This window comes from Pseudonaja textilis, chromosome 4, assembly GCF_049901715.1.
Source record: "Pseudonaja textilis isolate UNSWEBS1 chromosome 4, rPseTex1.2, whole genome shotgun sequence".
Lineage (NCBI taxonomy): Eukaryota > Metazoa > Chordata > Lepidosauria > Squamata > Elapidae > Pseudonaja > Pseudonaja textilis.
The window spans coordinates 87,691,421-87,834,529 of NC_141993.1; the positions used below are offsets into that span (position 1 = coordinate 87,691,421).

The following is a 143,109-nucleotide window of genomic DNA, read 5'->3' on the forward strand; positions in this document are numbered from 1 at the left end:
GAACTGAAGAAGCTCATAGGATGAGAAGCAAAATGTCTTTTCAAGGAAAACCAAAGAAAGCCCAGCTGCCTTTTGAAAAAGCACTTTGGGGCCCGCCATGACATGGATGATTGAGAATCTCTATAGATAACCAAATTTTATGGACTATTAACCATCTATTTCTGTATCTGTCCACGGCCTATCTTCATTTTCTTTGACTGAACCAACTGCCAGAACCAGAGGGGAGGGATCATTTGGGAGGGGAAGAGTGCTGGAGGTGTGAAAGAAAGTTGTGGGAAATTGAGGAGTATGGACACTAACAGGAACCAGAGATGCCAAACCGAGCCATCTTCCGGTCTTCAAGGACTCTGGCTCTGGGAAAGGAATTTACAGTGAGGGTACCGAGTTCCCAAAAGATCAAAACAGAACCTGATTGGACTACTCTTACGGGGTGGTGGTGGAGGGTTTTGGACATTGGGGATTGCTTTCAATATATGATTTTTCGTGCGTTTTTTTCTTCAGAGCTTGCCTTGTTTACGCTGCACTCAGCACCCCTAGTAAAAGTACCTTTTCTCTAACACCTGTGGAGTCAAGAGTCATTCCTTCCTAGGGAGCAGGCTGTGGCCAGTCTGACAGTCTCCAGATATAAATTCAGACATGATGGGTTGGAATGAGTGAGGGACGAACTGTTAAATGGGAGAAAGGGTTTTTAGAAAATGTAACTCAATTTGGAGAAATAAGGACACTTAAAATAATCCCACTTGATTCCGTTTGGTACAAGATCTAGTGGAGAGGATCTCTGAGAAGATTTCAAAATTCAGTTCTTATACCCAACCACAGTACAGAGCATTCCTGAATGATCTTGTTTCCTTATCTCGCCTACAAATTGAAGCGCTGACATACATCACAGCTTCTCCTGATTCAAATGTTATGGAAGGAAAGCCTCTGAGGATTGCTCCTCCCATGGTTTCATACAGATCTTCCAAAAATACAGCCAATCGTTCAGTAACGATGGATGAACTAGACCCACATATCTAATGTTCCCTACTTTAACCATGGAGATCTTGCAGGGGTGGGCTTCAAACATTTTAGCAAAGGGTTCTCTGCCCTGTTGCTGGGTGGGCGTGGCCATGGTGGGCATGGCCTAGTTGGCCTCCTGCACCATGGGGGGGGGGCTTTTTTTGCCCTCCCTGGGCTCCAGAGGCTTTCCTTGAGACTCCGGGAGGTGAAAATGGCCTCCCCAGGCTCCGGAGGCTGTCTGGAAGCTGGAAACAGTCCCATTTCCAGCCTACCCAAACATCTGGGAGGCCCATTTTATGCCCTTCCTGAGTCTCCGTGTGTGCCCTGCACTTACCTGCATCCAAAATGGGTTGTGTGGGGACTCTTGGAAGGGGAGGGAAAGGGTGAGTGGGGCCAGCCATGAGTAGGATGTGGGGGTTCTCTGAACTGCACAGAATGCTAGCTGGGGGATCTCTGGAACTCCTGCAAACCCCTAGCAGCCCACCCCTGGAAACACTGATAGGATCCGAGTTGTTTACAATTAAGCAGAAGGCCTTGGGTTATCAGCTCGGTGGAGAGGTTGAGTCATGGCACACTTGTTCTTCAGGTCCATGCTAAGGATTTTTTTAAAAGAAGAGAATGAAACATGCCAGCACTTGAACGTCCTTTGCCAATCTATGGGGCATCCCTCTTGGAATATAGCTGAAAGAGCCATCACATTTGTAAAAGCATATCAGAGCTGGAAAAAGATACAAAAGAGGGCTTGAGATCAGGGGCTTGAGCACCTGTCTCACAAGACGAGAAGAGAATAGCTGCAAAGCAGGACAAGGTAGGAAAACAACTTTATCAACAGCGGCCATACGAAGTGCCTGCATTTTCTTTGGAGCAAAGAAGTGAATTTTTTTTTTTTCCTCTTTCTGGCCTTGTGTGCACTTTCTCCCTGGTAACTAATCTGAATATGGGAATACGTACAGCTAGTCCTCGACTTGCAACAGTTGAGGGACCGTTCAAAGTTACAACATCACTGAAAAAAAAAAGGTGACTTAGGACCATTTTTCACACTTACAACCAGGGGTGCGATTCAATGGGTATAACGGGTTTGTTGAGCATGTGCTTTGTGTGCGAGCAGCATTTCAAAGACTTATCTGCTGCTACAGTCCCAGTGAGTAAATCAGCTGAGGCTTGCCAAACAGCTGAGCTGAAAACCCCGGAAATAAAGGACAGAATAGGACAGAGGTGGGTGAGTGGGGCCAAATCCTCACCGTAATTACCGGTTCGCTCAAACCAGGCTGAACCGGTAGAATCCCATCCCTGGTTACCACCATTGTAGCATCCCCATGGACAGGTTGATTTACATTCGGATGCTTAACAACCGACTCACATTTATGACAGTTGCAGTGTCACCCAGGAGTCATGTGATCTCCTTTTGTGACCATCTGACAAGCCAAGTCAACGGGGAAACCGGATTCACTTAACAACTCATTTAACGACTGCGGGGATTCACTGAACAAATGTGGCCAGATAAGTCGTAAAAGGGGACAAAACCCACTTGACAAATTTCTCACTTGACGACACACATTTCAGGCTCAATTGTGATTGTATTACCTATGTACATGGGTGGAAAATAGGATTCTGTGTGGGTGGGTGTTTCTGATCTCCTGGAATAGTGCTTAGATGCCATTTGGATGCATGCTTGCATCGAGAAATATTGGCTGGCTACATAGCCAGTTTGGTCTAGTGAGTTAAGGCCAGTGGTGGGATTCAAATTATTTTACTACCGGTTCTGTGGGCATGGCTTGGTGGACGTGACTTGGCTTGGTGGGTGTGGCAGGTGAAGGATACTTCAAAATCCCCATTCCCTCCCCACCCCACTAACCTTCTTTCCAGCTCTGTTCTCCTGTGCAGGGCAACAAAAGAAGGCCCAGCCAATCAGCTGGGACTCAATGGGAGGCAGAGAATAGATGGGGCCCTGGCCAGTCAAAGATGGCATTTGCTGGTTCTCCAATAGTGTAAATTTTGAGTAGTTCAGAGAACCGGCAAACACCACCTCTGACTGGCCCCGCCCCCATCTATTCTCTGCCTCCCATTGAGTCCCAGCTCATTGGCTGGTTCTTCTTTTGTTGCCCTGCACAGGAAAATGGAGCTGGAAAGCAGGTTAGTGGGGTGGGGAAGGAATGGGGATTTTGCAGTATCCTTCCCCTGCTACGTCCACCAAGTCACACCACACCATGCCCACCAAGCCACACCCACAGAACCAGTAGTAACGAATTTTGAATCCCACCACTGTTCAAATGGCAGATTTGCTATCGCAACTATTTTCACTTCTCAGCTTGCCAACAAACCATGGGTGGATGGAGGGAAGAGGTAGATAGAGCGAAGCTCCAGATATCAAGATGCCAGCCATGGGCACCAAGGATGTTTTGGCAGCTGTTTACCAGAGTCCAAAAAAAAAGGCTTTCTCACAAAAATACCAGATGTCTCCATTGGACAAAATGACCTGGCCTAATAGGGTTGGGAGTGGAGGAATGAAAACTTGAACTTTAGCCATGTCGGATTGCGCAGGAAATAGTTAAATCTGGCTTTGCTCTCAACTTTGGGGATATGATGTACTCGTTAAAGTTTTGCATTAAGAGATGTGATCATCTCGGCCGTACTTGTTTTTGGTTGGGTTCGCCAATCAGAACCTTGGCATTAGGAGTAAAAGGAAACCAGGCCACCAAAGAACACGATGGCTGGACACCATCAAAGATGACATGAGCCAGAGCAGAGAACAACCCAAAGAAGAAGTGAGGGGTCCTGGGTGCCCTCTGAGCTTATTTCTTTCTTCGCAGGCATTTCATGACCCAACTAGGTTCATCAGTGCAAGTAAGAAGTGCTGCTTTCTGTCAGTTTATGTTCTGGTGTCTTGCCTGTCTTTTGGGTGTGGGGTGGTTTTAAGGGATTAGATTAGATTAGATTAACAGAGTTGGAAGGGACCTTGTAGGTCATCTAGTCCACCACCCCCCACCCACGCAGGAGACCCTACACCATTTCTGACAGATGGAAGTTCAATCTCTTCTTGAAAGTCTCAAGCGATGACGGTCCCACAACTTCTGAGGGCAAAAGCTGTTCCATTGGTTGATTGTTCTCCCTGTCAGAAAATTCCTCCTTATTTCCAGGTTAAATCTCTCCTTATTCAGTTTCCATCCATTATTCCTTGTCTGGCCTTCGGGTGCTTTAGAAAATAGCTTGACCCCTTCCACTCTGTGGCAGCCCCTCAAATATTGGAACATTGCTGTCATGTCTTCCCTGGTCCTTCTCTTCACTAGATTAGCCAGGCCCAGTTCCTGCAACCGTTCTTCATATGCCTTAGTCTCCAGTCCCTTAACCAACCTGGTCGCTCTTCTTTGCACTTTTTCAAGAGCCTCAACGTCTTTTTTATAGTGTGGTGACCAAAACTGGGTGCAGTACTCTAGGTGTGGTCTTACTAAGGCTTTATAGAGTGGTATTAGTACCTCACTTCATCTTGATTGTATCCCTCTGTTAATGCAACCTAGGATTGCATTAGCTTTTTTGGCTCATATTTAGCTGGTTGTCCACTAAGACTCCAAGATCCCTCTCACAGTTACTGATATTGAGCCTGGTTTCACCCAGTCTATATGTGTAGTTTGGATTTTTCTTGCCTAAGTAGGAGGACTTTACTTTTCTCTACATGGAATTTCATTTTGTTAGATACAGCCCAGTGTTCATTCTTTGGTTGTGGATCCTTTGGTTGGGCTGATGGCTCTTTGGCGGTTTCTTGATTAGGGCATTGTTTACTTGATTATTGGTCTAAAGTTGTCCTTGGAATAATTACTATGCTGATCTGAGTGCTGATGGTGGAGAGGTGCTGGAGTCTTTTTTCTCTTTTGGGCTGATTGATTGTCTCCTTTAGATAGTCTATAGATGCTGTTAATGTCTATGTGTCTATTGATGGCTGATTTGTCAGAGTGCCAAGCTTCTGGAAATTCCCTGACATTTTTTGACTTGGCCTGGTCTAGGAGAAGAAGTGGTGCTGGAGAAAACTGCAAGTCCCTTGGACTGCAAGGCCATCCAACTGGTCAGTCCTAGAGGAGATCCACCCTGACCGCTCTTTAGAAGGCCGGATCCTGAAGATGAAACTCAAAGACTTTGGCCACCTAATGAGAAGGAAGGACTCCCAAGAGAAGAGCTTAATACTGGGAACGATTGAGGGCAAAAGAAGAAGCGGATGACAGAGAAGGAGGGGGCTAGATGGAGTCACTGAAGCAGTCAGTGTGAGCTTAAATAGACTCCAGAAGATGGTAGAGGACAGGAAGGCGTGGAGGAACGTTGTCCATGGGGTTGCGATGAGTCAGACATGACTTCGCAACTAACAACAACAAGGAGAAGTGCAAGATTGGAAGATGTGGAGAAACCTGGCTCACAGAATCGTCAATACTACTGAATAGATAACATCATCATATCTTCATCAATAAGCCTTCCCTAGGTTAGGGTTCCACAGTCTCACTGTTGCTATGAACAGATCACTTCCTTATTAAAGATGTCTTACACCGATGACCAAGCCTTCCTTCCTTCCTGCCTTTTTAAAGGATGACTAGCCTGCTGGATTGGGCAGGATTTCAAAAAGCTTTGCAAAGTTTTACACTTAGTTCTGCTACAGATATTCGTTCCATTCCCTGTTGAACTCTCCAGTGTAGTAAATAGAATCCTTTCTTAGTATCTTCTCTAGCCAACATTAGCTCCATGAAATATAGGACAAGAGGAGCTTAAATGACAAGGGAGGCAATTAGAAGGCAAATAGAGGAGAATCATTGTGAAATGGAAGACTTGCCCCAAGCTATTTTAAGGCCTGGGTTGTGGCAAAACATGTGGCCTCTTGATGTCCTTGGTGATCTCTGAGTTTGGCTGTTTTTTTTTGCAGATGTTTCATTACCCAACTAGGCAACATCAACAGTGGCATGCACCCTGTTTATATAAGTAGGCTTGCCCTTCTAGTTTGGTAGTTCTTTGATTAGGAAATTGTTTTCTGTATGATGGTTTGTCTGGTAGTAATACCTGCTTATCTGGGTATTGGTTGCTGTCTTTTTGTTTCGTTATTAGCTTTTTAATTGTCTCTTTTGAATAGTGTATAAATGTAATTTATATGTATGTGCCTGTTGATGGCTGATTTGTCTGAGTGCCAAGTGTTCAGGAATTCCCTAGCATTTTGTTTTTTGTTTTATTTAGAAAAACCTTTATTAAACATTTTAAAAACATTGAATGCAAAATACAATACAACTCATTAAAATGAAAACACTATAAATGTTACAAACCATTTTGATGGTGCTTGCATACCAATTATTGTTCCCATGCATAATTCATATTACTGGTTGTTCTTATATATTATCCTTCTAAACTATTCATTCCTTATTTATTTAATCATTTATTTCTGTTATTTATTCATTTGTACCAGTTTTCCCACACTGTATAACAATTTGAGTCTTCCTTCTCTTGTAATTTTAGAGTAAGTTTATCCATTTCAATGCAATCATAGATTTTTTGGATTATTAAGCCCTCTGTCAACATGACGTCTCCTTTCCAACATTGTGCGAGTGCTAATCTCGCTGCAGTGACTATGTGCAGGATTAGATATTTAATCTCTTTTGTGTAGTTTCCTTTTATAATCCCCAGTAGGAAAATTTCTAGTTTGAATTCTATTTGGACAGTCGTGATTTCTTTTAACCATGTTCGTATTTTTATCCAATATTTCTTAATTTTCAGGCAAAGCCACCAGACATGAAAAAGGTGCCCTGTGATTGCTTACATTTCCAGAAGATTGGGCTTAGGTTGGGATACATTTTGGCCAATCTCAAAGGGGGCTAGATACCACTGATAACAGCATTTTTGGTTTTATCTTGGTCCATGATGCTTATAGTTTCCCAGTTGAAAGTGTGGTTGAGTCTGTCCATTTGTTGTGAGATTAAGGATTTTTCAACATGTCTTCTGTCTGCTAATTGGTGTTCATAGATGCACTCTGCCAGTCTTCTGCCTGCTGCCCCACATAGTAATTGTTACAATACTTACACTTTATGTTGAAGATGAGTCCTGTTTTTCCTCCCCTTGAGCTATTGGGAGTTTTAGTTGATTCCCTGTATCTATATTGCCCTGGCAAGTTAACACCTGTAAGATATTTCCCAAATTAATTAATTTGAATTCCATGTCAAGTAGGTACTGGAAGTTATGTCTGACAATAACAGTTCTAATTACTAATTCTGCAAATTCAGATAAAGGCATATCCAGCTTTGTTGTAATATTACTTTCTCATTTGTGATGCCTAAAAGAATGTCTTTTTCTGCATGATCCAATCACTTATTAAGACGATCAGGTCCATCTCTGGAGTCCCTTATTTGATTAGGTGATACAAGTAGTTCTTGACTTACAACCATTCATTTAATGACCATTCAAAGTTACAACGACATTGTAAAAAATGACCAATGACCATTGTTCACACAACCGTTGCAGTGCCCCTTTGGTCACACGATCAAAATTTGGATGCTCGGCATGTATTTATGATGGTTGCAGTGTCCTGGGGTCATGTGATCACCTTTTGTGATCTCCCGACAAGCAACATCAATAGGAATTGAGAGAGTTCACACAATCAAGAGAGTCCAGAGATATTTCACAAGAAGAGTCCTCCACTCCTCCACTCCTCTACTTATAACAGAATACCATATGCCTCCAGACTTGAAATGTTAGGCTTAGACAACTTACAACTATGCCACCTTCAGTCTGACCTAAGTGTAGTACATAAAATTATCCATTGCAATGTCCTACCTGTCAATGACCACTTCAGCTTTAACCACAACAATACACGAGCACACAATAGATACAAACTTAAGATAAACTTCACCAAACCTGATTGCAAGAAATATGACTTCAGCAACAGAGTAGTCAATGCCTGAAATCAGGGGTTGGATGCTACCGGTTCTGCCCAGCTCCATAGAACCTGTAGCTCTGAAGAGCAGCAGACACTGAACCAGTTCTGTGTGTGCTGCTGTTTGGCCCACCTGGCCGCCTGGGCTGTTACCTGTCCTTTATTTCCTGCTTTTTCAACCTCACCTGCTTTGCACGGCACAGCTGAGGTTGAAAAAGCAGGAAAAAAAGAGGCTTTTCAAACACTGCATACCCGCGCACAGCTCTTTTCAGCTGTGTGGGCAGCACAGCTAAAGGTTTTTTACACACGCATGCAGTGCAAAAAGTGATGTAGTCACCCAACCGGTAGTAACACTGGTTGACTCCCACCCCCACTGGGAATATTCTACCTGACTCTGTGGTTTCTTCCCCAAACCCCAAAAACTTTAACCTTAGACTGTCTACTGTTGACCTCACCCCTTTCCTAAGAGGTCTGTAGGGAGCGTGCATAAGCGCACCAAGGTGCCTACTGTCCCTGTCCTAATGTTCCCTTTTTATTCTTATCCATTTCATGTATTAATAATCATGTTTATACCTATATCTGTTGTCTAATACATCCTCGACAAATAAAAAATTATAGGTGTTCCATACCAAGCAGGCTTGTAGACCTGCATTCCTATTGGTCCGGATGAATCGGGCTGTGATTGGACGTTGTATAACACTCGTGATTGGTTCATATGGGGCTTGCCACGATTGGGTAAAACCAAGTGTGGCAAACTCAAAAGTCTGTCATTGGCTGCCTAGCCGCGGCCAGCTCTATAAAAAGAGCTGCCGCGACTGGGGTTTTTGTCTCAGAATTCTTCCTGTTAAATAAAGAGCTGTTTGTTCACTACTCAAGCCTCGTTCTTATGGAACCCACCGACCATACTTAACAATATACATAAATAAATAAATAAGCCAGATTCACTGTGTTACTAACAACTGTGGTGATTCACTTAACAACTCTGGCAAGCAAGGTTGTAAGATGGGACAAAACTCACTGAACAAGTGTCTTGCTTAAGAATACAAATGTTGGGCTCAATTGTGATCATAAGTCGAGGACTCCCTGTAATTTGGGGACCAAGCTTCTTAGGCATTGCTTCAGAATTGCCTACTGAAGTTGAAGGACTCTCAAATGCATAACGCTGTTGCGGCCCGTTGGTTGCCAGCAAAGCTAGCAGCAGAGTCTGACGAGGAGGAGGGTTGAGGGAGGGCCTGGGCTGGCTTTGGAGCCTTTGGAAGGCTCTAATAAGGAAACAGCGTCAGAGACAGAGGCAGGGCAGGGGCCTTCCGTCTTCCCCTAAGTGGAGAGGCAGCTGTCTTCGGCACCTGAGCTGAGTCAGAGGGAGGAACAGATGGGGCCCACCACAGGATGTGTAGAGAAGAGAGGAGAGCAAAGGAAAGCAATAAGCTGGCTCTGAGGGAGAGGCAGGCGCAGACAATAGCCAGCCCCTCCCAGGTTGGGAAATAAATAGGAGGGGTTTAGGAGCAGCTGGTTGTCACAGACAAGTGGTCATTTCTAGTATACAGCAAGCAATTCAGATTTCTTGGATGAACCCAAGTTTGTTGGGACCAGTTATGTTTGATTTTTTGTTTGTTTATCCATGTGAATAAAAGACTGCTACTGCCCTGTTATAAAAAGGGGGGTTGTTTTACTCATGTGTAAACATCTTATTAGAGATATTATTAAGAGCCACAGTGATGCAGTGGTTAGAATGCAGTACTGCAAGCTACTTCTGCTGCAGCCAGCTGCCTGCAATTCGGCTGATTGAATCTGAGAGATTGAATCTGAGTCGATCTCAGATTGACTCAGCCTTCCATCCTTCCAAGGTGGGTAAAATAAGGACCCCAGATTGTTGGCGGGGGGGGGGGGGAATAGGCTGACTCTGTAAACTGCTTAGAGAGGGCTGTAAAGCACTATGAAGAGGTATAAAAGTGCTATTGCTATTATTATTATTTGTGATTTGTCGGAACAAAAATGGTACTTTACACGTTCTGTAAGAGAACCCTTCAGAACGTGGAGGTGCAGATGATTTGGCATAGTTTTGTGCTTTGAGAGACCAGTGACTTGCCCTTCCTGATGTGAAATGGGATGCAGAGCATGCTAGAACTTCAGATGAATACTCACACCTTTTGAGGGAGGAGTTCCAAAGTTGCGCTTGGGACTTGATTTAGACCTACAGGTAGTCCTTGACTTATGACTACAATTGAGCCCCAAATTTCCGTTTTTAAGTGAGACATGTTTTCAGTGAGTTTTGCCCCATTTTACGACCTTTCTTAGTGCAGTTGTTAAGTGAATAACTGCAGTGGATATGTTAGTAACTCAGTTGTTCATGAATCTGGCTTCCCAGTTAACTTTGCTTGTGAGAAGGTTGCGAAAGTCAACAATGGTCATAAATATGAACCAGTTGCCAAGCATAGGAATTCTGATCATGTGACCATTGTGGGGGTGCTGCAAAGTTTGTTAAGTGTGAAAAATGGTCATAAGTCACATTTTTCAGTGCCGTTGTAACTTTGAACGAACACTAAATGAACTGTTGTAAGTCGAGGGCTATCTGTATGGAGCCTATAGTATATACCTCCTCAATATGGAGCTTATCTATGACCTCCAAAAAGGAGAATTTAAGATTATCCAAAGGTATAATTATCTTTACAGGAAATGAGATGTGGATTATGCTGCCCGGGTTTAACTGCTGTATAAATAAAAAATGTCCTAGCTATCAAGCCTAATTTAGGTGTTCAGGTGATCATCACTACACACAAGATAATACTTTGAGGAGTCAACAGGGCAATTACCAACCACATTTTTGCAATGCATAATCAAGAAGATCTTATTGGCGATCCATAGGAATGATCGCTAAGGCCCAAATGACCTTCTCTGCTCTTGAGTCACAATGGCCTAGTTAAGATATTGTCCAGCAAAATACTTCCGGTCACATTAGACCTCAAAATAAGATCAAAGGGTGGCATGGAGAGCAATGGTGGGATTCAATATTTTTTACTACCAATTCTGTGGGCGTGGCTTGATGGGCGTGGCAGGGGAAAGACACTGTAAAATCTCCAATCAGAGGTTCTCCTAACTACTCAAAATTTCTGCTACCGGTTCTCCAGAACTGATCAGAACCTGCTGAATACCCACCTCTGATGGAGAAGTGAAAAATAACATTGAACAAGTGCCAGTGGGGTGGGGAAGGAATTTCCTTTGGCAATCTGACTGGCATTTGCCCACAGCACTTCATCCAGAGAGGGTGGGAAGAGGCGAAAGCAATGACCTGGAATTTTTGTGTCTTCTACTTCCCCCGTCCTCCATTTTGTGGGAGGGACTATATATTCCAAGTTGCTTATCTTGGTACATCAGGGTTATATTGTCCAAGATTGCTCCTCCATTCCCAAATAGAATGGAAATAGAAAACATCTACCTGCTCCTCTCATTATTAGATCTTCTTCTAAGGCTCCCAACCTTTTTGGGCATCAGGGACCGGTTCCATGGAGAGAGTTTTTGCCATGGACCGAAGAGAGCATGGTGGTTTTGCATGCTGCCTCCATCCCGCAGATGGGACTTCACTTGTTTGCATGGCCCAGTTCGTGGTCCAGTTTGGAGCCGGTTCATGGACCGGACGTTGGGGACCCCTGTTCCAAGGGGGTCTCAAAATTGTGCAAGCACCATTTTTTGAATGCTGGCTGACTGGTTGGCTGGCTGGTTGGCTGGCTAGTTGGCTTATCTCCCCCTCCTTTCTATTGAATTATTGTCCTTAAATATTTCCCAAAGCTCTTGGTGTCATTCCCCAAATCTTCTAATTACACACATACATACAAAAAACCCTACAAACCCAGAAAATGGTCTTGATCAGTAATCTTGTTAAATGCGTTCGGTGAATGCAACCCATGAGTAGATATTTTAGATCACATATACCAGGGGTATCAAAATCGATTTCATTGAGGGCCGCATCGAGGGGGAGGGGTGGGTTTGGCCAGGGTGGGTGTGGCCAGCTCAATGTCACTCATGTTGGGGGCACCTGTGTTGGCCCAAGTGTTCTGCCAGTGAAAACGTGCTCCCAAGCTCCATTTCCAGCTGTGACAGCCTCCTGCCAGCAAAAATGGAGCTTAGAAGAACTGCACATGGCCCTCTCAAGCTCTGTTTTTCCTGTTTCCAGGGTGGGATCCGGCCTGCGGGCCTTGACACCCCCGACATGTACCAAATTGGACCTGCGGATTTTACTTGCCCTCCATATATTAGACCTACTTCCAGTTTCCTCAATTATCTGAGCTATGCATGCTTGGATTAACCATATCTCACTAAGTGCACGTGGGTGGTGTGGCAAAGTGTTTGAACCTTAATGGTTTTAATACCTAGCAGCTGACCTTGCAGGCTTGCTTATTAATCTAACAACGTGAGTGATTTTGGACTTTTATTTAAAAGGAATTGAGGGCTGACTGAAAGAACTGGAAAAGTTTGTGAGGCCTGAGAGAGAAGGTTCGGCATATCTACATGTAACGTTTGACAAGTCCTGACAAAGAAAAAAGAGGAAAAAGGAGAATGTTTATAACAGAGCTCTTGTTGGTTGCTATTCTCCTGAGCCTTTTGATGCTCTACCTTCTAAGACAATTCTGGTTTCGCAGTCATTATCCTTCGGGATGGCTTCCATTGCCTGCCACCGGAAGCTTATGGAAAGCTGGCATCAGGCTTTATCAAGAGACTCTGTCTAAGGTAACCCTTCTGAATTAATTGCTAAATTAAATCTGTTGCCTTCGGTGAGTTAAGGGATTTGGGGAGAGAACCATGAATCATTTTCCATCGAAAGGTAATGTTGGTTAAAATGATGTGGGCCATCCTTGGTCCATCCTTGGTCCATCCTTGGTCCATCCTTGGTCCATCCTTGGACCATCCTTGGGCCATCCTTGGGCCATCCTTGGGCCATCCTTGGGCATATTGATGTGAACTCTAGGAAGGAATTCCATAAAGACTTCTTGGAGCTCAATCTTCAAGAAGAAAGAGAGATGGACAGAGACGCCATCAGACTTGATTTCAGAATGGTTCTTTCAGTTGTACTGGCAAAGCCAGGTGTAGGCATAGGCTAAACAAGCTACATTTAGAACAGGAGTGTCAAACTCACGGCGTCAGAGCGGTGTCACGTGATGTATTGGGACCTTCACTAAAACTGGGCGTGGGTGTAGGCGGCGCATGACGCATCTCGCCCATAGGCTGGGAATTTGACACCCCTGGTTTAGAGCATCTTAGAAGAGTCTCAGGATTTAGATCTCCCTATTTGTTACAGATTTCTTCTAATTTCACACATGGAAGACTTCAGAAATGAAGGCCTCCGGTATCACTCATTCACCCTTCCTTAATTACAATACCCATTTACACCTTCTGTTTAAGAAGGGTTTTTCCTTCCACTCAGTGGTGGGATTCAAATATTTTTACCACCGGTTCAGTGGGCGTGGCTTGCTGGGCGTGCTTTGTGCGCGTGCACACACTTTGCGTGTGCGTGTGTGTGCCAAATGCTCACTTTGCACAGGTGCAGAGGCGTTCTAACTCCCCTCCTGCAAGCCTGCACGATCCCGGTCGCTTCAGCAGCTGCCGCATGGCGCTCTTCTGTGCCGTACAAAGCAGCTGCGCTTCAAATGCAGAAGCTAAACTTGAGTACAGGAGCCCAGGTGGGCAGGTGGGCCCAACAACAGAGCGGAGGTCTTACTGCTTCACCCAGGAGGTTTCCCTGACACCCAGGAGGCAAAAAGGGGTGTGGGAGAAGGAGCAGGTGGGGGGGCTCTGCCCCCCCCCCATACTCCATTTTTTGCCTTCCTGGGCCCCAGGGAAGCTTTCTGGGAGCAAAAATGACCTCCCCTGGAAGCTTCCCTGAGGACCAGGAGGCAAAAAAAAAATGGGGAAGGGGGTGCTGCAAAAAAAGCCATGCCCACCCAGTCACAAGGCTATGCACACCTAGCCATGCCCACAGGACCATAATACAACAGCCAGCCCAGATTTGTATCTTTTTGTGTGTTTGCAACATCTCATTTTGTAATATGCCCTAGAATAATGATGCATCATAATATGAAATCTACCCATGTCTTCCCAAAGGTGCTTTTTCAAGAGGCAACTTGACTTTTTGTTATTTATTTATTTATTTATTTATTTATTTATTTATTTATTTATTTATTTATTTTATCAGTTGCTTACAAGATAATAGGTATAAGTAAAAACAGTTATGAATACATGGATACACATAAGAAAAATAAAAAAATATATATAAAAGAAACAATAGGACAGGGACGGTAGGCATGTTGGTGCGCTTATGCATGCCCCCTACAGACCTCTTTGGAAAGGGGTGAGGTCAACAGTAGACAGTCTAAGGTTAAAGTTTTGGAGGTTTGGGGAAAAAAAAACCACAGAGTCAGGTAGAGCAGGGGTCCCCAACCACCGGTCCCCGGACTGGTACTGGTCCATGGATCATTTTTTACCAGGCCGCAAAGCTTGGGCGCCACAAGGGGGAGAGAGGGAGAAAAGAGCGCTACGGTATGCCCCAGCACTAGTCTCCCTTTTCCTCTCCTTCTCCTTCTCCCCTGTCAACCACGCACATGCACGCGCGCAGATAAAGCTGTTGCTGTTAGTGTTGCTGCTGCACCATGACCCAGAGGAACAGATTGAGCACAGGCGCTGAAGGAGCACCACGGCATCCATCGCCAGAGCACAAAGAAGCAGCAGCAGCTGCGGCGGCGGTGGCTGCGCCTCCAACTTTCATGGGGAAGGTCATTCCCTGACCAGTCCCGCTTCCCGGCCCATGCTTGCACCCCTCACCCCCCGCTGCCCACTTCCTCACAGGCAGAGGTGGGAATCTGCAAGGAATTTGGGCATGCTTTCTAGCTGGCTGTGCCAAGTCTTTTTTTTTTTGCCTGAGGCTGGAAAGAAGAAGGGCGACAGGTCACTGAGGAAGATGAGAGAGACTGAGAAGGGAGAGAGAAGCCCAGCTAAAGCAGCTCCGTGCTGCTTTAGGGACTAGTAGTAGAAGGTACCGGTCTGTGGAAGAATAAATAATCGTAAAACCGGTCCCTGGTTCAAAAAAGGTTGGGGGCCACTGAGGTAGAGTATTCCAGACATTGACCACTCTGTTGCTGAAGTCGTGTTTCCTGCAATCAAGTTTGGTGCGGTTAACCTTGAGTTTGCTCTTGTTTGTTATGGTTGAAGCTGAAGTATTCATTGACTGGTAGGACATTGCACTGTATGATTTTATATACTATACTTAGATCGGAATGAAGGCGGCGTAGTTGTAGGTTTTCTAGGTCTAGAATTTCAAGTCTGGTGGCATAAGGTATTCTGCAACGAGTAGAGGAGTGGAGAACTCTTCTTGTGAAATATTTCTGGACTTTCTCAACTGTGTTAATATCAGATATGTAATGTGGGTTCCAGACTGATGAGCTGCATTTGAGTATTGGTCTATCAAATGTTTTGTATGCTCTAGTTATTAGTGTAATATTACCAGAGAAAAAGCTACGTAAGATTAGGTTAACAACTCTTAACGCCTTTTTGGCTATGTAGTTACAGTGGGCTCTAGCACTTAGTCATTTCAGATGAGTATTCCAAAATTTTTGACAGAGTTTGGATCATCGACAAGGTCTTGACTATTCAGCCTGTATTTTACTTTCTGCTTTTTTTTGCCAATATGTAGGACAGAGCATTTATTTGCTGAGATTTGAAGTTGCCATTTGTTTGACCATTCTGATACATAGTCAAAGTCTTTTGGAAGGGTAGCAGTATTGTCTGTGGTGTTGAATAGCTTTACATCATCAGCAAAGAGAATGCAGTTGCTCTTAATATGATCACCGAGGTCACTTATGTAGAGTATGAAAAGAGTTGGTCCTAGAACACTGCCTTGGGGGACACCACTGTTGACAGGTACAGAATTTGATATTTTGATAGTGAAACGTCTGCAAAAAAATAACCAAGCTCAACTTCAACCCTGAGCTACAAATATTCTCCTTTATTGGTATTGGGAACATTTTAATTTGGTTCTTTCCAAAATCAGGGGATGCTAAATCTTATGGTTGGCTAAAATGTTGTGCTGCTGTGAATAGGAACTCGGTCTTGAGTTGTTCCAAGAACTGAGCTTGTCAAGTTGTGGAAGTATATTTAAGAATAAAACTTTCTTTTTATCTTGATCCAAACAGCAGATGAAAGAACAAAGCGACACTTCTAAGACCTCTGTGACTCCCTACAGTAGCATATTCAACGATGATGGTAAGTGTTTATAAAATATAGAAGTATTTGTGCTGGACTTCTCTTTGGAAACATTAGATCAGTGTTTCTCAGTCTTCAGCATCTGGATAATGTGTGGACTTCAACTCCCAGAGTTCCACAGCCAACATGATGCTGCCCGAGAAATTCTGGGAGTTGAAATCCACCCATCTCACAGTGGCCAAGGCTGAGAAATGCTGCTGGTTGGGGAATTAATAGATAACAGATAATCAGAGTTGGAAGGGAACTTGTAGGTCATCTAGTCCAACCCCTGCCCAAGCAGGAGACCTTACACCATTTCTGACAAATGGCAGTCCAATCTCTTCTTGAAAGTCTCAAGTGATGATGCTTGACTTCTGTTCCATTGGTTGATTGTACTCACTGTCAGAAAGTTTCTCCTTATTTCCAGGTTAAGTCTCCCCTTGTTCAGTTTCCACCCATTGTTCCTTGTCTGGCCTTCAGAGACCTTGGAAAATAGCTTGATGTCAGCTTTGAAATTCATCTGCCACATTTTTTTTTGAGAGAGAGTTAGAGGAGTTGAAAAGTTCAAGGTTATTCTGTGTGTCATATTAAGAATTTGCAGTTGCAGTTAATTGGTTCTCGTGGTTTATAGAAGTATAGAAATGGGAGGAGAGATGGTGGATTCTGTGTAACGCACAAAAAACTTGGGAAATTGCTTTTGAATGTGCCAGATATGTTCCTAATAAATCAATTGGAGTGATAACGTCTCGGAGCGATTGATATCATGGATACTGTCTGGATGCTTGACATTTATTTCCCAAGTCTAACTTTTTTTTTTTTTGAATGGGCTTGGCTGATGCCCTGGAGTTCTTTTCCCAGAAATGGACAAAGAGCAGCAATCAGCCAAAGTGCACAGGGGAGCGTGTGGGGCCCTCCCTCCAGAGCATTAATTGAACCGGCTTGTTTGGAGGAGATGGTGCGTGCTTTCAGGATGGCAGTAGGAGAAAGAGATTTGGGAGCTATACCGAAGCATTTCAACTCAAGAAGTTGTTATAACCCAGAGGTAACCCAGCTGTCTGAAGAGAAATCTTTCTCTAGCTCCAGGCATATGGCTATTCTGTCAGATTGGAGGGAAGAGAGACAATTGGGCTTGGATTTCTCTCAAGAAGCCAACCCCCAGATTATTCCTGGCAGTCCATCAAGGGCAGATTTACATCAACAGTTCCAGAATTTAAAGATGACAGATTTGGTCTCACAGTCTGTTTGGACGGGTGGAAGCTTGAGACCGCCCATATTCACTTACCCGAATATTGTGAGGAATGAGGAGACTATACAGATGCCAGCTGGAGGAAGCCAGAAAGAAGCATCAACTAACAGAGGTATGTTGCAGCCTTAGAGGCAATCCCCTCATTTCCCAGAAGGAATTTTGCCCCCTGCAGAGAGTATTCCTCCAGGGTGGGGATTTTATCCAGGCCAGGGATGGATTCAATGCCAATGGCAGCCAGCACCAACACAGTGCTGGTCTGAAGGGGGGTTGCCCAGACAGCAGCCACACCCCTTCCACTCGACTAGGGAACCAGGCCACACCCACCTTCCTCCTGGCAACCACAAATGCAGCAAGGCCACAGGGACCCCTATTCCAGAGAGGCACCACCCAGCCAGGATTCAGGGGGCCTACTCAGCCTACATATGCCACCTGGCCTGCTCCTTCCATTCCAGTACAACCTGCAGGAGCCTGGCCTGTGCCACCTCTGCAACCACGACTCAGGCCGGACCGAATGCCCTTTGAGGCCGTGTTAGATGGCCGCCACAAACATTTCAACTACTTCCTCACTCGGATCCGATCCCATATAGAACAATTTGGAGATCAATATGCCACAGAACGTGGTTTGGTTATGGCCATAACAAATGGGATGAATGAAGGGGATGCTTCAGACTGGGTGCCCCAACTACACAACGAACAAGCCCCCGAATTACATGATGTAAATGGATTTATTCAATTATTAAGACTCAGATTTGAAAATTCAGAATGAAGAGAAGTTAATGGAAATGAGGCAAGACAAGCGACCATTGTCAGAATTCATCTGGGACTTTAGAAGGGTCGCAAGCCACCTCATGGATTGGCCTGAAAGAATGACTTTATGCTATTTTAAAAAAGCCATTGATCCAGAAGTAAAGAAGCCCTGTAAAATTAGGGAAATCCCAGAGACCTTACAGTCGTGGTATGCCACCTCCCTCAGCTTAGAGTGCAGCATCAACCCACACAGGAAACCCCTTCCAGCAGCCCTGACTAAGAGAATTGTGGCTAGGAGACCTCCGACTGGACCAGCTGAATCTGCTCATACCCGACCCACCAGGGTGTTGAAATGTTACCAATGTAGCCAAGCCAGTCATAGGGCAGCAGACTGTCTAGCCCCTGCTCCTGTGCCAAAATCTCTGCAGTTGAAGCCTAATACAGCTGTTAGAGGTTGGAAGAATCAAGAAAGACCTCTGGGCAGGGACAGGTTCTCCAAACACAGCTGGGAAAGCCCCCTCTGTGCATATGGGAGCAACAGTCCACCAGACCGACACAACGTCCGTGAAAATCCGACCTGCAAAGACAACCCAATGGTGAGTGATCCCATCATACCTTTTGCAGTCAAGGTCAAGTTAGTGGTACCAAACACAGGGGAGGCCAGGGAGTTAGAAGCTGTCATTGATACTGGGTGTTCCAGATGTCTTATTGTTGAACAATTGGGCATAAAGACTAATTCGCTAAAATGCCCAATCAGATTTAAGAAAGTGGATGGAACCTTAATTGGGGGGCCCCAGCCACTCAATTGACAGAATTAATCAAGATGGAATTAGGGTCCCATCGCAAGCTCATACGCTTCATAGTGGCCCCCAAGATGTCAGAATCAATAATACTGGGACTTGCTTGGTTAGAAAAATGGGCCCCAATGATCAAATGGGAGGATGGATTCAGAAAAATCCTTATTGGACCGGGCCCATTGCCCCCTCTTCCAGCTTGAACCCAGAGCCTGAGCCAGCATCCAGGGCATCCCACCTTCTCCCAGATAACCACCAGGTACCTGACCAATACAAAGATTTGGCTATTCAGTGAAGAAGAGTGTAATGTTTTACCGCCCCATTGAGCCACTGATTGGACCATAGAATTAGAGCCTGGGGCAAAATTACCAAAACCAAAGATGTATTCCATGACGCCTTCTGAAATGGCTGAATTAAGGAAATACATCGCAAGTAATTTGGAACGAGGTTTTATTGAGCTTGCCAAATCAAGATTAGCTGCCCCCGTGTTGTTCAAGGAGAAGAAAGATGGCAGGCTGAGATTGTGTGTTGACTTTAGAGGCATGAACGCAGTATGCGTCAAAAACGTGTATCATCTCCCTCTTATGAAGGACCTTATTGAACCACCTGTCGAAGGGCAGAGTATTCACCAAGCTAGATCTCAGGGAAGCTTGCTACTGGGTCCGCATCAAAGAGGGAGATGAGTGGAAAACTGCTTTTAACTGCCCTCTGGGTAGCTTCCAATTCAAAGTCATGCCTTTCGGACTTCAAGGGGCTCCTGCAGTGTTTATGCATCTCATCAATGAGGTACTACACCTGCACCTTTACCGGGGGGTCCTCGTGTACCTGGTGACATCCTTATCTTCAATGAAACCATGGAAGAACACATTCAATTGGTCTGACAGGTTCTAGAAAAACTTCTAGCTGCCAAATTTTATGTGAAACTCTCAAAATGAGAATTCCACAAAGAGTTGTTAGATTACTTAGGCTACCGAATATCCAACCTGGGGATTGAAATGGACCCCGGAAAGGTGAAACAGTGCTGGATTGGCAACCCCCCAGAACCCGAAACAACTTCAAAGTTTCTTGGGGTTTGCCAACTTCTTTGGACAATTCATTCCATCCTTTGCTGAAGTTTCCCTCCCATTGACAGAGCTATTAAAAACGGGCCCATCACCCACCAAACCAAAACCGAGTCAACCCCTGGCTTGGACTATGGACTGTCAGAAAGCTTTCGAGTCATTAAAACGCCTCTTTGCAACAGAGCTCATCCTCAAGTACCCAGATGTGACCAAGCCTTTTATTGTCCAAACAGATGCAAGTGATGTAGCGGTGGCAGCCATTTTGCTGCAAAATGACTCTCAAGGCTGACTGATGCCTTGTGCTTATGTGTCCAAAAAGCTGACAGATGCAGAGCGAAGGTGGGCAGTCTGGGAGAAAGAAGCATTTGCCATACAATGGGCTTTATTGACATGGAGGCATTTTCTAGAAGGGGCGCCAGAGGCCTTTGAGGTTTGGACTGATCATAAGAACCTCGAGGCTCCAAAGACCCCTAGGAGATTATCGCCCAAACAAGTCCGCTGGGCCGAATATTTCAAGCAATTCAGTTTCAACATTAAATATATCCCCAGAGGGAAAAACATACTGGCGGATGCTCTGTACAGAAAACCTCAGTTTGACAGCCACAGAGAGGAAATAGTACAAGCCTTAATTTCAGATGCTCAATTGGCTGGCCAAGTAACCACTAGAACCCAAGCTAACAGCAACGCCAAATGCCTGGAAGATAAGCTGACTGCGTAATTGAAAACGGCCCTATTGACCAATCCTTGGTTCCTGGAGCATCAAACCAAGTTGACAATGAATGATGGACTAGCTTGGAAAGGGACTAAGCTTTATGTACCTACAACCCTAGACTACTGGTACAAAAGCGTAGCCACGACTCTTGGCTGGGAGACCACTTCGGATTCCTAAAAACCCTACATTTACTAAGAAGACAGTTCTGGTGGTCAAAAATGAAACCTGATGTCGAGGACTATGTAAAAAGTTGTTCAATTTGTGCCACAATGAAACACAGAACTGGAAAGCCCCCTGGCCTCCTGCAACAAGTTGCTGAACCAACCCAATCTTGGGAAGAAATCGCAATGGACTTTATTGTTGAATTACCTAAGAGTGAAGAGAATACGGTCATTTGGACTATAATTGACTTATTCTCTAAACAGGCCCATTTTATAGCCTGCAAAGGGCTTCCATCTGTGAAAAACTTGCAAAGCTGTTCATGAAACATATTTATAGACTACATGATGTACCTTGCAGAGTAATATAAGACAGAGGGGTACAATTTACCGCAAAATTTTGGAGGGAATTTCTGAAATCTATTGGTTCCTCTCAAGGGTTATCTTCAGCTTTCCATTCTGCTTGTAATGGAGCAGCAGAGGGGGCTAACGCCATGATTGAACAATACATTAGATGCTATGTAAATTATCAACAAGAAAATGGGGCTGAGTTATTACCTTTTGCAGAGGTTGCTTACAATAATGCAGTACATAGCAGCACAGGATTGACTCCATTCCAAATCAACACTGGACAACCTCCAGTGGACAACCTCCCTCATCCATGTCCCTGACAGAATGGATGAACTCATTAAAGAAAGGGTAGGAAGATACAAAAAAGCTTTGAACGAAGCTGCAAAAATTTTATAAAAAACAGGCAGATAAATATAGATCCCTTCAACCGCCTTTTAAAGTAGGGGACAAAGTATAAAGTAGGGGACAAGTATATTGTCGACCAAGTATCTTAGGTTGAAACTGCCCAGTAAGAAGCTGGCTCCAAAATTCTTGGGTCCATTCCCAATTTCAAAGATAATCAATCTGGTCACTGTCCAATCCTCGACTATTGGGGAAAATTCATCCAGTGTTCCATTGTAGTTTACTAAAACCAGCTACTACATCGATGATAAGACCACTACCACTCACTCCCCCTAAACTGTTAACAGTACAGGGGGAAACACATTATGAGATTCAAAAAATTCTCGATTCTCGATTACACCATGGCCGATTGCAATATTTGGTCTTATGGAAAGGATACCCCCTCTCAGATGCTAGTTGGGTAAAGAGTTGGGATGTTCATGCTGATCAACTGGTTAACCAATTCCATGAGGATTTGGCCCACAAACCGAAGGATCCTTGTTGGGGGGGAGAGGGGGGTTAAGGATAATGTATTAACCCCTATATGTGTGTTTTTTTCTTTTTTTTTAGGAGGAGTTGTTTTCAAGGGGGGACACCTGTCAGCTTTGAAATTCAGCTGCCACATATATTCAGCTGCCCTGCCTCTCTGTGGCAGCCCCTCAAGTATTGGAAGTCTGCCATCATGTCTCCCCTGGTCCTTCTCTTTGCTGGACTAGCCATGCCTAGTTCCTGTAACCGTTCTTCATATGCCTTAGTCTCTAGTCTCCTAAATAATCCTGGTTGCTCTTCTCTGTACTTTTTCTCGAGTCTCAACATCTTTTTTATAATGTGGTGAACAAAACTGGATGCAGTACTCTAGGTGTGGTCTTACTAAAGCTTTATACAGTGGTATTAGTACCTCACTTGATCTCGATTGTATCCCTCTGTTAATGCAACTTAGGATCGCATTAGCTTTTTTGGCGGTGGCTGCACACTGCTGGCTCATATTTAGCTGGTTGTCCACTAAGATTCCACAATCCCTCTCACAGTTACTGCTATTGAGCCTGGTTTCACCCAGTCTATGTGTGTACTTTTGGTTTTTCTTTCCTAAGTGTAGGACTTTACTTTTCTCTGTATTGAATTTCATTTTATTAGATATGGCCGTGTTCTAGTCTGTCAAGATCCATCTGGATCTTGAGCCTATCTTCTTGGGTGTTACCTATTCCTGCCACTTTAGTATCATCTGCAAATTTGGTAAGTTCCCCTTCTATTCCCTCATCTAAGTCATTAATGTAGATATTGAAGAGCACTGGAAGATGGAACCTTGTGGCACCTCACTGCTTACTTCCCTCCATGTAGACTTAGACCCATTTAGGACTACTTGTTGAGTATGGTTTGTCAGCCAGTTGCGAGTCCATCTAGTGGTGGTGCTATCTATTCTACTTTTTTCTAGCTTACTAAGAAGTAGGTTGTGGTCTACTTTGTCGAATGCCTTGTCGAATTCTGGGAGTTGAAATCCACCCAACTTGCAATGGCTGGGGCTGAGAAACACTGCTGGTTGGGGAATTCTGGGAGTTGAAATCTACCCATCTTCAAGTTGCTAAGCTAAGAAACACTGAACTAGAGTCAACAGGAATACAAATAAACCTATGAATTAGACCTTCAATTCTTTTTGTAACTTTCAGGTGCTTCAAATTAATAAGGCAAAGAAAGGCATATTGAACATGGTTTGTGTGTTGTCAGCTTCCAACTCTCTCTGTTACAGTAAAATAAGGCATTAACATCAAATTACAGTTTTTTGCTTTTTCATAATAATATGAACAGGCCATTTTCTATAAAGATCTATCAGTCTAATCCGTAAAACCCAAAGTCGGAGTTTCATTCTTCTCCACATCAAGCACAAAGTCAATGCTTCTTTTTCCTTTTCTTTCTTATCTTTCCTCGCTTCTCTTTCCCCTCCCTCTTTGCCACTTTTCTATTTACTTTGTATTTTGTATTTTATCATACTTTATAACTCAATAAAAACGTTAACGGAAAGTTTGTGCGTTGACAGCCAGTCTGTACTAGGGACTCTACCACTGAGTTCTATCATGAAGAACCTTATTTTTTTCAGACACTCTATATTTCCATCTCTTTTCCTTGGAGTACTGACTGGGCTGAACAGCTCCACTGCATACTGGAGATGGGTCTCACATGGCTTATTTCTTTTGCTAATGCAAAACACAAAGAAAAAAAATGAATTTAAGATGGAACATTTGTGAGAAAATTAAACTGACAGACTCTTTTGTCCTGGATATGAACTACTTTTTTGGGGGGCTGACTAACTATATTGCATTATTTTATCGCTTGATTTATTTTTGCTTTTATGTCTTTTACTTCTTTTAATGTTTTTAGGTGGAGAACTATTGAAGCAGCAAAAAGAAATTGGGCAGCTTGTTTTGTTAAAGCACGAGAAAGAAAAGAAAGGAAAAGAAAAGAAAGGAGTGGAGAGCCTGGTGGAAGAGGAGGCCCCTCGGCTGGTTGAGACTTTCACACGTGTAAATGGTAGGTAGCACTTTTGTTGTTGGTAGTTGCAAAGTTGTGTCCGACCCATCGCGACTCCATGGACAATATTCCTCCAGGTCTTCCTGTCCTCTAGGAGATTACATTGGCTCTTATTTTGCTCTACTTAAGTGTCTATGGAGTCTCTGCATGCTTTGAAATACAATTTGGCACCTTTCAGTAACATTCTAATATATATATTTATCTCTATCTCTGTGCTCTATCTGTCTCTCAGTCTCCCTCTCTCTCTCTCTCTCTGTCTCTCAGTCTCTACCTCTCTCTCTCGATATATATATCTTTCTCTCAGTCTCTCTCTCTCTCTCTCTCTCTGTCTGTCTGTTTCTCAGTCTCTCTCTCTCTATCTGTCTCTCAGTCTCTACCTCTCTCTCTCGATATATATATCTTTCTCTCAGTCTCTCTCTCTCTCTGTCTGTCTCTCAGTCTCTACCTCTCTCTCTCTATATATATCTTTCTCTCAGTCTCTCTCTGTCTGTCTGTCTGTCTCTCAGTCTCTCTCTCTCTCTGTGTGTGTCTCAGTCTCTACCTCTCTCTCTCTATATATATATCTTTCTCTCAGTCTCTCTCTCTCTCTGTCTGTCTCTCACTCTCTCTCTCTCTATCTGTCTCTCAGTCTCTACCTCTCTCTCTCTATATATATATATCTTTCTCTCAGTCTCTCTCTCTCTCTCTGTCTGTCTCTCAGTCTCTCTCTCTCTCTCTGTCAGTCTCTCTCTCTCTCTCTCTATCTGTATCTCTGTATCTCTATCTCTTTGTCTTTTTGTCTCTCTGTTTCTCTCTCTCTCTCTCTCTGTCTGTCAGTCTCTCTCTCTCTCTATCTCTGTATCTCTATCTCTTTGTCTTTTTGTCTCTCTGTTTCTCTGTCTCTCAGCTCCTCCCTCCCTCCTTCCCTCCATCTAACTGAATCTAATCAAATCTAATAGAATCTAATAGAATCTAATCCAATCGAATCGAATCGAATCGAATCGAATCAGGTTGGTTCCACCATAAATTCCAAACTTATATAGGTAGTCCTCAATTTAAGACCACAGTCAAGTCCCAAATTTCCATGGCTAAACAGGACAGTTGTTAAGTGAGTTTTGTCCCATTTTATGACCTTTCTTGCCACAGTTGTTTAGTCAATCATTATGGTTGTTAAGTTACTAATACGGTGGTTAAGTGAGTCCAGCTTTTTCACGGACTTTCGCTTGTCAGAAAGTCACAAAAGGTGATCATGCGATCTCAGGACATTGTGACCATCATAAATATGAACCTGTTGCCAAGTGCCCCAATTTTGATCTCGTGACCCTGGGGATGCTGCAATGGTCTCAAGTGTGAAAAACAGTGAGAAATCACTTTTTTTCTGTGCTGTTGTAACTTCGAATGGTCACTAAACAAATGGTTGTAATTCAAGGATTACCTATACAGGTAGTCCTCGACTTGCAATAGTTCACTTAATGACCATTCAAAGTTACAGCAGCATTGAAAAAAATGGCTTATGACCATTTTTCACAGTTATGACATCATCCCATGATCACGGGTTCAAACTTCGGATGCTTGGCAACTGGTCCATACTTCAGCGTCCCAGAAAACCTCCACTACAACAAATAACTCTGAGACAGGCATCTTCTCAAAAGTTCTGTTTTCTTTGGATAGTAAACTGGCACATCTGGGAAATCCCAAATCTGAAAGTTCTGGGCTTCCTTGCAATAAGTAAAAATTACAAATCCATCCCCTACACCCATCATCGCAATGCCCCAATCACCATCCGTCCCAACTGAAGACTTCCCCTCACTTACGTGCAAAATAACATGACCTTGAATTAGAAAAAAAGAATGTTATTATGTCTAATCACATACACTCCAAGAAACTCCCCCCCTCCCATTTTTCCCAGGCTCAAGAAAGCGGCAGTGTGGAAGCATCTGGTCTCAATATGGCTTCCAAAGCTGACACTTATGACCACTGATGTGTTCCCATGGTCACGTGATCCCCTTTTATGACCTTCTGACAAGCAAAATCAGTGGAGTAGCCAGATTCACTTCACAATTGCATTACTCACTTATCAATTGCAGTGGTTCACTGAGCAACTGTGGCAAGAAAGGTTGTTAAATGGGGCAAAACTCACTTAGCCAATGTCTCATTAAACAACAGAAACTTTGGGCTCAGTTGTGGTCCTAATTGGAGTACTACTTGTATTAAGAAGAAAGTGGAAAATATTTCATCAATCATTTCATTTTCAGGGCAGCCCTTTGACCCTTTGAATGCCATCATTGCTTCCCTTTGCAAAATGGTTTGGACTGTGAGTTTCAGTGACCGTTCCCCTCTTGAAGAGAAGGACAGTCAACAATTGATAGACGCCATTGAATCTGCTGTAAAATCTGGAGGTAGCTTTGTTTACGCTGTAAGTTATTCTTTGCTTTATGACTGAGACAGGCAATTCTACACAAAACTTTTGGAGAGCCGTTGCGATGATCTTAAGGGGCGAAGGTGAAAAGAACTGTAATCTAATCTTTTCCCAAGTAGAGTTTGTGATTGGAGTAGACAATCAAGTTTCATGTGAGGTACTAATACCACTCTATAAAGCCTTAGTAAGTCCACACCTAAGAGTACTGCATCCAGTTTTGGTGACCACACTATAAAAAAGATGTTGAGACTCTAGAAAAAATGCAGAGAAGAGCAACCAGGATGATTAGGGGACTGGAGATTAAATCATATGAAGAATAGTTACAGGAACTGGCCTTGGCTAGTCTAGTAAAGAGTAGGACCGGGGGAGACATGATAGCAAAATTTGAGGGGCTGCCAAAGAGAGGAGGGGTTCACACTATTTTTCAAAGCTTCTGAAGGCCAGGCAAAGAGTAATAGATAAAAATTGAACAAGGAGAGATTCAACCTAGAAATAAGAAAAAAAATTTCTGACAGTGAGAATGATCAACCCATGGAAGTTGCCTTCAGAAGTTGTGGGAGCTTCATCACTGGAAGCTTTCATGAAGCGAATGGACTGCCATCAGTCAGAAATGCTGTAGGATCTGCTTGAGCGGGGGTGGGGGGTGGACTAGATGACCTACAAGGTCCCTTCCAACTCTGTTAATCTGAGAGGGAGGGAAAGACAGAGAGGAAGGGAAAGAGAGAGAAAGGGGGAGATGAGGAGAGAGAGAGAGAGAGAAGTTGTGGGAGCTTCATCACTGGAAGCTTTCAAGAAGAGACTGGACTGCCATTTGTCAGAAATGGTGGGGGGGCTGAACTAGCTGACCTACAAAGTCTCTTTCCAACTCTTTTAGTCTGTATAATCTGTATATAGACCAATGGTGGGATTCAAAAAAATTTACTACCGGTTCTGTGGGCGTGGCTTGGTGGGCGTGGCAGGGGAAGAATACTGTAAAATCTCCAGTCAGAGGTGGTATTTGCCGGTTCTCCGAATACTCAAAATTTCCGCTACCGGTTCTCCAGAACTGGTCAGAACCTGCTGAATACCCACCTCTGATATAGACCAAGACAAGAGAAACCATTCAGTTTAGCTGATGGAGAAACTTTTATTCTACAGTTTTACTTTCTTACAATTCCTACATTAAAACGTACAGTTGCCTGTATCTTCCCCTCCGTTCTTCTTTCGCTCACTCCTATTGCATTACAGGTAGTCTTCGACTGACGACCAGAATGGAGCCCAACATTTCTGTTGCTAAGCGAGATATTGGTTCAGTGAGTTTTGTCCCTTCTTATGACCTTTCTTGCCACAATTGTGAAGTGAATCTCAGCAGGTGTTAACACAGCTGTTAAGTAAATCTGGCTTCCAGGTTGACTTTGTAGAAAAGAAGGCATAAAATGTACAACTTTGTTTCTCAGAAGGTCCCAAAGGGTGATCACATGACCCCAGGACACTGCAACCGTCATATATATGAGTTGTAAGTCGAGGACTACCTGTATTTATTGGTGTGTAATCGAATTCATAAAGATTGGCAGATAAAAGATGTGGAGTGACAGAGTTCAGTCTAGACATGGGCCTAGATGTGACGGTAGATCAGTGATGGCAACACTTTTTGTTGTGATGTGTCGGCACTCACAATGCAATGTGCCCTGCCCCCCCGCACATGCGCATGCAACATCCCCACCCACTTACCTGCACCGCACATGTGCGTGCCTCCCAGCTGATTTTCGGCCCACTTGAGGCTGTTTTCGCTCTCCCAGAGGCTCCCAGAGCCTCTGCAGCCTCAGGAAGCTGAAAAACGGGCCTTCTGGAAATACCGGAAGTGCCCATTTTCTGCCTCCGGAATGCCTCTGGAGCCAAGGGGAGGGTGTTTTCGCCCTCCCAGAGGCTTGAGGGAAGCCTCTGCAGCCTCAGGAGGCTGACAATGGGCCCGTTTTCTGCACTTCTGGTATTACAGGAAGTCATGAAACGGGCCTATTATTCCTCCTGAAAAGCCTTGCAAAGGCTTTTTCCAAGCCTCTGGGAGGCCAAAAAAGGCCTCAAACCAGCCAAAAAATCAGCTGTGAGACACGCGCATGTGCAGTGAGGTAAGCTAGCCTGCGACTCACGTGCCAGCACAAATAGCTCACGTGACTTGTGGCACGCTTGCCATAGGTTCGCCATCACGGCCATAGATGTTCATAGAGAATGCATCTGAAAATAAAGCTGCTCTTATTAAGAAATTAATGGCCCGTTGTGGATTGGCCCTAGCAGGTATTGGACTCTCAATAGTGACATTACTTTTCTTATGTTTTCTCTGTAGTTACATAAACAGTTCTCATGGCTCATGAAGTATTTCCCAGGGCCACAGAAAAATGCCCTGTCTAGCAAGGAGCTGGTGCTTTCCTTTATAAAGAAGGTGATACAGAAACACAAAGAAGCAAAGGCAATGAAGGAGCCACAAGATTTCACTGATTTTTACTTGTCACAAATGGAGAAAGTAAGTACCAGTTGCTTGTATATGACACGGTAGCAGTGTTCCACTCTCTGAGGCGCTGCCACAAAAAAAAAGAGGGAGTCAACTTGTTTTCCGAAGCAACAGAAGGCAATACAAGAAGCAATGGATGAAAACTAATCCAGGAGAAATTTCCTGAGAGGGAGAACAATTAACCATTGGAACGTTTTTCCTTCAGAAGTTGTGAATGCTCCAACACTGGAGGCTTTTAAGAAGAGACCGGATAACCATTTGTCTGGAATGGTGTAGGGTCTCCTGCTCAAGCAGGGGGTTGGACTAGAAGACCTCCAAGGTCCCTTCCAACTTTGTTATTCTGATTTTCTTACTGCTGTGTATTTTGCAAAAGGGGCTAGTCAAAGGAATTAATATATTCCTCGATGTGCTGAATTTCTTTAAATGCCAAGAGGTCATCTGAGTTTCTCTGTATCACACTTATTTTTGGAACTCTTGCTTGTTGCGTTTTCCCACATTTCTCTTTGTCTCCATGTTTATTTGTGAATAATGGAAGGTGATTGACACCTAAACATGGATTGAAAACACATGGGAAAAGCATCAAAAGTCGGGGATACTTTGAAGGGCAATGAAGAACATGAGTTGTGAATGACAATGAATGACCTGGGAGTTTAAATAATAGCTGGTTGGCCTTTAAGGATTTCGTTTGTGTAGAAGCAAAAAGTTGGAAGGGGCTATTGAGTTACACTCCTTCCTCAGTGCAAGAATCAGAATAAGAGCATCTGTAACAGACGTCTGTCCAGATCCAGCAATGTCTTAATGAAGAATCATATAATAATCAGCTTACTATAGGTCATTTCTCAAGGTCATTTGTTTCTGGAGCATTTGTAAGTGAAGATTTGCGACTGAATGTCAGTGAAGATTCTGAGTTGAAAAGACTTTGAAGCTAAATGCCTTTGTCCATTAAAATGATATGCTCTTTTCATCCAAATCTACATACAACTAGTGATTTGCCATAGGTATAGATTTGAGTGTTTCACACTGTTGGGATAAAACAGCTTGTAATTGGCTAAACAGAATGAACTAGGAATGAATATGAGTAAGAACAAGGATCCTAAAATCATTCTAATTGGTCAAGCCTGATTTATTGCAAAAGTATTTGCCCTTGTAACTATAGGGGAATGGGGCTTATTCCAACCTTATCATTTGGGGTGACAAAAAGGTAGGTTGTCATCTGGGTACCACTCAAAGATGAAGAGTAAATGAAATTCTATTCCACTGCTACATCCCTTGTCTCTACCTGTAGTGGAATCACAATATGTTATTGCTACTCCTTAAAAGTTTTTGAAGAGCATTCAGATATCGTCCTACAAGGGCATAAACATAGAGTCAAACATAAACATAGGGTCAAAAGTTGAAAAGTTGAAACTACATTTTTCCTCCCTTGCCTTTACGGTCCAGGAAACTAGGGAAGGTCTCTTCTTGTGATGACCCAGAGTATCTCAGAAATATAACAAAACCCAAAACGTAACTAAAAGTCCCTTCAATGCCTTCAACTTGGCTTCACTGTTTAATGGTTCACAGTGGAGGAGTAAGCTATTTTCAAAATAACATTTCAAAGGAAAGAAACACAGTTCACATTCAAAGAGTCGACAACAAAGCAAAAACCAAAAACAAACCACACTGAATAAAGTTCCTCGACAGACCAGGATAGATAATTGCCAACTTCAGGAAGATAACCAGGGACAGTCCGTTGGAAGAACGCCAACCAAGATAAACCTTCTTTAGAAATAAAACACTAATTTGTCTCTAGTGTCTGTTAGCACACAGGTCCACACTCTTATGCAAATCTCCCACTTGCAACCCATGAACAGGATCATGGCCCTCTCCTCCCAAGTAGACCATGTTTTTCCTTGATCCTCTCCTCCCTGCATACCCTAGGATGGATAGAGGATGGACCTGGGTCCTCTTCTGACTGCTGAGCCGGCCTCTGCCCTTCCCCAGCCTCCTCCACAACCTCTGGAGCCACACTTCCACTCACTGTTGGCTGTTCCTCCTCTTCCTCAGAATCAGTCTCCACCATGTTTGCCATGGCCTGCATTTCTTCTCTGGGCTCAGCTGCCTTTAATCTGATTGTTCCCCGATTGCAGCTTTTTCTCCTGTCTCCCACTACCATTGCAATGCTTTCTGTCAAGTTCAGGGGAGCTGTAATCATAGGAGAACACAAGACACCTCAATTATAGGTGCTTCATCCAAGGTTTCAGCCACTAATTGGCTACTGGGCTATGTTGTAACTGTGACAAGATAGATTAGGATTTAATGTTACAGCCCAGGATCCATTTTGTAAGATGCAAAGAAGCACTTGGAGGACTAGAATAAAGCTGGTCAACAAAAAAGGGACGAATGGAAGAATCTGGATATAATGCTTCTGTCCTCTTCTACAAAGTAACCTAGGCTATTAATATCGGCATAGCACAAAAAAAAAACCACCTGATATTCAACAAATGGCAAGAACCTTGCTTTTCCATCAGACCAGTTAGCCCCTAGGCAGGCTGACACATCTGCCAAAGCCAGATGTCTAATCTGCCCTGTAGCCAAAGCCATATGGACCTGAAGGACAGGGAAGAAAAAGTAGGAGTCATATTAACTTAAAGATGCCAATAAAAATGTGGTCCATTCTCATTTTGGTTCACCTTGCTGCCTCACTGTCACACTGGGTGTTGAAGCCCATAGCAAAAAGTGTGAGACCCTCCTTTAACACCAGTACAGTTTGAAAAGCATTCACAAAAATCGGGTGTAAATGGGAGGTTGTTGGGGAGGTATAAGATGGGAAGAGTTTCTTAAAACAGGATCTGAGAAATATTTTTCTAAATTCATAACATGGTCACAGTTCCAACAGAAGAGCAACCCTCTATAGATCAGGGTTGAACTGTGGAGTCTTTGAGTTTGGTTGTTGGCTTGCTGATGTTTCACGTTACCTAGCTGGGTAATAAAATGTCTGCAAAACAAATAACAACCGAATTCAGAGAGTTTGGTTTAGTTTACTTTATTGTCATTGCACCTCGTACAACGAAATTAAATGCCATCTTCAGTGTATGTGATAACTATAAAAATAAAACACAAACACACATCCCTTGCATTGTGATATTGCATTAATATTGCACTACAGAGTAGAATTCAGTAGAGTTACTGCCCTGGATAGAAGCTGTTTTTCAGCCTATTTGTCCTTGTTTTTATTTAGTACCGTCTGCCAGATGGTAATAGTTCAAAAACTATTGCACCAAAGATCGTAGTACATTTTTAGTGAATGTATCATGTTGTAGAACAGGGAGCAGCACAGATGATTACAACAAGGTTTGGGAGACCAGGCAATAACTTTTAAACGACATTTTCTTTTCTTTTGCCGCAAACAGAGCAAAGGTGGCCAGAATACCATCTACAATGAAGAGAACCTGGCTGAATGTATTTTCAACTTCCTTATCTCGTCTGCAGAATTGACTGCAATCACTCTGCAGTGGGCACTGCTTTTGATGGCATCTCATCCAGATGTTCAAGGTGAGGGAGAGGTAGACCATGGGAAGAAGATTGTGGTTGATCCCAGGTAGATCAAAGGGGGTGGGATTTCATTTTAACACAGCACCTAAGAGTGGCGAAATCTTTCCCCCTGGAAAAAAAAAAGAAAATTAAGAAGGAAACTGTTCTTCTAAATACCCGCTTGAACTGGGCTTGGCAGCCTAAACTTCTCAAGAAGTTGCTGTAAGTGAAAATGTATAATTGCTCCCAGCTGCATTCTTGGAGGGTAGGGTGGCATTTGATGAGAAAATGATTGCACTGGTAGCTTCTGAAGAATTGTTCCTGGAGATTTTACAAAGTAAACCTGAGTAAAATGAGTATTAGGCACAGACAAGTTGCAACTTGGAGGAATGGTTTAAGCTATTTTTTTTGTGTGTGTAACGAGCAGAAGACATAGTAAACATAATTTTGGCTCTCTCCTTGTACATAATTCTCCACCACCTTAAAATGTTGTCATTTTCACTCACCTCTTATAAGGTGAATTCTTTACCAATTTGGGGGGAACTTTATCTGATGGGAGAATGTTTGATTAACGTTAATAATTCCTTCTGGTCTCATTTTTCTTCTGAAATACTTGTAGCTCCACGGAATGGGAGCCTAGGGTTTCTTTCACACCACACACTAAATTAGTTCTTTTTCTGGGTTTGACTAATACAGCCCAGCTCTACCGTAGCTTATTGGACTGGATTCACATAATAGATTAAGACCAAACCAAAACCACTAACCTGTCGGAGAGAAACTGGCAGAGTCAGGGGGAAGAGTCAAATAGGGAATTAGTTTAGAGTCTCTATATAGGGTGAAGTCCAACCCCCCTTGAATGCTATTGAACGTTATTAGAGTTTTACCCAGGAGCAAACTGTTAGTCTGAGAAAGTCCTTGTGTATCGGTTTGAGCAAAAAAAGCCTTCACGTGTTCATGCCTGACATTACCCACATTAATATCAACTAACTTTGGAAAGTTATCTATGTAAGTAGCCGCATCTTCTGTTAATACAGGATAAACCCAGGGCTCGACAGGATGTCTCAGGTCAGCCTTATCAGCTGGACCAGAATGGAACGTAACCAGATAAACTAATTCAACTTTATAATGCCTTGGTAAGGCCACACTTGAAATACTGCATCCAGTTTTGGTCGCCATGATGTAAAAAAAAGATGTTGAATCTCTAGAAAGAATGCAGAGAAGAACAACAAAGATGATTAGGGGACTGGAGGCCAAAACATATAAACAGCAGTTGCTGGAATTGGGTATGCCTAGTTTAATGAAAGGAAGGGCCAAGGTAACATGATAGCAGTGTTCCAATATCTCTCAGGGGCTGCCACAAAGAAGAGGGAGCCAAGCTATTCTCCAAAACACCTGAGGGCAGGACAAGAAGCAATGGATGGAATCAAGGAGAGAAGCAACTTAGAACTAAGAAGCAATTTCCTGACATTTAGACAAATTAATCAGTGGAATAACTTGCCTCCAGAAGTGGTGAATGCTTCGACGCTTGAAGTTTTTAAGAAGAGATTTGTCTGAAATGGTATAAACCATAAAATGGTTTCCTGCCTAAGCAGGGGGTTGGACTAGAAGACCTCCAAGGTCCCTTCCAACTCTGTTATTCTATTCTATCTGGATAGGAAATTCTCCCTGCCTATCCATAAGGTTCCGACATGACCCATTCATATTCTAACTTGATTGTAAAGCTACATTAGTAGAATCTTGCAAGTTTGAAGTCTCAGGTCTTCTGCCATCTCCTTTACAGCCCAGGAAACTAGAGAGGGTGCCTTCTGAGTTTCTTGCTCCACCCACTATCCAGTTGCAGGTTATGTCCTCTCTTATTTGACCAATTTTCTAGGCAGCATCTCCTCTACCTGTCTCACGAGGTCTTTTCAATATACCATCATCCTGCCTTCCAGATGGGCTGTAAAGGATTTTCCATGGATATATTGGCTTGGAATATTGGGAGCTGTGCTTCTATCCATCTGAGAAAGATTAGCCTGAGAAATTCAGATTTTGACATCATGTAGCAACAGAAGTTGGCATATGCTATAGGGCAGGGGTGGGATCCGACAGGGTTAACTACCAGTTTGGTCATTTACGAGGTTCGGTGATTTACAATGTGCTTCCCTGCATGCTGCCGGCACATGCCTGTAAATCGTCATCAGCATGCTGCGTGCAAAGAAGCAGCCTTTCAAAAAGCCTTTTTTTCCTGCTTTTTAAACTGCAGCTGTGCCTCACACGGCAGCTGAAGTCAGGAAAAAATCAGGAAATAAAGGTCAAGTAAGAGCCTTTGTGGGCAGGTGGGCAAAAACCAGTTCTATGTCTGCTGCTCTTCAGAGCTACCAGTTCTACAGAGGTGGACAGAACCAGTAGAAACCCACCCCTGGTGGTGGGATTCAAATATTTTTACCACCAGTTCTATTGGCTTGGCTTGGTGGGCACGCTTTACACGCAGGCATGCACTTTGCATGAGCGCACCAAACATGCACTTTGCACAGGCGCAGAGGCACTCTAGTTCACCTCCTGCAAGCCTGCAGTCTCCCGGTCGCTTCAGCAGCTGGCGTGCAGCACTCTTCTGTGCCACGCAAAGCAGCTGCACTTCAAATTCAGAGGATAAAGATGAGAATGGGAGCCCAGATGGGCGGGTGGGCTCAACAGCAGAGCAACGGAGAAAACGGGTTCCGTCTCTGCTGCTCATCGTTGCTACCGGCTCTGTAGAACCGGGGCGAACCGGCAGAATGCCACCACTGCTAATAGACCCAGGTTCAAATCCAGCTTCACTGACATTGATCTGTGGGATTCTTGCAGTCCAACCTTAGCAGGATTGTTGTTATGGCAAGTTACTAACTAGGCCTGCCTTACTGTGCAAATGTGACATACGAACTAAAGTAAAATGTCTCCCCCACTTTCATTTTTTTCCCCCAGATAAAGTCCATAAGGAGATAGAAAAAGTTTTGGGTTCTTCAAATGCTGTCAGCCATCAAGATTGGAAGAAACTACCTTATACCAGTGCTGTGATTCATGAGATCCAGCGAACCAAAGAAGCATTCTTATTCAGAATCATCAAACAATGCACAAAGGACATGAATATCTTTGGTTTTCTTGCTCCCAAGGTATAGAACAATGCAGGGGTAGGCTGCTGCGGGTTCGCAGGGGTTCAGGAGAGCCCCTCGCTAAGATTCTGTGCAGTTTAGAGACCCCCCCAAATGCAACTCCTGGCTGGCCCTGCCCACTTCAACCCTCCCCTCCCAGGAGTCCCTACGTGGCCTGTCTTGGAGGTAGGGCGCACACAGAGGCTGGGGAGGGCAAAAAACAGGCCTCCTGGAAGTTCGGGAAGGCCAGAAATGGGCCTGTTTCCAGCTTCCAGAGAGCCTCCGGAGCCTGGGGAGGCCGTTTTCACCCTCCTGGAGGCTCGAGAAAAGCCTCCGGAGCCTGGGGAGGGCAAAAATACCCCCCACTGTGGTGCAGGCTGACTAGGCCAAACCCACCATGGCCACGCCCACCCAACAACTGGGCGAAAATTTTTGAAGCCAACCCCTGGAATATATGGTGATATATCAATGAGTGAATGAATGACTGAATAAATGAATGAAAACATGGCTCCTATATATTCTACCGGTGACTCTGTAGTGGTCCCTGCCCCGTGAAACACTCCTTCTCCAAGAATGCAGTAGGCCCCTATCCTTCTAGCCTTGAAAAGTTGGCTCTTTCCACAAACACTGAGTTAAGGCGAGCAAAATTAGAACATTGAAGGATGGAGGGGAATTTGCCTTTGGGATGTTGGGAGTTTTCGTTATAATTTTATGGATTTTGACCATTAATTTACAAGGTTATGGCATATAAAATGGGTGACATTAAAGATATTTTAAATAAATAACTATTCATAGCCCTTATTGCATCAGTAATGAGATTCATGTCAAGAAGAAGCAGTGATACCTTCTAAAGACTTTCTAAATTAGTTCGTGAACAGCTGCTAATTTCTTCTTTTCATAGAATCCTAGAGTTGTAAAGTATTGTAGGCCAGTGGTGGGATTCAAATTTTTTTTTAGTACCAGTTCTGTGGGCATGACTTGGTGGGCATGGCAGGGGATGGTTACTGCAAAATCTCCATTTCCTCCCCACCCCACTAACCTGCTTTCCAGCTCTGTTCGCCTGTGCAGGGCAACCAAAGAAGACCCAGCCGATCAGCTGGGACTCAATGGGAGGCCGAGAAGAGATGGGGGCAGGGCCAGTTAGAGGTGGCATTTCCCGGTTCTCCGAACTACTCAAAATTTCCACTTCTGGTTCTCTAGAACTGCTCAAAACCTGCTGAATATCACCTCTGCTGTAGGCCAACTATTGACATCTAATCCAAGCCCTTCTCAGTGCAACATTCACAAAAGCATCTCAGATAGATGATCCTCAAACATTGTTTGAAGACTTCCAGTGAAGCGGTACTGAAATTTCCATGTAGTTTCCTTCCCCTTCTCCCCAGTAATGGCTACCCCCTACCTAGCTCGTGGGGTTTGTGAGGACTTAAAAAACAAATAAACAGGAAGAGTATAATATTACTTTGTACATGATGATGTTACCTAGTTAGGGTAATGAAACTTCTGCAAGAAAACAAACAAGCTTAGAGAACACCAAGGACCCCTTATTTTATACATGCTCAGAATGAGTTTTGGCCACCTCTGTTTCATAAGAGACACGACAAATTGGTTTCAATTCAGATGTGCCAGAGAAATATACTATGCTTAATTTCAAATTGGTGAAGTTTGCACACCTTGTGTGAAAAGGGCTCAAAACCTGGTCCTGTGAAAGTGAGGAAGTAATTAGAAATGGGATAATTTGGATGCCTTGAGTTAACTTTTTTTTTAAATTACTTCCAGGGAACGTTTATTAACCCAGATCTGAATTCAGTATTACTTGATCCCAAACTATGGGAGACACCTGAAAAATTCAACCCAAGTCATTTTTTGGACAAGGATGGACAATTCGTTGCCAAAAAAGAATTTCAGCTCCTTGCTGGTGGTAAATATGAAAATGATTTATTATCATCGAGACAGTGATTTTTATTTTAAATAGGAAACCTGTGTTTTGTTTTCAAAGACAAAAGGGATATTTAGATCATGTGGCAGGACTTGGAGATCAGTTGCGAGTCTCTGACTTATCTGTTTCTATATATATAAGTTGAATTTTTTCAATGTTCTATAACTTGACTAGTGAAAGAACATTTGTGTGTGTGTGTGTGTGTGTGTTGCAAAAATAGAGACATGACAAGGTTCATGAGTCATGCTAAATTATTTTTCATTGAATGAATCGTATGCTAGTTGGCCAGATTTTTCACAACCCACTAAACTAGAGAAGTTGTTGTGGTTCACCAGCAGCCGGTGCAGACGGCGGCAGAATCGGACAGTGGGGAAGAATGGGGACCAGTCCGGGGGTCTGGGGAGGACTCAGACGAGGGTCCTGCATCTGATGCAGAGATGGGGCCAGGACCATCTGGGATTTGTGTGCTGACTCTGCAGCCTCCAGAGCCTGGTAGCAGTGAGGCAGAGGATCAAGGGGACCCAGTGCGCGTATGCGCAGAGCTGCTAGAAGGCAAGAGCAGCTGAGACAAAAGGGGTGACTCAGGAGTAAGGCTTGGCCGATGGGCATGCATGTCCAGTCTGTTGGGTGCTTGGCAACTGGCATGTATTTACAACAATGTCCTGAGGTCATGTGACCACCATTTGCAACCTTCCCAGCCAGTTTTTGACAAGCAAAGTCAATGGGGGGGAAGCCAAATTCACTTAATGACCATGGGATTCACTCAACAACTGCAGTGATTTGCTTAACAGTCATGGCTTGAAAAAGTTGGCAAAATTAAGCACAATGTACAACATTCTTGCTTGGCGATGGAAATTCTGGTGCCAATTGTGATAGTGTCAGGGCCCCATTTAAATCATGAGTCGTAAGCCAAACTTCCAAAACTTAAAAGAAGATTTATTAGGACTAAACATGCCAGCACCGCCTGGGTGTAGCTGACTCTGAGCCACATCAATCATTGTCACCCTTGACCCTGGTTTTCCTCCAGGTGTATCATAGTTCATATTCTCCAATGGGACACATCCGTAGCCAAGAGTCATCAATCATGCTCTCCAGTTAGAATTTTGCACGGCAGAAACTTTGGTCACCTAGAAACTATCTTTGAAAACATTTATGGAATGCAAGCTGCCCACTGTTCCCCACTCCCTTTCTGTTGGCAACTCTAAAATGACCATAAAAATATTTTATGAGTTGACAGTAAGTTGAGGACTATCTGTATTGCATGAAGTTTTACAATAGATCCATTCAGGAATAACCTTAAGCAAGTTGGGGGAATGAAAATGGTCTTCATATACTAAGAAAAAAAATGACACATGTCATGACACAACCAATTCCTGGAACAATGTCAGATGATGTGGTAAAAGATTCTCAATATTATCATGAATTGTTGTTTCATGATTGTTTCATAACGATGCCTCCCATTTCCTCCACAGAGTCAGATGGGTCTTTAGAGGATAAATTAGCAAGAGCTGCGTCCTTTACCTTCTTTATAAATCTGCTCAAGATATTCGTCTTCAAGTTACCAGAAGGAGAGAAGAAAACCAGCGAAAAAACTAGAATTGGGTTGACAACGTGTCCTCATTCTTATAAAATCTGTGCTGTTCCTCACCACAAGACATCCTAAATTCTAATTATCAATAGCACACTCCGATTTTACAATAGCCTTTTCCCACTGTGAGGTTCAATCTCAACTTACTCAAATCAATCTTGAGTAGAAATTCACAGAACGAATTGGCTCTTTGACAGATTGGATTGCCGAGTCTGTGATGATTGCCTGATATATTCTTCCTTGTTTGACACTACTAATTTAATGTACAATATTTGGTTCTTTGCAGTGCATAGCACTTTCTGATTATATGCCATGAAGTCATTTTTAACTCAAGGCACCATAAAGATAGATTTTGTCCATGATAATGTATCCCTAACCTGTTCTTTCAGATATCCATTGGTGCATTCATCATAGTGTAATACATGACAATAAATTCTCTTTGGGTCTTTGAAAAAAATCTTGAGGGAGTTTTATTAAATAAATTATTACCTTTATTGTCAGAGTACAACATGTGTACGATGAGCCTCCCTTCATGCACGCCCCCCCATCACAACTCACAGTGAGGACAGAAGTCCCTAACCCAGTCCCAATCTTATTACACTATGTGACCTTGTTGCATAATGCAACAAGGCCCCGCAAGTCTATCCTACTATGTTGACATGAAGTTATTTTCCATTCAGGAGTCTGACAGCCCATGGGTAGAAACTGCTCTTCAGCCTGTTGATGTGGCTGGCTATGCTTCTATATCTCCTACCCGATGATAGGAGAGTGAAGAAGTGCTGACCGGGGTGTGAGTCGTCCCTGAGAATTTTCCTCTCTCTTCTAAGGCAGCGAGTCCTAGCGAGGTCATCTAGTGGTATCCGGGAACAGCCCACAATGTTTTCTGCTGTGCTCACCACCCTCTGCAATGTCTTTCTATTCGTGGCTGTCAAGCCAGCATAATGCAATATGTGAGGATGCTTTCTATTGTGGACCCGTAAAAGGAGGTCATCAGTTGTTATTCCACTTTATTCTTTCGCAAGACCCTGAGGAAATGGAGTCTCTGTTGGGCCTTTCTGGCTACCTGGGTTGTGCTGATTTTCCAGGTGAGATCTTCGCTGAGGTAGACTCCCAGGAATTTAAAGGAGGAAACTCTTTCCACACAGCCCCCCTCGATGTAAAGTGGGGCAGGTTCCTCTCTCTTCTTCCAGAAGTCTAACACCATCTCCTTTGTCTTGCTGATGTTTAGGTGCAGGTTGTTTTTTAGGCACCATGAGGATAATTTTTGAACCTCCCCCTGTACGCTGTTTTGTCTCCACCTGTAATGAGACCCAAAACGGTAGTATCATCTCTGAACTTAATGATCACAGTGGATGGGTCACACAATACACTATCCTGTGTGTGCAGTGAGTACAGATAGGGACTGAGCACACAGCCCTTTGTGGAGCCAGTGTTAACCTTCAGGGAGATGCTGGCTCTCCACAGGGTTGTGTGCTCAGTCCCTACCTGTACTCACTGTACATTCTATACATTTACTGTACAAATTGTAACATTCAGGATATGGTACATTCTCTTTTACAAGTTGATTAGTAGATCACATTCAGGTTTACATGCTAAGCTCAATTTATTTTCAGAAAACATCTATGCCGTGCACACTCTCAATGGCGGTGCACCCCTTACAAAATATAATCAAAATACAATAATAACGTGGGAAGCCCCCCACTCCTAGAAGAATGAAATACTTTGAGGAATATTGAAAAAGACAGAATATTATATTTTCCTGAATGAGACATGGAGAAACACATTTTTTTTTAGAAGCAGGAAGCAGCCCCAGTCTCTCTGTCCTCAAGCAGAAATTAAGGAGGCAGCTTTTAAAAATGCAGATTTGATAACTCCCTGCAGCAAAGACTGAACAAAAGCAAAATGGTAGGATTAGCCCTCACTCAAGATCCAACATAGGACAAAGCCATTAAAGCACAATAGGAATTGCCCAACACCCTTTCAGAACACAAGCCCCTTCATTGCACCATCCCAGAGCAGTCCAAATTTCACCTGGGAGCTCAGGTAAACAATAAGCCAGAGGTTAACCAGATTAACTCAGACAAGCACCTAGGATTTGCATTTCCTTTTGCCTATGGAGCCAGCTATGACCCCTACATAACCCCTACATAATGCCATAGGAATCTGACAACAGCCAATAGAATATTAAAGGACATGTTCTTGCACAGGAACAGAAAGCTCAAATACAAAGCCCAAAGAAGGTATAAAAACCATCCACTCCAGCAGTGGGATCCTACCTGTTACATTTACCAGTTCGGTGATCCCGCGCGCACCTAACGTGCACACAGCTTTCCCCACACCAGCTGTGGTCTGCAGCGCCAATCAGCTGAGAGGATAAAGAAGGGAAAAGTGCAGGATCAGCCCTCCCACCCTCCCTTCAGCTTTTCTCTTCATTCTCCTCTCACCTGATTGTGGGAGGCTTTTTTTTTTTTACTACTGGTTGGGTGAACCAGTCTGAACTGGTAGCATACCACCACTGACCCACTCTCAATTCCATTTTCGTCAGCTGCACCAGAACTATAAGTGCTAGTGGTTCTGCTTCATCAATAAACCATTTTTCCAATCAACCTCCATGTTTCCAGTGTCTTTCTCCCAGCTTGGAACTGAATCAGATGGATATTTCTTCCCACAATAATAATAACAATTAGAATTGCAGTACTTTAGAAATAATTTAAAAAGGCATCTCCAGGGATGAGGAAAGGGGAAACACTGTTTTATTTTGTTTTTAACACAGAGCATAATTCAGCCTCAGGATTCTTCAAAATTCATTTTACATTCACAGTTGTAAATGTTATGGAAATGTATATTAAGTATACGATGTATAAAAGTTAAAATTTAAAAAGAGGCAAGGATGATTAAAAAAACAGTGTCAAAGAAATGGCGTTTGGGGGGCATATTTAAGTTTTTAGCTGTAGTCCTGGCTTTATTTTTATCTAGCCTTTTTACATGAATACTTTATTATTTATTTATTTATTTAATGTATTTCATTTGTTTATTTTATTTTATTTGTTTGCCACTCCTCTTGCCTCAAGATGATTCTGGGCACCTGCAACATTTAAAGCAATAAAACTGTAAAATATATATATTTCAGATGTTTACAATTAAAAGATAAGGAGGATGAGAGCAGGATGCATAGTGGGGAAATGGGATATTCTCTTAATCTATCAGCCACCTCCACTGTGATAGTCCCCGGTTGAAATCCCAAGCCAACTGGCAAAACCAGGTCATTTTATTACCTTATTTTACCATGTATTACTATTGTTTTATGGCACATGATAAATTATGACTTTTGGTTACAGCGGTATTATTATTAATCATATGGCACCTTCATATCAGATAACAGATAATCAGAGTTGGAAGGGACTTTGTAGGTAATCTACATATCACACGTCGATAAAAACACAAGAGATAAAAATCCAAAATATGACATACAAAATCTAAAATATTATAAACGTATATCTGAATTACAGATATGCAATTTTGCTTCATTTGTCACAGCCAGGAAATCAGCAAAGTCTCCACTATAATTTGGAGCTCTCTCATGACAGTATATGCTGGATAGTTTGTTTTTCGGCCCTGCAGTCACAATTTGTTGGTCGTATTTTGCCTCACTTATAGAGGGCATCTGCACATTTACCATAGCCAGTGCAAATTCTGTTCAGTGTTGTCCATATCACACAGGGTTACAACAATACATTTATCCCAAGGGTGGTTTTTTTTGGAGGCAACTGGACTTTCTTGGTTTGTTGCCTCCAGTTGCCTCCAGAAAATATACCTTTGGGACAACCATGACCTGGATGACAGAGAATCTCTACAGACTTTTAAGCATAAATTTACTTACTTACTCTACTGAGGGCCTGTCCAGAAAACAGGCACTGCAACTGAGGAACACTCCTTCCTCATTTCAAGATCTTTTAATTTCTGGAAAATGGGACACTACAAGACCCTAATAAATCTCCTGCTGCCCCCAATAAATTGTAATAATCCTGGTTGTAGCAGGCAATTCTGTGAGCATAAGGCAATCAAGTACAAAGGGCTTTAGAGGTCAAAATCAGCTCTTTAGCACATGTGTTTTAGACTAACCGCAATTGAAGTGGCTAATAAAGGCAGCCAATGTAAAATGTATTTTGAGTCACAATCCCAAAATTGAAGAAAAACTCTGGGTTGGATGCTTTATAAATTAGCACACATACTTTACCAAGATGATCTGCAATGAAAATGCTTCTCTTTTCTCTTTGAAAGACATATGATTGAAAGTGTAATTTTAAGAAATGTTACCTTTTGTTCTGGCTGAAGGCAACTGAAGAAATTACTACAAATTGGAAAAAAGATACTAAGAGCTTATTGATATGAATATGTTTTATTAGCATCCAAAAGAAAACAAAGGCAAAACGAAACAAGCTTACATTGGTCAGCCACAACTTCCAGATCCTTTGTTGATCTGGTTAAGTATGTTATGTGAACCCAGCAATAGGTTGAAGATGTGTAGAGTAAACGGAGGCGGAAGCTCAAATTAAGAGAAGAGGCATATAGGAAGCATTTACCCATTGAACGAGTACTGTAATTACTTTAATCCTTTGTGTGGTGTTTTTATAAGTTTAAGATTTGTGGGGAATAGCACATATCTTGTAAGGCTGTGGGGGCATGGTCAAGTTTACAACAGGTTTTTCATTGAATTCTTTCACTCCTTCAGGCATCTGGAAGCTGAAGGTCCTCAACAGGCTAGTCAGAAAGATGAAGATCTCAATTCTTGCCAACTGCTCTCCCACGCATGCACGTGCACCTGTAAATGAAACAAAACATGCATAAAGGGGATAATAATAATTTGCAGAGTATACCCCATAAGCAAGAAAATCTCTTCAGGAGGATTTAACTCAAGATCTACCAGATCAGGGGTGTCAGACTTGATTTCACTGAGGGCAGCATCAGGATTATGTTTGACTCTGGGGGTGTGGAGGTGTGTGGCCAAGGTGTGTGTGGCCAGGTTGGCATTACTTGTGTCAGCGGTGCCTGTGGCTTGAGCACTCCCAAGCTCTGTTTTCAGCTTGGGATGGCCTCCTGTAACCCCCTGCCAGTGAAAACGGAGCTTGGGAGGGCCATGCAAATGGAACAAATAGGATGGCTAAAGGTGTATTCGAAATATGTGTGTTTGTGCATGTATGTGTTGCCCATAGTCCGTAGTAGATCCATCAGAACCCAGCCTGAAAACCTGGGTTAAATCTACTCAAGGCATTTCCAAAATCACTGGAATGTTCTCCATTGTTGTTGTGGGGACAATAGGAGGAAGAAATGTGTTGGATATATTCACCATTCAAGTTATTTGTAAAAATAACGAAGATGGAATATAATCAATAAAAAAATATAAAACTAGTATTTCTTCATACATCACAGTTTATAGCCCAAGGGGAATTTCAGACTCTTAGTTTTGAAACTAGAAGGAATTAGGACTCCTAATTCCTCCTGGATCTCTTCTTTAGACCATGATGACTTCAGAACAACTCAGGGGTGGTGATGGTGTTGGGAATTTGAAATCAGCTGTTTTGGACTCTTGGATTTACCTGTTCCGAATGCTAGGAACTCTTCTCTTTCAACGAACTTCCCATCCTTGTCTAAAAAGTGATTTGGGTTGAATTTTTCAGGTGTCTCCCATTGTTCAGGATCTAGAAGAACAGAACGCAGGTCCGGGACAATAAAGGTCCCCTGTAAAAAAATAATAATGAGATGACTAGACAAAGCAGTTTCATAAGGCAAACAGGCAGAAAAGTTCAAAGAATATTGAAGAAACTTTTATTCATAGTTTGCCTTTATGGATCCATATTTGTCTAAGACAGTTACGGACAGAGAAGTTTTCTTAGCATGGTGTGTGGAGCTTCTAGAATGGTTGCAGGAACTGGGCTTGGCTAGTCTAGTGAAGAGAAGGACCAGTGGAGACATGATAGCTGTGTGCCAATATTTGAGGGGCTGCCCCAGAGAGGAGGGGGGGGGGGGGTTGGTCAAGCTATTTTCTAAAGCACCTGAAGGCCAGACAAGGAATAATGGATGGAAACTGAACAAGGAGAGATTTAACTGGAAACAAGGAGAAACTTTCTGAGAACAATCAACCCATGGAACAGAAGTTGCCCTCGGAAGTTGTGGGAGCACCATCACTTGAGACCTTCAAGAAGAGATTGGACTCCCATCTGTCAGAAATAGTGTAGGGTCTCCTGCTTGGGCAGGGGTTTGGACTAGATGACCTACAATTGGTCCCTTCCAACTCAGATCATCTGTTATCTGTAAAGAAGGAGGTGAATGATAAAAAGTAAGTGACTGATCAGTGATGAAGGTGGGGAGGAGTATGTGGAATCCAGTGGGATGGCAAAGCAGGCCCAGTGTCTGTTGGTACTGGCAAGGCAGGATAGGTGAAGGATAGACAGGGGGTGGATTTCAGTGTCTCTGAGGTTGGTCATAAGGGCAAGTGTCTGTGGGACAGAGGTGGTATTCAGCAGGTTCTGACCAGTTCTGGAGAACCGGTAGTGGAAATTTTGAGTAGTTCAGAGAACCGGCAAATACCACCGCTGACTGGCCCCGCCCCCATCTATTCTCTGCCTCCCGAGTCCCAGCTCATCGGCTGGGTCTTCTTTTGTTGCCCTGCACAGGAGAACAGAACTGGAAAACAGGTTAGTGGGGTGGGGAATGGAGATTTTACAGTATCCTTCCTCTGCCATGCCTACCAAGCTACATTCGCCAAGCCACACCATGCCCACCAAGCCACACCCATAGAACTAGTAGTAAAATTTTTTGAATCCCAACACTGCTGTGGGAGTGCTGTAGTGACTATAACTTTGAAACAGGGTCATAATTAGCTTGGGAGGGGTGGGATCTATGGTAGCTTTGAACAGTTGTTGAGTGGCCACAAGTTGAAGACTACCTATATTCTGCTTTTCCTTCTAAGTTGGAGTACCAGAATGTATCCTGACCACATTTCTCACCTTTGGAATGTGGTATCCCCTCATCTTCACGTCCTTTGTGCTTCGCCTGGGAACCCCAAACAGCAAGGCATACTTTGCACGCTGCATTTCATGAATCACAGCATTGGTATAAGGCAGCTTCTTCTTATCCTGATAGGAAATTGACCTTGAGAAGCCAAACACATCTTCAATCTCTTTCTTGACTTTCTCTAGGAAAAAATGATGGGAATAGAAACTTCATGTTCAGTATTGTGGTTCACTTATTTATTTCCTAATATTAATCCTCAGTAATACTGTAGAATATCCTTTGAGGGCATTAAATGTATACTGCACGAGTCAAAAAAAGGGCTGTGAAAACATTTACGGACCCCTTACATCCCAGACATGAAACGACGCTATACACCAGTATACACCAGCACTGCACACCAGAACAACCAGACACAAGGACAGTTTTTCCCCCGAAAGTCATCACTCTGCTAACCAAAGAATTCCCTCTGCACTGTCAAACTATTTACTAAATCTGCATTACTATTACTATTAATCTTCTCATCACTCCTTATCACCCCTCCCCTCCCACTTGTGACTGTATTGTGCCTGTAACTTCGTTTCTTGTATCCTTACGATTTATATGGACTGTTTCCTAGTATGATTTGATTGCTTATTGTACCCTATGACTATCATTAAGTGTTGTACCTTATGATTCTTGACTCTTGATGAATGTATCTTTTCCTTTATGTACACTGAGAGCATTTGCACCAAGCCAAATTCCTTGTATGTCCAATCACACTTGGCCAATAAAAGAATTCTAATTCTAATTAAATGTAATCCCATTCTCCTTTTGAGTGTCACAAAGGAGTACAGATTAAAAATCCATTTCCTCGGCACTGATTAGATCTGGTCCAAATGGATGCAAACTTATAGATTCCATTGAATTTCCTTCATTCAAATCAGTCGTCAGAATTCAATCCCAACCAGTTTAGAAATCTGATTCAATTTTTTAAAAAATCAATAATTGCCTTGAAAATATTCGCAACCAAATTTTTGAACAGCCCTCTTGGGTCGATCGTCATACTCTAATTTGGACTTCAACACGCAATCTAGGCTGAGAACAAGTACCAAACCTGAAAATCCTGGTGGATTTTTACATTTTAAGTGTGTTAAATATTTTAGATCTGTATTGATTTCTACTTTTTGGTTCACCACTCAGAATTTTATGGAGGAAATCAAAGAAGCCTCTCCATATGTATATTCTTGATTTCCCCCTAATCCTGCTAAACTCGTGTTTGTGGTTCAAAAAGGTTCAAAAATCCAGCTGTGAAATTATTATGAAGAGCAAATGCAGTTTATCGTTCAACAGCTGTTGATATTTCAAATAATTTTAAATGATTAGGAACCTGCCCTAGTTCCTACTGCCCAGATATCTCTCACCTTGGATATCAGGATGCTTTGCCAAGAGGATCAGTGCCCACTTCATGGAAACAAAGGATGTGTCTGTCCCAGCACCAAAAAAATCATAAATACACTGAGCCAAGTTTTCTTCATTGTAGGTAGAGTTGGGGTCATTCTTGCTCTGATGTTTAAAATATGAAAGTAAAATTTACGATGAACTCTATGCAGCTTTTCTGTGGTTATTTTCTGTGTTTATTCTGTTGCTTCTGTGCCGCAAATCAACTTCAACAAACAGATGCTCTGTCTCACATATTGGCAAGAAAAGATTAAAAATAAAATAAAATACAAGCTGGATGGACAAGACCTTCTCTCACTCTGTCAAGGACCTTGGAGTTCTCATCTCTGATGATCTAAGTGCTAAAGCCCACTGTAATAACATTGCCAAAAAGGCATTAAGAGTTGCTACCCTAATTCTGCCAAGCTTTTTCTCCAGTAATATTGTACTACTAACTAGAGCAGTGGTTCCCAAACTTTTTCAGTTCACCACCCCCTTGATGCTATAAACTCATCCTCAGCGCCTGCCCCCCCTATAAATAGTGGTTTGCATGACCCACTGCTAAATCTTCTAGCTTAGAAGTAGTTGCCACTAGGTGTAATTGTGCAGTTGCGTTCTTTTCCAACAGTGTCACTTGAGAATCCAAACATTACTGAAAAGTAAGAGGTATTTCCAGATCATTCAAAGGGATTATATAATATATATTCACCTAGAATAGAGAATATCCCAATCCCTAATCATCATACTTATTGATCAGTTCACTTCTGCGTTAGCAGTTTCTTCATTAAAATCAGCATTGGCTAAGTCAGAGGTCTCCAAACTTGGCAGCTTTAAGACTTGTGGACTTCAATTCCCAGAATTCCTCAGCCAGCTTTGTCCACAAGTCTTAAAGTTGCCAAGTTTGGTGACCCCTGTTGTAAATGATCTTCCAGCTCAAAAACTCCCAACAGCTTTTATTTCTACCCAGAGATTTGGCAGGGAAGAGAGAGAGAGAAAAAGGAAACTTCCACTTGTAAATCAACTCTCCTAAGCCTGAGAGCCATTTCTTCACCCCTTTAAAGGTGGTGTGTCCCCCACCTTTCAGTGCACAGCCTTTTGAAAACACCCAGCACCTGAGGGAGCTGCCCATCCTGGTATACGGATGAAGCAAGCAGGCTCAGCACCTGTCCTTGCTTGCCTGCTAACCATCCACGCAACCCTGGGCAGCTTAGTGAAACATAAGAGAGCACTCCCACGCACGAGCAGAGAGCTGCAGGTTGATGCTCAGGCTCTGAAAGAGATATTGGAGTAGGTGCAGTTTTCCTGCTTCTGTTGCAGCTGTCTTGGGCAAGGTGAGTTAATTGGCAGCAATCAAATGAAACATCTTCCAGCTCTTCATGACTGAATTTAAGAGCGCCCCAGGGAAGAAGCCGAGAAGCCGAAAGCAAGGCGGGGCGTGTCCCTCTGCGAGGAGTGTGAAGGGAGGCAGACATCTTGCCTCTGAGGAAAAGAGGAGGCGAAGCACTGGCTGTCACCTGTGAGGGGATACGTCACACGCCCCGTCACCCTCACAGTCACTACTTTTGCTCACAGCCTCTTCCATGGGGCACTCTTAAACTCAATCTTGAAAAGCTTGCAAGTCCCCCCCCACTCATCGGAAATGGTTCCCGGGCAGCAGAGAGAAGCAGGATTCAACCAGGCTGCTTCTCTGCCACCCAGGAGCTCTTTGTGATGAGAGGGGGACTTGCAAGCTTTTCACTCTGCTGGGAGAGAGGCGCTCTCGCTATCCCAGCTGGAAGGAACAGTGGAGAGGCTAGTGTCGGCTCCAGGCTGCTTCTCTTACCTGCTCTTGCTGGGATAGCGAGAATGCCTCTCTCCCGGCAGAGCGAGAAGCTTGCAAGTCCCCCTCTCATCACAAAGAGCTCCTGGGTGGCAGAGAAGCAGCCTGGTTGAATCCTGCTTCTCTCTGCTGCCCAGGAGCCATTTGCAATGGGAGAGGGCCTTGCAAGCTTCTCGCTCTGATAGAGAGGTGCTCTCGCTATCCCAGCTGGAGCAGCAGGTGATAGAACCAGCCACTGACCTGGCCGGAGCCAACAGGAGCCTCTCCACATGTTCCCTGGTGGAAGGCAAGTGGTGGTGGGGTGGAAAAGGCAACCGGCAGCCACGGCAAAAGGCAAGTGGTGGGGGGAAGGGGCAAAACAAAAGGCAAGTGGTGGTGGTGAGGGAAAGGCGACTGGGGTTTGCACTCACCCAGGGAGATCACCAGGTCGGGCAGGACCGCAGCAAAAGGCAGGCAGCAATGGCTGGCCTGGCAGGCAGGCAAACAGCTGCAGGCATGTCGCGCGTGTGCATGATGTTGTGCATGTGCGATAGGGACTGCCTGGGCAGGGAACGGAGAAGCGGGCAGAGAGGGATGGGGCTACCCAGAGGCCCAATTTACTGGGTCTCTGAACTACAGAGAATCATAACAACTGGTTCTACTGAACTGGTAGAAACCCATCCCTGAGACCCAGGCAGAATTGCGCCCTGCAAGGGACCCACCTCCAGCACTCCTCTGCCATCCTCCTTGTCTCTTAGTGCCCCCCTGCCACCCCCTTGCCTCTTATTGGCCCCTCAAGTCATCCCACCACCGCCAAGAGGTGGTGCTGCCCACTTTGGGAACCACTGAACTAGAGCATACAAAACATTTGCTGGACCAATTCTTGAATTCAGCTCATCTGTTTGGAATCTGCACTGCATATCGGACATTAATACAATTGAGAGAGTCCAGAAATATTTCATGAGAAGAGTCCTCCACTCCTCTACTCGTAACAGAAAACCCTATGCCACCAGAGTTGAAATTTTAGGCTTAGATAAGTTAGAACTATGCTGCCTTCGGTCTGACCTAAGCATAGCCCATAAAATTATCTATTAAAATGTCCTACCTGTCAATGACTACCTCAGCTTCAACCTCAACAATACATGAGCACACAATAGATACAAACTCAGGGTAAACCACACAAAACTCAATTGCAACAGAGTGGTCAATGCCCGGAATACACTACCTGACTCTGTGGTTTCTTCCACTAACCCTAAACACTTTAACGTCAGACTGTCTACTGTTGACCTCACCCCTTTCCTAAGAGGTCGTTAAGGGGCGTGCATAAGCGCACCAATGTGCCTATCGTCCCTGTCTTAATGTTCCCTTTTATTAGTATCTATTTCATGTATTAATAATCATGTTTATACTTATATATATTATTAAATTCATGCTTGTCACAATAAATAAATAAATAAATAAACCATGAGAATTATTAAATTCATGCTTGTCTAAATAAATAAATAAATAAATAAATAAATACCATGAGAATAAATATGTTCTTGGTAATTGTATAGGAAAATCAATACAGGAGAGTAAAAATTAAAGAGTCTGTGTTAAAGTAGGCCAGATCCAAAGAGGTTCAGCTTTGGAAGAACTTTAATGAATATTGTTTTAGTTTATCATTGGTTACTTCAGTAAATGTTTACATGCGTAACTGTAACTAGTGTGTATGAATCACAAAAGTTAACAAGCAACCAATGTTACCTGCATGCATTCTCATTTAGAAACTTGTCACTATGGAGGAAAATGAAAGTTGAAGTAAAAAAGGGTTTTGTCCCCCATTATTTTTCCCTGAGTCATTTTGTGGTTGTGCTTTCTGGTTTTCTGGAAGAATTAGAGCTTTTTAAACAAATAAATGGATTACAAACACACTGAATAAAATGTTTTAGGTGGTTATTTTTTACTCCAACTTTTATTATCACAGAATCATTTCTAAAAGCTATGTAGAACAGCTTTTCTAACCAGAGGTGCAATATGAGTTTTATTAAGAGCAGCTTTCAATAAACTAAATTCAAAATGAGAGCTGGATGAAAAAGAAACAAGATGAGGGAAGGTAATATTGATAAGGTAAGATAAGGTCAGATAGGGAAAGTAAGGTAAGATGCTGATAAGATAAGACAATCTTTATAGTTATTTTTTTATGTGTGCACACTGGCACATATTAAAAATGAAATTCTGTTGCTGCTCTCAAAAGAAAGTGCTATATACATACATCTATATACCTACAACCAAAATTATATACATATGGACAATTGATTTAGATATATATAAATCACTGTCCATTTTGAACACATAGGTGGAAAGAGGAAACAAGATTTCACAAGGTGTTGATACTATTTGGTACAAAACTGTGACTGTTCTGCTTTAGATATTACAAAGCCTCCTTTCTCCTAGAAGGTAACAAGGAAAAAAGAGGTTGTGAAGAGGATGTGTAGCATCTCAGACAATCTTGTGCACCTTGCCCAGCATCGATTATGTACTATGTCCTGGATAGAAGGAAGTGAATCACCAATAATCTTTTTCTGCTCATCCTCACCATTTTCTGCACTGCCTTCCTGTCCAAAGCAGTAATGCTTCCAAACTAAATGATGCTAGTCTAGATGATGCTCTCGATTGTTCCTCTATAGAAAGTGGTAAGGACAGGAGAAGGAACATGTACTTTTCTCATACAAGACAGAAAATGCAGGTGCATCTGTACCTGCTTCATCAGTGTCTCACTGTTGAGCGACCAAGCTAGACTTCCTTGTTAGTTGCACAACCAGAAACCTGATGCAGCTAACCATCTCCACAGGTGAATTATTAATACACAGCAACAAGTACCCTGTTTTTCGGACTATAAGACACTCCAAAGTATAGGATGCACCGAGGTTTGGGGGAGGAAAACAAGAAAAAAAATCTGCCTCTGCCCCCCCAACAATTTGCCTCCTTGCAGCAAACAGCAAACAGCCTGTTTCAGCTTCAGCACAGCCTGATTAGCACAAGCAGCTGATTGTTGGCTAGATCGGCCTCCTGACAATTGGCTGTTTCAGGCTGCAGGGATCACCATCACCTATTGCCACCTCTGTGCATCCCATTTTCGGCCTTCACATCCTGTTTTTGGCCCCATTTTCAGCTTCCGTGCACCCCATATTTGGCCTCCATGTGTCCCATTTTTGGCCCGTTCCAGGCAGTGGGGATTTCCACCCACTTTTTTGAGGTGGGGGGAAAGGGTGTGTCTTATTCTTCTTCTTCTTCTTTTTCTTCAGCGTTTGTCTCGCGCTCGGGCGAGGTCCGCTAATGTCCTTGAGTACTGCTTCCACACCTCTCTGTCTGCCACGTATGTCGGGTCTGCCTTCGCGATCTCTAGATCGGCCTTGATCGTGTCCATCCAGCGTTGTTTAGGTCTACCACGCGGTCTCGCTCCTCCGACAGTCACCTTCATTACAGATTTGATGATGGATTCTTCCTTGGCGCGGCTCACGTGGCGAACCATCGTAGCCGGGACTGCCTCATGACCGTGGGGATGGGCACGATGTTGAACCGTCTACGCACTTCTTCGTTCCTGACGCGATCGAGTAGGGTGAGGCCTACCGACCATCGGAGCATTCGCATCTCCATTATCTGGAGTCTGCTTTCGACTTCTTTGGTCGTCGGCCAGCACTCTGCGCCGTATATGGCCACGGGCGCACCACAGAGTTATAGATTTTCGCCTTCAGGCGCATCGGCATCTTCTTGTCACAGAGGACGCCCGTGACGGACTTCCATTTGCCCCACGCTGCATTGATCCTGGCTGCCACCTCAGTTTGTAGTAGGCCTTCTTCCCCAAGAGTAGTTCCCAGGTACTTGAAGGTGGAGGCGCGCGTAGCTCCTGCCCGTTCACGTGGATGGAGCCTGTCATTTCATTGTCAGTGGTCAGGTATTCGGACTTCTTTAGGTTCAGCCGAGCCCGAACTGCTCGAGGCGGTCGTGCCACTGTTGGACTCGGTGCTCGAGTTCAGCCTTGCACAGGTTGGCCAGGAACACATCATCGGCGTAGAGCAGCGTCCATGGGGCGGGCGTGTACAGGTCGTGTGTAATTGTGTCCATCACCAGAATGAACAGCAGTGGTGAGAGAGCAGAGCCCTGGTGTACGCCGACGGTAATATTAAACTCCTCTGATATCCCAGCTGCCGCTTTTACACGGCTTTTGTGACATCTGTATAGGAGTTGGACCCATTGTACGAGCAGCTCAGGCACGCCGTGATCTCGCAGTGCGTACCAGATGAGATCGCGCAGGACTCGGTCGAAGGCCTTTTCCAAGTCTAGGAAGGCGGTGTGGAGCGGGATTTCTTCTCTCTGTGAGCCTCCATCAGCATCCGCACACCGAAGATGGCGTCGGTGGTGCCGCAGTTCTTGATGAATCCAGCCTGGTTGACGCTGATGTCGACGATGTCCCGAATAAGCGCTTATCAAGGACGCGTTCAAAGATCTTCATAGTGTGTGACAGTAACCTGACCGGTCTGTAGTTGGAGCAGTCCGCTGGGCTGCCCTTTCCCTTCCAGATCGGAACAGTGGTGCTGCGGTACCAGTCGTGTGGCACTTTTCCCGTGGAGACGATGTTGTTGAACAGCTCGCACAGCCACAATGCCGAGCCCGGTAGTGCCTTTTTCCAGAAGTCGGCAGGGATGTCGTCTGGTCCTGTTGCCTTACCGTTTTCATGGCCTTGATGGCGTCGGCGACCTCGCTGGCATAAATGCCTGAGACTGGGCCTTCAACTGGGTCACCTCGCGGGGTTCGTGAGTGTGGGAACTCCTCGGTGGAGATCTTCTCAAAGTATTGCCGCCACCTCTCCGCAGCGTCTCTGGGGTTGACGATCAAATTTCCCCTTTCGTCGTTGATCCCATGAAACTGGTCAATGTCCAGGGTCTTCCTGTGTCTGCTTTTGGCTAGGCGGTAGATCTCATTCTCGCCTTCTCGCGTGTTCAGCTTCTCGTAGATGTCATCGTAGTGGGAGCTTCTGGCTGTCGCTACTGCTTTCTTGGCTGCCTTTTTGGCCGCCTTGTATTCGCAGAGCTTCTCGCTGGTCTTGTCCTGAAGAAAGGCCTTGTAGAGCCGTTTCTTCAGGTGTACGGCATCTTGTACTTCCGGTGTCCAGAGCCATGTATCTCGTTCGATGCGTCTCCGTCCTGGCTTGGTGCAACCAAGCTGTTGGCAGCCGGCAGTGTGAACAGTGCTCTTCAGCATGGACCACGCTTCCTGTGGCCCGTCGACCATCTGCAGGAGCTGCTCCGGTTTGATGAGGGGTCCCGCCATCTTCTTCTGGTTCCACCACTTGATTCGTGGCTGGTCTGCATTCCTTTTGTCAATCCTGGTCTTGGGCTTGCTGATCCTGATCTTCGCCATCAGCGGCCTGTGCTGACTGCTCGATTAAATGCGGGTACACCTTGGCGTTGAGCACGTTTTTAGCGGCTCTTTGTCGTACGATGATGTAGTCGATCTGTGTGTGGTGGCTCCCGTTTCTGCTATGGTAGGTGAGGAGTTGAGATTCTCGCCTAATGAAGCAGGTATTCGTGATGGTCATATCATGGGAGTCAGCAAAGTCCAGGATCCTCTGGCCATTCTCATTCGTATCGCCTGTGCCATGCCCACCGTGGCACTGGTGTCCGTTTTTGTCCCGCCCTACATGACCATTCAGGTCGCCCGAGATGATGATGTCGTCTTCGTGTGGGATCTGCCTGAGTTGGATGTCGAGCAGTTCCCAGAAGGTATCCTTCTCCTCCTCGTGACATCCGGTCTGAGGGGCGTAGGCAGACAAGATGTGTAGGCGCTGCCTCTCGGTCGCTACGACGATTATCATCAGTCGTTCTGTGAGGCGCTTAACTTCTGCGACGGAACTTTGCCAGCTTGGACTGACAACCACAGCTACACCGCCACGGTTTTCCTTACAGCTGGTGTATATGATCTTGTAGCCGTCTATAGTCGTAGCCTTGTTGCCCTTCCAGCGAGTTTCCTGGAGGCAGCAGATGTCCAGCTTCCTGTCCCGCATGGCCCTGACGATCTCGGTCGAGCGTCCAGTCAGCGAATCCACGTTCCAGGTGGCCACCTTGAGCGTCTGGCAGTCCTCTGTTCCCCGCTTGCGTTTTTTCACACGGATCGGGTAGTCTCCGTGCGCATCGGACCCGGACGCAGTCGCCATAGCTTTCTCACACGGTGCAGGTGCGCCGTGCTTTCCGCGTGGACCATTTCGTTGATTTTTGGCGCAGGCCAATGGTCTCCTGTGCCCGTCGGTTCCCCGAACGCGGTAGCATTGGACGTGTGTTTTGTAGTGGACATTTTCACCATGTTGATGCGGCATTTGAGTACTCCAGCCGGCCTGTCGCGTGGGCCTGTCGTCGGAGGGTCTGCTCTCAGTTACGGTCAGCGTTTGACGGCTTCGCGCATCCAGGGAACACCACTTGGAGGTGGCAGGCCGCTCGTCCCCCAAAGGGTGTGTCTTATACACTGAAAAATATGGCAATTCCCTTGTTTCCTTGCCCATGTATTGAATTAGAATAAATTCATACCTTCTCCATCTCAAGAAGATAGTAATCAATAAAATCTTGTGGCTCATGAAGAGAGCTGGATTCTTTGTGTTTCTGTATTTCTTGCTTTGCAAAGGAGAGGATCCAGGCTGTAGAAGCCAAGGCTTTCTTGTGGGGGCCTGGGAGGTAGTTCATTATTGTGGGGAACAAATCATATACCTACAGAAAAGGAAGAGGAAAAGTTACTTATTTCCCACCACAATTAGAGAAAACTCTCAGCAGTTGACAGTAACAGACAGCACTTACGAATAAAAAAATATAAACAGACTAGCTCTAGACCCACTATGAAACTATGTGATCGGGCTTAGTTTTGGGGGAGGAAAATAAGGGGAAAAATTGTGCCTCTGCCTACAGCATCCATCGGTATTCATCTGGCTAGTGCCCTGTCAGTGTGTGGGAGAGTTGAGGGCTGTTTGGAAACTGAAACATGGAAACTGAAACAGTTTTAGCTGTGTGAGCAAGAAGGAGACAGAAAGGAGCCTGGGCGTGGCTTAGCTCAACTGTTCTGTACTAAAGCTGGTTGCTGCTGTGAAACTAAAACAGAAACAGAAACTCCTCTGCCCTGCTTGTGTTTTGCATTTGGAACGGATTTCTTTTCAGGCAGGGAGGGGGAGTAGAACTCCTTAGCATCAGAGCATGTAGTTGCAAGGCTTCCTCCATGCTTTACACGACTACATGAAAATACTGGAGGAAATATAGGTTTGAGGGGGAGTTTTGTCTCTCTTGTGGAGAAATAACTCACCATATGGAAAAAGCCAGCAAAAAAATCCACAATAGTTTTGAGGGCTTGAATTAACTTCTGGAAATGTTCATCTTCAGCAGCAAACTGATGTCCAAAACTCAAAGCACAGATGACATTAGAAACTGTATTTAGTACCAGAAATGAAGGGTCAAATGGTTGTCCTGCAAATGAAGATATTTTATAATGAATGTTTAGGGAACATGATTTCTAAGGGGGAGAAGGAAAAGAATTTGGAACTAATTGTTTGAGAAATAGAAAAATCAAATCAAATACACAGGTTTTTATTCGAAATGCTCAGAATGGAAAAGATTTCTGCAGATAGGGACTTGAGCCATTGTTATTACCCCAAATTACATACCATTTGTTTGTCTAAAGTTGTCTATCAATGTCTGAGCAACTTCTTCTATTCGATGCTCAATGCTTTTCTTCCCCAGGCCGAGTTTCCTCAGAGAAGTGATGCCAATGTGTCGCTGCTGTTTCCAGGTGTGGCCATTGGAAAGAATAATTCCTGTGGGCATCAGCAGACAAGAAGTTATTCCTGATAACATTCATGTTAAAAACTGCTTAGATCTAGTTGTTGCCAAACATCTCTCTAGATTTCAGGTGGAAATATCAAATTTGGTGCAGGGAGGCGCCCAGGGGTGGGATTCAAATTTTTTAACAATCGGTTCTGTGGGTGTGGCTTAGGTGGCGGGTGTGGCTTGGTGGACATGGCTTGGTGGTCATGTTATTGGCTGGGTGTGGCCAACTCAATATCACTCACATCGAGGCACACATCTCCTCACCTGGCCTCTCATGACTGTGGGGATGCTGCAACAGTCATAAGTGTGAAAAATGGTCATAAGTCACTTTTTCAAGTGCCATTGTAACTTTGAATGGTCACTCCATACAAGCACAGTACCAGCAAAGGAGGGGAAAAACAACCTCCAGAGATGTTCCTGAGACAGGAAGTCTAGTCCTGCCAAGAATGTAATAAGGGTTAACAGAGAGGCAGTTTCTGTAAGCAACACCAGAATGTTTCCTTCCTGCCTTCCTTACAGGATTAGGCCAGTAATTTCTTCTAACAACCGGTTCTCCAAACTGCTTAGAATGTTAACAACCAGTTCTAGCGAATAGGTGCAAACTGGTAGAATCCCACCCCTGGAGGTGCCCCTACAAATGCCCTTTTGTGGAGTACTGTAGAGTAGTGGTTCTTAACCTTTTTGAAATAATTGCCCCCTTGAGCCATTGAGGAAGTTATAATCACCCCCCTCCCCCCAAATATCCTCTCAATCACAACACAGGGAAATAATTCTTCAATTTATGCAAACACATTTTTTGTTTTCTTTAAAATTGTCATCAGGACATATCGATGCAAATAATTTATTTCCAGTCTTTTCCCCATATCTCAACTGTGTGAAAAATTCTGATGCCACCCATCACTTTACTCCCAAACTTCGTGATTCATGTATTTCATTATTATCTTATTTATTCAAGACAATGAAATGCAATGACCACTGAAAACAAATTTCAATTGCAAGAAAATGAAATGCCCGAAAAAAAACAGTAACATTTAATGATTTAATTACAAATGAATTTTAAGACGCAAAAAGAAATATAAAAAGGGCATAAGAACAAACCGCAATGCAGGAACTAACAATTTCAAGATGAAAACTCTGAAACTAAATTAAGATTCAAGGAAAATATATATTCATGCACACTGTAAAAAGGGTTAGAAAGACACAAAGAAACTTTTTTCAGAAGGAAAGCAACAAAAATCAGAGCGACAAATTTAATGCCTAAACTGAAGAAAAAAATATATATCTACACAAAAAGTTTACATGAAGAGCACAAAAAAAATAAAATTGAAACCATAAAACTGAGAAACCAAAATATAATATTGAACTGGAGCACGCTAAAACACTACAATACAAAGAGACACACAAAATGTTTTACAGAGCACAAGAAAAATTTGAAAATGAAGCCAAAAACTCAAACTGGAATGTGAAATCCAATGCAAACAAATACAATGATAAGAGCTTGTTATGTCTTGGGGACCGGTTGGGGTTTCCAACCAGGTCCGTTATTTAAGCGGGAGCACGAGCAGCCCCCATTGGCTGGCTCCGTTTGACAGTCGGCTATAAAAGCCGGCTGTCGGGCTGAGCCAGTCGTCGTTCGCTAGCCAGGTCTGCCTGTTAGTAAGCAGACGCGACGACCCTTTATTCCCTGAATAAAGCCTGTTCCGCTTATGCTCTGGTCTAAGCCTCTCATTCCCTCGATCTACAACACTGGCGACGAGGATGGGATCAGAAGGCTAGCCAGAAGCACTCAAGAGAGCTGAAGTCACGGAATCACAAGTGCTGTACCGCAGCCGTATCGCTCGCAAGGAGCTCAGGCTCAGATCGCTGCTGAACCAGAGTGAAAGTCACGAGCGTTGTAGCCGCTCGAGTTAGAACGCTACAGCAAGTGAAAGTCAGGCGCTGAAGCCGCAGCCGCCCGTGCTCGCAAAGGAGCACCAAATTCAGTCACGAGCATTGTAGCCACTCGAGTTAGAACGCTACAGTTAGTGAAAGTCGGGCGCTGAAGCCGCAGCCGCCCGCGCTCGCAAAAGAGCGCCAAATTCAAACCGCTGTCGTTTGAATTCAGCCACTCAAGCGAAGTCCGGCACTGTAGCCTACAGTCGCCAACGCTCTCTAGGGAGCGCGAAATTCAAGCTACTGTCAGTTATGGCTTCTGCAGTCATAGCCGCCGACGCTCTCCAGAGGGCGCGAAATTTGAACTGCTGTCAGTTACGGCGCTGTAGCCACAGCCGCCAAACGCTCGCAGAGAGCGCAAAATACAAACTGCCTCCTCGAGGCTGGAGTCACTGAGCAAGTCAAGGGCGCTGCAGCCACAGCCGCCAACGCTCACGGTTAGCAAAAAGAACAGGGCCACGAACACCCAGTGAGACAAACCAGTCTGCCAAGAGACTGAGTGAGCCAGAATGAATGTCAATTCGGCATTCCCACCATTCAAACCTGATGAAGAAAAATGGGATTCGTACAAGAATCGCTTTAACCATTTTATCGATGCCATCGGATTGGCTGATGCTACGGAGCAGAGGAAGAAATCATACTTCCTCAGCTACTGCGGGGCTGCAGTCTACGATACCGCCACAGCACTATTGGCACCACGAGAGATCAAGAATGTTCCATGGTCTGAGCTGCTGGAAACACTTTCCAACCACTATTCACCGAAACCGTCCCAGATCGCTAGACATTTCGCATTCAGAATGAGGAAGCAAGCAGCAGCTCTTCACTGTGAGTTTAAGAACTATCTGGACGACATGCTGCTCAATCAGCTCGTCTGTGGGGTAAGAGATCTAAGGCTCCAAAGACGCCTGTTGGCCAGGAAAGATTTAAACCTTCCCCAGGCCGTTGAGGAAGCTTTGGCTGCTGAACTCTCAGCCCAGTCAGCAGCCGAGATCCAGGGCACCGCACCCAAGCCCAGCACTTCCTCCATACACTCTGAAGAAGTGGTGAGTGAAGATGGCCCTACTGAATACTCTGACATTCATCGCCTCAAGCCGGTGAGACAGTCGCAGGTAGGAACCAGGCAGAGAAACAACAGCGGCCCGAAACAAACTCTTCTGTGCCTGACCTGTGGAGGTTCCCATGCCCGGGCATCTTGCAGGTTCAAAAACGCCAGCTGCCACAACTGTCACAAGAAAGGTCACCTCGCAAGAGTCTGCCAAGCTGCGCGCGTTCTTCCTCAAAAATCTCCTTCTTCTCCTGGTTCCCAAAGGCAAGTAGAGAGTTGCTATACTTGCTACCACGCGAATCACACGTTTCATACCCCCAATAAAATCACACTTTCTGTCTCCTTAGAAGGTAAACCCTGCCGCATGGAGGTGGACATGGGGTCAGTGCTCTCAATCATCTCCTGGGACACGCTTAAGAAGATCCAGCCCAGGCTGGCTAGGAAGCAGCTACAAAGGTGCAGCCTCACCCTGAGAGACTACCAAGGAAAGAACATTCCTGTCCTCGGGAAAGGCAAGTTCCTAGTCCAATTCAAAACCTTTAAAGGCCATCTGCCCTTGGTGGTTGTTAATGGTGCCCTGCCTAGTCTTTTGGGGTTGGATTGGTTCCCCTCTCTTGGCCTTAGTGTAACGGGGGTCCATGCTGTTTCAACTTCCGATACTGACTCTTTATTCTCAGACTACGCTGACGTTTTTAGTAGCGGGTTAGGCTGTTATAATGGCACGCCCATTTCCTTCTCAGTAGACCCCCAGGCAACTCCCATCCGCCTAAAACCACGTAGGGTACCATTCGCCATCCGCCCAAAATTGGACGCGGAACTGGACAAACTCCTCGAACAGGGGGTGATTGAACCCACTGATTTCGCCAAATGGGAGACCCCCATAGTCACCCCACTTAAAAAAGACGGTAATTTGAGAATTTGTGCTGATTACGTCAATAAACCGTTACTTACAGGTTAGCGCATACCCTGTTCCAGTTATTCAGCACCTATTGCATACATTCGAACCTGGCAATATTTTCGCCAAACTGGACATGTCACAAGCGTACCAACAGTTCCCTGTTGACGATCAAACAGCTGACTTACAGACTATAGTATCACACAGAGGCGCATTCAGGTGTAAACGTCTCCAGTTTGGCGTAGGTGTAGCCCCAGGTATCTTTCAATCGCTGATGGAGCGAATTCTCCAAGGCCTCCCTGGTGTAGTGCCATACTTCGATGACATTCTGGTCTCAGCCAGAGACAGACCCCAGCTCATCCAGAGAGTCAGAGCAGTGTTAGAGAAGTTCAGGCAGCATGGCCTCAAACTAAAACAGGAGAAGTGTGCCTTCGCCACTAGGCAGGTGGACTTTCTAGGTTACAGGCTAGACGCCTCAGGCATCCACACGGTGGAATCTAAAGTCAAGGCAATCCATGAGGCGCCCACGCCCACCAACAAAGCCGAGTTGCAAGCTTTTCTGGGTTTATTGAACTTCTATGCTTCATTCCTCCCACACAAAGCCTCAGTCGCGGAACCACTGCACAGGCTTTTAGATAAAAACTCACCATGGCATTGGGGACACAAGGAAAATCATGCATTTGAAGCAGTCAAATCCCTACTCACCTCTGAGGCTGTATTAATTCAATTTGACCAGCGCCTCCCCCTGGTCCTCGCTGCAGACGCATCCCCTTTTGGGATAGGAGCTGTCTTAAGCCACAGACTTCCTAATGGCTCCGAAGCACCAATTGCCTTCTTTTCACGAACCCTCTCAGCGACTGAGCGTAATTACGGCCAAATTGATAAAGAGGCCCTGGCTGCAGTAGCAGCAGTCAAAAAATTCCACGAATTTCTATTCGGACACCATTTCGAACTAGTAACAGACCACAAGCCTCTTCTAGGCCTGTTATCCGGGAACAAGCAAACCCCCCAGGTATTGTCCCCCAGGATGACCAGATGGACCTTGTTCCTGGCGGCTTACTCGTACAAACTGGTCTATCGTCGTGGAAAAAACCTGAGCCATGCAGATGCCCTCAGCCGATGCCCCTTGCCAGCACCAGTCGAGGACCCAGCCCCCGTGCATGCTATTTTCGAGATCAATGAGCTCAAACTGCCAGTGACTGCCGATGACATCGCGGCCCATTCAAAAGTGGACAAAACAATCGCCCAGGTTCTGGACTGGGTGGGGAGGGGTGGCGAAACTAACTATTCAGTTGATTTCACCCCATTTAAAACTCGCCAGCAGGAGCTTTCCAAGCTGCAGGGATGCCTGTTGTGGGGTACCAGAGTCGTCATCCCAACCACCCTTCGCACTCCCATCCTGAAGGTGCTGCACGAGGGCCACCCAGGCATCGTGCGGATGAAGGTGTTGGCTCGCAGTTACGTCTGGTGGCCAGGGATGGACGACCAGATCACCAAGTGGGTAAGCTCGTGTCGTCCCTGTCAGGAATCCAGGGCAGCCCCGCCAGCCGCCACGCCCACCAGGTGGGAAAGTGCCAATGCCCCGTGGTCAAGGCTTCACATCGACCTAGCTGGGCCAATGCATGGCAAGACCTTCTTAGTGGTCGTAGACTCGTACTCTAAGTGGATCGATGTGGCATTACTCCCGACGACCACCACTCAAGCAGTTGCCAAAGCACTGACTCGTTTCTTTGTGACTCATGGGCTTCCTGACACCCTGGTCTCCGACAATGGCCCCCAGTTCACTTCGAGTGAATTTAGCAGGTATGTCACCAATCTGGGCATCAGACACGTCCTCACGGCCCCCTTTCACCCTTCTAGCAACGGGCTGGCGGAGAGGGCAGTCAGATCGGCCAAGGAGGCTCTGGCCCGGTTCGGCCAAGAGGACTGGCACTCTAAACTGTCTCGTTTCCTCCTGAGCCAGCATACCACACCATGCACAGTTACGAACAAATCCCCGGCCGAACTGCTAATGGGGAGACGCCTGAGGACTACTTTAGACAGGCTACACCCCCACTACTGCCCGGGCACCCCTTTGGGGTCTGACAGTCTGGCCAGGGATTTCGCATTACAGGACCTAGTGTTTGCCAGGAACTACGCGGGGGATCCACTGTGGGTGCCCGGGAGGGTCGTGGCTGTCACAGGTCCGAGATCTTATTGGGTCCAGCTAGAAGACGGTCGTGTATGGCGGAGGCACCTGGACCAGCTGCGGAGACGACGGAGCAGCCTGACCACCCCAGATCCGTCTCCACCGGACAGCACTCAGGTTCAGCACCAGGGTCCAGTCGAGAATTCCCAGGCAGACCAGCCATCTCCAACGGAGCAGAGGGAGCAGGCAGTAGACCGGGACTGCCAGCCGGAGACGCCACCGTTTCTCCCCAGCGAAGGCGTCCGCCATTCAGGCAAAGATTATTCTCCAACCCAACCCGAAGGCAGAGACTTTCACCGGGCTCCAGAGCCTGCACCGAGCCAAGCTCGCCCCCCTATGTACTCTGACCAGGACTCCACGAACTTGTCATCACCCAGTGACTCTCCCGAGTTACGTCGCTCCGGTCGCCAACACAGACCACCGGCGTATCTCAAGGACTATATGTGTTCCCATCTAGGGGGAAGGGGTGTTATGTCTTGGGGACCGGTTGGGGTTTCCAACCAGGTCCGTTATTTAAGCGGGAGCACGAGCAGCTCCCATTGGCTGGCTCCGTTTGACAGTCGGCTATAAAAGCCGGCTGTCGGGCTGAGCCAGTCGTCGTTCGCTAGCCAGGTCTGCCTGTTAGTAAGCAGACGCGACGACCCTTTATTCCCTGAATAAAGCCTGTTCCACTTATGCTCTGGTCTAAGCCTCTCATTCCCTCAATCTACAACAGAGCTGAGACAATCATTAACAAAGAAAATGTATGCACACAAAAATAAAAAAAAGAATATCAATGGATGCTTGTCCTTGTGCTTGGTGAGCTGATGCCAATTTCTTGATGTCTGGAACCATTTTTGTTAATCTTATTCTTAAATTGTCGTGCTCAGTGATCTTCAACATGTTCCTTGACTTAGAAAGGATCTGTTGGACGACGCTGAAGCCCCTCCCCACTAAGTAAGTGGAAGGAAAGGCTATAAGAAGCAACTTAACTTCATCCCACAATATTGGGTAAGTGTTCCTGATTTTCACCCAAAAAGCTTCGTAGCTGTAACTCTGAAAATGTGATTGGGCTTCACAGTCATATTGTGACTGGAGCCAAGCTGCACTAAAAGCCTCCAATACAGGAACACAATGTTGCCAGCCAATTAAGACAAAAAAAGCCACAAAACAGACAGAAGATATTAGAAACACCAATCAAGTAGAACACAGCAAACTCCAAGACTAATAAACATAGACCAAGAATCCCAACCAATCAGGATGAAGAAAAAAACATTCTGGCACAGCAGTAGGCTAGCCCCAAATTTAAAACTGAAATGGCTGTGAAAGTCTGACTCACAGACGAACACAATACAGAAGCCTGATGATGGCAGAGGAGATTCCGCTGAAATGTTGCTACAACTTTAAAAGCACAACTATAATGATGTGGGAAAATACCCGAACAAAGCTGAATACCATATATATATGTCTTCTTAAGTTTTCACGGGTATTTATATGTATGGTATTCAGCTTTGTTCGGGTATGAAACAGTATTTGCTGCATGAACAAGAAAGAGACAGCAAGGAGCCTGGGCATGGCTTAGCTCAACTGTTCTGTCGTAAAGCTGCTTGGTACTTTGAAACTAAAACTGAAATTGAAACTCCTCTCCTCTGCTAGTGTTTTGCATTTGGAACAGATTTCTTTTCAGGTGCAGAGGTGGAGTAGAAATCCTTAGCATCAGAGCATGTTAGTAATAATAATATAGGAAATAGTAATGCTCTGTAGGTCATTTTGAAAAAAATTTCTTAATGAGCACTAGAAGCCAAGAGGAACATATGTGCCAAATTTCAAGTTTGTAGGCTTTATGTTTGTGGAGATTTTGTGATGATGTGTAGGTGGTATTTTGCATATATCTCTATCTATATCTCTATATCTCTATATCTATCTATCTATCTATCTATCTATCTATCTATCTATGTCAAAAGGAAGCGAAAGATGGAGAAACTTGTATTGGACAAAGTTGGTGAGATCGGCAGAAAGTAAATTAAGCAATATTTATTTTGCTTATATCGTGCCTTTAAATCATTTTGTTTATTATGTCTTACTCTTCCCCCCCCCCCATGGTTTGAATAATATTACCACAAATTATAATAGTATGATGGTTATTGAGATACAATTCCTTACAATTTGCACCTACCCATTCCTTTTCCTAAAGCAGTCAAGAAAGGATCATTTGGTCGATCAGAGAATTCTTCTGAGAATCTGGTCATTTCTTCTTTCACAGCTTTGAATCCAGACAGCACGACCACAAGGTAAGGTCCGAGCCACATGGAGTATATATTTCCATATCGTTTTACATGCTGCCAGGGGAATCAAAGATGAGAAATATTACAATAAAATAAAACAGGGTTTGTGCAGCTACCCTACGCTACCAACAGTTTCCCTAAATCCTGAATTATGCAGTTCTCTGCTCTTTAAAATTCTTTTCTCGCTCTCTAAGATTCCTGCCTGAGATCCACTATTTTGTCCTATCTGTTGGCTCCATTCCCCCTTGCCTTAGATGAGAGATTCTTTTTTTTAAATTAAATATTTTTTATTAATTTTCTTTTTTTTTTACATCGTAAAACATCATGGTATCAACGACGTTCTTGGCATCTATACAAGATTTTGATTTAAATATAATACATTATATTGCGTTTATCTACTATTAAATAATATCTTTAGCTATAATTACTATTCTTATATCTTTATATAGTTTACAAAATTTTATTTTACTTTCTTAAGGGTTGTTTCAATTAACATTTTTGTCTCCCTTCTTGGTTCTGTTTTTTAGCCATTGATACCAATTGTTCCAAATTGTAAAGAATTCAGAGTCGTCTTTTTCTTTCAATTTCATTGTTAGCATATTCATCTCAGCACTTTCTGTTACTTTGTGTATTATTAGTTCTTCATTAGGGGTATTTGGTGTTTTCCATACCTGTGCAAAGGCTATTCTGGCAGCTGTTATAATATGTAACACTAGGTATTTTACTTCTTTTGGTAGTCTTTCTTTAATAATTCCTAATAGGAAGGATTCCAATCTGAGCTCAATCTGATAGCCAGTAATCTCTTTTAACCAATTTTTAATTTGGATCCAGTATGTCCTGGCCTCGGGGCACATCCACCACATGTGATAAAATGTACCATCAACTTTTTTGCACTTCCAACATTTAGGACTCATATTGGAATAGATTTTTGCCAATCTTGTTGGGGCTAAATACCATCTATAAAACATTATATATATATGTATGCGGCAGATACCATTAATTTATAATTTATATTCCATATTTTTCCCATTCCTCTAATTCTATAGTGTATCCAAAATTCTGTGCCCATGCAATCATTGTACTTTTGACTATTTCCTCTTCCATTTTAAAATCTAATAAACATTTATATATTTTATTTATAAGTTTTTGTTCCGGTCCCATTAATATTTTATCTAGTTGGTTCTGCCCTTTGTCAAATCCAAAATCTTTTGAGTCTTTTTTATATTTATTTTGAATTTGCAAATATGGCCATCAATTGATTATAATGCCATTTTCTTTCAGTTCTTCGTTTGATTTTAATTTCCCTTGGCTATCTAATAATTCTTCATAGCTTACCATTTTCCGTAGGTCTAATCTATTTGGATGTATTATGGCAGTGGCCCCCAACCTTTTATGATCCACGGCTGGTACCGGCATCAGCACACATGACCAAGGCAAGGCGAGCGGAGCAACTGGCCAGCCAGCCGTCCCCCGCTTCTCCCCGCCATCTTCAACTCCTCCTTTGTACCTTTTTTGTGCTTTCTTAATCTCCTCCACCATAGGGACGGCTCTTCATTCGAAGCCGCCCCCCCATTCGATGAAACTAAGGCGCGAGGATTCCTTCAGCACCCAAATGCCACTTTCCAACCGGAAAAGCTCACCCGGAAACACTTTCTCGTTGAAACAAGATGGTGGCACCCAGCAAACCGGCGGCCTGGTAGAAAATGATCCACAGACCAGTACTGGTCCGGGGCCCTGTGGTTGGGGACCACTGTATTATGACTTCCATGGTTAAAAGCTATCATGGGATTTCTGTATAGTGTTTACCTTTGATTTTTTTCCAAATTGTAATAAATGAATCTCTTATTAGTTGTTGATTGAAATAGGTATGTATATTACTTTTATTTTCCCACAAAAATGCATGCCAACCTATCAAAAGGTCATGTCCTTCTAATGTTAAGATTCTCTTGTCTCTTAATTTAATCCAATCCTTAATCCAACTCAACACCGTGCCTGATAATAAAGCTCCCATTCTGGTAGTCCTAGACCGCCTCTGCTCCTATTATCTTGGAATAGTTTCATTGTAATACGTGGCTGCTTGCCCAACCAGACAAACTTGGATATCATTTTATTTAGTTCTATAAAAAAAGATTTTGAGAGAGGGTCTTCTTATTGCCCACTCCTCCTGTGACTGACAGAAATGTGAGCCAGTGGTTGTTTGAAAGAGCCTGTTCATGAGTCACATCTTTTGAAGGCTACAGTTCAGATAATTTTCAGAGGCTTTCTCAACCTCTTTGCCCTGTGCTTTTTAAAGCCACAAACTCTTCAATTTTCCAACTGATTGTTATATTGATAGGACACTCTACAGCAGGGGTGTCAAACTCAAGGCCCAGGGGCTGGATCTGGCCCATTGGGTACTTAGATCTGGCCCATGGGACCACCCTGGAAATAGTGAAGGACCTGCCTGCAGTGCTTCTGCCAGAGAAAACAGGCTCCTGAGCTCAATTTTCAGCTGCCACAGCCTCCTGGAACCCTCGGCCAGTGAAAAAGCACTGGCAGAAGGTTGCAGGAGGCTGTGGCAACCGAAAATGGAACTTGGGAGCCTGTTTTCACTGGCAGAGTGCTCAGACCACCACAGGCGCCCCCGACAGGAGTGATGTTGAGCTGGCCATGCCCACCCTGGCCACACCCACACCCCCGAGGTCAAACAGAACCCTGATGTGGCTCTCAATGAAATTGAGTTTGATACCCCTGGTCTACAGGATTTTGGGCTGAAGAATTGTTCTTCATCTGATGGGTTGTAACCTGAATAAAAATTGGCCACAACAGCAATACCATCCATATAGTTTACAACTATTGGGTGAGTTGTAAACAAAAATTGAGCAACTTCCATGTGATGTATAAGTCATGTAGATACTGTGGAGCAGTCGTCACCAACCAGTGGGCCAGGGACCACTGGTGGTCCATGAGAAAATTTTGGTGGTCCGCAGAGGAATGTCACCCCAAAACCAATTAATCCAGGCTATACAGGAACACAACGCTGCGCCACCCACATGTCCCATGGGAACACAAGGCTTGTGTCGCTTGCATTGCAAGAATCTATGTATTTATATGGCTGTATGGCTTTTATTTGTAAACTGCCCAGAGTCACTTAGATGAAATGGGCAATGTATAACTTTGATAAATGAATAAAATAAATATATGAAATTATAAGAATAGAAATGATAAGAATAGTGTCAAGCCCAAAATTGACATATGTGTAGCCATTTTAGTTAGGCTTAGTATATATTCTTTTCCTTACTTTCTCTGTGGTAGTCATGAGGGGAAGGATTTTGGGCTTGGAGATAGAGAGAGTTGTTTAGGTGATTCTTCTACCTGTGGGAAAATGAGTTGTCTGTGCTTAGGCCCCTAGAGGTGGAGATTTAGGACATCAAGCAACGTTGAATTATTTCTATTGGAGAATGTGACTTTTAGGGGTTGTTTCTAACTTTTAATATTGTGGGGTAATTCCAGGTTGGGTCAGATCCGGAATTACCATGGACTTTGGCAATTTGATGCTTTCCTAAATAAAAGAAATTGTTTTGGAAGATGGACTTTGTTCTTTTTTTAAAATGGATTTCATCACTTGGAAACCTGACAAATAGACCTAATGTTATCCATTATCATGGGTAGACCAGAGAGGGAACATGATCAGATAATCCAATTCTATTTTACAGTAAAGCTACATTAATAGAATCTTGCAAGTCTGAAAGAATAGTTCTTCCCCCTGTCTCTTTTACAGTCCAAGAAACTAGTCAGGGTATCTTCTGAATTTCTTGCCCTGCCACTGTCTAGATCTGTGCTATGCTCTCTCTTATCGGCAGCATTTCTTTGTCTCATCTTCCAAAGTCTTTCACACATACTATTGTACCTATGGCTTATATAATTCATTGCATTTGAGGAATTACAATAATTACAAACATTACATGTTTGTACATATTTTCCTTCCTTCCTTCCATCCTGCCCTATTTTTTCACATCCTGCCCTGTGAAACGATGGAAAGCAGGTCTCAGCTTGAATATTCTGGGATGACGGCAAAAATAATCAAGTATCATCACCATCACTTGATTAAATTCCTCATCATGCAAGAATATTGCTCTAGGTTAGTATGTTTATCCATAACTATGGTACAAAGAAGATAATTAAAATGATGGTATTACCCTAAGCAAAACATCTTCTTGAAGTCCTATCCCATTTGCCAACAAGGTCCCAAGGAATGGCAGAGCCAAAGGACTGGGAGGCAAATGTCTTCGGGTCCAAAGTTGTCTCAGGAAGAAGAGAATTAGCAGAGTAAGCAGCAAAATGAACAAAATTGCCCCTATTGCCATCATTGTCCTTCCGGATCTTTCCCTTTGATGCTTCCAAGTTGACCTGGAGGTGGTTGCTTCCTTTTATCCAACTCTTTTTGTTTTTCTTCCTGGTTTCTGTACTTCATTGATTGGAAACTAATAGCAATGTGTCTTTTGATGCTCTGTGTAATTAGCGCTGGTAGTTTGTCAACAAGAGATTGCCACATTCATTCACATACTTCGGACCATATGCCACTTAAGTAGCAGAGGAAGAGATTATTTTTTTTTAGAATCAAGGACATGGGGTGGGGTGGGAGCCAAAGCAGTTAGGGAATAAAGTCATGTATTGCATAACACCCACAGTCACTTTCTTTGGGGGCGGGGGAGAACACAATGGCTCAGTGGCTAAGATGCTGAGCTTGTAGATCAGAAAGGTCAGCAGTTTGGTGGTTTGAATCCCTAGCACTGTATAACAGAGTGAGCTCCCGTTACTGGTCCCAGCTTCTTCCAACCTAGCAGTTTGAAAGCATGTAAAAACGCAAATAGAAAAATAGGGACCACCTTGGTGGGAAGGGAACAGAGCTCCGTGCATCTTTGGCCTTTAGTCATGCCGGCCACATGACCACGGAGACATCTTCGGACAGTGCTGGCTCTTTGACTTTGTAACAGAGATGGGCACTGCCCCCTAGAGCCGGAAATGACTAGCACATATGTGTGAGGGGAACCTTTACCTTTACTTACAGTCATTTTGGTGAATGAGACAATTTATACATGGTAAATAATTAAATTAATAACAAGCAAGAAGGTGATTCAAGGGGTGAATTGGGGCAATTCTTATCCTTCAAGCATGGGCCTTGCACCCAATGAAACATAACTAGGCAATCAGTAGTTTCATGATAAGTAATAAAAAGAGTAATACAAGTATTGGGCCATAAGGCAAGGCACCATGTCACAAAGAATGGCTAGGTGCTACTCAAGCCACCAGACCTTTGTTGGGTTTAATGATGCTTCAGAGTTGGGCAATTGTTCTTGGTAAAGCTATAGTATGGATCATTTCCACATGTAGTAATCGGTTAGGGACCTAGATTGTTGACATAATTTTTAAATAGGTATTTCTAAACACCCACACCAGGAACAATTGCCCAACTCCGAAGCATCATAATTTTGAAACACCTTTCAATCATTAACAGCTGCCGCAGAATCTATTGCAACAGCCCTTCCTTATTAGCATAGTGGTTACACTTGTTTTAGTTGCAAAAGGCTGCGCAGCAACCAGAGATGGTTCTCAGCTTCCTGAAGACGTTCCCATATTTATAAGCAAAGTTGAGTGAGTTTTTCTTTTTCATGATAATGTCCTGATGCTGGGCTTACAAGGATAAATATGAGACATTATCTTGGACAAGATAATATCTCTGTGGCCCAACAAGATTTCATGGACGTATGAAACGCGGTGTTTTTCATCGTGATTTTGTCATGATTTTCAAATAATGCTGGCATAGTATCATTTTAAGAACCTACTGGATTATACAGTCCTTTTTTTTTAAAAAAAAGAGAAATCTATTATTTGAGTGACACAGGGTCAGAGGGAACTTCATTCATGTGGATTAATATAATAACTTGTTGACAAAATTCCAGTGGTAATCAAACAGATAATCAAAAGATGTCTTGCTATTCATTCCCAACAATGAATATGTAAAACCAGAGGCAGAGGAAAAAGCATGAGGAAAAAGGATACGACCGTCTCCAGATTTACGGTAGCACTGAGCATCAAAGGAAAAGAACTAGCAGAACAATGATAGGGATAGGGACAATTTTGGGTTTTTTTGCTGCTTGTTCTCTTGATTCTCTTCTTCCTGAAACAACTTTGGACCCAAAGGCATTTGCCTCCCGGGCCTTTGGCTCTGCCACTCCTTGGAACCTTCTTGGCAGATGGGCTTTGGCTCCGTGAAGATTACTTCCTTAAGGTATTTAATTCTAACTAGTAGCATGCAAGATAATTCTCAATTGTTTTCTTTATACCAAAATTATGGTATAATTCATCATGCCACAATATTTAGGTAAGACCTGCTTATAACTACTTCCCTGAAAACACTGTGAAATAATGGGACTGAATTTTTAGAAGGCAGTTTCTAGTTCCGTTTTACCCATAAATGTTTGATAATGGAACCTGTTAAGTTCGAAGGGTTGGGCTCATAAAGACGAGAGACTTCAGTTCAGTAACAACAGCTCTTTATTTATCAGCTAAAACCAGCTCAAAAGAATAGCAGCCGCGGTGACTCTTTTATAGAGCTTGCCGGGGCTTTAGCGGCCAATGACATCGCTTTAAGTCTCCCGCGCTTGGTTTTGACCAATCACGGCAGACTCTTAGCGAGCCAATCACAGCCGCCATGGTTGCCCAATCAGGTAGCAGTTAAAGCGGACCAATGGGAACGTTGGGTTACAAGTCTGTCAATATGGAACAGAACCGAGTCTTCAAAGAGAATGAAGCTAGACGTTCTTCTGTTGAAGATGCTTTATTCTAGGTTCCTATGGTGGACAATAGATAGAACCTGTAGCTCAAATGGCCCCTCTAATTCTGCAATTGTATAATAATTTCAAAAATGTTCTGGGTTTGAGTTTTGAAGCGTAATTTCTATTTTAGGTAATGATTCCTGTAGCTAGTTGGAGAAGACAGGAATAGAACGGTTTTCACCTGACACTTATATCTGCTTTGTCTGTAGTACAATATGACCAGAATTGTATGTAGTATTGTATGTATTATTTATGTAGTATTGTATGTGTTATGTCCTCGGGACTGACACAAGTTCCCCCTCAGGTCCGTTCATACTGCGGGGGCGTTTGCAGCCCCCATTGGCTGGCTCCCTTCGACAGCCGGCTATAAAAGCCGGCTGCTAGGTCGAGCCAGCCGCTGTTCGCTGGAAGGTCTGTTGTTAGCTTACAGATGCGACAGCCCCCTTTATTCCCCCTGAATAAAGTGTGTTATTGAGATGCTCTGGTGTGGCCTCCCCTTTGTTCCGAACTTAACACTGGCGACGAAGGTGGGATCTGGCCAACCAGCAGCAATACCAAAAGAGCTGAAACACACACCAAAACGCTGAACCGTAGCAGCGCCGTTTGAGAGCTCGGTCAGTCATTGATTGCGGAAGTGAAAGTGGAGCGTGTAGCCACTCAGTTCAAAAAAAGCTACGTGAGAGAAGTGGGGCACTGAGAACCTCAGCCGCCCAGCATTGAGCACAGAACCCAACTGCTGCTGTTCGGATTCTGCTTGTTAGCGAAGCTTTCGGCGCTGCGCTCACAGCCGCCAGAAACATAGGCGCGCGATTTGAATAGCTGTCAGCACGACGCTACAGCTATAGCTGCCTACGCCCTTGTAAGGGTGCGAAATTCAAACGGAAGTCAGTTACGGCGCTACAGCAATAGCCGCCATAATCACACAGAGCGTGTAACCCAGAGAGATCCTTTAGAGCTGAAGCAGCGCTGCGAACTGCAGCTGCCACTCTTATCAGGGCCTTGTATTCCCAGAGAGAGAGATTGGTCAGTCTACCAACAGACTGAACACCCAATATGAATTCAAATCCGGCGTTTCCGCCATTTAAGCCAGATGAAGACAAGTGGGACTCTTACAGAAACCGCTTCAATCACTACCTTGATGCCATCGGTCTGGCCGACGCCACAGAGAACAGGAAGAAATCGTACTTCCTGAGTTACTGCGGGGCCACAGTATTCGATACCGCCACAGCGCTACTCGCCCCCAGGGAATTAAAGAACGTTCCGTGGTCCGAGCTGTTGGAGACACTCTCTAACCATTATTCCCCAAAGCCATCGCAGATAGCGAGACGTTTTGCCTTTCGTATGAGGAAACAAACAGATGGAGAATCTATCAATCAGTATATGGCCGCCCTGAGAACCGCAGCCCTCCACTGCGAATTTTAAAATTACCTAGACGACATGCTCCTGGATCAACTCGTCTGTGGAGTCAGAGATGTAAGGTTACAGAGGCGGTTGCTGGCCAGAAAAGATCTCAACCTCACCCAGGCAATCAAGGAAGCTTTGGCCGCTGAACTAGCGACACAATCGGCCGCTGAAATACAAGGAAGCGCAGCCAAACCCAGTCCGGTCACTGTTCATTCCGAGGAAGCAGTGAGTGAAGAAGACCCCACCGAACACTTAGAAGTGCATCGCCTAAAACCTTTCAAACAGCCACAGGTAGGAGCTAGGCCAAAAAACGGTAACGTGCCTAAACACATCCTGTTGTGCCTCTCCTGCGGGGGGTCCCATGCCAGAACGACTTGCAGGTTCAGGAACGCCACCTGCAACAATTGCGACAAGAAAGGCCACATCGCCAGGGCCTGCCAGGCAACGCACGCAGCTCCACAAAAGTCATCGTCCCCTTACTCCCCTCCGGGGCCACCCAGGCAAGTAGAAAATTGTTATACGTGCTACCAAGCTAACCACACTTTTTTGACACCTAATAAAATTGCCCTCTCTATTCATTTAGAAGGTAAACCCTGTCTTATGGAAGTCGATACCGGATCGGCACTATCGATCATCTCTTGGAGCACACTTAAGAAAATACGACCCAACCTGTCCAGGAAGCAACTCCAGAAGAGTCGTCTCACCTTGAGGGATTACCAGGGGAAGAATATTCCAGTACTCGGAACAGGCAAGTTCCTCGTTAGATTCAAATCCTTTAAAGGCCATCTGCCTTTAGTGGTGGTAGATGGTGCCCTCCCTAGCTTGTTGGGGTTGGATTGGTTCACCTATCTCAGCCTTAGCTTAGCGGGAATACATGCTGTCTCACCTTCCGATATCGACTCACTATTTTCAGACTATGCTGATGTGTTCAGCAATGAATTGGGTTGTTATAATGGTACACCCATTTCCTTTTCGGTGGACCCCCAAGCAGTTCCCGTCCGTTTAAAACCGCGCAGAGTACCATTTGCTCTGCGCGCTAAGCTGGATGCAGAACTGGACAAATTGCTCCAACAAGGGGTGATCGAGCCCACGGATTTTGCTAAATGGGAGACTCCAATTGTCACACCCCTTAAAAAAGATGGTAGTATCAGAATGTGTTCTGACTATAAAACCACAATTAACTGCTATCTACAGACTAGCGCATACCCAGTCCCAGTAATCCAACACTTACTACACACATTTGAGCCGGGAACCATATTCGCCAAATTGGATATGTCACAGGCTTATCAGCAATTTCCTGTGGATAACCAAACGGCCGAACTACAAACTATTGTCACCCACAGAGGGGCGATTCGATGCAAGCGCCTCCAATTTGCGTTAGCATCGCCCAGGAATATTCCAGTCATTAATGGAGACGGATACTGCAAGGCCTCCTGGCGTAGTTCCGTGCTTTGATGACATTTTGATTTCAGCCAGGGACAGGCCCCAACTTTTTCTCAGAGTCAGAGCGGTATTGGATAGGTTCAGGCAGCATGGCCTCAAACTAAAAAGGGAGAAGTGTGCCATCGCCACTAGGCAGGTGGACTTTCTTGGGTATAAAATAGACGCCTCGGGCATCCACCCGTGGAGTCTAAAGTCAAAGCCATTCACGAGGCACCCACTCCATCTTCCAAGTCAGAATTACAAGCTTTCCTGGGTTTGCTAAACTTCTATGCGTCATTCCTACCCCACAAAGCCTCAGTAGCTGAACCGTTGCATAGACTTCTAGACAAAAACACTCTGTGGCATTGGGGTCCCAAAGAGGAATACGCCTTTAAGGCAGTCAAATCGCTACTCACTTCGGACGCTGTCCTAATACAATTTGACCAGCACCTTCCTCTAGTATTAGCTGCAGATGCCTCACCTTTCGGGATCGGGGCTGTCTTAAGCCACAGACTTCCCAATGGCTCCGAAGCACCAATCACATTCTTTTCTAGAACCTTGTCAACAACCGGCGTAATTATAGCCAAATTGACAAAGAGGCCCTAGCCGCCGTTGCTGCGGTCAAAAAATTCCATGAATTTCTTTTTGGTCACAACTTGAACTTGTCACAGATCACAAACCACTGTTGGGGCTCCTCTCAGGAGAAAAACAAACACCGCAAGTCTTGTCCCCCAGGATGACTAGGTGGACCCTATTCCTGGCGGCCTACTCGTACAAACTGGTTCACCGCCCAGGAAAAAACCTCAGCCACGCCGACGCCCTCAGCCACTGCCCGTTGCCAGCACCCATGGAGGACCCGGCCCCGGTCCATGCCATTTTCGATGCCAGTGAGTTCGACATCCCAGTCACCGCTGGCGACATCGCTCTCCACTCCAAAAAAGATAAACTTATTGCCCAGGTTCTGGACTGGGTACGGAGGGGGTGGCCGGGCGGTAACCTCTCAACTGAATTCTCACCATTCAAAACCCGCCAGCAAGAACTTTCCAGTTTACAGGGCTGCCTGTTATGGGGGCCCAGAGTTGTCATTCCAAAACCTCTGCGTACACCCGTCCTGAAGGTGTTACACGAGGGGCACCCTGGCATCGTCCGGATGAAAGCGTTGGCTCAGAGTTACGTCTGGTGGCCGGGCATGGATGACGAGATCACGAAATGGGTAAGCTCCTGCTGCCCCTGTCAACAATCCAGGCCAGCACCACTGATCACCACCCCAACCAAATGGGAAAGTACCAACGCACCGTGGTCACGGTTGCATATTGACTTGGCGGGCCATTCCACGGCAAGACCTTCCTGGTGGTCATGGATTCATTCTCCAAATGGATCGATGTAGCTCTCCTACCCACAACCACCACCCGAGCAATTGCCCAGGCTCTGACCCGTTTAATTGTTACGCATGGTCTGCCTGACACCATAGTCTCAGACAATGGGCCCCAATTTTCACGTCCACAGAATTCAGCCGGTATGCCACCAACCTGGGCATCCGGCATATCCTAACGGCCCCTTTCCATCCCGCTAGCAATGGGTTGGCGGAGAGAGCCGTTAGGTCAGCAAAAGAGGCGTTGGCAAGATTCACTCAAGACGACTGGCACTCCAGACTCTCTCGTTTTCTCTTAAGCCAACACTCGACCCCATGTACTGTCACAAACAAGTCCCCAGCCGAATTACTGATGGGCAGACGGCTAAGGACAGTGCTGGATAGACTGCATCCCCACTATTGCCCAGACACACCATTGGGCTCTAACACTAGGGTCAGGAGTTTTGTATTACAGGACCAAGTTTTTGTCAGGAACTATGCAGGCGATCCCTGTGGGTACCTGGGAAGATGCGTGGCCATCACCGGGCCAAGGTCATACCGCATCCAGTTGGGGGACGGGTGTATCTGGCGGAGGCATCAGGACCAGATAAGAAGTCGCCAGGCGCGAACATGCCGACGCTGACCCAGGGACTTCAGTGACCCTCCAATCGCCGCACCGAATCCTAGCTGGGACCTCCAGAGTGACCAGTCGCCACCAGCCAAATCGAGGGAACGGACGGTAGACCGGGACCATCCTACAGAGGCATCAGCCGTACCAGCCGACAACACCACCGGGTTGCGTGACAATGACAATTTAACAATCCAACCCGAGGACTGTGACCACTCCCAGACTCCAGTCCGGACTCCAGATCGACCCTGTTGCCCGGCAAGGCCAGTTACAGACTCCCAGAACTCTATGCCACTTTGTGCATCGCCAGAATTGCGCCGGTCGGGCGCTCACACAAACCACCAGCTTACTTAAAGGACTATTCGTGTTCGTATCTAGGGGAAGGGGTGTTATGTCCTCGGGACTGACACAAGTTCCCCCTCAGGTCCGTTCATACTGCGGGGTGTTTGCAGCCCCCATTGGCTGGCTCTTCGACAGCCGGCTATAAAAGCCGGCTGCTAGGTCGAGCCAGCCGCTGTTCGCTGGAAGGTCTGTTGTTAGCTTACAGACGTGACAGCCCCTTTATTCCCCCTGAATAAAGTGTGTTATTGAGATGCTCTGGTGGCCTCCCCTTTGTTCCGAACTTAACAGTATGTAGTTTATTATGACCAGGCAGCTGTTATGTATAAGTTGGGTTGACAAAATCAGAAATGGAGAGCTGATAAGCCACCTGGGAAAGCCAAGGAAATCATCAAAACCATAAAAAAGTGAAAGAAATAAAAAAAAGGCATCCTTCGCTTAATCCTCCAAGGAAAGATCGAAGGCAAACAAGGTCAGGCAGAAGAAAAACATCATGGCTGCTGCAGGAGGAAGGTAAAGTCCTGGCCATGGGATGATGAAAGAGGCGATCGTGGGGAGGCCGGGGCCTCTGAAAGGGGAAATGGGGTGATGCAAGATGAGCCCAGGTCTTTGAAAAGAGTAGGCCACACCTCCCTGGGCAGAAAAGATAGGTTAAGGAAGGGATAGAGAGACGGGGAAAGAGAGAGGAAGAGAGAGAAAGAAAGAAGCAGAGAAAGAGAGAGAGGGAAAGAGAAAGAGAGAGAAAGGGAGAGAGAAAAAGAAAGAGGGGGGAAAGAGAGAGAAGGAAGAGACAAGAAAAAGAAAGAGAAAAGGGAAAGAAAAAGGGAGAGAAGAAGAAAAAGCATAGAGAAGGTAGATGGAAGGAAGGGACAGAAAGAAAAAAGAAAAGAAGAAAGGAAGGAAGGAAAGAAAGAAAGAAAAGAGAGAGAGAGAGGGAGGGAGGGAGGGAGGGAGGGAGGAGACAGTGAATGAGATATCTGTTTTAGCCTCCAGTCTCCTAATCATCCTGGTTGCTCTTTTTCTAGAGTCTCAATATCTTTTTATAGTGTTGTGACCAAAATTGGATGCAGTACTCTAGGTGTGGTCTTAGTAAGGCTTTATAGAGGGTATTAGTACCTCACATGATCTTGATTGTACCCAGGGGTGGGATTCTACTGGTTCAGCCTGGTTCAGGTGAACTGGTATTTATGACAATGATTTGGCTCCGCCCACCCATCCCTGCCCTATTCTGTCCTCTATTTTGGGGGTTTTCAGTTTAGCTATTTGGCACAGCATAGTGGATTTCCTGACCTCAGCTGATTTACTCACTGGGACTGCAATAGAAAGTAAGTTTCAGACCTGAAAAATGGCACAAATGGAAACATGTGCAAAGCGCACGCTCACCAAACCAGTTGAATCACACCCTGATTGTATCCTCTGTTAATGCAACTTACGATTGCGTTCATTTTTTTTGCTGCCACCGCACACTATTGGCTCATATTTAATTGGTTGTTTACTAAGACTCCAAGATCTCTCCCACAGTTACTGCTATTAAACCTAGTTTGACCCAATCTATATGTATACTTTTGTTTTTCTTGCCTAAGTGCAGGACTTTACTTTTCTCTACACTGAATTTCATTTTGTTAAATATGACCCAGTCTTCTAGTCTGTCAAGATCCAGATAGATCTTGAGCCTGTCTTCTTGGGTGTTAGCTATTCCTGCCAGCTTAGTATCATCCACAATTTTGGTAAGTTCCCTGCCTATTCCCTCATCTAAGTCATTTATGAAGATATTGAAGAGTACTGGGCTAAAGTGGGACCCAACAGCTGAACCTTAGCGGTGCCCCACTGCTTACTTCCCTCCATGTAGATGTAGTACCCTTAAGGACTACTTGTTGAGTACTGTTTGTTAGCCTGTTACAAATCCATCTGATGGTGATGCTATTTATCCCATTTTTAAAAAAAATCTTACCAAGAAGTAGATTGTGGTCTACTTTGTTGAATGTCTTGCTGAAGTCTAAGTATATTATGTCAACAGTGTTTCACTGGTCTACTAATTTAGCTGCTATGTTGAAAAATGAAATAAGATTGGTTTGGCCTGATCTATTTTTAACAAATCCATGGTGACTTTTAGTTATTACTCTACTAGTTTCTAGTTGTTGGCAGATCTGTTTTTATTATCTTTCCGGTATCTTCCCAGGTATTGATGTTAAGTTGATTGGCCTGTAATTTCCTGGGTCTGTTTTTTTCCTTTTTGAAGATGGGAACCACATCAGGTCCTTTCTAGTTGTCTGGTAGTTCCTGGTGCTCTAGGATTTTTGAAAGGTGTGGTACAGTGGTTCTGAGATGACATCTGTCAGCTCCTTTAGAACTTAGGAATATAATCCATCAGGTCCCAGTGATTTGCATTCATCAAGATCAGATAGGTGTTCTCTTACCATTTTTGGCTTATTTTAACTTTTATTTCTAGTCTCTCTTTTACAGTTATGTTTTTGGTAGGTTGGACTATTGTTTAGTAGGCAAGTTGAGCCAGTCATTTTCCAGAACAGCAGTCGCCAACCGGTGGGCCACTGGTGGACTGTGAGAAAATTTTGGTGGGCTGAAGAGAACTCTCACCCCCAGAGCACCCCACTAAAGCAATTAATCCAGGCTGCGCAGAAACCAAGGCTGCGCCGTCCATATGACCCATAGGAACCCTCCCCACCCGCTCACTCCTTACCCAGCAAACTTGCCTGCTAAAATTGCTATTTTCTTTTTTTTTTCTGATCATCATGTGTTCTGCTGTGCTGGGAGATTTAGATTAGTTAGGAAGCAGGAAATGGTTGGATTTCTTGCTTTCTAGCTAGTTTTCAGCTCTGCTTTTTAAGTACAGCCGAACCTCCCTTAGGACTGAAGTTTTGCTTGCAAGCAAATTCAGTGCAGACTTATGTCAAGCAAATTTGAGAGACTGAGCTAGCTGATGGCAGATAGATAGTTCACTGAATGATTCTGTGAGCAGCAATCTGCCTGCTTTGCCTGATTTTGGGTAAAGTTGCTCTTTTTTTAAAATAAAAATTCAATATTTACACGCATGGTGTGTTGTGAGTTAATTTTGTGAGTTTGCTTGCTAGCAAATTTATGAGCTTGCCTGCAAGCAAATTTTATGTGACAGACTGAGCTGGCCAATGGCAGATAGATAGATTTCTGAGCAGATCTGTGATCCTTTGAACAACTTAATCTGCCTGCCCGCTTTGCCTGATTTTGGGTAAAAGTTGCTCTTTTTTTATAAAAAAATCAATATTTATATCAATATTTATAATATTTATAATATTTACATATAAGCCATGCCCAGCCAATCACATGACCACCAAGCCACACCCACAAATTAGGACACACCACAGGACCAGTTAGTGGTCCCTGGGACCTAAAATTATGAATCGGTGGTCCCTGAGGTCCAAAAAGGTTGGCGATCCCTCTTCCAGAAACATTCTTCCAGTCTTTGTGAGATGAAGCCCATCATTTTATGAGCAAGAGTTGGCTGCTGATAGTTATCATTGCATTTTAACTAATTTAATTCCTCAAGGTGCTCTGACACTCTGCCTGATTTCTAACTCCAGGTTTCAGGTATTGCTGAAAAAAAGGAAGGTATTAAAAAGAGAATGGTTTAGGTTTCCATGATGGCTGTGGTTATCATTGATCTTCAGTGTGTATTCTCCCATTTTTAATCTAACGATTGGTATTTAGGGCAGCTTTTTGCAAACAAAGAAGTTTTTGTATTTTGTACAGGTAATCCTTGACTTACACCAGTTCATTTAGTGACCATTCAAAATTACAACGGCACTGAAAAAGTGACTTATGAACATTTTTCACACTTACAACCATTGCAGGATCCCCACGGTGAGGCAAAGTGCTCCTCGCCATGAGTGATGTCAAGTTGGTCACGCCCACCCAGTCACATGACCACCCAGCCATGCCTACCCAGGTCATTAGTGCAGAGATAAACAGTTGTTAAATTATTGGAATCCCACCACTGGTTATGAAGTATGGGCCAGATTTTTATGGCAATCAGATGATAATTAGAGCTGGCCAGGCCACATCAATATTACTGCCTGATCGTATAATTCCCAATTGGGTAATCCAAAGCCTCCTCTCATTCTAGTGTCCTGTAACAGTTTTAGTTTGACTGTTGTCTTCTTTCCCTGTCACATATATTTGAAGCATATGGGGCAGGTACCTTCTTACAGTGTGATGTGTGCAAACCCAGGAAGGCAGTGTATTCTGACACTTAAAACACCCATGTTGGTGGTCAGTAGGATCTGGAACAGCCCCTTCCAATGAGGAGTCAAACAGTGTTTCCACTGAAATACCTTGACCGGCACTTCCAGTCTCCAGGCACTAAGGAATCACAAGAGTGGAGAGTCTCTTTAGGAACAATAACAGCCACAACCTGTGAATGACAGTGACTTAAGGCTGACAATGAGAGTACGACAATAGTCTAGTACCATACTGTCCAAAGCATGGATATCAGCCACCCTGCCCATGGATGGAAGAGAAGCAGCCATCTGCATAATTATTATTTCACAAGGGAGGGAGAGGCCTGTAGTTTTTTTTGAGTCTGTCATTCTCATAGACATGTAAAGACAATCTGGCTATTTCAGGTTACCTCACATATTTCTTTAATTATCTGCCCGGCTATAAAAAGCCGCTGCTATGCCAAGGTCTGTTGTTAGCTTACAGATGCGACAGCCCCCTTTATTCCCCCTGAATAAAGTGTGTTATTGAGATGCTCTGGTGTGGCCTCATTGCTTTGTTCCGAACTTAACACTGGCTGGCGAGGGGTGGGATCTGGGCAGCCAGCAGCATACCAAAAGAGCTGAAACACACCAAAACGCATGAACCGTAGCAGGCGCCCCGTTTGAGGAAACTCGGTCAATCATTGATTGCGGAAGTGAATTAGTGGGTAGTGCAGCCCTCAGTTCAAAAAAACTAAGTGAGAGAAGTGGGGCACTGAGAACCTCAACCTGTGCCCAGCATTGAGCCACAAGAGACCCAATCCGCTGCTGTCTCGAGTTCTGCTTGGTGCGAAAGCTTTCGGGCGCTGCGCTCACAGCCGCCAGGAAACATAAAGTGCTAGCGCGATTTGAATAGCTGTCAGCACGACACCAGCTGCCTTAACACCTGCATACGCCCTTGTAAGGGGGTGCAGGGAATTCAAACGGAAGTCAGTTACGAGTGACTACAGCAATAACCGCCATAATCACAAATGAGCGTAACCCAGAGAGATCCTTTGGAGGCTGAAGCAGGCGCTGCGAACTTGCTAGCTGCCACTCTTATCAGAGACTGCTTGTGTTCCCAGAGAGAAATTGGTCCAGTCTACCAACAGACTGAACACCCAATATGAATTCAAATCCGGCGTTTCCGCCATTTAAGCCAGATGAAGACAGAGTAGGACTCTTACAGAAACCGCTTCAAATCACTACCTTGATGCCATCGGTCTGGCCGCGCCCGCCACAGAGAACAGGAAGAAATCGTACTTCCTGAGTTACCTGTGCGGGCCACAGTATTCGATACCGCCACAGCGCTACTACTCTCGCCCCAGGGAATTAAAGAACGTTCCGTGGTCCCGAGCTGTTGGAGACACTCTCTAACCATTATTCCCCAAAGCCATCGCAGATAGGCTAGACGCTTTGCCTTTCGTATGAGGAAACAAACAGATGGAGAATCTATCAATCAGTATATGGTCGCCCTGAGAACCGCAGCCCTCCACTGCGAATTTTAAAATTACCTAGACGACATGCTCCTGGATCAACTCGTCTGTGGAGTCAGAGATGTAAGGTTACAGAGGCGGTTGCTGGCCAGAAAAGATCTCAACCTCACCCAGGCAATCAAGGAAGCTTTGGCCGCTGAACTAGCGACACACAATCGGCCGCTGAAATACAAGGAAGCGCAGCCAAACCCAGTCCGGTCACTGTTCATTCCGAGGAAGCAGTGAGTGAAGAAGACCCCACCGAACACTTAGAAGTGCATCGCCTAAAACCTTTCAAACAGCCACAGGTAGGAGCTAGAGCCAAAAACGGTAACGTGCCTAAACACATCCTGTTGTGCCTCTCCTGCAGGGGGTCCCATGCCAGAACGACTTGCAGGTTCAGGAACGCCACCTGCAACAATTGCGACAAGAAAGGCCACATCGCCAGGGCCTGCCAGGCAACGCCACGCAGCTCCACAAAAGTCATTGTCCCCTTACTCCCTCCGGGACACCCAGGCAAGTAGAAAATTGTTATACGTGCTACCAAGCTAACCACACTTTTTGACACCTAATAAAATTACCCTCTCTATTCATTTAGAAGGTAAACCCTGTCTTATGGAAGTCGATACCGGATCGGCACTATCGATCATCTCTTGGAGCACACTTAAGAAAATACGACCCAACCTGTCCAGGAAGCAACTCCAGAAGAGTCGTCTCACCTTGAGGGATTACCAGGGGAAGAATATTCCAGTACTGGAACAGGCAAGTTCCTCGTTAGATTCAAATCTTTAAAGGCCATCTGCCTTTAGTGGTGGTAGATGGTGCCCTCCCTAGCCTTTTGGGGTTGGATTGGTTCCCCTATCTCAGCCTTAGCTTAGCGGGAGTACATGCTGTCTCACCTTCCTATATCGACTCACTATTTTCAGACTATGCTGATGTGTTCAGCAATGAATTGGGTTGTTATAATGGTACACCCATTTCCTTTTCGGTGGACCCCAAGCAGTTCCCGTCGCTTAAAACCGCGCAGAGTACCATTTGCTCTGCGCGCGCTAAGCTGGATGCAGAACTGGACAAATTGCTCCAACAAGGGGTGATCGAGCCCACGGATTTTGCTAAATGGGAGACTCCAATTGTCACACCCTTAAAAAGATGGTAGTATCAGAATGTGTTCTGACTATAAAACCACAATTAACTGCTATCTACAGACTAGCGCATACCCAGTCCCAGTAATCCAACACTTACTACACACATTTGAGCCGGGAACCATATTCGCCAAATTGGATATGTCACAGGCTTATCAGCAATTTCCTGTGGATAACCAAACGGCAACTACAAACTATTGTCACCCACAGAGGGCGATTCGATGCAAGCGCCTCCAATTTGGCGTTAGCATCACCCCAGGAATATTCCAGTCATTAATGGAACGGATACTGCAAGGCCTCCATGGCGTAGTTCCGTACTTTGATGACATTTTGATTTCAGCCAGGGACAGGCCCCAACTTTTCTCAGAGTCAGAGCGGTATTGGATAGGTTCAGGCAGCATGGCCTCAAACTAAAAAGGGAGAAGTGTGCCATCGCCACTAGGCAGGTGGACTTTCTTGGGTATAAAATAGACGCCTCGGGCATCCACCCCGGTGGAGTCTAAAGTCAAAGCCATTCACGAGGCACCCACTCCATCTTCCAAGTCAGAATTACAAGCTTTCCTGGGTTTGCTAAACTTCTATGCGTCATTCCTACCCCACAAAGCCTCAGTAGCTGAACCGTTGCATAGACTTCTAGACAAAAACACTCCGTGGCATTGGGGTCCCAAAGAGGAATACGCCTTTAAGGCAGTCAAATCGCTACTCACTTCGGACGCTGTCCTAATACAATTTGACCAGCACCTTCCTCTAGTATTAGCTGCAGATGCCTCACCTTTCGGGATCGGGGCTGTCTTAAGCCACAGACTTCCCAATGGCTCCGAAGCGCCAATCACATTCTTTTCTAGAACCTTGTCAACAACCGAGCGTAATTATAGCCAAATTGACAAAGAGGCCCTAGCCGCCGTTGCTGCGGTCAAAAATTCCATGAATTTCTTTTTGGTCACAACTTCAACTTGTCACAGATCACAAACCACTGTTGGGGCTCCTCTCAGGAGAAAAACAAACACCGCAAGTCTTGTCCCCAGGATGACTAGGTGGACCCTATTCCTGGCGGCCTACTGCACAAACTGGTTCACCGCCCAGGAAAAACCTCAGCCACGCCGACGCCCTCAGCCACTGCCCGTTGCCAGCACCCGTGGAGGACCCGGCCCCGGTCCATGCCATTTTCGATGCCAGTGAGTTCAACATCCCAGTCACTGCTGGCGACATCGCTCTCCACTCCAAAAAGATAAACTTATCGCCCAGGTTCTGGACTGGGTACGGAGGGGTGGCCGGGCGGTAACCTCTCAACTGAATTCTCACCATTCAAAACCCGCCAGCAAGAACTTTCCAGTTTACAGGGCTGCCTGTTATGGGGGCCCAGAGTTGTCATTCCAAAACCTCTGCGTACACCCGTCCTGAAGGCGTTACACGAGGGGCACCCTGGCATCGTCCGGATGAAAGCGTTGGCTCAGAGTTACGTCTGGTGGCCGGGCATGGATGACGAGATCACGAAATGGGTAAGCTCCTGCCGCCCCTGTCAACAATCCAGGCCAGCACCACTGATCACCACCCCAACCAAATGGGAAAGTACCAACGCACCGTGGTCACGGTTGCATATTGACTTGGCCGGGCCATTCCACGGCAAGACCTTCCTGGTGGTCATGGATTCATTCTCCAAATGGATCAATGTAGCTCTCCTACCCACAACCACCACCCGAGCAATTGCCCAGGCTCTGACCCGTTTAATTGTTACGCACGGTCTGCCTGATACCATAGTCTCAGACAATGGGCCCCAATTTACGTCCACAGAATTCAGCCGGTATGCCACCAACCTGGGCATCCGGCATATCCTAATGGCCCCTTTCCATCCCGCTAGCAATGGGTTGGCGGAGAGAGCCGTTAGGTCAGCAAAAGAGGCGTTGGCAAGATTCACTCAAGACGACTGGCACTCCAGACTCTCTCGTTTTCTCTTAAGCCAACACTCGACCCCATGTACTGTCACAAACAAGTCCCCAGCCGAATTACTGATGGGCAGACGGCTAAGGACAGTGCTGGATAGACTGCATCCCCACTATTGCCCAGACACGCCATTGGGCTCTAACACTAGGGTCAGGAGTTTTGTATTACAGGACCAAGTTTTTGTCAGGAACTACGCAGGCGATCCCCTGTGGGTACCTGGGAAGATCGTGGCCATCACTGGGCCAAGGTCATACCGCATCCAGTTGGGGGACGGGCGTATCTGGCGGAGGCATCAGGACCAGATAAGAAGTCGCCAGGGCGAACATGCCGACGCTGACCCAGGGACTTCAGTGACCCTCCAATCGCCGCACCGAATCCTAGCTGGGACCTCCAGAGTGACCAGTCGCCACCAGCCGAATCGAGGGAACGGACGGTAGACCGGGACCATCCTACAGAGGCATCAGCCGTACCAGCCGACGACACCACCGGGTTGCGTGACAACGACAATTTAACAATCCAACCCGAGGACTGTGACCACTCCCAGACTCCAGTCCGGACTCCAGATCGACCCTGTTGCCCGGCAAGGCCAGTTACAGACTCCCAGAACTCTATGCCACTTTGTGCATCGCCAGAATTGCGCCGGTCGGGGCGCTCACACAAACCACCAGCTTACTTAAAGGACTATTCGTGTTCGTATCTAGGGGGAAGGGGTGTTATGTCCTCGGGACTGACACAAGTTCCCCCTCAGGTCAGTTCATACTGCGGGGGCGTTTGCAGCCCCCATTGGCTGGCTCCCTTCGACAGCCGGCTATAAAAGCCGGCTGCTAGGTCGAGCCAGCCGCTGTTCGCTGGAAGGTCTGTTGTTAGCTTACAGACGCGACAGCCCCCTTTATTCCCCCTGAATAAAGTGTGTTATTGAGATGCTCTGGTGTGGCCTCCCCTTTGTTCCGAACTTAACAGTATGTAGTTTATTATGACCAGGCAGCTGTTATGTATAAGTTGGGTTGACAAAATCAGAAATGGAGAGCTGATAAGCCACCTGGGAAAGCCAAGGGAAATCATCAAAACCATAAAAAAGTGAAAGAAATAAAAAAAAAAGGCATCCTTCGCTTAATCCTCCAAGGAAAGATCGAAGGCAAACAAGGTCCAGGCAGAAGAAAAACATCATGGCTGCTGCAGGAGGAAGGTAAAGTCCTGGCCATGGGATGATGAAAGAGGCGATCGTGGGGGAGGCCGGGGCCTCTGAAAGGGGAAATGGGGTGATGCAAGATGAGCCCAGGTCTTTGAAAGAGTAGGCCACACCTCCCTGGGCAGAAAAGATAGGTTAAGGAAGGGATAGAGAGACGGGGAAAGAGAGAGGGAAAGAGAGAGAAAAGAAAGAAGCAGAGAAAGAGAGAGAGGGAAAGAGAAAGAGAGAGAAAGGGAGAGAGAAAAAAGAAAGAGAGGGGGGAAAGAGAGAGAGAAGGAAGAGACAAGAAAAAAGAAAGAGAAAAGGGAAAGAAAAAGGGAGAGAAGAAGAAAAAGCATAGAGAAAGGTAGATGGAAGGAAGGGACAGAAAGAAAAAAGAAAAGAAGGAAGGAAGGAAGGAAAGAAAGAAAGAAAGAAAAGAGAGAGAGAGAGAGGGAGGGAGGGAGGGAGGGAGGGAGGAGACAGTGAATGAGATATCTGTTTTAGCCTCCAGTCTCCTAATCATCCTGGTTGCTCTTTTTCTAGAGTCTCAATATCTTTTTTATAGTGTTGTGACCAAAATTGGATGCAGTACTCTAGGTGTGGTCTTAGTAAGGCTTTATAGAGAGGTATTAGTACCTCACATGATCTTGATTGTACCCAGGGGTGGGATTCTACTGGTTCAGCCTGGTTCGGGTGAACTGGTATTTATGACAATGATTTGGCTCCGCCCACCCATCCCTGCCCTATTCTGTCCTCTATTTTGGGGGTTTTCAGTTTAGCTATTTGGCACAGCATAGTGGATTTCCTGACCTCAGCTGATTTACTCACTGGGACTGCAATAGAAAGTAAGTTTCAGACCTGAAAAATGGCACAAATGGAAACATGTGCAAAGCGCACGCTCACCAAACCAGTTGAATCACACCCCTGATTGTATCCCTCTGTTAATGCAACTTACGATTGCGTTCATTTTTTTTGGCTGCCACCGCACACTATTGGCTCATATTTAATTGGTTGTTTACTAAGACTCCAAGATCTCTCCCACAGTTACTGCTATTAAACCTAGTTTGACCCAATCTATATGTATACTTTTGTTTTTTCTTGCCTAAGTGCAGGACTTTACTTTTCTCTACACTGAATTTCATTTTGTTAAATATGACCCAGTCTTCTAGTCTGTCAAGATCCAGATAGATCTTGAGCCTGTCTTCTTGGGTGTTAGCTATTCCTGCCAGCTTAGTATCATCCACAATTTTGGTAAGTTCCCTGCCTATTCCCTCATCTAAGTCATTTATGAAGATATTGAAGAGTACTGGGCTAAAGTGGGACCCAACAGCTGAACCTTGCGGTACCCCACTGCTTACTTCCCTCCATGTAGATGTAGTACCCTTAAGGACTACTTGTTGAGTACTGTTTGTTAGCCTGTTACAAATCCATCTGATGGTGATGCTATTTATCCCATTTTTAAAAAATCTTACCAAGAAGTAGATTGTGGTCTACTTTGTTGAATGTCTTGCTGAAGTCTAAGTATATTATGTCAACAGTGTTTCACTGGTCTACTAATTTAGCTGCTATGTTGAAAAATGAAATAAGATTGGTTTGGCCTGATCTATTTTTAACAAATCCATGGTGACTTTTAGTTATTACTCTACTCGTTTCTAGTTGTTGGCAGATCTGTTTTTTTATTATCTTTCCCGGTATCTTCCCAGGTATTGATGTTAAGTTGATTGGCCTGTAATTTCCTGGGTCTGTTTTTTTTTCCTTTTTGAAGATGGGAACCACATCAGGTCCTTTCTAGTTGTCTGATAGTTCCCTGGTGCTCTAGGATTTTTGAAAGGTGTGGTACAGTGGTTCTGAGATGACATCTGTCAGCTCCTTTAGAACTTGGGAATATAATCCATCAGGTCCCAGTGATTTGCATTCATCAAGATCAGATAGGTGTTCTCTTACCACTTTTTGGCTTATTTTAACTTTTATTTCTAGTCTGTCTTTTACAGTTATGTTTTTGGTAGGTTGAACTATTGTTTAGTAGGCAAGTTGAGCCAGTCATTTTCCAGAACAGCAGTCGCCAACCGGTGGGCCACTGGTGGGCAGCGAAAATTTTTGGTGGGCCGCAGAGAAATCTCACCCCCAGAGCACCCCACTAAAGCAATTAATCCAGGCTGCGCAGAAACCAAGGCTGCGCCGTCCATATGACCCGCAGGAACCCTCCCCACCCGCTCACTCCTTACCCAGCAAACTTGCCTGCTAAAATTGCTATTTTTCTTTTTTCTGATCATCATGTGTTCTGCTGTGCTGGGAGATTTAGATTAGTTAGGAAGCAGGAAATGGTTGGATTTCTTGCTTTCTAGCTAGTTTTTCAGCTCTGCTTTTAAGTACAGCCGAACCTCCCTTAGGACTGAAGTTTTGCTTGCAAGCAAATTCAGTGCAGACTTATGTCAAGCAAATTTGAGAGACTGAGCTAGCCGATGGCAGATAGATAGTTCACTGAATGATTCTGTGAGCAACTTAATCTGCCTGCTTTGCCTGATTTTGGGTAAAAGTTGCTCTTTTTTTAAAATAAAAAATTCAATATTTACACGCATGGTGTGTTGTGAGTTAATTTTGTGAGTTTGCTTGCTAGCAAATTTATGAGCTTGCCTGCAAGCAAATTTTATGTGACAGACTGAGCTGGCCAATGGCAGATAGATAGATTTCTGAACGAATCTGTGATCCTTTGAACAACTTAATCTGCCTGCCCGCTTTGCCTGATTTTGGGTAAAAGTTGCTCTTTTTTTTATAAAAAAATCAATATTTATATCAATATTTATAATATTTATAATATTTACATATAAGCCATGCCCAGCCAATCACATGACCACCAAGCCACACCCACAAATTAGGACACACCCACAGGACCAGTTAGTGGTCCCTGGGACCTAAAATTATGAATCGGTGGTCCCTGAGGTCCAAAAGGTTGGCGATCCCTCTTCCAGAAACATTCTTCCAGTCTTTGTGAGATGAAGCCCATCATTTTATGAGCAAGAGTTGGCTGCTGATAGTTATCATTGCATTTTAACTAATTTAATTCCTCAAGGTGCTCTGACACTCTGCCTGATTTCTAACTCCAGGTTTCAGGTATTGCTGAAAAAAAGGAAGGTATTAAAAGAGAATGGTTTAGGTTTCCATGATGGCTGTGGTTATCATTGATCTTCAGTGTGTATTCTCCCATTTTTAATCTAACGATTGGTATTTAGGGCAGCTTTTTGCAAACAAAGAAGTTTTTTGTATTTTGTACAGGTAATCCTTGACTTACACCAGTTCATTTAGTGACCATTCAAAATTACAACGGCACTGAAAAAAGTGACTTATGAACATTTTTCACACTTACAACCATTGCAGGATCCCCACGGTGAGGCAAAGTGCTCCTCGCCATGAGTGATGTCAAGTTGGTCACGCCCACCCAGTCACATGACCACCCAGCCATGCCTACCCAGGTCATTAGTGCAGATAAACAGTTGTTAAATTATTGGAATCCCACCACTGGTTATGAAGTATGGGCCAGATTTTTATGGCAATCAGATGATAATTAGAGCTGGCCAGGCCACATCAATATTACTGCCTGATCGTATAATTCCCAATTGGGTAATCCAAAGCCTCCTCTCATTCTAGTGTCCTGTAACAGTTTTAGTTTGACTGTTGTCTTCTTTCCCTGTCATATATATTTCAGCATATGGGGCAGGTACCTTCTTACAGTGTGATGTGTGCACCCAGGAAGGCAGGCATTCGACACTTAAAACACCCATGTTGGTGGTCAGTAGGATCTGGAACAGCCCCTTCCAATGAGGAGTCAAACAGTGTTTCCACTGAAATACCTTGACCGGTACCTAGTCTCCAGGCACTAAGGAATCACAAGAGTGGAGAGTCTCTTTGGGAACAACAGCCACAACCTGTGAATGACAGGACTTAAGGCTGACAATGAGAGCATGACAATAGTCTAGTACCATACTGTCCAAAGCATGGATATCAGCCACCCTGCCCATGGATGGAAGAGAAGCAGCCATCTGCATGGGGCATCCCATTATTATTTCACAAGGGGAGGGAGAGGCCTGTAGTTTTTTTTTGAGTCTGTCATTCTCATAGACATCAAGACTAGTGGAAGACAATCTGGCTATTTCAGGTTAGTTTCCTCACATATTTCTTTAATTATCTGGTTTGCAAAGTGAGTACCCCTATCACTTCCTAAATAGTTAGGGATACCAAAAAATGGTATTGGGGCAAAAAATATCCTTAAGAAGGCCAATCAGGGATGGGATTCAACCAGTGTTGGTACCGGTTCGGTACTTAGGTTTTCCACTTCAACCCTATGGCTCGTCTCATGCGCACCACTTTATACACATAGGTGCTCTAATGGCCAATTGCTTTGCTGATTGCTGGCTGTTTCCCTCACAGGGAAAAAAAAAACAGAAACGCAGGGCTAAGCTCCCAATTACCTCGAGCCTGTGGCTCATCTCATTCATTCCAACTGGATCTCACACTTATTTAAGTGATTGGTCTTACCTGGTTGCTTTTCCTCCTCCTCCCCCCCCACCCCACAGTGTAGGTGCTTGATGCTTAAGTCTCTGTTTTGACTTTCTTTTTTCTTCTTGCTTGTTTTTGCAATCACTGTTTGTTTCATCCACTGAGCCAGCCCAGAGACCCAGCTGGCTAGGGAAATGGAAGGGAATCGAACCCTGCCAACACAGGCAGTCCTTAAAGATCAATTCCTCCCCAAAGAAAAATTAAGGAGAAAGACATGCTACCTCGGCAAGAGAGCCGACCCTTATCTACCCTTATCTTGACAGCCGCAAATAGAAAGACATTGCAGAGGGTGGTGAGCACAGCAGAAAACATTGTGGGCTGTTCCCGGATACCACTAGATGACCTTGCTAGGACTCGCTGCCTTAGAAGAGAGAGGAAAATTCTCAGGGATGACTCATACCCCAGTCAGCACTTCTTCACTCTCCTATCATCGGGTAGGAGATATAGAAGCATAGCCAGCCACATCAACAGGCTGAAGACATAGTATGATAGACTTGTGGGGCTGGCGCGTTGTGCAACAAGATCACATAGTATAATAAGATTGGGACTGGGTGAAAGACTTCTGTCCTCATTGTGAGTTGTGTTGGTGGGGGGGGTGCAAGAAGGGAGGCTCAGCCAATCTCGTTGTACACATGTTGTACTCTGACAATAAAGGGAATAATAATAATAATTAATAATAATTAAAAAAACAAGCTGAACCTTATCTACAGATAAAAGGGGCGACATGGTAAGAAGTAATTAAGTTGGGACATAGACACTTAGAAAAGCAAGCTAAAAGACACCAATAATGAGTTGAGAGCAAGTAAGGACAGAAAGGAAAAAAAACCAGGATCAGGTTGTCGTATATCTCATACGAACAAAGGACGCGAGTCAGTGACTTGGTTCAGCTCATTTATTGGGGTAAAAACACAAGTGGGGAGAGTGGGAAAGAAACACGGCTTATAAAGGCTTTCTGCTGAGTGCTGCGGCCAATCGGGTCGTTTTGAATCGCCCGCGATCGGCTCAGCCAATCGCGGTCGATTCCGAGCGACCAATCAGTGCCGCGCACTCAGCCAATCCGGTGGCCGTGCGCTTTAGCCAATCCGGGCTGCCGGATTTCGAGTATGCAGATGTCTGTACAGAACACCCCTCCCCTCTTGGTTTGGTCCTACGTGACGTAGTCCCGTAAGTAGGCGGGGCTCCATATTTTCCGACTTGACTTGCGCTGGTCAGTAGTTTCTTGGCTGTCGGCTGGTTCGGGTGGGACTCCTGTCGCTCTCCGCCTCGTTGATGGAACCGCCTGGAAGGGTGAGTCAGGCCTCTCGCCGCGGCTCCCTCCTGGTCTTCCCGGGTCGGTCGAGCTGCTGGCTTCGCTGCTCCCGCTCGGCTTTTCCGGGCTGGTTGAGCTGGCTTGGCTGCTCCCGCTCGGGCTTCCGGGGTCGGTTGAGCTGGCTCGGCTGCTCCTTCCAGGTGAGGCTTCGAGTGGGTCGCTCTCCGGTTCTTCAGATGGTGAGTACTGCTGGTTCCTTTTCGGGTGGGTTTGTTCTTTTTGTTCTTTGGGGGCTTCCCTCCCCTCTTGGTTGGTGTCTTGCCGGTTTCCTTCTGTACCTGGTGTCTGCGTGTCGGTTGTGTTTCCCGCGGTGGCTCTTGATCTCGTTGGTCGATGTGGCGTTTCCACGCTCGTCCGTCAGCTGTTTGGAGGCGGTACGCAGTGGGCCTGTTGCTTGGGTGATCGTTGCCGGTACCCAGAGGGGTCTCCGGTGAGGTTTTTGCGTAGACCTTGTCTCCCGGTGAGAATGTTCTGTGTTTGCTGGTAGAGTCAGGGGTCTTTCCGGGTTGTATGTGGGGTGCAGGCGGTCGAGCGGGGATCGCAGTTTTCTTCCCATTAGTAGCTCCGCTGGGCTTTTGTTCGTTGTGGTACTCGGGGTTATGTGTTGAATTAGGAGCATCCGATTAATCTTGTCCTGTATGTCCCCGGTTTCGATCTTTTGAATGGTTTTTTTTGTAAATTGAACCATTTTCTCCGCTCTACCGTTCGCCGCCGGGTGCGCCGGTGCCGTTAGTGCGTGCCGGATCCCTCGTTCTGCTAAGAATTTCTCGAACGGTAGTGCGGTGAACTGGGGGCCATTGTCTGATACGATGACATCAGGGAGGCCGTGGGTTGCGAAGAGTTTGCTGAGTTGTCTGATGACGGAGTCTGTGGTGGTTGTCTTCATGTTGCTTACCTCCAGCCAGTTGGAGTAAGCGTCTACGGTTACCAGGAAGGTGTGTCCTCTGGTTGGTCCCGCGAAGTCTACGTGGATTCGGGACCATGGCCCCCTGGGGGTTTCCCACTCCCGGATTGGGGCGGCTGGGGGGTTTGGTCTTGATTCCTGGCACTGCTTGCAGGAGGCTACCCAGGCTTCGATCTCCTTGTCCATCCCTGGCCACCAGGCGTGGCTTCTGGCCAGGGCTTTTGTCCTCACGATGCCGGGGTGCCCTTCGTGCAGCATGCTCAGGACTCTTTTTTGTAACTTTTCCGGGATTACGACCCTGTCCCCCCACAGTAAACAACCTTTTTGTATTGACAGTTCTGTTTGTCGGTTCCGGTAAGCTTTGAACTCGCTGTCCCCGTCTTTTTCCGGCCAGCCTTTCCCCACCCATCTCAGGACCTGCGCCAGACGTTTGTCTTTATTGGTTGCTAGGGCAATGTCTGACGCGGTCAGGGGTAGGTTGGGTAAGGTCTCGATGCTCAGGGTTGACGTGGTTGGTGCTGGGTCGGCGTCCAGGGTTGGCAGTGGTGTGCGGCTGAGGGCGTCTGCGTGCGGAATTGTCTTACCGGGGCGGTGGATTAGCCGGTAATTATAGGCGGCGAGAAATTCGGACCACCTTGTCATCCTTGGAGAGAGGATGATTGGGGTGGCCCGGTCTCCTGCCAGTATTCCCAGCAGCGGTTTGTGGTCCGTGATTATGGTGAAGGTCCTGCCGTAAAGGTATTCGTGGAATTTCTTTACGGCCGCAACGATGGCTAGAGCCTCTTTATCCAATTGGCTGTAGTTTCGTTCGGGTTTTGAGAGGGTCCTCGAGAAAAAGGCGATGGGTGCTTCTTTTCTGTCGGCGAGGGTATGGCTGAGGACGGCTCCTACTCCGAAAGGGGATGCGTCGCACGTTACCGTGATGGGGAGTGTCTCGCTGTACTGGATGAGGACAGCGTCTGATGTGAGAAGGTCCTTGGTTCTGTTGAAGGCGTCCTCTTCTCGTCTCCCCCACGTCCAGGTGGCTGCCTTGTCGAGCAGCCTATGCAACGCCTCGCCACGGTCGCCTTTTGGGGCAGGAAAACATTGTAGAAATTAATCAACCCCAGGAACGCTTGTAATTCCGTTTTGTTTCGGGGCTTGGGGCTTCTTTAACGGCTTTTATTTTGCCCTCGGTGGGGTGGATTCCATGCCGATCTAGTAAGTACCCCAGGAACTCGACTCGTGCCGTGTGCAGTTGGCACTTCTCTCTCTTAACCTTGAGCCCCGCACTTTGGAATCTCCTCAGTACTTCCCGTAGGCGGTCCTCTAATTGTTTCTGGTCAGCCCCGGCTACCAACACATCGTCGAAGTAAGGCACTACCCCTTTTATGCCCCGGAGGAGTCTTTCCATGAGGCTTTGAAATACCCCCGGGGCTACGCTGACTCCGAATTGGAGCCTCTTGCAACGGAATGCCCCCCGGTGGGTAACTATTGTCTGCGCCTCGGCGGTTTCCTCGTCGACCGGCAATTGCTGATAGGCTTGGGCCAGGTCGAGTTTGGCGAAAACCCTGCCCCCTCCCAGCGAGTGCAAGAGGTGTTGTACTACTGGGACGGGGTAGGCGCTTTGTTGTAGTGCGCGGTTCAGGGTTGCCTTATAGTCCCCGCAGATTCTCACAGACCCGTCTGGCTTTATCGGGGTGACTATAGGGGTCTCCCATCGGGCATGGTCTGTGGCTTCGAGGACTCCCTGTTCGATGAGCTTGTTTAGTTGCTCATCGATTTTGGGCCGGAGAGCGAAAGGCACTCGCCGGGGTTTGAGGCGGATGGGAGCAATGGTGGGGTCTAGGCTGAAGGATATTGGGGGGCCCCGGTACTTGCCTAGATTGCCGTCGAAGACCTCCTGGAACTCGCGCACGAGCTGTTCCTCCCAGTCCGCCTCGGCGACGTGGTTGGTGCCGGTCACTTCTAGTCCCAGCGGTGCAAACCATTGCAGTCCCAAGAGGCTGGGGCGGTCTCGTTCGACGACGGTTAGCGGAAGTATCTCGGTGCGCCCTTTGAAGGTAACCTTGAAGTGCCCGGTCCCTACCACGGGAATGCGATTCCCCTGGTAATCTTTAAGGATGAGCGTCTGGTTCTCCAGCTCGTGCCGCTTCATGGAAGGTACCAGTCGCTTAATTTCCCGCCACGCGACCATGGACAGGTACGATCCGGAGTCGACCTCCATTTTGCAGGGGCGGTCCTCGATTTCGACCTCCACGTGGACTTTCCGGCCGTCCCAGTTGGAGGAATGGCCGACGATGACCGTTTGGTGGGTTTCCTCGCGCTGGCGGCCTTCGTGGAAACGGCGGCTCCTCGATTCCCGGCTCCAGCGGCTCTCACCGTCCCGATCGCGGTTCCTCGGCGGGGTGTTGTTGCGCCTGGCACTTTCGCGTCTCCGGGGGGTGGTGTCTCGGTGGCGGGGGCTGTGGTTCCTCTTGAAACGGCAGACCTTGGCGATGTGTCCCCGTTTGTCGCAATGGCGGCAGATCGCGTCGAAAAAACGGCATTCTGACCTTGGGTGCTCCCCCCCGCAGCCGGCACACTGGAACTTCGATTTTCGGTTCCGTGGTTCGCGCCTGTCTCGTCCCGTCTGCAGGCGATGGACGTCTTCCTCGTCGTCTTCCGATCCGGAGGGGGACTCGAGGTCGCCGTGGTGCGTGGATGTGGCCGCCCGGTAGTTGTCGTCGGTCCGGTTTTCGGTTGTCGCGGCTGCGGCGGCCCGTTCCGCGGTGCCGGTTTGCTTCAGTTGGGCCGCTGATCTCCGGGTTGCTTCCGCCGCTGTGGCTTCTGCGAGGGCATCGGCGAGGGCGATGTCGCCTTTCGCCATGATCCGGCTTTGCAGGACGGTGTCCCGAAGGCCGAGGACGACGCGGTCCCGTAGAGCCTCGTCTAAGTCAGTAAACCCGCACAGCCCTCCGAGGTCCCTGAGTTCAGCCACAAATTTGCTGACGCTCTCACCCGGCTTCTGGTCGCGGCGATAGAATTCGTGCCGCCGAATGAGGGTGGGCACAGCGGGCGCGTAGTGGTTCCTCAGCAGAGGTTCGAGATCGGCCCAGTCCATGATCTTCACATCGATCGGCTTGGCAAGGGCTTTTGCCATTTTGAAGACCGCGGGGCCGCAGTGTGTGAGAAAAACGGCTCGTTTCCTCTGTCCATTTGCGTCCTTGAGATTGCTACTCTCTAAGAACATGAGGAATCTGTCGATGTAAGATTCCCAGTCCTCGGTAGCCGCGTTGAAAGGAGCGGGTGGCACGTTGCCGCTGGCCATGTTGCCGGTTGCGGTTCCGTGGGCCACGTGCGATGTGGAATTTTGTTAGAATCCCACCTTCGTCGCCAGTGTCGTATATCTCATACGAACAAAGGACGCGAGTCAGTGACTTGGTTCAGCTCATTTATTGGGGTAAAAACACAAGTGGGGAGAGTGGGAAAGAAGCACGGCTTATAAAGGCTTTCTGCTGAGTGCTGCGGCCAATCGGGTCGTTTTGAATCGCCCGCGATCGGCTCAGCCAATCGCGGTCGATTCCGAGCGACCAATCAGTGCCGCGCACTCAGCCAATCCGGTGGCCGTGCGCTTTAGCCAATCCGGGCTGCCGGATTTCGAGTATGCAGATGTCTGTACAGAACAAGGTAAAGAAAAAATCATAGTGCTGAAGGAAAAAGCACCCAGGATGAAAAATAGCAATTCAGACAAAAGAAGGAATGGAAAACTCAATCCTAACAGCAAGGTTAAGCTTCTTCCAATTAACTTAGGCAGTATCATAAAGAATATGAAATGACAATAAGGAAGAGAAAAATGAACCAATATAACAATTTGAGCATAAACAATTTGAAATAAAGGAGTCAATAGAGAGACAATAGATAACGGAAAGAAGGCAAAAAGGACTCTGACACAGAGGCATAACCTTCATCAGGAGAAAAGTTGAAACAGAAGCACAATAGTCAAGAGGCATATGTGCAGAAATCTCACCACAGGATGACAATTACAACAATGAGATTGCAAATTGTAATACAACTGTAATCACAAAAAATAACAGCATAAAAACAACATCTTTGTGAAACACCAGCCTAACAGGTTGGTTGAAAACTACTTTCTTTTTTTCTTTTCTTTTTTTTTCTTTTTCTTTTACAAAACTTCTTTTCCTATAGGATGTTGTTAATGGCGGAAGCAAGTACTAGAGACCACATAACAATACAGTAAAATAAATCTTACTTTAGGAAGCACACTTCCTTGGGCACGATCCAACTGAGGGCGCGACCCTCCTTCAGTACAATACAAGAGAGTGATCGGCTCTCAGGAAGACGATATTCCAATGGGTCCCAGCCACAGGGTAACCACCCTGGACTGTTTTGCCAGTGAAATATGCACATTCTAATATTTTTAATAACATTTTCATAGGGATCTCTTCATTTTTCCATTGTTGTGCAAATACAATTCTAGCTGCAGTTCACACATGTAAAATTAAATATGTATTCCCTTTATTATATTTTTCTAGTAGAATAACCAACAAAAACATTTCTGGCTTTAGATCTATGCGTTGCTTCACTATTTTTTTCAACCATGTATGTATTTTTGCCCAATATTTTTTGTCTTTGAGCATGTCCACCACATGTGATAGCATGAACCTAGTATCTGACTGCATTTAACACTTAGCAGACATAACCTTAAACATCTTTGCCAATCTTGCTGATAAAAAGTGCCATCTATGAAACATTTTATACAAATTTTTGTTATATGCAGTTGACATTGTTAGTTTATAATTCCTATCCTGCAGTTATCCTGCAATTAACTTCAAAGGATTTATTAGAGGTGACATACTGGCACTGCCCTGTATGAAGCCTACTCTGGCATACATAATTTACAATCACCTGCGACCCTGTTTCCCCCCTCTCCTCTGAGTGTCTCATAAACCAGATTCTCCAACTGAGCACATTCACAGGCTGAGTGTCATCATTCACGTTCTCCAATTAAATATATTACTGGGCAAAAACCTCTGGTATTTTAGTTACAATCTTTTAAAGATAAGAGTTGGAATGTACTTTCTATTTCAAACTGCTGCATTGCTCTTCCAGATTCCACCCCCCGCTTTCTATGGCAACCACTAAAACAGGCATAGGAATGTTTGATAAGTTGACAGGCAGACGTGAGCTTTAAAGAGTCTTTCAAAGATACAGCTTTCAGGCTATGCTCAGAAGGAGACGCAGCAAGGCAATCAGTAGTCTGGTGATAAGGAATAAAAGAATAATAAAAGAAATTGGACCATAAGGCAAAACACAATATGCTTTGGAGTTGGGCAATTGTTCCTGGTAGAGTTTTAGCATAGATCATTTCTGGTTATGGTCATGGGTTAGGTAGCTGGATTGTTGTCATCATTTTTAAGTGGGCATTTCTAAACACACACAACTCTCTACCTATAATTACCGCTTGGATTTGGGACAGCTGCTGCAGAATCTATTAGAACAGCACTTCCTTATTAGCATGGTGGTTACACTTGTTTTAGTTGCCAAAGGCTGCTCAGCAACCAAAGACGGTGCTCAACGGTATGAATCCTTCATGAAGACGTTCCCTTATTTGTAAGCAAAGTTGAACAAGGTTCTTCATGATAAAGTCCTGATGCTGGGATTGCAAGGGTAAGTATGAGACATAATCCTGGACTAGATAATATCTCTGTGTGCCAACAAGATTTAGTTTGTTTAGTTTACTTTATTGTCACTGCATCTCATACAATGAAATTAAATATAATCTTCAGGGTACATTATGACTATGAAAATAAATGCACACACACCTCCTTCAAATTCTATACATTGAATTGAAAACCACTGATATTCCATTAATATTGCACTGTATAGTAGAATTCAATAGAGTTACTGCCCTGGGATATTTTTCTGTATATTTGGGCAGATTTCATGGTCATATGGGACACCATGATTTTCATCATGATTTCATCATGGTTTTCAAATAATGCTGGCATACTATCCTGTTAATGAGGACAAACAGATTTGTTTAAAATCTCTGTATTATTTGAGTGATGCATGGTCAGAAAACCTCCCTCATGTGGATTAATATAACTTGTTAATAAAATGGCACTGGCATTCAAACTAATCATCAAAACATGTCTTGCTATTCATTCCCATCAGTGAATACATAAACAGGAGGAAGAAGAAAAAGCATCAAACAAAAGGATATAACTATCTCCAAATCTATTAGTGAGCATCAAGGAAAAAGAACTAGCAGAATAATGATGGTGATAGGGACCATTTTAGTTTTTTTGCTGCTTGTTCTGTTGATTCTCTTCTTCCTGAGACAATTTTGGATCAGAAGACATTTGCCTCCCGGTCCTTTGGCTCTGCCATTCCTTGGGACCTTCTTGGCAGTTGGGCTTTGGCTCACTGAAGATTACTTCCTTAAGGTATTTAATTCTAACCAGTAGTAATCACGATAATTCTCAAACTTATGGTATAATTCATCATGCCAAGTAATGCTGAAGGTTCTTTTTCAAGAGGCTTTGAAGATGTTTTGTTTCTCATCCAAGAAATTTCTTTAGCTCAGCTTCTTGGATGAGAACAAAACATCTTCAAAGAAAAACCAGAGAGTCTTGTTGCCTCTTGAAAAAGAATCTGTAGGGTCACCATGACCTGGATGACTGAGAATGACTTGTTTATAGTTGCTTCACTGAGCACTATGTGAAATAATGGGGCTGAATTTTTAGAAGACAGATTCTAGTTTAATCTTATCAATAAATGTTTGATGATGGAACCAATTCTTCAGAGAAAGGGTGGTGGTATAGAAATTCAAAAAGTGAATAAGATAGGCAAAAAGAAAAATAAATAAAAAGATGTCCTTTTTAAGGAAAATAATCCTTAAATTCAGAAAGACAATGGCAAGAATCTTAGAGAGAGAGAAAAATTATAGAGATAGAATTGTATGTGGTGAAAAGTCTTAGATTTCAGGATTTTGGAACACCTATAGATGGCAAACAATATTAAATGAAAATCATCTCTGTATTGGATTGTAATTTTTCTCATTTTTGATTCACTTGACAGCCTGTAAAACGATATGGAAATATATACAGCTTGTGGTATGGGCAAAAACTTACGATAATGCTGTCCGGATTCAAATCTGTGAAAGAAGGAATGACCAACTTCCCAGAAGAATTCTCGTATCGAGCAGTGGATGCTTTCCTGAAAGATTTTGGGAAAGGAAGGGGTAAGTGCAAATTGTAATAACCATCAAACTCTTCCAATATGTGGTAATATTGTGCATAGCACAGGGAAAAAAAGAGTAAGAGATAGTAAAGAAAATGATTTACAGGAATTAGCAAGCAAAAGAAATATTGCTTAATTCACTTTACACCAAAATATTATACATGTCCATAACTTTCCATCTGGACTATGACATTCATATATTGATTTAGATACTGCCTTTTAAACTAAACTTCTATCTCTTTTTTGGAGGCTCTCATCAACTTCATTCAACTACATGTTTCTCCATCTTCTCCTTCCTCTAGATCTCTTTCCTCTTCTTTCATATTTCTGTTTTTGCAAATTTGATTTTTACTCATTCTCTCTCACATCTAAATGCCCAGTTTCATATCGTCTAGCCACACAAACATGTATATTCAATATATATGCATTAATCACCTATCCATTAAATAATTTGAGAAGTGCTCCAATGCAGAATGGAAAATATTTTTTGGTGACCCGGGGCATGGCCCTAATGTCCTGGTTACTCTCCGACCTGGAGAAAAGTTCTCCCATGAGCAATCAATCACTCCAGCAGGACAAGATAATGAATCCAATAATTTCAGCAAAGCACACAGAAGCACGGCAATAATTCAGGAATGCCAGGAATGCAGGCTAACACTCACAACCCTTGATGAATTAAACATTTGTTTCTGACAAATGCCCCTCCCAACTGCCTCTCCTTTAAACTCCATCCCCAGGTGTGCCTGGTGAAGGGAATCGGGGCCCTGGTAAGCTATGCAACCCACGTTGCTCTCTTCTGCATTCTTCCCTGCATGCCCTAGGACAGGGGTCTTCAAACTTGACAGCTTTAAGACTTGTGGACTTCAGCTCCTATAACATAAGTTCTGGTACAGTGGGATCTTACCTGTTCTACTACTGGCTCGGTGATTGCGGGTGTGCACACCTAAGGTGCGTGCACAGCTTTCCACATACCATCTGAGGCCTGCAGCACCAATCAGTTGAGAGGATAAAGAAAAGTGCAGGGGCAGGTGGGAGGCCCAATCCTGTGCTTTTCTCTTCTTTCTTCTCTCAGCTGATGGTCAGAAGTTTTTTTACTACCGGTTCAGCCAAACTGGTCTGAACTGGTAGCATACCACCACTGAATTACACCATCTTAGAAGGTTTCAATGTCGGCTGGGGAGGGGGTATGCAACACCCTCAAAACCCTGTCCGGATCCCCCCTGTCTTCAGCTGCCTGTATGGGGCAGCTATATCCCCCAAATCCACCCAGATCGGGGGCACCTCAGCAGCGAGCACAGCCTTTTTTCCCAAGGCGGTGGAGAGGCGGTCAGCAATGGCCACCACAAAGAAGTCTGCAGCTGGATAAGAAAGTGCAGGAGGAAGAGAGTGAAAGTTTTTTCTTTGGCTGAGCCAGGACAAAGAGGAGCCCTTAAAACCTGGAATTTGCCTTTCTATTGCTACATTGTTCCCACAAAGACTGTGTAAACAGCAGAAGAAAGTGAAAGGGAAAGTTATTTCTTTTCACTCTCCTTCCCTACGGAAGTAGCTGATGGAAATGTGGAAAACCTGCTTGGGCTAAGAAGGTAAATAAACCTAAAAATTAAAGCCAAGGGGATAAAAGATTTTGGAACATTGGAATTAAAAATTAAAAGTTTATTGCTATAAGTGGGAAGGAAGAGGTAAAAATTTTTATCTTAAGACTTTATTGAAGAAGACTGCTTGAAGTTTATAAGATTAGAAATTAATGACAATAAGGCTTCTAAAAATTATTTTGAAATGGTCTAATTGAATTTCACCCCAGGAGGAAGGGGGAAAAAAAAAGAAGAAGAAGAAGAAGAAAGTGTTAATGGAACAGTCTGCTTTGTTTTGGATTGCTTTGTGACTTTGGGGGAACTATTTCTTGAAAGACTAGAAACATTTGGGTTGCTCTTTTAAAAAATGATGATGATGATAATAATAATAATAATAATAATAATAATAATCGGCATTATCTGTGCAAGAATTACAAATGGAATTTCAAAAGCTACAACAAGATAAACAAGAAGGCAAGGACTCTCTTGGATCTATCTTTTGTTTTTTGGAAATGGCGATTTCTACTTACCAAGAAATACAAGAACAAGAGGATTGGGATGAAGAAGGAGAAGCCATCTTTAATGGACAATACATTCCAGAGGAAGTATTTAATGGGCAAAATATCATAGCTGAAAAGAATAAGCGGGGAAAGAAAATGCAGAATTCAGAACGTAAAAAAGCAACCAAGAAAGGGGAAAATAAGATGAAAAATCGATACAATGTCAGAAAGCAACAGAAAAGAGAAACACTACAAAGAGGGAAAATCAAAAAAGTGGAATTTGAGAGTTGGGGGGGTAAAAAGACTAGAATTAATAAGAAAGGGAGGGAAAAAGGGAAGAGAAGCCATAAAGGTTTAAAACAAGATATTAAAAAAAAGTTTTTTTTCAGAGACAAAGGGTAAATTATAATTTAATATATGATTCTGCAAAAGTATATAAGATTGTATCGTAGATATTAGTACTTGAGTTAGAAAATTGAAATATTATGAGTTAATAATGTATTAAAGGGAATATACAAAATGTTTAAAAGTAAGAGTTTATTTCTCTATGGAATATTGTTTTGATTATACTATAAATTCAATCCCTTTTTTATTGTTGTTTCACTATTTCAAAATGTAGTACTTTGTGCTAAGCAGAATCAGTATGGAAAGTATGTATTATTTCAAGTGTTAAATTTAGGGGAAGATAAAAAGTTGTCATACTTCAACCAGTGATTACAGGAGAAATATTGTATGAAAAAGAAAAGATAAATAGATAATTGAAGAGAACAGACAAAAGATACAAGTATAATTATTTAAAATGAGATGAAATAAATATAATAGAATTATGAGAGTGAATAGAGGAGAGAAAATATATAGAAAATACAGAATGTTAATTAAGATATGAAACAGTATATTAAGTGAGTATGAATTTGATTTATGTCTGTATAAAAAGAGGTAACCCGGGGTAAGCCGCTTTCCAAAAGAAGTTTTAGGTATTTATGTTTTGTGTTTTGTACGTCTATGTTTGAATTAATAAAATTTTAGAAGAATGTAAGAAGAATGTTGGAAGAGAACAATGAAATTGTAAATAAGACAGATGGATATAAAAAATGTATACAATCTAAAGTAAAAGAAATATAATTTGAATAAATAGAAGGAAAGGGAATAATAAAGAGAAGTTGGGATAAGATATAAAGTTGAACAGACAAGGTAAATATATATGTTAAATTGTGTTCATATGGAAATGTGATAATTTGGAATTATTCTGTCTTTAAGTAAGATGTCTTATTGGTTTTTTCAGAAAAAGATCTCTTACGTTATTATATCCTATGCTTTATTTGTCGGTATATTGTTTTGTAAAATTAATAAAATTTGTTTTTTTTTTTAAAAAGAAGGTTTCAATGTCCATCATATATGATAGAGGTGGTCACCACAGCATGTATGTCTCCCAATGTCCATATGGATCCCAAAATGAATAAATATTTTGTAAAAAAAAAAACATGAGAATTTTACAAAAACGGCAACATGTCACAAGGGGTTGGTATTCCCAATTTAGAGAGAACTAAATTTGGCAAGAACTCGACCTGTTTTTTCTTAACACAAAAGTAATCAGAAATCATTTATCATTGTCTGCTGATGCCCTCAGGAATTGTTTTCTCCAATGGCCTCACCTGGAAACAGCAGCGACGCATTGGCGTCACTTCTCTGCGGAAACTCGGCCTGGGGAAGAAAAGCATTGAGCATCAAATAGAAGACATAGCTCAGACGATGGTGGAGATCTTTAGACAAACAAAAGGTATGTCATTTGGGATAATGATTCAAATCCCCATCTGCCAATTCCCCCCCCCCCATTTTGAGTATTTTAAATAAAAATTGTTAGAAATTCTGTTTGTATAAAGTACCACATAGAGCAAACAAAGAGTCACCATGTACTTTACTGCTCAATTATATTACTGTAACAGGAAACTCTCCTTAGAACATATAAGAAACCATACATTATAAGCATAGATGCACACTAAACACTGCCATCTACTGGCTAAATAATTCTGTACTTGTTGCAACACAAAATACATTCTAACATGTATTCCAACAAAAATAAATATATTGATTTGGTTTTTTTGTTTGTGTTTTAAATGGACAGTTCTCATTTCTCTTCTTTCACCCCGTCAACCTCCCAAATTGATTATGCAGGGGGAATGACAAGATGAACTACTTCTATTTTATTGTAAGGCTACATTAACAAACATTAACAAGTCTGAAAGTACAATTCTGCTCCAGTTTCTTTTTACTGGCTGAAATTAGATGGGATCCTTTTGAAGTTTCATTTTCTGCTCATTACTGATTATTCAGCTTGGGCTCCTCCCCCTTTTATATAATTATTTCCTATGCAGCATCTCTTCACCCATCTGTTTTCCAAGGTCATTCTCACATTCCAATACATCACCTTAGAAGTCCTGAGCTTTAGTATCTAGGTGTAGCGGTCCTAAAATCTTATATATGAGCCAGCAGTGTGCTGCATCCACATCCCATTTTTGGCCTCCACACCCCCTGTTTTGGACCTCTGCATGCCCCATTTTCCAACCATTCTGATCCCCGCCTCCCAGAATGGGCTGAAAATAGGGCACAGGAGGCCAAAAATGGGGTGTACATAGACTGAAAATGGGACATGAAGGCTGAAAATGGGGCATGTGGAGGCAGCAATAGGCAATGGCAATCACTGCAGCCTGAAACAGCTGATCATTGGGAGGCCAATCCTACCAACAATCAGCTGCTTGTGCTAATCAGCTATGCTGAAGATGACCAGGCTGCTTGTGGCTTGCTGCAAGGAGGCAAATTGCTGGGAGGCAGAGGCAGACTTTTTTCTTGTTTTCCTCCCCAAAAGCTAGGTACATCTTATACTTCAGAACGCTTTAAACTCCAAAAAATACAGTAATGTGTAGAAGCCTGTTGAAGAGAGAACCTATATAGAAGTATGGAGTACTGTAATTTTCTGACAGTGAGAACAATTAATAAACAGTAATTGTGGGGCTGTCACAAAGAAGAGGCATTTGACTTATTCTTCTTTTAAAAATAAAGTTTAAGTTTCATATATTTAAAACATTTATAAAGAAACAAACAAACATATAAACAAATATATATACAGATATACATTTTGCAGCAGGTATGGAGCGTTGGTTACATTTTTCTTTTCTTTTTTTCTTTTACCCCATAACATTGATGTGATCTACCTTGTTACAATACCTTCCTTGTTCTTTTAATGTTTTATTTTCACAGAATACTTTATGATTAAATGCACGTCCTTCATAGTTTCATAACTTATTCAGTTGTCAAATGTTTTCTTTAACCATTCATACTAATAGTTCCAAACTTTGTAGTATTCACTATCTTTGTTGTTTTTTAGTAATTTGGTTAGGCTGTCCATCTCTGCACATGCATGAATTTTTTTAATGACCATCTCATCTGAAGGGACAATAGACAGTTTCCAATTTTGAGCATAGCTTATTCTGGCTGCTGTTATAATGTGCAAGATTAAATATTGATATTTTTTTTCTATTTTTGAGTCTATCATAACCAGCAAAAAGTTTTCGGGTTCAAGTTTTACATCTTGTTTAGTTATATTTAGAATCCAATTTTTGATATTTTTCCAAAACTCCTAGGCATATGGATATGTCCACCACATAGGAAAGTATGTTCCCTGAATGCAGTTACACTTCCAGCAGTTTGGGGGGAGGTTCGGGAACATCTTAGCCAGTCTCGCTGGTGGCAAGTGCCAACAATATACCATTTTATAGAGATTCTCTTTGTACGAGGCTAACATAGTTAGTTTGTAATTTATTTCCCAACTATGTTCCCACTTGTCTAATTCTATACTGTGGCCCACATTTTTTGCCCAAATTATCATACACTCCTTGACTGTTTCTTCTTTTAATTTGTAATCCAATAGATATTTATATATTTTACTAATCAATTTCCTTTCCTCTCCATGCCAAATCTTATCTAATTCTTGGTAGGTCATATTAAAACCAAATTGTTCTTTTTCTTTTTTGTAATGCGTTTGTATCTGTGCATATGGCCACCATGCTATCTCTTTCCCTTGAATTTGTATTTGATTCCTATCCTTTAATTCTCCGGTTTCATGTAATAGATCTTTATATCTTGCAATAGTATCAAAATCTAAAACGTTTGGATGTGTAACTGCCTCCATTGTAGATAACCACAGTTGGACCTTACAGTAATGTACTTTTTTTTCATCTTTTCCCAAATAGTTAATAACATACTCCTTATATAGTGCCTTTGAAAGTACAAGTGGTGTTTACTCTTTCCAACCCACATAAATGCATGCATTTGACTTATTCTTTAGGGCACCAGAGGGCAGAACAAAAAATAATGGGGAGAAACTTGTCAACGAGAGAACCAGCCTAGAAGTAAGGAGAAATTAATCCACAGAAGAGCTCACCTCCATGGTTGTGGGTTCACTATCACTGGAAGTTTTCAAAATAGACTGAATATCCATGGTATAAAACTCCTGCCTTGAGAAAACTCCAGCCGTATGATTCTGATTCTAGCACAAACAGGTTAACGAAAGAGACTGGATTCATTATGAAATATCTTCCTTTGCAGGGCAACCATTTGACCCTTCATTTTCAGTACTAAATGCAGTTTCTAATGTCATATGTGCTTTGAGTTTCGGACGTCAGTTTTCTGCAGAAGATGAAGAGTTTCAGAAGCTGGTTCAAGCTCTTAAAATTATTTTCAAATTCTTTGGTGACTCTTTTCAAGCGGTGAGTCCAGTGGTGGGATTCAAATTTTTTTTACTACCAGTTCTGCGAGTGTGGCTTGGTGGGCATGGCATGGGAAGGATACTGTAAAATCTCCATTCTCACCTCACTCCAGGGGAAGGATACTGCAAAATCCCCATTGCCTCCCCACTCCTGGGAGGTGTACTGCAAAATCCCCATTCCCTCCCCACCCCACTAACCTGCTTTTCAGGTTTGTTCTCCTGTGCAGGGCAACAAAAGAAGAACCAGCTGATCAGCTGGGACTTGGGAGACAGAGAACAGATGGGGGCGGGGCAGTGAGAGGTGGTATTTGCTGAATCTCCGAATTACTCAAAATTTCTGCTACCGTTTCTCCAGAACTGGTCAGAACCTGCTGAATACCACCTCTGGGGGAGTCATGTTTTCTAATAAGGAGACAAAGCCACCAAACAAACTATGTTTCCACCAGTATTTTCATGGAATCCTAGAATGGGCAGCATGGAGGAAGTTTTGGGAATGCTTTCATCTACTCTACTTCCCAGTATATGTGTGTGTGTGTGTGCACACGCGCACGTGTGTGTTGACTGAGTCTTGACTCTTGGTGAGAGCCTGAACAAGTTTCTGTAGATTTCTTGTCAAGATTGGAAGTGGTTTAGCATTGCCCACTTCCTAAAGATTGACTCAGGGTCACCCAGTTGACTTAGTGCCTGATTAGGAATAAAAATTACTGCCTCCCTGTTTTTAGGGTGGTGCCTTTACCATTGCGCAAAATTGGCTCTCTCCATGGAGGAAACCATCATTTCAATATTGGGAGCAGATGAAATTATGCAATAGTCATTGTCTTAGTAGCATAATTGAGCCTAGAATTTTGATCGTAAGTCATTGTGGTTGGAAGTTGTGCCATCATGTGACTGGACTTCATATTAGAACCAATTTTACAAAGGCTGTAAAGCAAGTCAGCATAGATATTAAGCAAATCACATGTTCGTAAGTCTGAATCCAGCTTATCTGATGGATGGTTGTTGTTTTTTTGCTGAAAAACTGCAAGGTTGTAAAGTGTGTTTGCTTGTTTAGCATACGGCAAGTTGTTAAGTTAAATCATGTGACTGCAGAAAGCTGCACCAGTCATAAATGGAAGCTGGTTACCAAGCATCCAAAAATGTAATTATGTTGGGTTATGGTGAAAGAGGGGGGGCAGGGAGAGGAAGAAAGATGTTTAACCTGTATTTCACAATTTCTCTATTACAATCTCATGTGAAAAATGGTTAAACATTTGGCTGAATTCAGCATACACTAAGTACACACACACACAAACACACACGGGGAGAGAGAGGGTGGGCTTTCCTTTCCATTCACACAAACAAGCAAACAAGCAGGGGGTTGGACTAGAAGACCTCCAAGGTCTCTTCCAGCTAGAATAGAATAGAATAGAATAGAATAGAATAGAATAGAATAGAATAGAATAGAATAGAATAGAATAGAATAGAATACTTTTTGGCCAAGTGTGATTGGACACACAAAGGAATATGTCTTTGGTACAAATGCTCTCAGTTTACATAAAAGAAAAGATACATTCATCAAGAAGGTACAACACTTAATGATAGTCATAGGGTACAAATAAGCAGTGAAATCATACTAGGAACCATAATAATAAGCAATCAAATCAACTAGTAAACAGGCAATAAAAATAATAAGGATACAAATAACAAAATTACATTCATGCAGTCATAAGTTAGAGGAGATCGGTGAAAGGATGGATGAGAAGATCAACACTAATAGTAGTGCAGACTTAGTAAATAGTTGGACAGTGTTGAGGGAATTATTTGTTCAGCAGAGTAATGGTGTTTGGGGAAAACTATCCTTGTGTCTAGTTGTTCTGGTGTGCAGTGCTCTGTAGCATCATTTTGATGGTAGGTGTTGAAATAGTTTATGTCCAGGATGTGAGGGCTCTTCACAGCCCTCTTTTTGACCCAGGCAGTATACAGGTCCTCAACTGAAGGCAGGTAATAATTATTATTTTTTTGCAGTCCTAGTTACTCTCTGAAGTCTATGTCTGTTTTGTTGGGTTACAGAACCAAACCAGACAGTTATAAAGGTGCAGATGACAGACTCAATAATTCCTCTGTACAACTGGATCAGCAGCTCCTTGGGCAGTTTGAGCTTTCTGTGTTGGCGTGGAAAGAACATTTTTTTCCCAAAAATTTTATTAATTTTTAAAAAACAAACATATACAAACAATACACAAAACATGAAAAACATAAAACATCTTTTTTGAAAGCAGCTTGATCCCGAGTTAAATCTCTTTGTACAGACATAAATTCAAGTTCATGCTCACTTTTCTATACTATTCCATATCTTATTACCAGTCTACATTTTTATATAGCTTCGCCCCTCTTTTCACTCTCTTAATTCTATTTTATTTATTTCATCTTAATTTAAATCATTATACTTATATCCTTTGTCTGTCCTGTTTCAGCTATTTTTTCTCATTAACACAAAATTTCTCCTGTTATCACTGATTGGAGTATGACGCCTTTATATCTTTCCCCTAAATTTAACACTTAATATAATATATAACTGTCGTTTGGATTCTGCTTAGTACATTCTAAAGCTATTTTAAGAAAAGAAAAAAAATATAAATATATAATATAATTAAAACAACACTCTATACCAATTGAACTCTATCATTAAAATTAATATTCATTTAAATCTTAAACATTTTACACATTCCTTTTCAAATAGGTATCATGCTTCTATGGGAACAGTTATAAATTTTATGTAGTTACTTCCCCCATTTCACTTATATTTTAAAACATTATGTAATTAAAATGTTCCCATTCCTTCTTAATTCAATTATCTCATTTTTCATTTCATTTATTTTGTTCAAGAGAAAAAAGTTTCACTGAATTACATTGAATATTTTATCCCATTTTATAATCATATGTTATTCCAATTTTTCTAACATTATTTCTAATACAATACAACAATATAGTCTTATGTTCCTTTGCAGAATCTCTTTTTCAGTTATATTTTTACCCATTATCTCTAAATAAATCCTGTTTCTTTACGTCTTGTTTCAAACCTTTGTAGCTTCTCTTTCCTTCCCTCCTCCCTTGCTTCTTCACTCTGCCCTTTTTACCCCCTTGTCTCTCCATCTCCATTTCCCTCTTCTGTATTCCTCTTTTCTGTTGCTTTCTAACATTATATCCACTTTTCACCTTATTTTTCCCTTTTTGGTTGTTTTTTTAGGTCTTAAATTGTTTATTCTCTTTCCCCCCTTTCCCCTTTCTTCCCCAGATAAAGTTATTTGTTCATTAAAGATGGCTTCTTCTTTGTCCCAATCTTCTTGTTCTTGTAGTTTCTCATAAGTAGAAATCACCATTTCTAAAAAATGAAAAATGGAGCCAAAAGAGTCCTTCCCTTCTTGTTCCTCTTCTTTATATATTTAAAATTCCATTTTCAGTTCATCCACAAGTGATGCCATTGTAAAAAATTTTTTTAAACAACCACCCAAGTGCTTTTAATAGTTGAAATATAATTTCCAAAAGTCCCAAAGTCACCAAGCAGTCCAAATATACACAAGCTGTTTCATTTAACACTTTCTTCTTTTTTCACTTTCTCTTCCTGGGGTTACAATTCAATTACAAAGTTCCAATTAAAACGTATCTTTTAGAAGTCTTGTTACAATTTAACTTTAGATTCTTTTAAATTCCAAGCAGTCTCCTCCAGCCAAATCTTACTCTTATTCTTTTCCTCTCCCTTCCCACTTATGGTGAAAAAAAGTTTTGTCAGCGATCAGAAATGTTTATTGTCTCCTTGGCTTTGATTTTCCAGTTTTACCTGCTGATGCCAAAGCGGGTTTTTCCAATTTCTCATTCATCTGCTGTCGCCGTAAGGAAGGAGAGTGAGAAAAAACAAGCTTTCCCTTTTCACTTTCATCTGCTGCTTCCGGATCTTCTTTGGGAGCGATGTATCTTTTTTAAAAATTTAAATTCCAGGGTATCTTGAATGTTGCTTCTTATCCCGGTCAGCCAAAACTTTCACTTCTTAGCTTCCTCCTGCACATTCTTTTCCAGATGAGTGCTTCTTTGTGGCAGCCATTTCAGAAAAGGGAGTTAAGCCAGCTGAGGAGGGGAGGTGCAGCTCCCCTCAAACCCTGCTGGGTCTCCCCTATCTTCAACCACCTCTACGGGGTGGCTTAGCCCTGAAGCTGGCTGGCTCAGGGCACTCCAGCGGCAAGCACAAGCAGAAACCCCGCATGATCATGGATTCCTGCTGCCACCGAAGCCCTGCAAACCAGAAGTTCCCGGAAAGAACATTTTTTGTTGTGCTTTTTTGATGACATTTTTGATGTTAGGTGTCCATTTTAGGACTTGAGATATGATAGAACCTAGAAATTTGAAGGTTTCTACTGTTGATACTGTGTTGTCTAGTATTGTAAGAGGTGGTAGTATTGGAGGGTCTCTCCTAAAGTCTACCACCATTTCTACAGTTTTGAGCGAGTTCAGTTCTAGATTGTTGTGGTAGTGCCATGAGATAAGTTGTACAACCTCCCATCTATATGTGGATTCGTCGTTGTCTTGAATGAGACCAATCAGAGTTGTATCATCTCCAAACTTCTAAATTCTAAAAGCAACTCTATTTAGGGACTCTCCTCCAATACAGTATCTTGGAATAGCATTAAACAGTCTACAGCTTGACTATTTCAGTCCATCTAATAGCTTGGAATGTCCCTCAACAGTTTAAGCTCATAAATCATCTCTATCCTCCTGTCAAGCACCCGGGAAATCAGGACATTCAGGCAGTTCAAATGAGTGTAAAGATTTATTGCAAGCTTAAGGTCTCAATAAGAATCTGAGCTACTAACAACCTAGGGAAATTTGTGGGAGTAAAGAAAGGCATTCAAGGCATTTTTTTGTGGGCACGTGGGGACTCATGACTTATGATGTGTTTGACTCTTCCCTGCTTTACTTATAGTGGGGAATAAATAACTTTTCCTCTTCTTTTTCTGTTAGGTGTATGATTTGTTCCCACAGTTAATGAAGTACCTCCCAGGCCCTCACAAGAAAGCCCTGGCTTCTCTGGATATTATCCTAGCGTTTGCAAAGCAGGAAATAGAGAAACACAAGGAATCTCACTCTCTGCACGAGCCACAAGATTTCATTGATTACTATCTTCTTCAGATGGAGAAGGTAGGGATTTATTGTGATTCAATAAATGGGCAAGAAATTATTACATTCCTTGCTGTAAATAAACAGGCAGAGCTACTGATAACGTATTCCTTCATCTTTGATTTTTCTTCTAGTTTATTCAGACTCCTTTATGAATAAGCCCATGTTTTAAAATAAGAACTATATTATACATCTGCTCAGTGGGTTCTGTTTGTCAGCCTCTCATGTTCGCCTGCCACTCCTTTTGCTAAGAAGTTCCATTATGAAGGAAAAAGAGTTAACAGGATAGGAATTTTGATTAATTCATCCCTGAAATGATTGGAAAAGGACTTAATCCCTGAAGTGATTGGGAAAGGACATATACTTTCATAGTCTTGACTATAAGTAAAAATGTAAAGTATTTTGAAAGAAGAAGTCATGCTTTCCAATGTTTTGGGGGAAAGACCCAGAATGATTTTTTTAGAAGTAAACATATCAATTTGAAGTGCTTTAGCATTTAGACTTACTGTGTTACTCCAAAAATAAGGCCGTGTCTTAAATTTTTTTTGCCACCAAAAAAGGCACCAGGTCTTATTTTGGGGGGATGTCATCCACTGACTAACCTCACTTATGCACTTCGCTCCCTGGCCTCCTTTTCACTGTCAAAGGCCTTCTGGAATTTCTTCTTCTGCAGCCGGCAAGGCTTTCCTGAAGGCCTCTGCAGCTGATAACAGAGCTCCAGATTGATCCGGATCTTAATTGGGGATTATTTTGGGGGAATAGGGTTTATATTTGGTACATGTGTAAAAATTCAAGCTAGGATTTACTTTAAGGCCAGGTCGTATTTTCGGAGAAACAGGCTATATACCACTTCACAAAGCTTTACAGCCCTGTTTAAGCAGTTTACAGAGTCAGCCTATTGCCCCCAACAATTTGGGTCCTCATTTTACCTACCTCGGAAGGATAGAAAGCTGGGTCAGCCTTGAGATCAGTGAGATTCCAGGCAAATTCCAGGCAGCTGACAGTCAGCAGAATTAGCATGCAGTACTGCATTTTAACCACTGCACCACCATGGCCTTAGCATCATGCTCATCATTTCACATGGTCTTAGTGTCTCTAGGGTCACAAAGCATAGTAATCCAGTAGTGCCTCACAATCAGAAGCAAAGTAAGAGCTCAGGATCTGAATTGGGTCACTTTATTTAATTTGATACCACCAAGCTTGAGTGTGCCATTGGTCTAATAATCACATTCAAGATAATGGCCCTCATTCCTAACTACACTAACATGTATTTACCATTAATGGTTCTATGCTGCTTCATATTTTACTTTCTGTCATGCTCTCATCAGTATAACTTCTGTTTATTGATTAAATTTATATGCCTTCCTTCTCATGACTTACAAAGATTCTGGAAACCTTATGGAATAATAAAAAGTAAAAAAAGATAGTTAAATATCACTTAAAATTAGAAAGATTAAGTAAGAAAGTAAAAACCAAGGGGACAGGTGACACAGAGCGATGGGAATCTTTTTTTCTACATCATCAATCACTCCCCAAAGTAGTGCACCTCAATCACGGCCCCAAGCCAACCAGCAGAGCCAAGTTTTAGCTTTCTCAAAATATCAGGAGACTGGAGACCAGCCTCACCTCCTGGAGGAAATATTCCATAGGACAAGGACCAGAGGAGGAAAAGCTCAACTTGCCCTGGAACTTGTCAGCTGAAATTCTTTGGCAGATGAGATCTGAAGTGGGCTTCTTCTGCTGGATTGAGTGATATAACGGCACTCCCATTGGAGTGAGATGGGTCCTTCGACCCATGCCACAAAGCGCTTTATAGGAAATATCCAACACTTGGAATTAGACCTAGGGGTCACCTAACAATCAGTGCAGCTCATACAACAGTGGTGTTACATGGGCCGCCTGAGTGGCCTCAGGAATTGTCCACACCACTGCATTCTACACCAGTTATCACTTCCAAATACTCTTCAAGGGTAGCCCCATGTAGAGCATGTTGCAATAATCCAATCAAGAGATAACAGTATATGAGTGATTGGATGGGCCTCATGATCTAGGAAAAAGCACCATGAGAAATAGCTCAAAGATTATCTTAGCCATGGTTGCCACCTGCTTTCGAGCAGGAGTTGTGACTCTAGGAGAACCCCCAGAAACTCAGAAACAAAAGCAACCATAGGAAAGCTATATAGAATTCATTGTACTTTTTATTTTCTCTTTTAAACCTCAGAGCAAGAATGATCCCAACTCTACCTACAATGAAGAGAACCTGGCTCAGTGTATTTTTGAATTTTTTTCTGCTGGAACAGACACAACCCTTGCTACTCTGATGTGGGCACTGCTCCTCTTGACAAACCATCCCGACATCCAAGGTGAGCGAAATCTGGGCTGTGGGAACAATTCCAGTCTCAGGTTCTGGAACACAGAAGAATTATTTGAAGGTATTTAAAATATTAAGGGCTGTTTAATGATGAACTGAATCTACATATTAATTTTCCTACATGACCATGGAAATGTCTTCAGAGAACGTTGGGTCCCTTGACTAAGAATCGGTGAGGAGCAGTGCCCCCTAGAGTCAGACATGACGGAGAGGGACAGAGCCCCCTAGAGGGCAGACACGACTGGACAGGAGAAACCTTGGTCTTTATACTTTATGAGCTGCCATTGTGCCCCAGTGCACAAGGGGCCACTGAAACTACAGTTCAGGTCCCGTTATATTATTCCCTCTATAAGGATTCTGCCCTCATTTTATAATTCCTTACCTGGTGATCAGTGGTGGGATTCAAATAATTTTACTACTGGTTTTGTGGGCATGGTAGGGGGAAAGCTACTGTAAAATCCCTATTCCCTCCCCACTCCTGGGGGAAGGTTACTGCAAAGTCCCATTCCCTCCCCACCCCACTTACCTGCTTTCCAGCTCCGTTGTGCTGTTCAGGGCAACCAAAGAAGACCCAGCCAATCAGCTGGGACTTGGGAAGCAAAGAATAGATGGGGACGGGGCCAGTCAAAGGTGGTATTTGCTGGTTCTCTGAACTACTCAACATTTCCTCTACCGGTTCTCCAGAACTGGTCAGAACCTGCTGAATACCATCTCTGCTGGTGATATATTCTGGGAAATTCTCATCTCTGTTATTATTGGATCAGTATGACACAATCTTTTTGAATGTACCTAAACTCTTTTGTAAAAAGGTAAAATTAGGCCACCTCTTGATGACCCCACTATATGTGGTAATGTAATATTATGTCTTGTTCTGTTTAATTTCATTTTTAACTCTGGTCTATATCAATCTATCTTGATTGATACTTCTGAGGATTAAAACTGGGAGATGAATAAATAAATGAACAAAGGAATAAAAACACAATATTGAACATGAAGCTTCTGCTTTATTATTATTTTTTCAGAGAAAGTCCAGAAAGAGATTGAAGATGTGTTTGGTTCCTCGAGGTCGATTTCCTACCAGGATCGGAAGAAACTACCCTACACCAATGCTGTGATTCATGAAATGCAGCGTGTAAAATATGCCTTGCTCTATGGGATTCCCAGGCAAAGCACAAAGGATGTGACAATGAGGGGATATCACATTCCAAAGGTGAGAAACACGTTCAGGATGCATTGTAGTAGTAGCCCATCATGGAAGGAAGAAGAGAATGGGGTACTTGGAAGGTCTCTTCAGGAAGTGGTAATTAGTCATGCAAAATTCAATAAGCAAGAACAGCAAAACCTTTTGAGGGATGAATTATGGATTTAAATGCAAACACCTCTCAGCTTGTAAAATTACAACCTTAAACATTTTTTTTTATCGTAGGAAGGTGATAATAGTTTAGGGGCTGAACTTGAGATCAGAACTGTAGTCATGTATAGCCATATTAAGTTGGTATTTGAAGACTCTTCTGTTGTAAAATATTTCTTATCTGTTCTTGGCAGCCTTACAAAAATTTAGCAAGGCTCTTTCTTGTTGGAGCTAATTAGTTGGAAGCAGCCTTTTATCTGTAAAGAAACAGGATTCATAGATGAAACATTAAAAGGTTGTGCTGCTGTGTTTGTCTTGTGTTTGCTCTCTTGGAACCAGGTTTGGGTCAGAACAGGGATGAACTATGGGTTTAAATGCAAACACCTCTTAGCTTTTAAAATTACAACCTTAAACATTTTATTTTTATCCTAGGAAGATGGTAAGAGTTATGAGGCTGAACTTGAGATCAGATCTGTAGTCATGACTTTGTCCCCTTCGTCGAGAGACAAGGTGACTTTAGTTAAGAGAAAGGAAGCTAAGCCGTTGAGGAATCACTGCTTTCAGAAACTGAGAAAGGAACAAGCATTGATCTGTAAAGGCAAGCTACGAGCAAGGGTTTCATCAATATTGTTTGAACTTCTTTGCCTCTTTCCTTTATAAAACTGTTCTGTTTGATTCATCTTTTTTTTTAAACAGGGGACCTTTATCGTCCCAGACCTGCGTTCTGTTCTTCTTGATCCTGAACAATGGGAGACACCCAAAAAATTCAATCCAAATAATTTTTTAGATAAGGATGGAAAATTCATTGATCGAGAAGAGTTTCTGCCCTTTGGATTAGGTAAAAAAAATAATTTTTATTTTATTTTATTTGGTTTGTCAATTGCTTACAAGATAACAGGTATAAGTAAAAACATAGTTATGAATACATGGATACATATAAGAAAAATAAAAGGAACAATGGGACAGGGACGGTAGACATGTTGGTGCACTTATGCACGCCCCCTACAAACCTCTGAGGTAAGGGGTGAGGTCAATAGTAGACAGTCTAAGGTTAACGTTTTTGGGGTTTGGGAAAGAAACCACAGAGTCAGAGTATTCCAGACATTGACCACTCTGTTGCTGAAGTTGTATTTCCTGCAATCAAGTTTGGTGCGATTAACCTTGAGTTTGTGTCTATTGTTTGCTCTTGTATTGCTATGGTTGAAGCTGAAGTATTCATTGACAGGTAGCACATTGCAATGTATGATTTTATATACTATACTTAGATCGGACCAAAGGCGGCATAGTTCTAGGTTTTCTAGGTCTAGAATTTCAAGTCTGGTGGCATAAGGTATTCTGCAACGAGTAGAGAACTCTTCTTGTGAAATATTTCTGAACTTTCTCAACTGTGTTAATATCAGATATGTAGGTTCCAGACTGATGAGCTGTATTCGAGTATTGGTCTAGCAAATGTTTTGTAGGCTCTAGTTAGTTGTGTAATATTACCAGAGAAAAAGCTATGTAAGATTAAGTTAACTCTTTTTTTTAAAAAAAAACAAGTTTTATTGATTTTACAAACAAACAAACAAAACAAAACATCATTAAACATTAAAAACATAAAACCTCTTTCCATTGTAGATCTTTACAAGGCAGGTAACATATTGCTTTATATCACGTACTTATAATTTATCCCATTTCCATATAAACACGTAAATTCCCTTTACCAGATTCCACATTGTTTCTCTTTAATCATTATTCAATCATATTTCCTTTCTAATTTATCCGGTATTCAGTCATCACATTTATATTTTCCTCTGGCTTGTTTATAATTATTCTCATCTAGTCTTCCTCCGAGATTTTATTATTTAATTCTTAATTAAACACACACACATAAGACATAAACATAAAAACATAAAACTTTCTTCTAGAAAGTAACTTGGCCCCAGATTACCTCTTTTTGTATGGACTTCAATTGAATTCATGCTCTTCTTATATACCATTACCCTTCTTATTTACCATTCTATATCTATTATATAACTCCTCTCCACTTTTGCCTCATCTTAATTCTGTGTTATATATTTAATCTTGCTTTAAAGAAAAATATTTTTATATCTTTTGTCCATTTCTCCATTTACCTCTGTCTCATTTCCAATTTAAAAAAGAATAGTTTCCCCTGGAATCACTAATCGGAGTATGATGCCTTTCTATCATTCCCCTAAATTAAAATTTAAAATAACACCTAAATCCCAATCAGATTCTGCTTAGTACATTCTACTATTTCAGAAACCAATACTACAATAATAAATCCATAACAGTCAACACATTAGTCCATTAAACTCTATATTTAAACTAATATTTTAAACATTTCCTTTAGTATTTTATTAAAACTTAATATCATTCATTATTAAACCTTTTAAAGTTATACCTTGATATTTTAGTCTTTTATTAGATCTTAAAAAGTTCTGATTATCTACTTATAATACAAATACCACTATTACAATACTCATGTGTACTTTGCAGAATCCCCCTTTTTTTTAAAAAAATCCCATATATTACCCATTATCCCTAAAAAAAATTTCCTTTTCTCCATCTTGTTTTATACCTTTGTAACTTTTTCCCCCTTTTCCCTTTCCTTCTTAGCCCGCCTAAACTTTTTACCCCCTCCTCTCCAAACCTCTGCCTTCTTGATTTCCCCTTTCTGTTGCATTCCTCTTTCCTTTTGCTTTCTAGCATTCTGTTGTTTTAGCATCTTCTTTTTCTCTTTCATAAACATTTTTTTATTTCTTAAGTCCTTCCTTTTCGCTCCTCTCTTTCTCCTTTCTTTCTTAGTCACACCATTTAGTTCATTAAAAATGGCTTCTTCTTCCTCGGCTTCTTCCAGCTGTTGTTTAATTTGCTGACACATGACAAGTGCCATATCTAGGAAACAAAGGACTTCTCCCATAACATCTTTGCCTTCTTTCTTTATTTTTAAATATTGTTTTTTTAGTTCATCAAGAGATAGAGCCATTTTAAACTGTTTCTTCTTCTCTTTCTGTATCCTCTTCTTATTATTAAGCCAATCAGTTGTTTCCAAACTTAAAACAGTTCCCAAAAGTCCCAAAATCCCACAGTCATCAAACAGTCCAGGCAGAGTACAAGCTTCTTCTTTTTACAATTTCTCTTCTAGGGGTGAAGTCAAATTAGGGAAAGAAAAAACGTCCAATCTGTGCTTTAAATCTTTCTTAGAATTAATTTCTATTCTCTTTATCTTCAAGGCATCTCCTCCAGCAAAGTCTTAGAGTAAAAATTTTTTTTCCCAAGCCTCTCCCTTCCCACTTATAACAAAGGAGTTTAGGTTTTACCTTCTATCAAAAGGCTGGTTTCCCTTGTCCATATGTTAATTCCATATTGGAGGGAAAGTAACTTCCCCTTTTCGTCACTTTTCTTCGCAGCTGAAAACATCAATCGGGAACATTATAGCTTCCAAGCCAATACTTTCCCAGGTGTTAAATATGTCCTTAAGGTCCCAGTTCGACCAAGAAAAAACTTTTGTTTTAAAACTCCTTCTTCCTCCTGCGCATTCTTTATCCAGTTGCCGGCTTCTTTATGGCGGCCATAAAGACCGCCGCTCCACCGTCTTGAGAGAAGGGGTTATTGCCGGCTGTGGGGGGTTGCAATAGCCCTGTCCGGATCCCCCTTTCTTCAGCTGCCCCAACAGGGCAGCCTTAGCCTCCAAATCCGTCAGGATCGGAGGCACCAAGGCGGCTAGCACAGCAGGGATCGCAGAGAAGGCGAATCCGTGCTGTCACCGAAGCTGACAAACCGGAAGTCCAGATTAAGTTAACTCTTAATGCCTTTTTGGCTATGTAGTTACAGTGGACTCTAGCACTTAGATCATTAGAGATGAGTACTCCAAGTTCCTTGACAGAGTTTGGATCATCAACAAGGTCTTGACTATTCAGCCTGTATTTTATTTTCTGATTTTTTTGCCAATATGTAGGACGGAGCATTTGTTTGTTGAGATTTGAAGTTGCTATTTGTTTGAGCCAAAAGCGTCTTACTCATTTCTTATTTCATTTATACTCTGTAGAACAAATTATGACCCCTTTTAGTCATGCTTTGTCTCCTCCACAGGTAAACGTGCATGCGTGGGAGAGCAGCTGGCAAGAATTGAGATCTTCATCTTTCTGACCAGCCTGTTGAGGGCCTTCAACTTCCGGTTGCCTGAAGGAGTGAAAGAACTCAACGAAGCCCCTGTTGCAAAGATGATAATGCACCCACACCCTTACAAACTGTGTGCAATTCCCACACAGGTTTAATCTTTAAAAAACAGCACAAAAAGCATAAAACTTTCCTATAGGCCTGTTCTCTTAATTTGAACTTTTGCCTACATTTATTGTACTTTAAAACTTTTTCAGCCTAGTGCTGGATTCACAAACATACTTCACCAGGTCAACCAGTGGTGTATGAACAATATGCTAAGTAAATTTGCTTTGTTTTACCTTAGTTTTCTTTTGGGTGTCAATAAACCTATTACTCTCCATTTAGTCCCAGAATCTTTCTTTTGGCATAGCCTTATTAAGGCTGTTATGGCATTTAAAAGCATCTAAAACCAGGCCAGTCTAGTTATCAGGTAAATGAGGTGACCGAATGATGTGATTGCAGTGTTCCAATACATCGGGGTTTGCCACAAGGAAGAGGGAGACAAGCTATTCTCCAAAACACCTGAGGGCAGAACAAGAAGCTATGGATGGAAACTAATGAAGGAGAGATCCAATCTAGAATAAGGCGCTATTTCTTGACAGAATAATTAATCAGTGTAACAGCTGGCCTCCAGAAGTTGTGAATGCTCCATTAATAGAAGTTTTAAAGGGACTGGAATGTCTCAAATGGTATAGGGTTTCCTGCCTGAGCAGTGGGTTGGACTAGTAGATCTCCAAGTCTTCTCTTCTCTTCTCTTCTCTTCTCTTCTCTTCTCTTCTCTTCTCTTCTCTTCTCTTCTCTTCTCTTCTCTTCTCTTCTCTTCTCTTCTCTTCTCTCTCCTCTCCTCTCCTCCTCTCCTCTCCTCTCCTCTCCTCTCCTCTATTCTATTCATCTTTCCAATATCTTATCTCATCTCTTCTCTTCTCTTCTCTATTCTATTCATTTTTGCAATATCTCTTCTCTTCTCTTCTATATTCTATTCTATTCATCTTTCCAATATCTCATCTCTTCTCTTCTCTTCTCTTCTCTTCTCTTCTCTTCTCTTCTCTTCTCTTCTCTTCTCTTCTCTTCTCTTCTCTTCTCTTTTCTATTCATCTTTCCAATATCTCATCTCATCTCTTCTCTTCTCTTCTCTTCTCTTCTCTTCTCTTCTCTTCTCTTCTCTTCTCTTCTCTTCTTTTCTCTCTCTTCTCTTCTCTTCTTCTTCTCTTCTCTTCTCTTCTCTTCTCTATTCTATTCATTTTTGCAATATCTCTTCTCTTCTCTTCTATATTCTATTCTATTCATCTTTCCAATATCTCTTCTCTTCTCTTCTCTTCTCTTCTCTTCTCTTCTCTTCTCTTCTCTTCTCTTCTCTTCTCTTCTCTTCTCTTCTCTTCTCTTCTCTTCTCTTTCTAAAAGAGTCATTTTAATCTAGTGGTTAAAGGACCAGGCTAGAAAGCGAGTGTCAGGTTCTTAAGATTTGAGCTGCCCTGGAAAATTGTTCTTCATCTGATGGGTTGTTACTTGAATGAAAATTGCCCAAAAAAGCAGTACTATGCATATGAATTATTGAGTGAGCTGTAAAAAAAAAGATCAACATCAAACCCTTTCAGACTACAAGGAACTTTAAGACACTACTGAGGACAGACATCATCTTCAAAAGAGGAGAATGGCGGCCTGGTGAACCTAAATTGCTCCCAGTGCTACCATTTGCTCAGTAGGAGTGAGTTGTAAAAATGTATTGAAGAACTTCCATGTGATGTATAACTCATGTAGATCCTGTGGAGGATGACCTTGTTAATCAATAGGAGCCCCAAACCCCAAAAAGTCTGGTCACACCCTTTCAGGGAGCCTTAAGACACTGTTGAGAGTGTCAGTGCAGGAGACAATTGTTAAGAACCATGAGGAGAAGGGGGGGAAAAAGGAGTTGTAAGGAACTATATTGGGGAATTAAAAGAAAAAATACAAAAGATGGATGAGAAATTTAGGAACAGACAAGTAAAAATGAACAGAGACTGCATGTGCTAGAATGAAGAATGCAGAAGAGAAAAGGATGGAAGAGCCCCACCAAGCGAGTGCCTCTGCCCGATGCCTGTGCCGCTGCAGCATTTGGAGATGCCACCGCGTTTGGAGGTGCGCAGGGATGGGGACAGGCTGGATGAGGTGCGGAAAGAATGGGTGGCTGTGGGCTCCCTCTGCTGGACCTTGTCAGCCTTCAAGATCATCTACTTTTGCTTTGCATCTTTTGGCTACCATAAGTAATGGGGGGAGGAGGGGGGAAAAGTATGGGAAGCGAGCTGGAGGTGGTAAAAAATAGCATTGTATAAACTGAGGAGGGGGGAGAGTACATTCTTGCTTAGGTTTCTATTTCTTGCTTAGCTTTCTTTTCTCTGCGCAGTTGCAAACCTTTATCAAAGTATGCCAAGGTCAACGGACAGAAACTTCATCACCACCTGAAGATGTCCACATAATGATATTCACAACTTTTAATTGGAAGAGCCATTTGACCTATTGGGGGTGGGAACATTTCCATCACTTTGTATATGTGATTTACGCGCCTATTTCCTCAGATTCAGAATTCTCTTGTTGCTACCACTTCATTTCCAGTAAAAGATATCTTTTCTCTAATTAAAAGAATCTAAGTATTTCTTTCTTGGATTTTGAATGGAGCACCAGCTGATATTATTCTGAATCTCACCTTACCAGCCCACCTGGAGAGATAATACAATTTCTTCTGAGGGGGTCTGAACATCATGTCAACTCCAGCCAGCGACCAAGAAGACCTGGGCGCTATTGGAGGGCAAGACTCGTTGCTGCTAGAGGAAGCAAGGGAAGCTGAATTGCTAGCAGAGCTCAACCTTGGGGAAAAACCAGCTGTGAAACCCAAATGGTCATTGGGAGTCGGCTGGAAGAATCCGGAGGAAGGCCCCCGCCCCAGGAGTCACCATTACCCATCGGCGGGGAAGAGAGGAGCCATGGCATGAGAGAGGAGGGAAAGACTTTTTACTGAACCAAGCCAGGCACTTCATCAATGAGTCCCTTGGGGAACCTCAAACTGAACAAAGGTATGAGGGAGAGGGGGAGGCAGCCCCAGCCAGAAGAAGCAGAGCAGCCACCCCCATAAATCAATCTGGGCCAGTGCAACAGGCAGCAGCAGCCCTGGGGCCCCCAGTGGGAGGTGTAATTCCTAGAAGACGTAGAACTCCAAAATTGCCTCCGTTGGAAGTAAAATATGGGGGGGACCCCAAAGAGTTGGGATTTTTCCTAGCACAAGTTTGGAACTATATGGAGGAATATGGAGGGGATTTTCCCTCAGAAGCAGCCAAAGTTAGATGTGTTACCAGGGCTCTGAAGGGACCAGCTACAAAGTGGATGGTGACTTTGCATAATGATAATGCTCCCCAGCTGTTGAATTATGACCTGTTCATGACTGCGCTGCGGGCAAGGTTTGAGGACCCACTGGCGCAGTGTAAGGCCAGGATTAGGATGAAGACCATAAATCAGGGGCGGAGATCAGTGGCCGACTACACCCAGGAATTTAGGGAGCTGGCGTGTCATATTCGAGGCTGGTCCCAGGTAGCCCTGATAGAAGCATTCAAAGATGGGTTAAATGAAGATGAATACCAGAGCTGCATTGCCAGAAGAGACCCAAATGATTTGCAGATGTGGTACTTGCTGGCAGCAGAGGTGGAAATTGATCTAACCCGAAACAGATGCCGGGGGGACTCTGGTTGGAGCAAGTCCTCCCCCACCCATCCTCGAGAAGCCTTAAAACCCCAAAAGGGAGGGATGGCAGTGAAACCCAAGACCACTGCTTGCTTCCGATGTGGGAAGGAAGGTCACCGGGCTGCAGACTGCTGGGCCAAGTTGGAACCAAAGGGGGCGCCAAGAGGAGGGGAAAAGCCTGAAAACCCCCCAGTGAAACCTTGCAAGATGGCGCTAAAGATGAGGGAGGTTGTAGAGTTCGCCCCTCCAAAAGGAGAGGAGCTGGGAACTCCGACTCCCCTCGATGAGAGCGAGACCAACTCGGAAGATGATGTCCCGGTAAGTCCTAATAAAGGGCCCATGACCATCCCAATAAAGTTAAGGGTGCCCACCTCAGGGACCGAGGGGGAGATGTTGGCTTTATTGGACTCGGGGCGCACGAGGTGTGTAATCAGCATGAAAGTAGTTAAGGGCATGGGCATCAGACTGAGAACTTTAAGAACGCCGATATACTTTTGCCAACTGGATGGATCTGAGGCGGGAGGTTGCCCTGCACATTTTATAACAGAACCCCTAGAGATGACCATGGGAACCCACAGCGAGACCCTGCATTTTATTGTGGCCCCTGGGATGGAACAGCCTCTAATATTGGGATTGCCTTGGCTTCGGAAATGGAATCCCCATGTGAACTGGAGAGAGGGGTGGATACGGGTCCGCACCGATTGGCAACCAGAAGGGGAGGAGCAAACCCATAAGAAGTTTCAAAGCCCAGCTGAGACAGCTTCCGCAGGTGCCGAGCATGTGGAGGGGGAGGAGAAAATCCCAAAGGAGTACTGGGACTTAAGAGAGGTGTTTAGCGAAGAGGCCTCTGATGAGCTCCCTCCTCATCGGTCAACCGATTGTAGTGTTGAGCTCCTACCGGGGGTGACACTCCCGAAACCAAAGCTGTATTCGATGACACCATGGGAGCTGGAGGAATTGAGACCATTTATTGACAAGAACTTGAAACGTGGTTTCATCCAACCCGCTAGACCTCGAGTGGCGGCCCCTGTGTTGTTCCGTGAGAAGAAAGATGGCTCCAACGCTTGGTGGTGGACTATCGAAATTTGAACGCGGTTTCCATGGAGAACGTGTACCCCCTCCCTCTGATGAAGGACATGTTAGCCCACCTGGCCAAAGGGAAGATTTTCACGAAGTTGGATCTGAGGGAGGCGTACTACCGAATCCGAATTAAAGAAGGAGATGAGTGGAAAACTGCGTTCAATTGCCCGATGGGCTGTTTCCAGTTCAATGTTCTCCCCTTTGGCCTACAGGGGGTGCCAGCCATTTTTAATGATCAATCAAGTGCTCCATGAACATTTATACAAGGGGGTTCTGGTTTACCTTGATGACATCCTTATTTACACGGAGACTAGAGACGAACATGTGAAACTGGTACACTCAGTGCTGCACAAACTGCGGGCTGCCAAATTGTATGCCAAACTGTCCAAATGTGAGTTCCATCAAGAAAAAATTGACTACCTAGGATATTGTATTTCACACGAGGGCATCGAGATGGACCCGGAGAAGGTGCAAGCTGTATTGGACTGGGCCCCGCCGAGAACCCGAAAACAGCTTCAAAGTTTCCTCGGATTTGCTAACTTTTACTGGCAATTCATCCCGTCTTTTGCTAAAATAGCCATGCCCATCACCAATCTCCTAAAGACAAAGAGGGAGACGAAACCAAAGCTCAGCCAACCATTGAATTGGTCCATGGAATGCCAAGCTGCTTTTGAAAAGCTAAAGTGACTGTTCGCCGCAGAACCAGTGCTGAAACACCTGAATATGGATGCCCCTTTCATGATCCAAGCTGATGCGAGTGATGTGGCTGTTGGGGCGGTCTTACTTCAATTAAATGAGAAGGGGACACTCCAACCTTGTGCCTACACCTCCCGTAAGTTAACTGACACTGAAAGGAGATGGGCCGTTTGGGAGAAGGAAGCTTTTGCAGTCCGATGGGCTCTTCTAACTTGGAGACATTTCTTGGAAGGAGCGAAACACCCATTTGAGGTATGGAGTGACCATAAGAATCTGGAGGCCTTAAAAACACCTCGAAAGTTATCCCCTAAGCAAGTTAGGTGGGTCCAGTATTTCAAACGATTCAATTTCTCTTTGAAGTACATCCCAGGAGGAAAAAAAATTATGGCAGATGCTTTATCTAGAATGCCACAATACAACAGTGTTCGTCAAGAAGTGATAAGGCTGATTGTGTTGACCACACAGCTGACTGCCCCAGTGGTCACCAGAGTGCAAAAGAGGAAGCAAGAGGCAGATCTGTCCAATGACTTGATGGAACGATTTAAGGAAGCCTTGAAAACAGATGAGTGGTTCCTGGCAAATGTGAATAACTGCACCGTTCGAGATGGTCTAGCCTGGGTAGGTGCGAAATTGTATGTACCACAGACCTTGAGAAGCCAAGTGTTACAACAAACTCATGACTCCAAGGTAGCTAGTCATTTTGGTTTTGTGAAGACCCTACACCTGGTGAAACGGCAGTTCTGGTGGCCTTCGTTGAAAAGGGACATTGAAACTTATGTGGCAAGCTGTCCAGTTTGCGCCTCGGCCAAAAGACCTCCTGGTAAACCACCAGGTCTGTTGCAGAATGTGGCTAGGCCAACTGCTCCTTGGAAGGAAATCTCCATGGACTTTATAGTAGACTTACCCGAGAGCACTGGGCACACAGTCATCTGGGTGGTGACCGATTTGTTCTCCAAACTAGCACACTTCATACCTTGCTCCAAGATTCCCTCGGCGAAATCGCTGGCCAGATTGTTCATTATACATGTCTATAGACTGCATGGTGTCCCTGAGTGTGTAGTTTCTGATTGAGGGGTTCAATTTACCTCGAACTTCTGGAGGGAATTTTTGAAGTTAATAGGCTCCACCCAGGGCTTAAGCTCTGCCCACCATCCCCAAACTAATGGGGCCTATGAGAGAACTAACGGGGTGCTGGAGCAATATCTCCGGTGTTACATAAATTATCAGCAGGACAACTGGGCGGATCTACTGCCTTTTGTGGAGGTGGCATATAACAACTCTGTCCACAGCAGTACTGGGTTTACCCCTTTCAAAGTGGCCATGGGGCAAGATTTTGTACCCATACCTGAGCTTCCTCATGAAAAACCCAATGTCCAGTCATTGGACGACTGGATATCTCAACTTCAACTCAATTGGCTGGTTGCTCATAAAGCTTTGGACGAGGCGCACCAGTCTCATAAGAAATTGGCCGACAGAAAGAGAACCCCCCAGAAGTCTTATCAAGTAGGCGACAAAGTTTTCCTCTCAACCAAATATTTACAGACCACCCAGAAATCGAAGAAGTTGGGTCCTAAATATGTGGGTCCCTTCCCAATTGAATGAATTGTGAACCCTGTGACTGTACAATTGACACTACCAAAAACTCTTCGTCGAATTCATCCGGTTTTCCACGTTAGTTTGTTGAAACCTGAGCATACCTGTACATTGAGACCGACCCAGACTGTTCCCCCTGTACCATTGCTAATTGAGGACGAACAACATTTTGAGATTAAAGAGATTTTGGACTCTCGGAAATGGAGGGGTCGTCTCCAATATCTTGTAGCCTGGAAACATTTTCCCCCATCCTATGCCGAGTGGGTAAACAAGAAAGACATTAGGGTTCCTGAACTGCTCAAGAACTTTTATGCTAAGTACCCTGATAAACCATAGAAATGTATGCAATTGTTAACATATTTTTGTGTTGTTCTCTCGTACAGGGACTAATGTCCTTTTTCTAGGTGGTCCAAATGTCAGCCTCAAGATATCTTCTGCTATCCTATCTGCTATCTATCTCATATCCTATCTGCTGCATCTTCTTTGCTGCCAGGCTTAATTCTTTCGGCTGTCATTAGCAACAGGGGGAGGGGGGACTTGGAGGGGAAGAGAGCTAGAGGTGTTTTGCATTCCTTTACTGTAAGCAAAGGAAGGGGGTGTATGAATTCTTGTCTTTAACTTTCCATTTCCTTGCTAGCTTCTATCCCCTTTTGCGCAGCTGCGAAGTTTTATCAAAATATGTCAAGGTCAACGGACAGAGGTCTCATCACCACCTGAAAATGCCCACATGATCATATTCAGAACTTTTAATTGGAAGAGTCTTTTGGACTTTGGGGGGTGGGAACAATTCCATTTATGTGATCTGCGTGCCAATTTCTCAGATTCGGAATTCAATCTGTAGCTTCCACTTTGATTTCCAGTAAAAGGATAACTTTGCTCTAATCCATGGAGTCTGAGTATTTCTTTCTTGGATCTTGAAGGGAGCACACACTGACATTGGGCCAAATTGCAGTTATCACTATTGAGACATATTTCGATAGTAAAAATGAATGTTTTGCCAGAACTGTTGTTCCTGTTTCAGACAATGCCAGTCAAGTTGGAAAAGAATATTTTTTGTAGAATTAAACAAACGTAAATAAATTTATATGTTATTCTCTCCTTTGGGTAGGACAATATATACAACCTTACATTCTAAGTCCATAATCCTCACAGCAAGCCTTATGCTTTATAGAGCCTTGGTCTTTTGTAAAATGATCTGCAATGTTTTTTTCTGACATGCAGTATTCCAGTTTAATCATTTTACTTTTCACACATTGTCTCACATTTAAATATCTTAAATCTGTGTGTTTTGATCTTGTCTTTACACCAAGATTTGAAGCCATCTGTATTGCTGATTGGTTATCTTCATAAACAACAGTAGAATCTGTTACATCAATTCAGTCAATAGTTGCTTATAATAAACTAAATCTGTACATAATAAAGACAAACATGAGAATTCAGCCTCCATTGTTGATAAACTTAAATGTTTCTGTCGAATAGATCTCCATCCAATCAACAATTTTCCTAATAATACTACAGTACCTGATGTAGATTTATGTGTATTTACGTCTGCAGCAAAACTTGCATCAGCATATGCAGTTAAACTTAGTTCATCCTTAGGCTCCAAATATAATGCATAATGCATTGTTTGTTTCAGATATCTTAACACACGCTAAGCAGCTTGCCAGTGCCTTTCAGTTGGCTCAGGATTAAATCTCACTAATTGGTTAACACTGTATGCTATATCTGGCCTTGACCAATTACTGAGATAAGATCAACTACCAATCAAGGTCTGATAAATGTTCTTATCAAAAATAGGACTTTGAACATCACTGCGGCTAAACTCCTGGCTCATTGGTATTTTAGCCGGTTTACAAAGTTCCATTTTAAAACTTTTTAGTAATTGGTTAATTCTATCTGCCTGTGGGATTTTGTATCCTCTCCTGGTTCTATCTATCTTTAAACAAGATATTGTTTAATTTCACTGAACTGTTTTATCTTAAATTTCTGTTCTAACAGTGAAATTATTTTAGTAGCTTCTTGTTCAGTTTTGGTGATTAATGCTATGTCATCAGTAAACAATAGCAACAATGACACTACACCATTACTTTCCTTTTTAAACAAACATGGATAAGCCATGCCAGCTACAAAATCTATCTTATTTAATTCCTTAACTATACATTGGTTCCACTCATACCCTGATTGCTTCAAACCATAAAGACTCTTTTTCAACCTCCAGCAATCAGTTGTATTATCATTTTTGATACCTAAAGTTTTCTTTAAAGATATAGTGTGTTGCAATGGTGCATGCATCTATGCCATCTCGACATCTAAATGATTTATGATGTATTTCTCCTTAGCTTCCCACACTAATGCTGCCCTTAATGTAGTAGCCTTCAGACTAGGTGCAACACCTCATCGTTGTCGTTTGCTGTCTGATTGAACCCTTGTGCTACTAACCTGGCTTGATGGGTAACAGTCCCATCTACACCTGTCTTTAGCTTATAAATCCATTTACATCCTATGGCTTATTCACCTGGTGGTAACCTGACATTTTCATATACCTCCAGTTTTTGTAAGGATTTCAGTTCCTTATCCATTGCTTCCTGCCAAGCAGCCTGATCCTTAGCAGGATACAGTTTCGGTTCATTACTAGGAACTACTAGGAACTGTATTCACTTGGCATACAATACTAGCCTGACATCTATCAGGTGGTTGTGTTACATGGGTTGAACATCTTGGTATTACAGGGCTTACTGGTGGACTCACCTGTGCCACCTGCTCCTGTTCTCCTTCCTCCTCCTGTGCTGTTCTCCTACTTCCTCCTGTGCCTGTTCTTCCTCTTTAATGGCTATTCGTGGTTTACTTATTTTATCTTTAGGAACTATTTGGGTGTCAATAATAACATCATTGCTGGATTCCTGTTCCAGTTTATCCCACCCAACGTGCTCAAGAAATTTAGCACTAGCACTACAGTAAACATGAGCTGTGCCTGGATCCCAAAATCTAAACAATCTATGGTTGGCCTCATAACCTACAAAAAATAATTTCCTCGCTCTATGTTGCCCTTTCAGTCTTACTTGTGAGGGAATATGCACCCATGCTGGAGCTCCAAATGTGTGTAGGTAACTTAAATTTGGTTTTCTACCATGCCAATGCGTGAATGGCAGTTCTCCAGTTGTTGTGTTAACTACATTGTTTAAAACATGGTTACTACACATTATGGCTTCACCCCACAGTGTTTCAGGCAAACCTGAATCAGATAACATAGTACGAGCCATGGCTTGTAACGTTTGCCCTTTTTGTTCTACAAATGAGTTATGTTGTGGTCTGTAAGGTGCAGAACGATTATGCTCGACATCAGCCAATTTTACCATTGTTTGGAATCTATTGTTAATAAACTCAGTCCCATTATCAGTAACTAAAGTAATTACTTTACTCCTCATTTTTCTCTCAGCAAATCTTAGCCAGTTAAAGAAATGTTGGAATGTTTCTGTTTTGTTTTTCATGAGATACCATGAGTAATGGTCCATTATACTCAAAACATAGCAGGCACCTCCTAAACTGGGTTTCTTTGGACCAATTATGTCAGCAAAAACAACCTCTAAAGGTTCTTTGGTCTTAAACCCATTAAGTCTGTTTGCTGGAGTAACCTTGTTTTTCTCTTAGTTACAAGCATTACAGTTTAAATACTTGCTACCAGGTTATAATTTTACTCCCTCTGACAATTCAACAGTTTGTTTGAGCATTTTGAAATTAATGTGCCCCAGTTGAATTGCTAGACATAGCTAAACTAACATTCTTCTTGGCCTTTTGGTGATTACCAGTATTCTGTTGTTTTCCTTTCTTACAGAATCTAGCTATATGTCCTCTAGCCCCACAAGAAAAACATTTCCTAACAGTATAGGCAGTTGAACACAAATCCTCTTCTTGTGGGTTGTTCCTTCCTCAGTTGGTCCCTATCCAGCCATCGTCTTGCCTCTTCTATCAACCTTCCGGTTATGTCAGTCAATGTCAGTTTATCTCTGGGCAGGACTTCTAGTGAAGATATGTAATCATCATAACTTTCATCCAATGAGAAAAGAATGATGTCAACTTGATGCAGCTCTGAAAATATCAGTTCCTTTTCATGTAGCTCTTGAAAAGTTCTTTTCATGAAGTTCAAATGAGCTAACATATCCCCACCTTTCAGAAGACGTGCTCTAAACAGTTTTTGTGTAAGATGTATGTGTGCACCTACATTGTCATGAACATAAATCCTTTTCAAATTCTCCCAACATCTAGCAGCAGACTCTTCTCCACGAATATGAACTAGCTGCTGGTCACTCAGTGTTAGTCCAATTATACAAAGAGCTCGTTCAATGCTTCTTGGCATTGTCCTCATCATCTGGATCCCAATTTATTTATCCACATTTACATCCGGTGGATCTTGAACTACATTCCATAACCCTTCTCTATGCAGAAGTAGACTGCACTTCATAGACCAGGAAACATCGTTTGTTCCATCCAACTAGGTTATCAGTGATAGACTTGTTGAAGTGTCTTGTGCCATCTTTACCAGGACAATAAACCACAATTAAACAGTAAACAGCTGTCTCTATACAGTACTGTGTATTCACACTAACTCTCAGTTATCTGAGCCTGGTATTGCCTGGGCCCATAACCAGTGTTGAAGTAATTCCCCATTAGGAGAATGAGCGCACACAGGGAGACGTATTGAGAGTAGTGAAGAATAACACACAACCAGCACACAGATACACTGTATAGTAAAATGTTGGTTTTACTTCCAGTAAAATGGTTAAGCAAAGTTCAAGAAACAGTCCAAGTCATTCACAGTTAAAGCAGTCAGTTTTCAGTCCAGGGATAATCCAATAACAAAGTCCAGTATCAGAGGAAGAAGGCAGAGCCTCCTCACTGACAGACCATAGATTACGACTCTCTGAGGCTATGATCTGTGCTCTTTCGCTGGAGAGCCCCGATCATTACGATTAGGAGCTGAAGCTGCCTTGGAGGGGAAGTGAAGTAAGGGGAAGCCACAAGCCAGGCTCCCCTCCTGGGCTTGATCTTTTTCCTCCCGAAGATGACTTTACCGGTGCTTTAAAATGGCCACCCCGAAGAGGAGGACTCAGCTGGATTAAGATTTGTGCAGGAGGGAAGAAAGAGGTGGATAACATCTGAACCAGGACAACTGGGCAATACAGCTAAACAAAAGTACCCCAGGATTAAGGTAACATGGAATTTTTAAGAAAAGAAAAGTGAGCAGCAAAATTACAAAGGGACAGGAAAAAAAATAAGAAAATATTTTTGACAGCTAAGTGGGGCTTTGAACCAGGAAAGGAAGAAGCCAGAACTAAAGATTTAACTAAATTGGACTAAAATATTTTGGCAATAAACAGGCATAAAATAAAGCTGGACTTAAGATTGTTAAAAAATAATAATAATAAAGTTTACAAATTAGAGACTGGATTGTGCTGGAATATTGAGGTTCGAAAAACCCTAAATAAAAAAATAGGGGAAAAAGGTGAAGACTTTGTATAATGGAGAGTGCCACCTTTTGACAAAATGGTGTTTCTGAATGAACTTGTGTGGATATAACATTAAAGAAATATTGAAACAAAGTAAGAATTTTAGAAAGTGAAAGCAGAACCAGAATAAAGAAAAAAGCAAGGAAAGGCTGACTGTGGGATTGATTGATGTTTTTGGTATAGACCCTGTGCTGGAATAATTGAGAACTTTAGAAAATTGAAAGAAGAAAGAAGGAAAGTAAAAGTGGTTTTTTTTGTGGACTTTAATGATCAAAATGTATATATGTGTATAATGATGATATATCTTCGGGAATTAAAAATGGAACTTAAAAATATGAGAGAATTACTACAGGAAAGAGGCAAATCACTTTGCTCTGTGTTAGAAAAAATGGAAATGATGATTGAAGAGCAAGAAGAAAGAGCTTCAGAGGAGGAGGAGTTGATTCAAGGAGAAGACATTTTAAATAGACAATTAACACAAAGAACACTACAAAGATGTGGGGAAAGAAGGAAGGCTAAAAAATTGAGATTTAAGAAAGCAATCAAAAGGGGGAATACCTGTGAAGTCAGGAAAGGCAGAAAGACCCAGCAGAAAAGGGGAAAGGAAGACATTAAGAAAGAGAGGGATATAAATTGGAATGAGAAAAGATATGGGGAAAAGAGGGGGAGGAGAAGCAGTAAGAAACAGGTGCATGAAATTAATACAGAAATAATAACATGTTGAAAAGAATTTGTTTTTTCAGAGATAATGGTTGATGAATTAAAAAGGGGATTCTGCAGGGTGACAATATTTCTGCAATTAAAAATATTTAGAAAATAGGGTAATTTTGATACTGATAACTCTTATTAAAAATCAAGGGGGAAAATATGCTGTGGAATCCAAGTGAAAAGATGTAATGATTATTATTGTAACTTCTTAAAAATAATGGTTTATTGGGAATTAAGATGAGGGAATAAAGGTATATTTTAATCATTGAGGTGTGACATTCAAAACAGTAAAAGGGGGAAACCTATACTTGGATTTTGTGTGTGTGTGTTAAAATTTGTATTAATCTAGAATTTATAAAAAGAATGTGTACTGGACAGGGAATATGACACACTAAAGAACCAACTAAATTAATAAGTTAATATAGACTATTAAAAGCAAGGAGAGACATTGGTAACCTTTATTATTATTATTATTATTATTATTATTATTATTATTATTATTATTATTATTATCATTATTATTATTATGCAAACACATATTGTTTATCTTTATTTTTAAAATAAATATTAAAGGATTATATTTGAAATAATTGAAATGAAACAAAAAGATGTTTCGATTGAGATTAATGAAAGAGGCTAGAATTAATGTGCTTGTTTCTCTCCTCACTGAAAATTTGAAATGGAAAAGGTAATAATAGAATTAAGTATGCAAATATCAATGTATAATTGCTGTCATATTTGTATGTAAAGGCGATGACCCGGAAACATGTTGTCCACTAAAAAGAGATTTTTGTTTTTAATGTGAAAAACTGAATAAAGTTTGTTAAAAAACAACAACAACAAAGTCCAGTATCAAAAACAGTTCAGTAACAGACTCACATCAAATTCAAGAAGAACGATGATCAGTAACAGTCAATAGGGAAAAATGCAGGAATGGCAACACTCTCCAGAACAACAGAACAGAACAACCCAGGTTTCTGCCTCCATCTTATGGCCGTTTGAGGAATCACACCCAATTACAATTTTAGCATTCCCTGAAAGAGACAGTATTAAAATGTCTGTCCTGGTTTATATATTTTCCAACCCAACTGTTAGGTGACTTACATTCCTAACAATAATCCCCCTTATTACTGCTTTCACAGTATCCCATATGTTTTGTTTAGAAGTTACATCATTATTATTTTCCCTGAAGAAATAATTTAATTCTCCCTTAAGTCTATTAATAAATTCTTTATCTTTTACTAATTGGGTATTTAAGGTCCACCTTTTCTTTATCTTTTTTCTACCCTTCCAGATTATCTGCAGAGGGTTGTGATCTGCCCACTCATTTGGTAAAATTTCTATCTCCTTTAGTTCATTTGCTATTTCTCCATTCATCCAAGCCATATCAATCCATGTTCAAACTTGGTATGGACTTGAATAGAATGTGAATTGTTTTTTATCCTGGTTTAGCTTCCTCCATATATCTATCAAATTTAGTTCGGTCATCATTTCTAAACATGTTTTTGGTAGCGCTCTCTTCTTCCCTTCCCCCCACCCCACTACTGTGATCTTTTTGCTGGTCTGCTATGGCATTAAAGTCCCCTATAATACAAATATTATTTTTTTCTAATTTTGCTATTTTTTCATGTAAATGTTTAAAAAATTCCTTTTGGTTTTCGTTGGGGGCATAAATTACAACTAATAAAGTTGGCTTTACATTAATCCAGATTTGTAAAACCAGAATTCTTCCACCGGGATCTGTCAGAACTAAATCTGCCTTCATATTTTCTTTAACATATATTGCTATCCCTTTCTTTTTTCTGGAATCTGCAGGTGCAGTATACAATTTCCCTAGTTTGGGAATATTGGGAATATTTTTTGTTGGGTTTCCTAATGTGGGTTTCCTGTTGGCATACTATATCCGCATTCTGTTTAATTAGTTTAGCTAATATTCTTTTCCTTTTTGTCGCTGAATTTAGACCATTTATATTAATCTATAATATTTTCTTCTCCTCTTCCATTTTCTAGTTGAGTCTTGCTCTTTGTCTTGTAGTTGCCCTAGTTTTTCTTTGTGGCTGATAGACTGTCCTTCTTTCTTCTCTTGTTGTTGTTGGATAGTCTTCGTCTCTGTTTCTTTGTTGGTCTTGGTCTTCTTGAGAGTTTGATTCTAATTTGTCCTTGCTACTCTGCTCATCTGACCCTACTAATTGTTCATAGAATTCTTGGGCTTTTTCCAAGTTATCTATTTTAATTTTTCTCTGATCCCATGTAATTAACATCCCTTCCAGGACTAGCCATTTAAATAGAATACCTTTTTGATTTAATTGCACCGCCAAGAATTTGTAATTGTGTCTTTGCTCTCTCACTCTTCTTGGAATTTGTTTGAGAACTTGGACTTCTTTACCCTTCTAAATAATTGCTTCTTCTCTGGTTATTTTGTAAATAATATCATGGATTTTCCTTCTCGCGAATCTTACATGTTTGCATGATCTTTGTTTGCTTGCACAATATCTTCTTAATTGTCCACCACAATCTGCCACTCGCTTGCTTCCTCCTACAGCTGGCAGTCTGGACTTTGGGGCTGCCATTACTTACTGACAGCCTCTTACTTTGTTTGGCTCTACAGGGTCTCTCTTTGCTGCAGAGGGGGATCGCCTTCCCCCCACTGCATCTCCCCACATCAGCACACTTCTCTACAGGCTTTGTGCACCCCAAAAGGTCACTCCAACAGTAAGAAAAGGTGGTGAAAAACAACGAGTGGACTAGAGCACCTTTGTTCATTCCTGTGTCACCAGTGGAAGCCCATCTCTGCAGTCTTAGGTCCCTAACACTACAGACTAATTGGTCTAATAGCATATCATCAAGGTGGTCCCGCAATATAAGATGGACGTTCTCAGTGCTGTCATATACATGCTGATAGTCTCTCCCTCAGCCTGGGTCCATCTTCTAAAAGCGTGATGCCTGGCAATTTGAGAGGGTTTAGGAGAATAGTGATCACAAAGGATTTCCTGCAATTCCTCCCAGGGTCAGTCAGTCTTCACTGACTGAGGGGCCAGTAATGCAGTAGCAGTGTCAAATACCATAGCTCTGCAAAAACTTTAAAAAATAAGCCTTTTTCCTGTGAGTAGAAATCCTGGCTAGGTTGGTGGCATCCAGGAAGTAGTTGAAATGATTTATATAGGATTCCAGTGTCTCCCATGTTGGTCTGAAAGGCGGGAATGCAGGGGTTGAAGTCATCTCGTCTTCAGGTTGTGCCGGTGCTAATGAGAGAAATTTTTCCTTAATACTAACAATGACAATCAGCTCAATGAGTGACTTTTCAGCTCAAATAGTGACTTTTCAGCTCAGTGACAGTACTTGGTTGCCTCGTTAGCTGAATTCCATCCTCGTCACCAGTAAAAAATAGGCAGTGGAAAGAACGGAGACAATGCAGAGTAACATTCAGCACTAATTTTATTTAAAAATAAAGGGTCTTCTGCTTCGGCAGGGGGTTGAACTAGATAACCTACAAGGTCCCTTCCAATTCTGATTATCTGTTATCTATTTTAAAAAATCCCTAAATCTAAGAAGGATTCAAATTACACAAGAGCTTGCTCTTCCAGAGACCATCCTTTGTGAACTGTCCTTAAATACCACTATCCGCTTCTTACTATGCTACAGAGCCCCTGATTATGACATAGTTCATGCAAACAAACTAACTTCACTGCTGATGTAGGCTACCTCTTGTCCACACCAGGGGTGGGTTTCTATTGGTTCTGTCCACCTCTGTAGAACCGGTAGCTCTGAAGAGCAGCAGACATAGAACTGGTTCTATGTCTGCTGATGTTTTTGCCCACCCACTCACCTGGGCTCTTACCTGATCTTAATCTCCTGATTTTTCAACTTCAGCTGCTGAACGAGGCGCAGGTGCAGGTAAAAATGCAGGAAAAGAGGGCTGTTTCAAAGGCTGCTTCTCTGCATGCAGCATGCTGATGACGAATTACAGGCACGCGGCTCCAGCATGCAGGGAAGCCCGTAAATCCTGAACTGGTAGTTAACCCTGTCGTATCCCACCCCTGGTCCACACCCTCTTATTTTCCTTGGTGACCACAATCTACCTCTTATAGATTGGACCCTAAATGAATGTACATCCGAACCCAAACATGCAACCATGTACAATGCCGTTACTACAGTGGGACTGGATCAGTTAGTAACTAACAACACTAGACTCAACAACTGCCTCGACCTCATCTTCTGCAACAGCTCAAACTCAATTTATGGCCTACAAATACAAGAACCCTTTTCAAACAGTGACCGCAGTATGGTTGACTTTTGTCTCAATTTATGCCCTCGCAAAGTAGATCATAATGATGGATCTCCAAAATACAATTTAAAAAAGCCAACTATGATCTCATAGATGCCAATCTATCATCTCTTGATTGGCTCATTCTGTTCCCTAACTGTAATACTACAGAAGACAATTCTTACTTGAACTTGAAAGAATCATTAAACTATATGTACCATTAGTAACCTCTAAAAAAAAAAATTACCCATAATAATAAGAAAACTCCAATTAAAAAAAATCTCTATGGCATAAAAACACAACTTAGCAAACTTAGCAAACTTTAAAAACCGATACAACACCTTATGACGACAGATAAAGGCATAATGCACAAATTATTACTGCAAACAGGAGGAAAACTTCCTACGTACAAAATCTACCCGCACCTTCTACAATTTTGTAAACACCAAACTTAAAGATTCAATAACCACCCCACCTCTAAAGGGACCAAATGGGAAAGACTGCACTGACAAAGATGTTAAAGCCAACCTCTGCAACACATTCTTCAGCTCAGTCTTTGTAAACAGCAATGGCTCATGCCCCACATTTCCTAGTCATACCACAACTAACTACAATGATCTACTACATATTGACTTTACAGAAGATAATGTAGAAAAGGCATGACATAATCTAAAACAATCCCTTTTGTTAGATCTTGGAAAGGAGGGAGGCCACACCAGAGCATTACTCAAAACACACTTTATTCGGGGAATAAAGGGGCTGTCGCGTCTGCATTGCTAACAGCAGACCTAGCAGCGAACAGCAGCTGGCTCGACCTAGCAGCCGGCTTTTATAGCCGACTGTTGAAGGGAGCCAACCAATGGGGGGTGTAAACACCCCCGCAGGAAGAACGGACCTGATGGGGAACCGGTGTCAGCCCCGAGGACATAACACCCCTTCCCCCCAGATACGAACATGAATAGTCTTGCAGGTATGTGGGTGGTTTGTGTGATCGCCCTGATCGGCGCAGTTCGGGTGAGGCCCCGGGTGGCACAGAGTTCATGGCAGCGGAAACTGGATTCGTTGGGAGCTGGCCGGCCACCTGGGCGTGGTCGCAGTCCTCGGGCCGGCTCGTTGAGTTGTCACAGTCACCTAGTGCGGTGGGGTAACCGGCCAGAACGGTCGGTGACTCTGGTGGACGGTCCCGGTCTATTGTCTGCTCCCGTGGCTCGGCTGGCGGGGATTGGTCACCCTGGATGTCCCAGCTAGGAGTTGCGCGTGGTGCTTGGAGTGTCACTGCAGCCTCTGAGTAGGTGTTGGCGTGCTCGGCTTGACGGCTCCGTATTTGGTCTAAGTATCTCCGCCAGATGCACCCGTCTTCCAACTGGGCCCTGTGATGGCCACGATCCTTCCGGGTACCCACAGTGGGTCGCCTGCGTAATTCCTGACGAAAACTCGGTCCTGTAATACAAAACTCCTGACCCTACTGTTAGACCCAATTGGCATGTCTGGACAATAGTGAGGGTGCAGTCTATCTAGTACTGTCCTTAAACGTCTGCCCATCAGTAACTCAGCTGGAGACTTGTTGGTGACTGTGCAAGGGGTCGAGTGTTGGCTCATAAGGAATCGAGAGAGCCTGGAGTGCCAGTCATCCTGGGTGAACCTGGCTAGTGCCTCTTTGGCCGATCTGACAGCTCTCTCTGCCAGTCCATTGCTCGAGGGATGAAAGGGGGCCGTTAGAATGTGCCGGATGCCCAGGTTGGTGACATACCGGCTGAAGTCCGTGGAAGTAAATTGAGGGCCGTTGTCTGAGACTATAGTGTCTGGCAGACCGTGTGTGACGAACAAACGGGTTAGAGCTTGGGCAATTGCTCGAGTGGTGGTTGTGAGAAGAAGGGCCACATCGATCCACTTAGAGAATGAATCTACAACTACTAGGAAGGTCTTGCCTTGAAATGGGCCGGCCAAGTCAATATGCAGCCGAGACCATGGCGCGTTGGCGCTTTCCCATTTAGTGGGAGTGGTGATTGGAGGTGCAGGTCTGGATTCTTGACAGGGGCGGCAGGAGCTTACCCATTTCGCAATTTCGTCGTCCATGCCCGGCCACCAGACGTAACTCCATGCCAATGCCTTCATTCGGACGATGCCGGGGTGCCCCTCGTGCAATGCCTTCAGGACGGGTCTGCGCAGCGATTCCGGAATGACAACTCTGGTTCCCCAAAGCAGGCAGCCCTGTAAACTGGAAAGTTCCTGTTGGCGGACTTTAAATGGTGAAAAATCATTAGATGGATTACTACCCGGCCACCCCCTCCGTACCCAGTCCAGGACCTGGGTGATAAGTTTGTCTTTTCTGGACTGAAGAGCAATGTCTCTCACGGTGACTGGAATGCTGAACTCACTGGTGTCGAAAATGGTGTGTACTGGGGCCGGATCTTCCACGGGTGTTGGCAGCGGGCATCGGCTGAGGGCGTCAGCGTGGCTGAGGTTTTTTCCAGGGCGGTGAACTAATTTGTATGAATAAGCCGCCAGGAATAAGGTCCACCTTGTCATTCTGGGTGACAAGACTTGCGGCGTTTGTTTCTCCCCAGAGAGAAGTCCCAACAATGGCTTGTGATCCATAACTAGTTCGAAGTTGTGCCCGAATAAAATTCATGGAATTTTTGACTGCATGCCACGCGGCTAGGGCCTCTTTGTCAATTTGACTATAATTGCGTTCCGTTGTTGAAAATGTTCGAGAAAAGAATGCGATTGGGGCTTCGGACCCGTTGGGAAGCCTGTGACTTAATACGGCCCCAATCCCGAAGGGTGAGGCGTCTGCAGCTAAAACCAGTGGTAGGTGCTGGTTGAATTGAATTAGCACAGCGTCTGAAGTAAGTAGTGACTTGACTGCCTTAAAGGCGTATTCTTCTTTGGGTCCTCAATGCCATGGTGTATTTTTGTCTAAAAGTCTATGCAGTGGTTCGGCCACTGATGCCTTGTGAGGCAGAAATGATGCATAGAAATTTAGCAGGCCTAGGAAGGCTTGTAGTTCTGGTTTGGAAGAAGGAGTGGGTGCCTCGTGAATGGCTTTAACCTTAGATTCCACCGGGTGAATGCCAGAGGCGTCTATTCGGTACCCAAGAAAGTCCACCTGTTTAGTGGCTATGGCACATTTTTCTTTTTTTAGTTTGAGGCCATGCTGTCTGAATCTATCCAATACCCCTCTTACCCTGAGAAAAAGTTGGGCTCTGTCCCGGGCTGAAACCAAGATGTCATCAAAGTACGGAACCACGCCAGGAAGGCCCTGAAGGATCCGTTCCATTAATGACTGGAATATGCCCGGGGCGACGCTGACGCCAAATTGGAGGCGCTTGCATCGGAAAGCCCCTCTGTGGGTAACAATGGTTTGTAGTTCGGCCGTTTGGTTGTCCACAGGAAACTGCTGGTATGCCTGTGACATATCCAATTTAGCGAATATAGTTCCTGGTTCAAATGTGTGGAGTAAATGTTGGATTACTGGCACTGGGTACGCGCTAGTCTGCAGATAGCGGTTTATTGTGGTCTTGTAGTCTGAACACATTCTTATACTACCATCCCTTTTTAGGGGTGTGACAATTGGTGTCTCCCATTTAGCAAAATCTGTGGGCTCAATTACCCCTTGCTTGAGCAATTTGTCTAGTTCCGCATCTAGCTTAGATCGCAGAGCAAATGGTACTCTTCGCGGCTTTAAGCGGATGGGAACTGCTTGGGGGTCTACCGAGAAGGATATAGGTGTGCCTTTGTAACAGCCCAATTCATCACTGAATACGTCAGCATAATCTGAAAAGAGTGAGTCGATATCGGAGGATGAGACAGCATGTACTCCCATTAAGCTAAGGCCGAGAAAGGGGAACCAATCCAACCCCAAGAGACTGGGAAGGGCACCATCAACTACCACTAATGGCAGGTGGCCTTTAAAGGATTTGAATTTGACGAGGAACTTGCCTGTTCCGAGTACTGGAATATTCTTCCCTTGCTAGTCCCTCAAGGATAGGCGACTCTTCTGCAGTTGCTTCCTGGACAGGCTGGGACGTATTTTCTTAATCGTGCTCCACGAGATAATCGAGAGTGCTGACCCGGTATCGACCTCCATGAGGCAGGGTTTACCTTCTAAATGAATGGAAAGTTGTATTTTATTAGGTGTCAAAAAAGTATGGTTAGCTTGATAGCATGTATAACAATTTTCTACTGCCTGGGTGGCCCCGGAGGGGCGTAGGATGATGGCTTTTGTGGAGCCACGTGCGTTGCCTGGCACACCCTGG

The 143,109-nt window shown here is 43.6% G+C and overlaps 4 protein-coding genes and 1 long non-coding RNA gene across 10 annotated transcripts in view; 3 read left to right on the forward strand and 2 right to left on the reverse strand.

The window, feature by feature from the left end:
- Positions 1 to 12,342: 12,342 nt before the first annotated feature.
- Positions 12,343 to 39,573, forward strand: LOC113451774 (cytochrome P450 2J2-like). 2 transcript variants are annotated; one of them, XM_026723154.2, is made up of 9 exons: positions 12,343 to 12,616; positions 16,072 to 16,141; positions 23,944 to 24,093; positions 26,328 to 26,488; positions 28,812 to 28,988; positions 32,369 to 32,510; positions 35,433 to 35,620; positions 37,376 to 37,517; positions 39,008 to 39,573. In XM_026723154.2, exons 1-9 carry the CDS (start codon positions 12,446 to 12,448, stop codon positions 39,196 to 39,198), a joined length of 1,392 nt encoding a protein of 463 aa, XP_026578939.2. In that variant the 5' UTR covers positions 12,343 to 12,445; the 3' UTR covers positions 39,199 to 39,573. The 2 variants fall into 2 exon arrangements, with proteins under 2 accessions (XP_026578939.2, XP_087789750.1); XM_087933624.1 differs by having other exon boundaries at positions 16,075 to 16,141.
- Positions 39,574 to 43,507: 3,934 nt separating this feature from the next.
- Positions 43,508 to 69,868, reverse strand: LOC113451773 (cytochrome P450 2J2-like). The gene is made up of 9 exons (XM_087933625.1): positions 69,698 to 69,868; positions 65,411 to 65,573; positions 57,033 to 57,182; positions 56,675 to 56,835; positions 55,915 to 56,091; positions 47,538 to 47,679; positions 46,131 to 46,318; positions 44,721 to 44,862; positions 43,508 to 43,945 (listed from the first exon to the last, which is right to left on the reverse strand). Exons 1-9 carry the CDS (start codon positions 69,866 to 69,868, stop codon positions 43,761 to 43,763), a joined length of 1,479 nt encoding a protein of 492 aa, XP_087789751.1. The 3' UTR covers positions 43,508 to 43,760.
- A 1,198-nt stretch (positions 69,869 to 71,066) lies between these two features.
- Positions 71,067 to 121,637, forward strand: LOC148125930 (cytochrome P450 2J2-like). 5 transcript variants are annotated; one of them, XR_015743651.1, is made up of 11 exons: positions 71,067 to 71,790; positions 100,363 to 100,634; positions 101,269 to 101,431; positions 105,129 to 105,278; positions 108,104 to 108,264; positions 113,256 to 113,432; positions 115,633 to 115,774; positions 116,805 to 116,992; positions 117,566 to 117,736; positions 117,835 to 117,971; positions 121,229 to 121,637. XR_015743651.1 is itself a non-coding variant. In XM_087933626.1 (10 exons), exons 2-10 carry the CDS (start codon positions 100,464 to 100,466, stop codon positions 121,411 to 121,413), a joined length of 1,479 nt encoding a protein of 492 aa, XP_087789752.1. In that variant the 5' UTR covers positions 71,067 to 71,790; positions 100,363 to 100,463; the 3' UTR covers positions 121,414 to 121,637. The 5 variants fall into 5 exon arrangements, 3 of the variants coding, with proteins under 3 accessions (XP_087789752.1, XP_087789755.1, XP_087789753.1); XR_015743652.1 differs by lacking the exon at positions 121,229 to 121,637 and having other exon boundaries at positions 117,570 to 117,736; positions 117,835 to 117,966; XM_087933626.1 differs by lacking the exon at positions 117,566 to 117,736 and having other exon boundaries at positions 117,830 to 117,971.
- Positions 71,378 to 72,422, reverse strand: LOC148125931 (uncharacterized). Its single transcript, XR_015743653.1, has 2 exons — positions 72,292 to 72,422; positions 71,378 to 71,993 (listed from the first exon to the last, which is right to left on the reverse strand). It is a non-coding gene; the product is annotated as an uncharacterized LOC148125931 (long non-coding RNA).
- Positions 121,638 to 123,367: 1,730 nt separating the features above from the next.
- LOC148125932 (uncharacterized) overlaps positions 123,368 to 143,109 on the forward strand; it is a 20,901-nt gene continuing 1,159 nt past the window's right edge. Inside the window, exons 1-5 of the mRNA XM_087933792.1 lie at positions 123,368 to 123,442; positions 124,181 to 125,323; positions 127,247 to 127,399; positions 128,009 to 128,284; positions 138,457 to 138,480. Of these exons, the coding sequence (XP_087789918.1) occupies positions 123,368 to 123,442; positions 124,181 to 125,323; positions 127,247 to 127,399; positions 128,009 to 128,284; positions 138,457 to 138,480 (1,671 nt within the window). The remainder of the gene's footprint in view (positions 123,443 to 124,180; positions 125,324 to 127,246; positions 127,400 to 128,008; positions 128,285 to 138,456; positions 138,481 to 143,109) is intronic.

Coding starts and splice junctions, on each gene's coding strand:
- LOC148125930 (XM_087933626.1), top strand. CDS start 100,464: ATGATGGTGATAGGGACCATTTTAGTTTTTTTGCTGCTTGTTCTGTTG. Junction 100,635..101,268: donor CTGAAGATTACTTCCTTAAG/GTATTTAATTCT, acceptor TTCACTTGACAG/CCTGTAAAACGATATGGAAA. Junction 101,432..105,128: donor AGATTTTGGGAAAGGAAGGG/GTAAGTGCAAAT, acceptor TGATGCCCTCAG/GAATTGTTTTCTCCAATGGC.
- LOC113451774 (XM_026723154.2), top strand. CDS start 12,446: ATGTTTATAACAGAGCTCTTGTTGGTTGCTATTCTCCTGAGCCTTTTG. Junction 24,094..26,327: donor GACTTTCACACGTGTAAATG/GTAGGTAGCACT, acceptor TTTCATTTTCAG/GGCAGCCCTTTGACCCTTTG. Junction 32,511..35,432: donor ATCTCATCCAGATGTTCAAG/GTGAGGGAGAGG, acceptor TTTTTCCCCCAG/ATAAAGTCCATAAGGAGATA.
- LOC113451773 (XM_087933625.1), bottom strand. CDS start 69,868: ATGATGGCAATAGGGGCAATTTTGTTCATTTTGCTGCTTACTCTGCTA. Junction 65,574..69,697: donor AAGAAGATGTTTTGCTTAGG/GTAATACCATCA, acceptor TTCCCCTGGCAG/CATGTAAAACGATATGGAAA. Junction 56,836..57,032: donor CAACTTTAGACAAACAAATG/GTATGTAATTTG, acceptor CTTCATTTGCAG/GACAACCATTTGACCCTTCA.